Source organism: Chelonoidis abingdonii, chromosome 11, assembly GCF_003597395.2.
Source record: "Chelonoidis abingdonii isolate Lonesome George chromosome 11, CheloAbing_2.0, whole genome shotgun sequence".
NCBI lineage: Eukaryota > Metazoa > Chordata > Testudines > Testudinidae > Chelonoidis > Chelonoidis abingdonii.
This window is the reverse complement of record NC_133779.1, coordinates 51,566,608-51,689,166: the sequence shown is the minus strand read 5'-3', so window position 1 is coordinate 51,689,166 and position 122,559 is coordinate 51,566,608. Positions and strand designations below refer to the sequence as shown.

The 122,559-nt window shown below is 47.4% G+C and overlaps 2 protein-coding genes across 9 annotated transcripts; both read left to right on the top strand.

Annotated features, from left to right (window-relative positions):
- Nucleotides 1–23,252: 23,252 nt before the first annotated feature.
- Nucleotides 23,253–55,541, top strand: TUFT1 (tuftelin 1). 5 transcript variants are annotated; one of them, XM_032767964.2, is made up of 13 exons: nucleotides 23,253–23,995; nucleotides 37,262–37,336; nucleotides 37,806–37,910; nucleotides 38,681–38,767; nucleotides 41,599–41,688; nucleotides 42,079–42,150; nucleotides 42,956–43,069; nucleotides 45,943–46,071; nucleotides 46,659–46,753; nucleotides 47,482–47,587; nucleotides 48,373–48,456; nucleotides 50,238–50,338; nucleotides 50,890–55,541. In XM_032767964.2, exons 1-13 carry the CDS (start codon nucleotides 23,882–23,884, stop codon nucleotides 50,951–50,953), a joined length of 1,236 nt encoding a protein of 411 aa, XP_032623855.1. In that variant the 5' UTR covers nucleotides 23,253–23,881; the 3' UTR covers nucleotides 50,954–55,541. The 5 variants fall into 5 exon arrangements, with proteins under 5 accessions (XP_032623855.1, XP_032623857.1, XP_032623856.1 ...); XM_032767965.2 differs by lacking the exon at nucleotides 23,253–23,995 and adding an exon at nucleotides 28,151–28,237; XM_032767967.2 differs by lacking the exon at nucleotides 23,253–23,995 and adding an exon at nucleotides 31,659–31,786.
- Nucleotides 55,542–57,112: 1,571 nt separating this feature from the next.
- Nucleotides 57,113–113,525, top strand: SNX27 (sorting nexin 27). 4 transcript variants are annotated; one of them, XR_004371986.2, is made up of 14 exons: nucleotides 57,113–57,544; nucleotides 80,537–80,768; nucleotides 86,798–86,990; nucleotides 88,083–88,147; nucleotides 89,760–89,864; nucleotides 91,095–91,173; nucleotides 93,557–93,720; nucleotides 94,323–94,412; nucleotides 97,983–98,132; nucleotides 98,553–98,681; nucleotides 99,036–99,095; nucleotides 99,670–99,721; nucleotides 101,093–101,155; nucleotides 105,181–105,196. XR_004371986.2 is itself a non-coding variant. In XM_032768015.2 (13 exons), exons 1-13 carry the CDS (start codon nucleotides 57,264–57,266, stop codon nucleotides 105,226–105,228), a joined length of 1,659 nt encoding a protein of 552 aa, XP_032623906.1. In that variant the 5' UTR covers nucleotides 57,177–57,263; the 3' UTR covers nucleotides 105,229–113,525. The 4 variants fall into 4 exon arrangements, 3 of the variants coding, with proteins under 3 accessions (XP_032623907.1, XP_032623906.1, XP_074927209.1); XM_032768015.2 differs by lacking the exon at nucleotides 99,670–99,721 and having other exon boundaries at nucleotides 57,177–57,544; nucleotides 105,181–113,525; XM_075071108.1 differs by lacking the exons at nucleotides 57,113–57,544; nucleotides 99,670–99,721 and adding an exon at nucleotides 75,494–75,512 and having other exon boundaries at nucleotides 105,181–113,525.
- Nucleotides 113,526–122,559: the final 9,034 nt, after the last annotated feature.

Here is a 122,559-nt window from a genome sequence, read left to right as displayed (position 1 = left end):
AAAAACAATATAAGCCTACTGTCTTTCTACCTTTGTACTTACAACTTGGAAACAGAAGATTAGAAAGCCTGGAGACAGAGTGATCCCCTCAGAGGCTAGAGAGCAACAGAGACGAGGCAAAGAACACACACCCGAAACTTCCCTCCCTTGAGATTTGAAAAATCTTGTTTCCTGATTGGTCCTCTGGTCAGGTGTTTGGTTCCCTTTCTTAACCCTTTACAGGTAAAAGAAACATTAACCCTTAGCTATCCGTTTATGACAGTTGGTTGCAGCCAATCTTATAAGGGTAAGATACCATCTGAGTTTCAAATTGGAACAGGGTTGTAACTAGTTCCCCTGACACAGCTGCATTGGTAATGCAAGGCACCGTCATTCTTACCACACCTGAGTTGTTATCCATTGATCCTAGGATGCAACGGGAGGAAGTAAATGTAATTAGTGGGTTAATTTCAGCTCCATTAAAATGATGGGGCCAGAGGAACTATCTGCTCAATCAAAAAAAAAAAAAAAAGCCATTAGGCAAAATGGTTTTCCAGGAAGACATTTAGTTACTTTAAAGGTCTAAATGCTGCCATCATCTTTGCGTTTCGAAGTGTAATTATCTACACAATGCAAAAGCTCCTGGTTGAAATACTGTATTAAATCCAATAATCTCACGCTGCTTTCTATTAGTTTTTTACAAGCAGGGGCAGAATTACAATTTCCAGCTGTTTATTTCCTCCAGTTGATTTACAAGGCCATTTGCTATGCTGAAGAGCCTAGCCGCAACAGGGAAGGTGTCTTTTTGCAATCTTGCTCAGATGCTTTGCAGAGACAGTGCGTGTGTGTGGGATTATTTATGACCTGGCCAATCCAGTAAAACTCTTTAATAGTAACCTCAGCAGCAACTGGGTGGTGGGTTTAACTGATCTAAGCTTGTCCACACATGCAGTGGATGTGCTCAGAGTCCTTCCCAAGCCCCACCTGACGTGTTTTTGGAAGGAGGTCGGTTGGGGAAGGGACGGGCTGTTGGCAGGTGGGTGCTATACCCAACTTTGGGCATGGAGTTTAACCAAATAGGATCAAAATCACCCCTCTCATGTGGTCGTTGCAAGGCGGGGTGTCATCCAGCCTTGGGCTGCCAGGGTGTCCCTACCTCCCCTGCCCCACCCCTGCTTTTGCTGGAGCAGCCTGGGGAGGAATTGGTCAGAGAGTGACTCACGCCCTGCTTGCAGGGAACTGGCTGTTTGTTCATCCCCGCATCTTCTGGCAGCAAAATAAGGGAGGCCCTGGGTGATGTCAGTGGGAGCTCGATGCAACGTGGAGCTAAAATGTAGTCATCCCCCTGTGGTCATACCCGTGCCAGGCTACCTGTCTCCCCGGCAAGGATGGAGAGGGCCACGAATCATGAGCTAAAGCAGAAGCACTAGGCCTGATTCTGGCCTTTCACACTGGTGTGACTCCAGAGTGGCTCCACTAAAATGAACAGGTTTACTTGGCTGGGAGTGAGAAGAAGATCGTGGCTTGTGTTTTCACACCATCCCCCAACAGCAAGGAAGAGGCATCCACCCTCTCTGGGTTTACTCTGGCTTTGCCTCCTGAGAACCACTCCTGTGACTTGAACAAAGTTGATGGGATTTACCCCTTGCCATAACCAAGGGCAGAATCAGATCCTCCCTGATTTAACACAGCTGTCCCTGTGCCCAGTGCTAGGAGCTGTACATTCCTGGCAGGGCATGCACAATCCTCTCTCTGCTTCACCCCGTGCCTGTGTGCATATGTCACAGAGTCATTGGGCCCATGCTCTGGAACTACTCTGTCTGAAGCCAGTCAGGACACTGGGGGAGCCTCCTCTCTCTAACACTGTCGCTAGGGCAAGAAGTTTACACAGCTTCGGCCTTCCTGGGTCTGAACTCGGAGCATTCAGCAACCCTGTTCACACCATGCACTTCCCCCAGCAAGTCCGCCTGGGCGGGGCTCCTGGGGAAACCAGAGGGCCCTGCACCCCAACTCCGCAGTCCCCCGTGACTCTCAGCCAGCGTGTAAAATGGAAGGTTTATTCGTCGACAGGAACACAGTGTGGAACAGAAGTTGTTAGCACAGAAATCAGTGACTTTAACCAAGTCCATTTTGAGGGAACCCCGGGCCAGACATCCTGGGCTCCCCCCTCCTCGAGTCCCACACAGCAGACTGAACTGCACCTTGCTGCCTGGCCTCTGACACACCCATTCCTCCTCCTCCTGCTTTAGTCCTGCTTCCTGGGCAAAGTGTCACCTGGTCACACCCCGCTCTAGGTTCTCTGGTTACGATGGGCATCGGCCATCGCTTACATGCAGGCAGCCCCCGAGAGTCTCAGCAAAAGTCACACACCCATATTCCCACCACCTAGACACTGGTGCAATACACAGGGAAACTGAGGCACACACAGTATTCGTGCAAACCAGTAACTTGCACAGGCTCACGTACAACATAATGAGGAGGAAAACCCCACTCTGTCACAGCATATCTCCTTTGTCCATGATACGGTGCTTGGGGGTGGAAAAGGATGCTCGTGGCAGGGCAGAGCTGTGCTGCTGGGGATGGCACAGAGGAATTTATCTTTCCTTCCAACCCAGCACTTCTTCCTGCGCCTGACGGGCTTGTGTGCAAGAGGCCATGAACCACCTGTGATCCGGGAATGGATGGGAGGCAGGGGAATAATGGAGCTTGTTGGGGCCTGATGCAGCAGGAGCTACGGTGCTCAGTCCTCCTCAGGACCAGGCCGTTAGCCCTTGTGGTGTGAGAGATGAGTGGCAGCGGCTGGCTGCTCTGTCTTTTATGGAAAGTTCCCTGCTCTGTTTGGATGCGGTTTCCCTGGCTACCCTATGGCTCTGGTTAATCAGCAAGGGAGGTTAATTACAGGGCACAGGGGCATTTTCACTCTTCAGTCTCCTGCTCCCTGTATATGTAAAGGGTATTTGGGGTGCAGGGAGAAGCTCCAGGGGAGCCCTGGAGGCCTGGCTGAGTGGGAGGGATCAGAGCTCCCCTCCCCCAGGCTGCAGCCTTTCCTCTCCTCCCTTCCTCAGCGGCCTCCCTGCTGGCAGAGAAGGCCTCAAGTCTCAAGCAGGGTTGGAGGGGTGTGAATCGGAGAAGTGTGAACATGCACACAGCCTGACACAGCACCATGTGAGACAGAGCTGCTTCCTGCACCAGTGTCCCAAATACAGAGGAGCAAGGGAGAGATTCCCTCAAACCAGTGAGAGCCATGAAGGAAAAACTTTATTGAATAGAGAAAGTGGCATCATGCTGTCCCCCCACCTCCCCAATCAGAAATAGCTCCTGGGATCACACCCCCAATCCAGGGGATGGATCACACCCACCTCTGACAGACAACCCAGGGCAGTATGTGTCTAGCTTCTCCAGCTGCTAAAACCTCACTGGATTGGTAGAGAGACCCCAGGGAACCCCCACTGGCACAGGCTGGGATGGGAGCTGCAGCTGGGCTTTGGATCTAAACACCCCTACCTGTTATATCATTTTAGAGCTGGGGAAACTGAGGCACAGAGTGAAACTGTGACTCTCCCCAGGGTCCTGCAGCAAGTCCAATGAGAAATCAGCCTGCTGTGAAGTCAGTTAATAAGAACATTGCTCTCCAATTCTTCCTTCTCCATCCCATCGGCCTCCTGTTTACAAAGGGATCGTGGTGCTGGGTCTTTGCAGTCCCACTGGAGCTAAGCCTGGAGGTTGTTACTTGCCTAGGAATGGAGAGCCTGGAAGGGATGCTGGGGAAAGGATTCTACTTATCCACAGAGATGCCTTGATTGCAGCTGGGGTGGGAGCATTAATAACGTCCATCCTGGGAGACAGTTCTGCCCCAACGGAGTTGCCAGAATTACACCTCCCCTTCTGCGGGGCCCATAGGCAGGGCAGGGCTGGCGGCTGACGGGAATGCTGCTCGCCAGGGAGATTGTTCCGTTGGCGCTGGAATACAGGCAGTAGATGCACTGGGCAGCGCTGATTAGCAGGCAAAGGGGGAATTACCGCTGGCAGCACTCTTCATCCATCCATTTCCCAGCGCTTGGGGCGGGGAACCTCCATGCTCCAGCCAGGGCCAGCTCCAGGCACCAGCGCAGGAAGCAGGTGCTTGGGGCAGCCAATGGAAAGGTGCAGCATGTCTGGGTCTTCGGTGGCAGTTCAGCAGCGGTCCCTCGGTCCCTCTCGGAGGGAAGGACCGGACGCTGAATTGCCGCCCAAGAATGAAGCTGCGTGGTGGAGCTGCCACCGATAGCAGCTTTATCTTTTTTTTTTCTTTCCTTCTTTGCCGCTTGGGGTGGCAAAAAAGCTGGAGCCAGCCCTGACTCCAGCCCTACCACTGGCTCCCATCCAGCTTCCCGTGCTGACTTAAGGCCATGGTCCTATGTCAGAGACTGAATGTCAATCTACAAGTCACCGCGACAGAGCAGAGATTGGCAGAGGCCCTGGAGGTTTTTCGCCTTCCTCTGCAGCATGGGGCACGAGTCACTTGCTGGAGGATTCTCTGGACCTTGAGGTCTTTAAACCACAGTTTAAGGACTTCAGTAACTCAGGCATAGGTTAGGGGTTATAGGAGTGAGTGGGTGAGATTCTGTGGCCTGCGTTGTGCAGGTCAGACTAGATGATCATAATGGTCCCTTCTGACCTTAAAGTCAGTGAATCTAGAACTGCACTGCTCTGGGACAACACAGATCATCATGCTCAAGACAGAGCATGTGAGAGCTGGAATAAGACCTGCTTTGTCGAGGGGCTCCACAGCTGGAAACAACTCCCAGAGGAGAGCCGACAGATCTGAACTCTGACCAGTTTTAGGAAATGCTACACAACCGTCCTCTTCGAAAGGGCCTTTCCACCGTAAAACCAACACTCATGATACTGTCACCCCTATGTACCCTTTTCCTGTGGTCAGGGCCAGCGCTTCCATTAGGTGACCTTAGGCGGTCACCTAGAGCACCAGGATTTGGGGGGCGGCATTTTGTGCGCTCTCCACGGGGCGCTCAGGAGCTTCCGGTTCTGCTCCCGTTGCGCTGCCAAAGAAGGACCTTCTGTTGATGTGCCGTGGAAAACAGGGGCAGGCAATTGAGCAGCTCAATGACTGCCGCTGTCGCCTGCGGCATTTCGGCGGAGGGTCCTTCTTCGGCGGTGCGATGGGAGCAGAACCGGAAGCTCCCACGCGCCCCGTGGGGAGTGCACAAAATGCCCCCCTCCAAATTCTGCCTAGGGCCCCAGAAACTCTGGCACCGCTCCTGCCTGTGGTTCTCAGCCCATGGGCCACTTGCAGCCCAATCAGCACACAGCTGTAGCCCATGTGACCTCCTCAGGGCCGCACAGGTACTCTATATATTGTGTGTACGAGGCCCGTATAACACACAGAAAGCTCCATACACGGCCCACAATGGTTGAGAACCACTGTGCTAAACCCCAAAACAGACTTGCCCTCCTACCCCTAAACACAACCAACCTGCCAAAACAACCAGGGAACTCACTAAAATCTGAAAAATCCAAAACAAAATCTCTCCCCGCAGGCATAGCTGGCTGACATTTGTTCCAGCAGAATGTTTTTCCTTTGGAAAATGCTGATTTGACAAAATTGAAACATTTTGCGCAAAATGTTTGACTTCAGCAACACTTTCCATTGATGTAACTGAAATTTTCTATGGGAAATTGCTGAAATGCTTTCTTTCAATGAGGCAGAAAGGTTTCGTTTCAACTTTACAGTGATATTTGGTTTCAACTTTATCATTTCTTCTCTAATATCTTTTATTATATTATAAAGATAGGAACATTTCAACTTTTATATTAATGGAAAAGGTCAGAAAGGGACTGTTCTGTCCTTCTCAAAATTAAATGCTTCAATAAGGCCAAATCAAAATTGGAATATTTTATTTTGCAAAGAAGCCAGAGATTTCTAATTTTCCTTGTGTCCCAGGTTGATAGGCTGTGGATAAGGGCCTGGCCTCACCTGTGATGGATCGGCTACCCCCAGCCAGCTGATCTGGCTCCATCAGCTACCCCAGACAGCTGATCTGGAGTGGCTGGCAACCAGAGGGCTTGATTCAGCTATCAGACCCAGCTGGGGAAGAGTTGAGTGTTGGGAGAGCTCAGCTGATGAAGAAGGCAGGTTGTCTCTTGTGACTGGTCCAGAAGGAGAAGGGCAACGGGGGAGATGCAGGCTTCCATGGGAGGCCTGGGGAAAAATCAGCCCTATGGCCAATGGCCTGGATGTAGATTGGGAATATGGACCTGGGGAAGATCTCCAGGGAACAAGACCTGACAGTCAGTGGCTCAGGGAGGAGGCAGGCCTCCATGGAGAACATCTGGAGGGTCACCGCTTTGTGAGGGAATGGGCTGCAGCCTGCAATTCCCTTTTGTTTGATGCTCGTTGGAGTTGAGATCCATCTACGAGTCAAGTTACTGCCCACCAAGCTGCACCCTGAGCCTGTCAATACTCTGTAGCAGCATCCACATGGGACAAGCTGCTGCACTGTGGATTCCCACCCTGGTTTGCCCCGCAGTAATTTGCTGTGTAGATGTGACCTAAGAGGACAACAGAGATGGAGCCATGCTGGTCTCTGCCACAAGGGGTGCAGGGAACAGGTGCTGCCACATCCCTGATTCACGATGAAGCAAAACATCAAACCCCCCTGGGACAGGAATTCTGTGTTTTGATCAGCTTGACTCCCAAGCAGAGTTTTCTCCTCGAAAAGGAAGAGCCTGAGGCACCAAGAAATCCTCCAAGGACTTTAGTTTTGAGTTTATGTGGAAGGTGCCTAGATGCTACAATAATGGACAGCAGAATGAAACCCTGGGGTTGTATCAAGATTTCCTTGTTACAGCTGGGCACATGAATTTGCCCGAGGTCATAGAGCAGGTAAGATCCAGGGGACTGGGTTTCAATCTTATGCTTAGTGCTCTGGGCAGCGTTGACTCAGGCTGATGGGAGAAATTTAAAATAGTCATAATAAAATAAAACAAGTTTTAGAGGAGGGGCTGGGGGTCAGGACTTTGGGTTCTAGTCACAGTTCTGGGAGTGGAGTGAGGTCTAGTGGTTAGAACTGGGGATTGGGAGTCAGGACTCTTGTGTTCTCCTCCTAGCTGTGGAAGAGGTTAGAACAAGGGACTTGGGCTCAGGGCTCTTGGGTTCTGTTCTTAGTGCCAGGAGAAAAGTGAGATCTAGAGGTAAAACCAGAGAGTTAGGTGTCTGGATTCCTGGGTTCTCTTCCTGACCCTGGGAGGGGAGAGGGAGCTGGTGGTTAGAGCAGAGACTGGGCGCCAGGACTCCTGGGTTCAAACCCCAGCTGTGATATTATGTGCTTGCGGGAGCAAGTCACTTTACCTGTTCCGTGCCTCAGTTTACCAATCTGCAAAATGGGGACACTTCCCAAGGAGGCTTGTGGGGATTTAATGTTGGCTGGGCCGTTAGAGATCCCGTGCTGGAGAAGGGAGTGAGTTCACTTATTGGACTCAGCCCGTGAGGAATCTAATCCTGAATCACCCAAAACACAAATGTTTCCCGCCCTGAGATGAGCCACGTTTTGCCAGAGGAGCCTTATACAAATCCTTGCCCAGGCTTGGCCAGGGCTCTGCATGGGGGAACCAGTTCCAGCCCCTGCAGGGCTTGCCCAGTCAAATCCCCGTGGCCTGCCGCCCTGGGTTTGGCAGCAGAGGCTCTGCTCTGTGAAGCACGAGGCCCCTCCCAGCAGATCCGGATAGAGTAACGAGGGCAGAACCGGTTCCCGGGCTTGCAGGGAGTGGGGAAGCTGGGTTAGGCCCTTGTTTTGCACCTGAGCTAAGTGTTGTAATTGTTCCTCTTCATCGCCAAGTAAAATGAAGGGAGGTGCCATGTCTACAAGGTGCATCTGGGTCACATGGCGCCGGGAGCACCCCAAATGCACCGGCCAAGAATCCTTTCCCACGCAGCCACCCCACGCCTGGTGCTGGCAGCCCGGCTGTGGTCCATGCGGGAGCCGTGGGGCAGTGCCTGCCTGGCTCAGATGGTAGCTGGGGCCTGCCCGCTCCCTGGTGTCTGGCGATGGTCATGTCAGGCTAATGAAATGCAGTTGCAGGGACAAGCAGGTGCTGATGAAGGATGCTGCAGGGTGTAAGCTGACAGCCTCATGCCTCTTGCTACAAATCTGGCCCCAGTGCCCTTAGGCAGTAGGGTACTAAACGTATTTAATCACGATGATGTGTTTTACAATAGCCCTTAGAGACACCAGTGGAGATCAGGGACCCATTGTGCCAGGTGCTGCACAGACACAGTCCCTCCCCCAAGAGTCAGGAACTGAAACCAGGTCTCCTGAGGGCCAGCCCAGTGCATTCTCTGTGCCGATGCTCTGCCTGTAAAGGGCGCTAAGAATGGGGCCATAGCTCTGTTAAGAGCTAGGCTGAGACCTATCAAATTCATTGCACATGGAAAACCACAGCCAGGAAGGATTGCTAGTAGCTGCCAATCTAGCCCAGTTTTGCTCAGTTGGTGGGTGCAGGGATCCTGGATGTTGTTTGTATGGCAGCTTAGTGCCTTGACTCCACAAGCTAAGGGGGGTGGTCTGAGCTCCCAGCAGAGAAGTCCTAGAGCAGCATTAACTGGCTGTAATCATTCCTAGACCCCTAAGCACTCTACAAAGGAGGGCAGTATCATTATGCCCATTTTACAGATAGGGGAAACTGAGGTACAAAGTAAAGACTTGCCTAAGGTCACCAGCAGAGCCAGGACTAGAACCCACATCTCCCAAAGCCTAACCTAGTGCTCACGTCACTCACCCACAGTGCTGATGTACAGCTGCCCTTTGGCGAGCGCACCTGGCTTTGGTCAGGTTTCTTCTGATTTACACTAGCTTAAGTGACGACAGAATAGGGGTCACTTGGTGCTGGGGCGTCCCATCCTTGTCTGGGGGTGTGGACGCTGCTAATGCCCTGGGATTTCTGCTGGGTCTTTTGTTCTTTACACAGCATGTGTAATATGAAGGTCTGACAGGGTGGAGTCCAAACACCCGTGTGTGTAACACACATGGCCCAGCCACACTGGTGCTCTGGCAGGTTCTGGTGGCATTGGAAGCACAGAACCCAGTGAGCGCCATTAAAGGGCTCACAAACAGTTTAAAGGGATACCACCCAGTTCGGAGACACTACACTTTCCCTTTTCCTTCTGCCTGGCCTGCCCTCATCAACCAACCAGCTTAGGAAGCCAACCACTCATGCCAACAGGGCTGGGGCCTCTGGGGTGACAGACAGATGATGCTTCCTTTTTAGGGCATGTCTCAGGTTCCTCTCATCTGGGAGCACTGATGGTGCCCGGAAAGGTTCGGGGAAATGAACCCACCCTCTAACACCGCTGTCTCCTGGAGGCTGTCGTCACCACATTCCAGGCTGCTTGGAGACGGCGCTGCATCCTGCCAGCCTGCACCTGACTTATTAACAGCAGCCGGGGCTGGAAGGCGGGGACTGGCCAGCAGAACTGGTTTGAGGCCGCTTTCACCAGGCTACTGCAATTGCCCAGCTGTATGTGGGGGCTTAGTCCAACGTATTGTCCACTACTGAGCAAAAGCCAGGGCCAGTCAGCTGAGCTTTTCCCTGGGGTTAGCATTCAGTTCCCTTGGAGTCCTGCTAACTATTGGCCTGACGGCTTTATTACTAATAATAAACAGAGCTTTACAGAGGTGAAGATATCATCATCTGTACTGGATGGATAGAGAAACTGAGGCACAGGGAAGGGAGGGGACAGTGGAGTGTAGGGTAGTAGGTTAGAGCAAGGGGCTAAAGACTTAAGACTCCTGGGTTCTAAAAATGGGAACAAAGATGCAGGTAATTATAGATCAGGCAGTTTAACTTCGATAGCTGGAAAGCTATTGGACCAAATGATTAAATTATCCGTTTGTAAGCACCCACAGGGTAACAGGGTTCTAAGCCAGCGTGGATTTGTCAAGAACAAACTGTGCCCAGCCAACAGGGTTACTGGCCTAGTGGATGTGGGGAAGCAGTGGACGCGCTATATCTTGCTTTTAGACAGGCTTTTGACACAGCCCCAAGAGTATTCTCATAAGCAAACGAGGGATGTGCTCTCGATGAAATTACGACAAGATGGGTGCATGACTGGTTGACAGACCGTGCTCAGAGAGTTAGCAACGGCTCACTGTCAAATTGGGAGGGTGGAGCTAGTGAGGTCCCTCAGGGGTCAGTCCTAGATCCAGTACTCTCAATATTGCCATTAATGACATGGATATTGGAGAGAAGACGATGCTCACAAAATTTGTGAATGACACCAGGCTTGGAGGGGCTGCAAGCACTCTAGAGGCCAGGCTTAGAATTCAAAATGACCTTGACAAATTCGAGACCTGGTCTGAAATCCTTAGACGTTAGTCCATCGCGTGATTTCCTGCACACAGGGCTACCCACATTTGCCATCCTTGCTTGTCAACAGCCCTTCTCTCCATATTTTCCCATTTCATGTTGAGGTGCTTGATGTCGTTCAGAACGGTTTGTTTCCATGTTGTTCGCAGTCTATCGCTTCCATTTCTGGCTTCCATTCAAGGCCAGTATTTGAGCAGCATTCTTTTTCCAGTCTCAGCACATGTCCCAGCCATGGATATCTTCTTTTGTAGGTTATTTGTGCAAGGACACCTTGTCCGGTAATTTTTCTGACTTCTTCATTTGTAGTTTGTACATTCCAGAGAGCTACGGATGTACTCTTTTGAGCCATCAGAATTTAGACCATCAAGGGGGTGACTTCCCGATGGATTTGATCATCCACTGTCATATGCACATCTGAACGCTTTCCATTCTACTCAGGCCGTGATTTTTGGTTTAAGTGAGTAGTTTCTGTAGCTAGAATTTTATTTATTTATTTTGAGGGTGACAGGAAGCCGCCCCGTCAATTGCCCCTCCTCCTTTTTCATCCGGGCTTGGGACCGGCACTGGTGGAGCTGGTCTGAAATCAGCTAGATGAAATTCAACGGAGAAAAGCACCACGTACTTCACTTAGGAAGGAAAAAATCAAAGGCGCCACTACAAAACAGGGCCTCATTGGCCAGGCGGTTGTACTACTGAAAAGGCTCCAGGGGTTACAGTGAATCACAAATTGAATCTGAGTCAACAATGTGATGCAGTTTCCCACCCAGGATAAATAGGTAACAGTATTTGCTTACCGTTTCGCTAGGGGACTGTGATGTTAATGATTGTGTGTGACCTGCTTTGGGATGCTCAGGTGAAAGGGGCAGTGTCAGCTGTGTTCTTATCTCTCATAGCCCTGGTCGACTGGGATCTCTGGGTGGGGCATGATTTCTCTCCACTCTCAATTCTCTTTCAGCCTCTCTTGTTTGATTGTCTGTGTTTGGCTAGGTGGAGCATTGGGAGCCCTTTGAAGGGCTGCACTTTGGCACAAACAGCGCAGCTAAACGTAACCTGATCTTTGGACTATTAATGGTGGCAGGAACCGCCCTGTGCTGAGGCCAAGGTTGTCTGCATGTGAATAAATGCCATAGGCTGTCGCCCGGGGTCTGGTGATCAGAGCACATAAGTGTCAGGACTCCTGGGTTCTATTCCTGGCTTGGTCACAGGCTGCCATGATGATGTCATGGTATCCCCTTGCGCCCGGACGATAACCCTTCAGGGGAGGCAACCACAGTGATTAGGAAGAGAGGGGTAATGGGGGATTTGACTTTTCAGCTGGGTTTGAGACATCTAGACATACCTATGTGCAGTGCTGGGGAGGAGTTGGTGCCAGGGAGGTACCAGTGACACTGGGAGAGGTAGAAGGGAGGTCCTGGAAGACATAGGTAGTGAGTATAACAGGCCAGGGGAGGCTAAGCTGCTGCTGACCCGCCGCCAGACGCCTGGGCCTGCCGTGGTAGCCCTGCCTACCTCCCACCTCTTCTCGTCCCTGCTCCGCCTCTTACCCAAGGCTCTTCCCGCCCGGTGCTGCCTGGCTGAGTCCTGCATATCCTCCTTTCCAGTCTCCATCCTCCCTCTCAGGAGGTCCCTGCTGCACCCTACATCCCTCCCCTCCGCCTCCCCCATGAGACCCCCTGCCGCTCACTGGGTCCCTGCGGACGGTGGGGGCCTTGCAGGGGAGTGGGGTGCTGGAGAGGAGGGACACGGGGAGTGGTGGGCGGTGGGGTCCTCATGGGGGAGAAGGGGAGGAGAGAAGGAACAAAGTAAGCTGCAGCAGGGAGGCTGAGCGGGGGTGGGGCCAGGGACAAAGTGGGAGGTGGAGCCTGAGGTGGAGAAGGGGCGGAGTGTGGGCGGGGCCTGGGTGGAAGAGGCAGGGCCCCAGGTAGAAGAGGCAGGGCAAGGAGCTAGCCTGCCCCAGAGGAAGCTTCACCCGCCGCTCACACTGGAAGCCAAATCTAGGCTGCTAGGGAAGAGATTGAAGTCCAAGACCTCCAGGGTGGCATTCTCTGAAGTGCTTCCAGTTCCACATGTAGGGCCAGTTAGGGAGAACTGCAGGGTCTCAAGGCGTGGATGAGAAGATGATGTACAGAGGAGGAATTTAGGTTTATTAGGAACTGGGAGACCTTTTGGGGAAGGAGCCTATCCAGGAAGGCGCCACCTAAACCAAAATGGAACCAAATTGCTGGTGTGTAAAATTGAAAAGGTCATAGAGGAGTTTTTAAACTAAGGGCTAGGGAAAGCCGACAGGTGTAGAGGAGAACATGGTTCAGACAGACATCCCTTGTTCTGTTAAATGACAATATTGATATAATAGGCATCACAGAAACTTTGGGACATGGTAATACCAGGGTATAAAATATATAGGAATGACAGAGTGGGTTGTGCTAGTGGGGAAAAAAATAGAGTCAAATATAGTAAAAATCTTAAATGAATCAAACTGTACCACAGAATCTCTCTGGATAGAAATTCCATGCTTGAATAATAAAAGAATAGCAGTAGGACTATACTACCGACCCCCTGACCAGGATGGTGACAGTGACTGTGAAATGCTCACAGAGATTAGACAGGCTACAAAAACAGACAACCCAATAACAATGGGGGATTTCAACTATCCCTATATTGACTGGGTACATGTCACCTCAGGACAGGATACAAAGATATAATTTCTAGACATCATTAAAGACTGTTTCTTGGAACAGTTAGTTCTGGAACCCACAAGAGGACAGGCAATTCTTGATTTAATCCCAAGTGGCACATAGGCTCTGGTCCAAGAGGTGAGTATTGCTGAACCACTCAGTGATAACAACCACGATGTAATTAAATTTAACTTCCTTGTAGGGGGGGAAAATACTAAGACACCCACCACAGTAGCATTTAACTTCAAAAAAAGGAACTACACAAAAATGAGGAAGCTCGTTAAATGGAAATTAAGAGGAACAGTCACAAGAGTGAAATGCCTGCAAGCTGCATGGAAACTATTTACAAATACCATAAAAGAGGTTCGAACTAAATATATACCTGAAATAAATTAAAAAAACAGTAAGAGGACCAAAAAATGCCACCATGACTAAGCAACTGAGTATAAAAAGTAGATAGAGGCAAAAAGGCATCCTTTAAAAACTGGAAGTCAGAGCCTACTAAGGGAAATAGACAAGAGCGTAATTTCTGGCAAGTCATGTGTAAAAGTATAATTAAGCAGGCCAAAAAAAGAATCTGAAGAGCAACTAGCAAAGACAAAAAAATTTAACAGCATTTTTTTTTAAAGTACATTAGAAGCATGAAGCCTGCCAAACAATCATTGGGGCCACTGGACAGGGCCGGCTCTACTGTTTTTGCCTCCTCAAGCACCGTGCTGAATTGCCACCGCGGACGGCAGGGGCAGTCCGTGCACCGTTAGGGCGGCACAAGCGTTTCTGCGACGGCGGCAATTCGGCGGCAGCTTCTGTCTTCAGCCAGAAGACAGAAGCTGCGCTGCCATAGACAGCTGAACATAGAAGCTGCCGCTGAATTGTCTCCGCGCGGAAATGCACTTGCCACCCTAACGGCACACGGACCGCCCCCACCATCCGCTGCGGCAATTCGGCACGCTGCCTGGGGACAAAAACACATGGACTGCTGCCCCTTGCAGATTGCTGCCCCAAGCACCTGCTTGGAAAGCTGGTGCCTGGAGCTGACCCTGCCACTGGAGCACTCAAGGAAGACAAGGCTGTTGTGAAGAAGGTAAACAAATTCTTTCCATTGGTCATCACCTCAGAAGATATGAGGGAAATTCCCACATCTGAACCATTCTTTTTCGGTGATAAACCTGAGGAACTGTCCCAGATTGAGATGTTAATAGAGGAAGTTTTGGAACAAACTGATAAATTAAACAGTAGTAAGTCACCAGGACCAGAGGGTATTCACCCAAGAGTTCTGAAAACTCAAATATGAAATTGCAGAATTCCTAACTGTGGTATGTAACCTTTTGTTGATTGGAGAGTAGTTAATGTGACACCAATTTTTTAAAAAGGCTTCAGATGTGATTCTGGCAATTACAGGTTGTAAGACTAAGTTCAGTATCAGGCAAATTGGTTGAAACTGTAGTAGAGAACAGAATTATCAGACATATTGATAGGATAAGTTAGAGAAGAGTTAACATGGCTTTTGTAAAGGGAAATCATGCCTCCCCAATCTATTAGAATTCTTTGAGGGTGTCAATAAGCATGAGGACAAGGGGGATCCAGTTGACACAATGTACTTGGACTTTCAGAAAACCTTTGACAAAGTACCTCACCAAAGGCTCTTAAGCAAAATAAACAATCAAACTCTGTCCTCTCATGGATCAGTAGCTGGTTAAAAAGCAGGAATAAATGGTCAGTTTTCACAGTGGAGAGAGAGGTAAATAGTGGGCCTTCTAAGGATCTGTACTGGGACCTGTGCTGTTCAATATACTCATAAATGATCTGGAAAAGAGAATGAAAAACGAGGTGGCAAAATGTGCAGATGACACAAAATTACTCAAGATAGTTAAGCCCAAAGCTGATTGCGAAGAGCTACAAAGGGAATCTCACAAAGCTGGGGATACTGCGCAATAAAATGACAGATGAAATTCAGTGTTGATAAGTGAGAAGTGATGCACATTGGAAAACGTAATCCCAACTCTGCATACAAAATGATGGGGTCTGAATGAGCTGATCTTGGAGTCATTGTGGATAGACCTCTGAAAACATCCAGTCAAAAAAGCAAACAGAATGTTGGGAATCATTGAGAAAGGTATAGATAATAAGACAGAAAATATCATATTGCCTCTATATAAACCCATGGTACGTACACATCTTGAACACTGCATGCAGTTCCGGTTGCCCCATCTCAAAAAAAGATATATTTTAATTGGAACAGGTACAGAGAATGGCAACAAAAATCATTAAGGGTATGGAACAGCTTCTGTATAAGGAGAGATTTTAAAAGCCCGGGGTAGCTCAGGCTGGAAAAGAGATGATTAAGTGGGGATATGATAGAGGTCTATAAAATCATGAGTGGTGAGAGAAAGTGAATAGCGAAGTGTTATTTACCCCTTCACATAACGCAAGAACCAGGGCTCGCCCAATTAAATTAATAGGCATCAGGTTTAAAACTAACATAAGGGAATACTTCTTCACACAAGGCACAGTCAACCTGTGGAACTCATTGCCAGGGGATGTTGTGAAGCCCAAAAGTATAACTGGGTTAAAAAAAAATTAGATAAGTTCCTGGAGGATAGGTCCATCAGCAGTTATTTATCAAGACGGTCAGGAATGCAACCCCATGCTCTGGGTGTCCCTAAACCTCTGACTATACTCTCATTTAGATTAAATCTCTGGAAAAGCTTCCTAACTATAAGCACAGTAAGACAATGGAATAGACTGCCTCGGGACGTGTGGAAGTTCTTTTGCTGGAGGTTCTCAAGAAACTGGATGGCCATGTGTCTTGGACGGTTTATTCCTAACAAATCCTGCATCATGGCAGAGGGTTAGACTAGATGACCCTTGTGATCCCTTCTAACGATATGATTCTATGACTGCCAGAGACTGGGAGTGGACGACAAGAGATGGGTCATTTTGATAATTGGCTTGTTTTGTTCATTCCCTCTGAAGCATCTGGCACTGGCCACTGTTGAAAGCCAACTAGGCTAGATGGCCCATTGGGCTGACCCAACACAGTCATTCTTATGTTATATTCTTACGTTCCTAGATAATTTTGGATGTCACTTCAGATCAGTGCTCTGAGGATTAATCAGTGAATGTTTCTGAAATGTTTTGAGATCCTCACGCAGAAGGTGCGTACAGAAAATTTATTCCATTATAGCATCTCGAAGCCCCAGCTGGGATCGGGTCCCCATTGTGTCAGGTGCTGCACAGACACACAGTGAGAGACAGTCTCTGCCCCGAAGAGCTTACAGTCTGAACAGACCAGAAAGATTATTATCCCCTTTTTACAAGTGGGGAATGTGACAGGTTGGATCAGAGAAAACTCCTTGGAAACAGCCAACTGATGTGCTGAGACTACCTCTGAGCCCGCTTTCCTGAGCAGCTTGGGACTTCAGTGCCCTGCCTCGTTCGAGCCAGACAAGCTAGCTGGCTACAAACACAGTCCCAGGTCTGAACAACGTCCCTCCGAAGCTACAGGCTTAACTGAAAACACCTTAAGAAGTGTTCCTGTCTCCAACACTCAGATGATCAGCTCCCAATGGGGTCCAAACCCCAAATAAATCCATTTTCCCCTGTACAAAGCTTTATATGGGGTAATCTCATAAATTGTTCGCCCTCTATAACATTGATAGAGAGATATGCACAGCTGTTTGACCTCCCAGGTATTAATACATATTCTGGGTTAATTAGTAAGTAAAAAGTGATTTTATTAATTACAAAAAGTAGGATTTAAGTGGTTCCAAGTAATAACAGACAGAACAAAGTGAATTACCAAGCAAATTAAAACAAAACACGCAAGTCTAAACCTAGTACTGGAAGGAAGTGATTACAGACGAAATCTCACCCTCAGAGATGTTCCAGGAAGCTTCTTTTACAGACTAGTCTTCTTCTAGTCTGGGTCCAGCAATCACTCACACCCCCGTGGTTACTGTTCTTTGTTCCAGTTTCTTTCAGGTATCCTTTCGGGTGGAGAGACTATCCCTTGAGCCAGCTGAAGCTAAAATGGAGAGGTCTCCCAGGGGCTTAAAAAGACTTTCTCTTGTGGGTGGAGACCCCTCTGCCCTCCTATGCAGAATCCAGCTACACGATGAAGTTTTGGAGTCACATGGGCAACTCACATGTCCATGCATGACTCAGTTCCTTACAGGTGGCAGCCATTGCTTGCAAGCTACCTTGAACATCCCCAGGTAGACTTCTTATGTGGTTTGGAGTCTTCCAAGGTTCCCTTGTCTGTTAAGTGTTCTTGATTGGTCACTTAACTTGCAAATTCCTTTCTTAAGAAGCTGACCAAATGCCTTACTAAGGCTACTCAAAATCAAACAAGTATACAGCCAATCTTCATAACTTCAAATAAAAAAAGTTACATGCATACAAATAGGAGGAAGAGATTCAGTAGATCATAACCTTTGCAGAGATACGTTACATGGCACATGAAGCATAAAACATATTCCAGTTATGTCATATTTCCATACATAAGCATATTTCATAAAGCATGATGGGTGCAACGTCACAGGGGAATTGGGAGATTAAACAACTTGATTAAGGTCATGCAGGGAGTCTGTGGCGGAGTCCAGAATTGAATCCATCTCTCCTGAGTTTCAGTCCAATGCCTTAAACAGGACCCGTCACCTTTGCTGCCCCGTTTTGGTGTTACCATATGGCTGGCAGCCCAGGTTGCTTAATTCTGGTTTATAGCAATGAGTTATAACAATGAGACAATGTCTTTGTCTTCCGATAAATAACACCATAACAATTCTTTACAGCTGGAACCATGTGAGGCCAGACCCCAGGTGGTGTGAATTGGCCGGAGCTACATTGGAATCCATGGGGCCAGATCCCCAGCTGGTGTAAATGAGCCCTCCTCCACCAGAGCAAATGAACCAGCTCCTCTGCTGGTGTAAATCAGCATCGCTTGACTTCAGTCGAGCTTTGTGGATTTACACCCATTGAGGAACTGGCCGTGAACATGTGCTCTAATAAACACATGCTCTGTTGAGCCCACATGGCTGCTGTGAGGCATCTGCCCTCAATTATGAAAGGCCTAGGACAGATACAATAGCAACCTGATGTACTTACTGTAAACCACAACTGGGGTGATTCATAGCTTTAAAAATACAAATAAATACTTGAGTAGGGGCTATTTTGCCCAGTATAATTGCAGACCTTGCCCTCAGAGATGTGCATTCATCTCGCAGAGAGGTGACCTCACACAGGACTAGCTAGGGCAAATTTCACCATTCAGAGCTAAACATAGAAATGCCTTCTCCATTATACCCCAAGTGCAGGGTGCTGGATGTAATCTACTTTAGTTAGACCCAAGTTATGGGGAAGAATAACTCCTTTGGTGACACCCACTAGAGAAAGATTTGCCTAGCAGGGAACAAAGATGAAAATAGCTCGCAAAGAGAAGAGGAAATGAATGTTATTCAGGCTCAGGGGTTAAAATTGCCAAGCGTGACTATAGAGAGGTGAGTTCAGAAGATGGTGGAAGTCCGGACTCCTGGGTTCCATTCCCTACTCCATAAATGTAGCTGACTCTGGAGGACAGATTCTGCTCTTGCTTATGTTGGAGCAACTCAGCTGAAGTGAAATGGAATGACCAGGGCCAAGTCAGTGGGAGAGGAAAATCTGGACCTGTGATTTCAGTGGAGTTGATCTAGATGTCTAGGGCCAGATTTTCAATGAGATTTAGGCACTTGGAAATACAGACAGGCACCTAGTGGGATGTTGTGAAAGCCAAAAGTATTACTGGGTTCAAAAAAGAATTAGCTGAGTTCCTGGAGGATAGGTCCATCAGTGGCTATTAGATTAGCCAAGGTGGTCAGGGATTCTCCCCCACGCTATGTGTGTCCCTAACCCTCTGATGCCCAGTGAGTGCCATGGGCTGTGCGTTGTGTCAAGTACTTCCTTAGGTTTGTTTTAAACCTGGTGCCTATTAATGTCATCAGGTGACCCCTGGTTCGTGTGTTATGTGAAGGGGTTAATAACACTTCCCTGTTCACTTTCTCCACATCACTCATGATTTTGTAGACCTCTATAAAGTTATAAATAAAGGATTCTTTGGATAAGGCTGTTCCATTCGAGTGCTACAGGGATCCCAGAGTGTCTCAGAAACACACTCATTCTGAACCCTCAAATGCTGGGCAGGCAGTCCCAAGGTCACGTCATCGCATGAGGCTCCTTCTCTGATGATAATACTGCTTCTGCAAACAGCTGCCACTTTCTAGCACTAAGCAACTCCTGATGATGGAAGCCAAAGGATTTAAAAGTGACCTTGCAAACTCCGGGCTTCCAGCCACTCTGACAGTGTTAGTTCATTGCTTGTTCCTGTCATCAAAGGATCTCAACGCACTTTACGATCATTCTTCAAACCAATCCACCTAATCCCCACTTTACAAATGGAAGCACAGAGCTGGGGGAAGTGACTTGCCCAAGTTCAGAGAGTAAGTCTGTTGCAGCACTGGGAGTAGAACCCAAGCTTCCTGAACCATTAGCTAGCTTCAGGAGACCTGGCCTCAAGGCCTGCTCTGCCACAGCTTGCCTCTGTGACCTTGGGCCAGTCACTTAACATGTCTGTGCCTCAGATCCCTGCTGTATAATGCATCTAATATCCCTGCGTTTACACACAGGGGGGTTGTGAGGACAAAATGCCATAATGATTATGAGGCTTTCAGGTACTATGGTGACCATATAAGTACCAAGATAGATATACTGTGTTCACCTGCCCCTAAGCTGGGAGTTATGGCTCCCAGCCCCTGTTCTGACCAGCAGGCCTTAACTATCACCATGGAGATTTCAGATTGGTTCTCTAGGACTTTTGAAAGATTCATCCATCTTTATACAACATAGGTGTTTATTGGCTAACAAGTGCTGTGGACTAGGGTGACCAGACAGCAAACGTGAAAAATCAGGATGGAGGTGGGGGTTAATAGGAGCCTATATAAGAAAAAGATCAAAAAATCAGGACTGTCCCTATAAAATTGGGACATCTGGTCACCCTAACTGAGCTGTCTATGGCTGGGTCATGAACATCAGGGCTGAATCAGCTAAGCCAGAGTGCAATAGATGTAGCAATTACTTTAATGGGGCAGATCCTGCGTGATGCAAACCCGTCATCAGGGCCTGATTCGCTGCAGAGCAGGAAGGGGATCGGTGAGCCTGGTTTTAACCACGGAGTGGGAGGTGGACTGAGAAAGAAGTGGGGCCGAGATTATTATTTTTGCAGGGGGAGGTGGAGTTTGGCTAGTCTCTGGGACACACCCACCTGAAGAGGCCCTGACATTTACGACTGTAGATATCTTTGTTTTGTGTTAATATGAAATCAGAGGAACTTGGAAAGATGCCTGTGAGCTGGGGATTCCCTTTCAGAGTTGCTGGTTGGACCTTGTCTGTGTTAGCAAAGTCTGTGTCCTTGGGGCAAGGGACGGATCAAAGCTTAATGTGGGGGCTGGGCTGAAGACCCAAGAACAATACCAAAAAAAGAGAGACCACAGATGTGAGCCTGGAACAGACCAGTTGCTAGCAAAATGGGCAGCAGAGGGGATCACAGCTGCAGCTGAATGAGTAGCCCAGGCCTCGTACCCTTTTAAGGTCAGGAGTTGTTTGCACTGGCTTGGCATTTGTACTGGTCTCAATCCAGAGGCGGAAAGAAGGAAAAAGTGGTTAGGGCACTGACTTGTAACATGGGGGTGCCCTCTTCTGCCACAGACTCCTTGGGTGACCTCAGCACAGGACACGGAGACAGGGTGGAGGAGGGGAGGGGGGAGTCACCCGAGCCATGGCCTGGCATCTCCTTGGCTGGGCCAAACCTGAATGGCGCTGTGATCCCGTGTGCTAGGTCACAGCACCATTCACTCAAATTAGGAGGTGGTGGGAGCAGGGGGCTCCTGGACCAGGGGGAGGGTCAGGCTGCTGGTGGTGTGGGTGCTAAGAGGGGAAAGGGAGGGAAATATTTCCCCTCCCCCACCACTTTAAATCATGCTCTGCAGCCCCTGGACTTTGGGCAACTCACTTAATCACTGTGGACCTCAGTTCCTCAATGGGTGTGACATGCCCGTCTCAGGTGTTGAAGGTTTTCGAGGGGCTCTGGTAACGGGGCCCCCAGAGACATTGCATCAGTGGAAATTCCTCTGGCTTTTTGCCAATGCAGCTGAGATCAGAATCTGGCCCTGGGACCCTGACAGGAGGCACTGGCAAGTAGGAAAGGCGTTTAATGAGGGGTGCCAGCAGGAGCAGGGGAGCTGTGCCTTAGTTTATGGCCTACCTCCCCCAGTGGTTGCTTTTCCTGCCACAGCCCCCCTCTGGCAGGTAAATGACCTGTCTGGCATACTCACCTACCACCCAGTGGGTGCATGTGACACTGCTCTACCAATCAGATCCTTTGTCCCAGAGGCTGTGCCAGGAGCTGTACGAATTTACACTGGCTTGGAACATCGACCGGCAGTTGCACCAGGATGGGTGGGTGGCTCCCCGGATGCTATCGTGGGCCTGTGACATAGGGCAGGATGGACGTGGTGCGCTGGGCCTCTGTGGCCACACTGTTTACCCAGCTAATGCGGGGCAAAGTTCACGTTTTACAGCCTGGCCCAGCTCTCCGCTCTCACGCCCCTACCCTGCTCGGTCCCTGCAGAACGTCTCCACCTCGCTCCCTAGCAATGCTTGTGTTCACAGGGAGCTATGGATACCCTGAGTGGTGCATGCCAACAGAGGAGCACCGAGCCAGCACCCTGTAGAGCCAGCCCTGAACTTCTGTTGGAAAAGGTGAGTTCGCTTCTGTGTGACCTCATGCAGTTGGGGGGGAAGTCTCAAACATGCTGGGCTCCCACCTGTGAATTATTATCCCCATTTTACGGATGGGGAAACTGAGACATGGGGGAGGGATTTACTCCTGTTCACGTAGAGCTGTTTTTCCCAGAGATGTCAGCTGCCACACCGGGAGCTGGAGTTTCAAAAGATCACTGCACCTTGGGTGCTGCAAAGAGAGCAGCACCCAGCTCTTTTGAAAATCCAGCTCCAATGATGGGTGCTGAGCCTTTGAAAAACAGGCCCTTAATGAGGAAATGGAAGGCCTGGGAGTAGAACCCTGTGAGTCCTGATTCCCACTCTCCTGCTGTAACCCCTACACCCCACCCCACTTCTGGGGATAGGGCCCAGGAGCCCTGATTCTCAGTCCTTTTGCTCTAATCAATATGCCTCACAACCTCTGTTTTAGCAAATGCCCTGCCCACAGTTTTGTCCCCAGTGGTTCTTTCTGCAAACATGACAGGAGAATTCTCAGCTGGTTTTTGCAAACCCCTTCTGGCTTGTTAGTCAGAATTCCTCAGCTGCAGCTCCTAATGGACAGTTCCCCCCAAACACAGACACACTGAAATGTGTAGCTGCCAGTTGGAGCATCTTGGGTCTGTCCAGCTAGGCTAGACACCTTCTGAGAACCAGGTCTCTCTTGGGGGCGGGGTGGGGGGCAGGTGGCTCTGCCTGGATGCAGCAGATACCAAATGAACATGAGAAATAAGTTTCAGAGTAACAGCCGTGTTAGTCTGTATCTGCAAAAAGAACAGGAGTACTTGTGGCACCTTAGAGACTAACACAAGAATTATAACATTCAAAAACCAGTTGGAGAACACTTCAATCTCCCTGGCGACTTGATTACAGACCTAAAATCCTCAATATTACAACAAAAAAACTGCAAAAACAGACTCCAAGGAGACACTGCTGAACTGGAATTAATTTGCAAATTGGACACCATCAAATTAGGCTTGAATAAAGACTGGAAGTGGATGGGTCATTACACAAAGTAAAACTATTTCTCCATGCTTATTTCCCCACCCCCTACAGTTCCTCACATCTCTTGTCAATTGCTGGAAATGGGCCATTTTCATTACCACTACAAAGAATTCTTTTTCTCTCCTGCTGCTAATAGCTCACCTTAACTGATCACTTTCCTTATAGTGTGTATGGTAACACCCATTGTTTCATGTTCTCTGTATGTGTATCTATATATATTTATCTTCCTACTGTATTTTCCACTACATGCATCTGATGAAGTGGGCTGTAGCCCACGAAAGCTTATGCACAAATAAATTTGTTAATGAGAAATAAGGAGTCCCATGTTTTTGTGGAGTCAGTGCAAACTGGTGGGGGGTGAGGGGAGGATGAAGAATCGGGTCAGTTCTTCTATCTATTCTATAGGGGTTCTTACACTGCGTTTATCACCGGAGTACGCGAGGCCCAGATTCTCAAAGGCATCGAACCCAATTTCCACCACAACTGTCCGTGATGCCACATCGGTTTACATGTCGTTTGGTCTCTCATCCTCTCCCCAAGGGGGGATGCGTGGACAGTGGCCCGTCTTGTTTGGGTAGGTTTGTAGGGGGGTTGTTTTAAGACACACACGTTGCTCTGTATTTATGTTAGAGAAGACAGATCAAAGAAGCGCTCCTTGGCCTTGGAGTGGAAGGTGGGGAGATTTGGGATGGGCCTGAGTTTCTGAAGAAGTTCATTCCACAGCCACGTGAGAGATCTGTCTCAGGTTTGCTGCCTCCATGGTTCGAGCAAGGCTCCCCTCTCGGGTCTAACCCCCTCTAAGGGGCAACTTGCTTGGTGTGAACAGAGGGCAAGACAGAAATGTGCTCCGTTTCAGCGCCTCTCTTCACCCAGCTGCAAGATCAGGTCCCCCTGAGCTCATCCTCCTGGAATGCAGCAATCAGTGCAGCGCAGCGGAGGAGGGGGAAAAGAAAGAGAAACGGCACGCCCTTTTGGCAGAGGAGGAGGATGGACTGGCTCCCTGCGAGTGAGGAGGTGGCTCTGCTGCAGATGCTTCTTGTAGAAGGGAAGAAATGGCCTTCTGGAGGCTGCAGACCCAGCTGGCACTGACCCCTGAAGCTAAGGGGGGCCAAGAAGCACCCTGCCCGGACGCCGGGAGTGAAGAGGAAGAGGGGATTTTTTGCCAGGTAGGCTCTATCCTGTGATGGTGTCTCTAAGTGGGGGAGGGAGGGAATAGTATTAAACGTCTCCCACCCACAGGCTGCGTGGAGAGGGGCACCGAGCTCATGTTGAGGCCTAAGGGTTGATGGTTCCTGGCAGGAAGAGATGGTGAGGGACCCATTGCTTGGTTTTGTGGGTAGCTGGCTGGCTCAGAGGACTGGGAGTCAGCCTCTGGATGGGTGGCTGGGAATCCTTCTCCTCTGATCCCCATCGGGAGGCTGGTGTGAACTGGGTTTGGTCACTGGGTCTCGCTCCAGATCCCACAGCTCAATAGCCAGGTTCAGCAGAGAGGCCTTAGGCAATGGATGCCCCCAGAGAAGGGCCCTGCCAGGGGTCAGCGCTAAGCTCCATTGGCACGACAGCAATGGGAAAGCTTGACTTGCCCAGGCTAGTCCCTCTGTGGAGATGGAGGGTACCAGTCTCTGGGGCTGGGAGGCCAACACCACCACAAGGCTCTTACAGTGAAGGGAGCAGCAGGCTAAGAGGATGGATGGTGCAGTGGTTACGGTGCTTGCCAGAGATGGGGGAGACCTATGTTCAAGTCCCTGCTGTGCTATAGGTCCCTTATGGGGCTGTGGACAAGTCACCAAGAGCCAGATTTTGAAAGATGACTAAGATGCAGCTAGGTGCCTAGTGGGAGTCCCAAAGGCACGTCGCTTTTGTAAACTGCACTGAGCACCTACGCACCTTTCAAAATCTGCCCCACAGTGCCTACGTGCCTTTTGTAAAGGGGACTTTTAATGCTTCTAAGGGGACGGCTGCACTGCAGAAAAAACCCCAAAACCTGTAGCAGAGTCTCAGAGCCCAGGGCTTGTGCTACGGGACTAAAGAGCAATGGAGATGTTCCCACTCACGCTGGAGGCTGGACTCCGAAACCTGGCAAGGGAGGAGGCTCTAACATGAGTCCATACATCTATGCTGCTGTTTTTAGCCTTGCAAGCCTGTGTCAGCTGACCCTGGCTCTGAGACTCGCTGCCATGGGGGGTGGGTGGGTGTTGCAGCTTAGATGGACTTTAAGGCACTTCGGAGGTCACAATAACGTCTCCTGAAGTCTTTCTGTGGCCTCAGATCTCCATCCGTACAAGGAGGACAACAGCATGGCCCTGCCCACAAGAGATTTGTGAGGATCATAGAAGACTTTGACCTGCTTGGGTATGAGGGTAACAGAGGCCAGCTATCTAGGCGGACGGAAGAATTTACCTGCCCATGCTCAGAAAGATGCAGCATGGAGGGGCTAGCGTCTCTGCCCACTGCATGTCAGGGCCACAGGCTTTGTTATCAAAAAGCAAACAGTGCTGTGGAGCATTCACCCCGCTCCTCACGTTGCTTCGTGAGGCTCTCTCACGTGGACAATCTGTGGCCCTCTCTTCCCAGGTTCTGTTCTCACACGCAGCAGTGAGCTGGCACAAACATAAAACCCCAATCAGCTTCTTTCTTCTGCTTAACTCTGAGAAAGAGACAGTCTGCTTCTCACAGCGGCTCCTGGAAACTTCCTTGCCGCGCCCCAAACAATCGCTCAGCTCTTTCCAAGTCTTTGCCTGCTGAAGCACAAACAGAGGAGAGAGAGTTGGCTGGTTACTCACCCAGCACCTGCAAAGAAAAGCTCCACAACAAACCAAGGTGAATGGGACAGATTCAGTGCAACAATTAACCCATTCTTCTTTGCAGCAAATCTGGCTTTAGGGAGAACTCCAGGCCCTCGGGAGCAACTATGGAGAAATCAGGAGATGGAATGTGGTTGAATGGTTAGAGCAATAGTGTATGTGTCAGCACTCCTGGGTTCTGTTACTGTTAGTGTATGGCTACACTGGCACTTCACAGCGCTGCAACTTTCGCGCTCAGGGGTGTGAAAAAACACCCCCGAGCGCTGCAAGATACAGCGCTGTAAAGCCTCAGTGTAATCAGTGTGGCAGCGCTGGGAGCGTGCCCCCCAGCGCTGCACGCTACACCCGTAGAGGATGTGGTTTACATGCAGCGCTGGGAGAGCTCTCTCCTAGCACTGGCGCTCTGACCACACTCACACTTCAAAGCGCTGCCGCCGCAGTGCTTTGAAATTTCAAGTGTAGCCATACCCTTACTGCACCTTTGTGTAAGTCTGGCCTAGTGGCTAGAACACAAGAGTGGGTGGGTCTCAAGACTCCTGGGTTCTACTACTCTTGGTTTTGGGTGGGAGCATGGCCTGGGTGTGAGAGCAGGCGCTTAGAAGGCTGGACACTTAGGTTATTTTGCTGATGCTGGATGGGAAACATGACCCTAAAAATTAAAACAGAGGTGTTATCGGTTCTGTTCTTGACTCTGCCATAACCTTGCTGGGTGACATGGGGTATTTAATCAGTCATGACCTGCATGCCTCTGTTTCCCTTCTGTAAAATGGCTATAACACCACTTCAAGGGAGTGCTGTGAGGCTTAATTAACCAATATGCTTGGTTTAAAAGGTGCTAGAGAAGTATGATGTTAATACATGGCAGGAGATCAAAAATGACAATTAGCCTTCTCTGAAAATACTTAAGCAAAACTTCAGAATAATCTCTGTGGATAGGCCAATTAGGCAGCAGCTCCAATGGAATGTACCACCCAGAAGTAAATATAGCTGACTTCTATGTCTTCTTTAACCAGCTGTGCCATTAAACTTCTCTTTGACATACTACTTCTGCAGGACACAATCTTCACCCCCTTCCTTCTTGTTCTGGGCTGCAGCAGCTAAAGTTACTTAAATATCCCTCCAAAGCAAATGACTAGAAAACAATTCAGTAACATTATGTATGTTTTGCCCCATGCAAACAATGCAAGATTCTTCAAGTTCATGGACCACATACATGTAAGGTTCTGGATACAAATGACTACAGAATTAATTTATAAACAATAGATGCAGCCTCGATTATGCAAATAATAGTTATGCATTGCATGTAAGTCCATATATTTAATTAAAAAATAATAAAAATCTGTGAATTAATTTGCATGTAATATACCTTCCAGTACAAATGGCTGGAAACTACAATTAAAAATCCTGCATTGATTTTCATGTAATTTCTTAACACAAATTGAAAATATCTGAAATTTTGCATTTTTTTTTTTTGCATTCCAATTAAAGTCAGTGGAAAGCAATTGTAAACTATAAATGCAGCATCCCCCTTGTATCAAATAACTGTAATGTAAATATTAAAAACCATGTTGTGTGTACATGTGAATTACTTCTCCATAGGATAAATATCTTAGAAAACATAAATAATATGCATTTTTCCACGTAATATCCTCCAATGCAAATAATTACATAAGAATTTAGAAGAGTTCAGTAATTATACATTTAATTAATAATTAAAAGCCCATACTTTAATTTGCCGATGCAAATAGACGAGAGCAAACAATTGATAACCAGAACCATACATTGCCGTGCAAACATAATCCGGCCCCCCCCCCCCCATGCCTTAAGGTGGCTACAAGGTACTTAATGTCCGTGGCTCCATAGTACGTGATTTGAACAAAGGAGCCCGCTCCAGCTCCACAGTAATTTACAGACCCGATCCTCGGTGCATTAATTTATACGCAAGATCCCGTCCCACGGTGCGGTTCTTTGCATGTGCAAGATTCCCACCTCGCTGTACGTTAATCAGGAAGACCCTGACCCGCAGTGCGTTTATTTACATGCAAGACCCCACCTTGCTTTGCATTAATATACATGCAAGACTCCGCATTGCTTTGTCTTAACACGCACTACTCCGCCCGCCCGTATATTCATTTATATGCGAGCCCCCAGACCCGCTATGAATCTATTTACATGCAGGATCCTATCTTGCTTTGTATTAATTCACATGCAATACCCCACCCTACTACTATTAACATCCACGGCCCCGCCCTACTTTGCATTAATTTTCATGCAAGAGCCCCGGTCGCGGCGCACTAATTTACATGCAAGACCCCTCCCTGCCTGCTTCCATCCGCCCTGCTCCCCGGGGCGCCGCGCGCGGCGGTAGCTGCGCGAGCCGCGGCTTCAGCGGGGGCGGCGCGTGACGAGGCTAGGCGAGGCGGGGAGCGCGAGCCAGCGCCCGGCACAGGGGGCGCGGCCTGCAGGCGCCGAGGGGCGTGGCCTGTATATCTGGCGCGGGCGGGCCCGCCCGCCGCTCAGTCTGTTCGGCGCCGGGCCGGGGCGATGAGCGCGGTGCGGAGCGTGTGCACGTTGGCGGAGGTGCGGCCGGACGGCGACAATCCGGTGAGCCCCTCCCCCCCCGGGCCTGGAGCCCCTTGGGGGGCGGGGATCCCCCAACGGGCCAGACCCCCCCCGTGTGGCGGTGACCACGGCTGGCCCCGGGCTCCCCCCACGCTGAGGGTGCGGGGCTGGGTCCCTGCGGTGCGGCAGGACCCCCTCACTTCCTGCTCCTTGTGGGGCCCCCACTCAGTCCCTGGGGGCTCCTCCACCTGGTTCCACCTCCTCATTGGTCCAGGGGGGACCCCATAACCCCTGGGGGCTCCCTGAGCTCCAGGGGGGACCCCTCGGCTCCCTGGTTCAGGGCTGGTCTGTACCCCTCGTGGGAGGCACCCTCTCTCCTGTGCGTGTCAGTGGGGTGGGGCTCAAAGCTGGGTCGAGCTCCTTGCGGCTCGAGGTGGTTGCCCCTTGATTCCTGACTTGGCTGCGGGTTCCCCTGTGTCCCCAGGGTTCTCCTCCTCCTCCTCCTCGCGATGGAAGTGGCTTTGGGCTTGGGTGTAGGGTTTGTGGCTGCTGGCAGGCAGGGGGTGAGGGATCTGTGGCGCACCTGGTTCCAGCTCTGGAGGAAGACACCTGTCGTGCCCTTTGCAGGGAAGAAGCAGGAAGGCTCTGACATGAGGTTATGGAGACTCCAGTAACCAGAAAACCTTTTTGTAACTTTCCTTGGTTGTTGAGAGCTGCCATAGACAGCAGGTGGCTCTTGGCCTGCTTGAAACCAGGGCAGGTTGTCAGACCATAAGGCACAACAGACGAGGCTTTGTTTCAGCCTCTTACAAATGCAGTTCAGTGATAAGGTTTTTTCCCCTTCTACTAATTTGTTTTGGCTTCTAAAAATATTAGAAGCCTTGTTGAATGATTATCAAAATGTTATCCTTAAAGTGTTCATGTCCTATAACCTTGTATTAATGTACTCTAGGCTTATTTTCTTTCAGAGTAGCACTTTTTTTCGCTGTGGCACAAGGGTGTGCTTCAAGTGTTAAATGCTGTCAGCAGTGTTTGTAGATCAGAATATTCTCCAGGCTAATCAGACATCTTTAGCCATCCTCACTAGTGTTTTACTCTGTTTTATATTTTTTTGTCTGAAGAAATTTTAGGCACTCTGTCTATGATGATGGGGCCAGATAAGGACCTAGAGAGAAATGTAAACACTAACACCACACACATCATTGCCTGCTACATCTTTACTTATCTGTTTAAAATAGTTATAAATACACAATTCATATAGCACAGCTTGATGTCCTGCACACAGATATGGCTCATGTAATGTTTACTACATTTGTGGGAAAAGTCATGCAGGCAGCAAATGGTTTTGATATAATACAGATGTCAAATAACTGTATCCAGATTGTGCTAATAGAATTTTGTGAAGCTTTATGTGTCTGTAGTCAAGGTGATAATTACATTGGAGATTTTAATAACAAGATTTGAGTAATCTAGGCATCAGCCATTGCTGGTAGTAAATGTGTTTTGGTTGTTAGAAAGACAAGGTGAGTGAGGTAATATCTTTTATTGGACCAGCTTCAGCTGGTGAGAGAGACATGCTTTCAAGGTTGCACACAGCTGAAGAGGGACTGGTTTTAGTTGTTAGTCACTTTACAATTATGCTTTGGTGTGTGTGTGTGTGTTTTTTGTTTTGTTCAAAGTCCTTCTAAATTGCTTTCAGCAGATCTCATTGATAGGAATGCCAGATCTTGGGTGTGGCTTAGTTCTTGACAATATGTTTGTTCTTTGGGTTAGTGATGAAGCAGAAATGTACTGGATCTGATAAATTAGGTTTTCCAGAACCCATGTTTTCTAGACACAGCTCAGGACACACCAAATTGTCCATCTGGATCCTGCATTCAGTCATGTGTCAGTCAATTGATCCAATTTTCTTTCTACTACATAAATATTAGACAAGAAAAAGAAGCTAGATTCTTAATGTCTTGGGGAGAAATCCAGCCTGGAAAAACATGGCTCCCATAAATGTACACTGGATTTCTCCTGTGCAGTTGTTCAACAGAACTTTAATTGTTTCATGCTTGGTTTCTCATTATCCTTGCCAGTATCAGTCCCCGGGCCTTTGTTCCTATTGAAGGTGACTCATCTTTGAGGCTTCTAATGAGAGAATCCTAACTCCCTGCAGCCCTTCCCTACCATATATGGAACAGTTGTGGTGTTACGCATGTATTGCATACATGTTGTGTGGTACTGTAGTATAAGCAGCAACCTTATCACACCTTGTGTCTTCAACACTTGGCAAACATTACCTAATTACTCTTCATAATCCTGTTCTGGTCAGTCCTGTTCATTTGCCAAACTGACACAGATGAAGTGTCTTGTCAAAGGTCACCAAGTGATTCAGTGCTGGTGTCGGGTTCCTGGCTTTCAGTCTCGGGCATTCTTCCTTGGTCTCAAAAAAGATAATCGTCTTATGTAGCTCTCCATTCACTTCTTTAGTTAGGTCAACATAATCTTCTGTTTTTAATCAAGGTCTTTAGTACTCCACTAACCTTCTCTTTTCCCTAGATTAATTTTCTTGCTTCTGGATGCTCTTGAGGCTAGATAGGTGAAACATACTTTGATGAGCAATGCTCAGTATCTCTTCCTTTAATGATTTAACTAATCTACATCTGTTGTGTTCCTGCTTATTTTTGTTCTTGGTGGGTTTCACAGCAATGAATATGCCATGATCACAAATGAGGTCTAAAATTGGACTTTTCAGAATATGTGAATCCTAATTCAGCTACTGACGCTATTTCATTTCCACTTTGACATCAGTTACCTTATATTGTGGTGGAAGTATCTACATTTAGATTATTTTAAATCTTATGCATTGAAGAATCTGAGAATGTCACACTGTTAAATCAGATATCACTCCATCACTGCTGCCCGCTAAGAATAAACTCTTGACATCAGAGAAGCCATTTTTTATTTTAAAAAAAACCCACATAAATCTCCCCTAACTGTAGATTGTACTTTACAGAAGTACAAGTAGAAAATGATACGAAAATTGTCAAGTTTCCTTTGTCTCTTCCTTAATTCATGACCCCTGTAGTAAATGCTTTAAACATGTGCAATTCAGGGTGTGTTGGAAGCAAAGAAAATTGAGCAAGTTGCATAATCTTTATGCAGCAAATAGCTGAAGGTTAATATGATATTTACTGAGGTGTTGCCATGTGAGGTTTGTTCCAAACAGGAGGGTTTTTTAATAGGTAATACATAGCACTTACTCATTAACTCACAAACACAGCTGTCATGCTACAAAGAACACCTTCTGCCTCTTGTAGAAAATAACTGGGGGCAGTAATATGTATTTCCTTAGTTTCTAAATTGTTAGTGGTTTTTTCCTAAAAGAGCGGGGCAGGGGGAGGAGGGAGAACCATCATAGTCATGGTTTTAAATGTAGCTGGAAGGTAGACATGTGGGATTCGTCCTTGCTTTAACTTGATTGCAGTCAATGGAGTTAAATGGGCCAAATGCATCTCTGGAGGAGCTGAATTTGACTGTAGGGGGGAGAGATTAGTGCAGACTTCTGTGCCTGGTGGTCTCCTTTTCGCTTAGGATTCTTACAAGGTAAATGAGTGCCTGAATTTACATGTACTACAACAGCGAGGTTTGGCCATGCTACCAGAGTTCATTTTTAGCATTCTCTTCCAACTCCTTTTTTTTCGCTCATTTAATTCTCCCAGAAAATTAACTTAATCAGGTAGGGTTTCTTTATGCTCATGGCACCTTGATTTCAAGCACAAGGAAATCTACCAGAAGCTTAATGCAAAATGATTGTTACTGATAAGAGTAAATTTGTGCAGTTTTGTAGATTAATCTTCATTTAGTATAAATAGCAATGAAAATTAAAACATTGTGCTGTGTGGACTTGGAGAGGTCTCTGCTTTTCTATAAGATCAGAGAAGGAATAAGTGACCTGATCACACCTCTATTTCAAAAGTTTTCAAGACATTTGTTTGAATTATGTTTAGGAAGTTCTTAAAAATGTGACACACTTTTATTTAGAGTTATCAAGGATCCATGCTTGCCCAAGGTTTGGGTATGCTTGGAACTGGTCTGTCTAGCTTCTTTGTTAAACTTGCATAATTTCAGTGATGTGTCTGCTCCAAACTTTTCAAACGATTGACTTGGGAAGAATTAGTTTGACAAGATTTTAAAGAATGCATGGAATCTTATAGTTGGGATGATTGACTAAAGTGCCAGCCCCACTCCAGGAATGTTATTTATGAGACAGTACCTGTTCTCCCTGGTGGTTACATAATAGCTTGCGGTCAGTCGCAACATTTTTTCCATAAAGAATTTTTTTCTTTGCTCTGCCACCAGCTATTCCAGAGCAGATGCTTATTTGCTGTAATAGAATGTTGCTGTAGAAATACAAGCAGTACATGGGAAGGATGTGGGGAAAGATTCACCAAATTCTTGTCTATTTTTCCTATGTCTACAGGATTTTCTTTAGCCTTGCCATCCCAAAAAGCATTATACAAGTTTTTGTGTGTTTGTGGTATCTTTGGTCTATGGTAGTGGCTCTCAAACTTCCATCTTGTGTCTCGCTACTTAAGGTGACAATTCTTTTAGTCTCTCCAAGCATCTCCATTTTAATTTTGTATCTTCCCTATGGAAACTAGAGGCACCTGTTTATGCTGGAAAAAGTAATAAGATGTTATTAAAGGAATGATGGAAATAACCAGGCTCCAGTGCAAGGAGTGGGGTCTGGTTGATTAGATCGCTCCCATTCTGTATCCATGCTGTTCATTTCTTGGATGTTCAGTGTCATGTTTATTAGCATGGCTCAGTCCCCTTTGTTGCTTATGGCCTCAGTTGCTCTAGTAGCACCTGTTTGCTCTGCAGTTTGGTTCAATCCATCTCTAGTCCTAGTCCCTCTGATTTTTTTTTTTTTTTTGATCTGCAAATTTAATCACTGTTGAATTTATGTGAGGGGTAGCTGACAAAGGCAGATGTGGAGCAGTTGCATAGGGTGCTGTGAGGTGCTTGTGAGTTTAGCTGATTAGAAAATTTCTGGAAACCCAAAATTCTGGACTGAGCTTCAGGTAGCCATGATGATTACTAAGACTGGTGAATGCAGCTCTGTAGATGACAAATAGCCCATGGGCTGCAAGTCATAGGAATAGTCACTCCTTTGCTCCTTTTTTGCTGCAAATTTATATAGCATTGAAGCAGTTTTTATGGTGCTTAGACAATAGCAGGTGTGCATTGTAGCACATGCATAGTTTGTATCATTAGTAAGTCTGTTTTTTTAAACATTTGCCTGCTGCAGAGAGAGGCTGTTAAAAGATTGTTTAAGGAATCCCAACTTTTAAGCATGCAGGATAGATGACGTTTTACACTATGAGATACCTTAAAACCCATCTGGATGCCTCTCATTCTGTTGTTTCTATGGACAAGAATCTTGCACTTGTAAACAAGGCTTCAAATGAGACTGAGAAATGAGTATGTTGTTCCAAGAAACTTTTTTCTTTCTTACAAGGATCTGAATGGGGTAACCTGCTTCTGCGATGCTGAAGGTATAAACCTATTACATGAGACACATACTGTTGCATATGAATTAAAGATGAACCTACTTTTACTGATAAGTGTAATGGTTTATAAACTTTATATCAAAGAACTCCTTCCTCTGTCGGATATGTCTAGTGATTGCATATGAATTAAAAATACAGATCAGCTGTAATAAGTAGAAGTTGATGTATTAAGGGGGAGACTTTCAAAGTCATCTGAAGATTGAGGAGCACAAGTCCCGATGAAATTCATAACACCTGAATACTTAGGCATATGTCTTATTGCAAGTGAATTTAGATGCACCTTTTGAAGCCTGCCTATTCTGTAGGTAGCTAATTGCCGAGTATTGTATATTCAAATGCTAGTTGATGTGATTTACTAAATCATTAAATTTGTCAGCGTGAAGGTTATAGATTGTCCAGTGTTCTGATATATATCTCTTTATAAGAAAATGATTCCGGATGAGGTTGTCTTATTGTGACCTGGACTGGATCGCTGTTAGTCAAATTGCTTTGCAATGCAACTGCCTAATTTGCTTCACACACACATTATGCATGAGGAAGCTTCTGGAGAAATATTCCATAAAACTGATGATATATTTCTGTAAAATTGCTTTCACCATTGTAAAACTCTGATGGCCATTGACCTTAAATCATATTAAAACTTGAACTGTTTTGAAAGCACATCTCTGTATTATAGTTAACTGCCACCATTTTTGTCTTGTTTTATAATTGGCTTCTCAAATAATTACTTAATCATGTTTATGTAAACATCTGCTGGAGTATAAATTCCAAACAAATACATGTGTTGACATTATTAAATATTTGATGCAGCGGCAGGAAAACCATAGCTTAAGGTTGTATCAGAGAATTGGGTTTAACAGGAGAAAAGAATGGAAATATGTTAAACATTTAACGCCAGGAAAAAACAAAACTTACAAAATAGCATAGTTAAAATTTGTGTGAGGAACACACTCAGATACTTTGGAAATAGAGATGGCTTTTGAAATTGAATGGCTTATTTCAGAACCCTTTGTAAAGAATATACATGGAAATTCTATGTTGTACTTAGGTGTAAACTGCAGTATATCTGTAGTTACAGAGCTTTGTATAACTTCCTGTTTTGGAATTTGAGTAAATATTTCATTTCACAACTGACTTGCACTGTGCCAGTCTGAGAGCATATCATTAACCATATCATAGCTTTTGATATCCAACAACTTACATGTCTACGTGGCAGCGGGTTTGTCAAATTTCAACAGCCCTATTTACACACATCAGTATTGGGTTTCTGAGCTGGAGCCATAAAATTATAGAAATGGCAGGCTGGAAGGGACCTCGAGAGATCATCTAGTCCAGTCCCCTGCGCAGGACCAAGAATACCAAGACATCTCTGACATGTGTTTTCAGGAGACGTGTTAAAAGTTCTATTTTTAAGAAAAGAAAAAGAAAACCATACCCTAAGAGTGAATTCTACTCTTAACTTATTTCCTTGTGTGTATGTCTTTAAGGCTGCATGGTAACCTGTGAAGGCTTGGGTGTTTTGTGGAAGGAGAATAGTAAGTGGTAAGAGTTAAGTTTTATACTGGGATAGGCAGAGAAGCAGAAGTGTTGCTGTTGACTTTATTTGTTTTTCCTATTGCATGAGGAAAATATTGAAGGAGAGCTGAGCAACCTTAACTGTGCAAATTGATCTAAGTGCCCATCTGTTCTGGATTTTTGAAAGGATTGATCTCCCTGTCTAGCCCCAGTTGTCAGATCTAATAGATAACTACCCACTCCCCATCAGCCATCAACAAGGGGCTGTTTGTGTGATCTCCCAGCCACCTCTCCCTAAACTCCAGGGAAAAGAGAGGCTTTGCAGCATACCCAGTTTGTTATGAGTAGACCCAGCTGCTGGATCTCACATGCTTCTAAGCCCCCTGGGTCTGGGTAGTGTCATCTGGTCACTGTTCTGAGGTCTGGGTCTCTTGGGTGCACTCCCATGAGCAAATCATGCATCTACAGCTAGTGATGAGCTGCCAAAATCTTAACAACCGGTTCCCTATCAAAAGTTCTGATTTAAGGGGGGAGGAGACATACCTGTGGGGTAGGGGGCCCCTGCAGGGCCTGGGGCAAATTGACCCACTTGCCCCTCCCGGCAACCCTAGAGCTTGCAGCCCTCTCCCCTCTTACCTTGCGGGCAGCTCAAAGCAGCAGGATGATTCAGGAGCTCAGCTGAGCTGCTCAGCTGGTGCTGGCGGCTGGACCTGCTGCAGCTGGGGGGAAGCAGGGGAAGGGCTGGGGGAGCCTCAGCCTCCCCAGCTGGGAATCCTGGGAGCAACAGGATGGGCCAGCCCGCAGGCTGGAGTTCTTTGCCCACTCCCTGGCCCTTTAACAACCGGTTCTCCACGGAAGTCTAATTTTAGCAACCAGTTCTTGGGAGCCTGTGGGAACCGGCTCCAGCTCACCACTGTCTACACCCCTTTCCTGGGTTTGGAGGATCCTGACAAAGCAAGATGGTGTTCTCAGTTTGGCACAGACATTCTCCCAGCCTTTCACAGAGGCCTTCAGAGAGTGCCTCAGCTGCAGCCAGCGCCTTTTTAAACTGAGTATCAGAGGGGTAGCTGTGTTAGTTTGGATCTGTAAAAAGCAACAGAGTCCTGTGGTACCTTTAAGACTAACAGACATATTGGAGCATAAGCTTTCGTGCGTCTGACGAAGCGGGTATTCACCCATGAAAGCTTATGCACCAATACATCTGTTAGTCTTAAAGATGCCACAGGACTCTCTGTTGCTTTTTAAACTGGGTGCTCTGACTATACTGATCACAGCTATGGGATAGCAGAGAGGTCTCTCCGGTGGCCAGGTCCCAAACCTGCTTCATAGATTAAAACCAATTCCTTTATGTACCACTTGAAAATAATAGCACGTGGAGCCCTGTTGGAATGAAGTATAGCTTCAGTGGACAATGCATTCTGCACCATCTTCAGTTTGTGTGTGTTCTCAACTTCCATGCGGAGTTCAGTGAAGTTAGCTAGCCTCAAAGAATAGAGGGATAAATGTGTCACCACTGTTGTCTGTCCCGTCGGAGGGAAGGTTCTAATGCAGAGCAGTTACTTTCATACTTTCAGTAGCAGCCTTGGAACTATGGCAACCCCTAAATGATCAGCCAGTATCACATATGGTCAGGGGCAGTCTTTCCGGCCTGGGGGCTAATATAATCATTGCCAGGTCCTCTGGCTGCTTTCTAACCCCACCAATGCTTCCTCAGGTCTATTGGGGGGCTTGGATGAGGTGCTTTCTAATCTTCTTTTCACTTCGTCTTCCCCTTTTTAATCCTAACTATTCTACTGCCTCAACTGTAGTCAAAGTCAGAAAGCTAAATAGACAGGGCTTGCCCTTGTGTCTATGCAGACAATCATTTGATTTTTGGAAAAAATGTAAATAACTGGGTCAAATGTTTGATGTGGATACAAAAAACATTTTAAAACCCAACCATGGAGCAACATCAACCATTTTTAATTAAAATCTTGCATCTTTCTTACAGGACAGTGTGAAAGTGCTACGGCTGACGTTGCAGAATGACTTTCCAGGCGAGCGACGTGATCAGGTGAAACAAAAGGTGTGTGTTCCAGGCATGATCATACTGCTGTATGTAGGAATCACTGCTACTTTTGTGTGCCATGTTTTGAATTTTACCAGCTGGCTTGTATGTAAAAGCTATCGTTCACAATAACTTTTTGCAAGGGAAAGAACTTTGTAAGGGATCATAGTCAATCTATGCTATGCTTGATATGCTAGAGAGAACTTTATTTCCTGAGCTGCATGAACATTTGCTCATTGCAAATCTCTTAAAGGAGCATCCTTTAATTACTGTAGCTTCTAAGGGTCCCATTGTGCAGGGGCTGTATAAACCCAAGACTAAAAAAACAGTGCCTGTCCCACAGGGTCCAGACTGCATTTTACACAGCATTCCTCTAATAAAGTGATTGATGCTGATCCGACTAGAAAGCTGGCCGTGCTAGGTCCAGACAAGCTATGCAAACAAATCATCTCAATGTCTAAATGTCTTACTACGTTGTCTCTTGCAGCCTGTTGGAAGGGCCTTTGCTATGGTGGCCAACAGATCAAGTAATGGCCATTCACTGGCTTCAGAATGCATCAAATCCAGTGACGGTCACGAGGAGATCATCAAGGTTAGTGTTAACCATGGTTCCCAGCTGATCTGAATAATTAACTTGCCCAATTAATTTAGAGGTACCCAATATGCATTGAGGCTAAATTAATCTTGTTTAATTTTAGATGTAAACTAAATGTTTAGATTTTGGCTGTGCAAACAAGAAATCTCGGCAAGCATGGTTCGTGGTATCCTTACTTGGGTAGGAGAGCCTGTGGCAATACTTGCAGACTGGGATTTCTTTCTGGAGAAACCATTTTGAAATGTGGAAACCTTGCATTGTTTCAGTAAATTAACTTCAGCAGAGTTGCTGAGTAACTTTCCCAGGCTTAATGGAGTGAACATGATTAAACTGGAACTCTTAAAACTCAAAACAAAAAGGAATGTTTAGTCTCCACACCCTGGGAATCCTAAGGGAGAGGGAGAGCTTAGAGAAATAAACAAATGCTTTAAAATCATCCAAATGTAAAAGCTGGGAAGTGAATAAAAGTTAAAAAGAGGAGGAAAAACTGATGACAGTAGTTATCCTTAACTACTTCTACTGAAAAGATCATGCTAGAGGCTGAAGTTTTCAAAGCCAGTTAAATTTAATGAGAATTGGGTGTCCAAATCCCAGCTACAATGTCCTGATGAAGGAAGGAATAGAGGTAGAAAAAGAGCCTGGAAGATCTTAGAGGGTTTTGAAAGTTCATTTTCCATATTGTATGTGACTCTGTGAGTGTAACTATTCTCGTTTGTATCTTCCGTAATTGAACAGCTATTTCATTGGGGTATTTCTTTCTGACTCAGGTTTACTTAAAAGCAAGGGCTGAGGACAAGGTGAAGCATGAACAGAATGTCAGTCAGCTGAAAAGCGAAGTTCATTACATTCAAGAGGTAGCCTTTTGATTTCAGAATTAATGTACAATATGTTACTGACTTAACCCAACCAAAGTCTGAATGCTCACAGCTTCCTATTGGAGGCTTATCTCAAAGCTTTGGTGCCCTCAACTTCTAGTGGCAATGTTTGAAAAATCTGTGTCATGGCACAGGTGTTCTCTTCGCATCCATGAATCTGGCCATAACCCCCCGCCCTCCAGGCCTGAGTAGAAACCTGTGTAGCTGTTTTTCCTAAGACTAAGGCCATGTCTACGCTAGCACTTACATTGGCAAAACTTTTGTCACCCAGGAGTGTGAAAAAAAAACACACTCCTGAGCGACATGAGTTTTGCCAGCATAAGAGCTTGTGTGCACAGGGCTCTGTTGGTGGGAAACGCTTTCCTGCCAACATAGCTACCACGGCTCGTTGAGCTGGTTTTATTATGTTGACAGAGAGAGCTCTCTCCTGTCAACGTAACGTGGCTACACAGGCGCTCTTACAGCGGCACAGCTGAATCAGTACAGCTGTGCGCTGTAACTTTGTAAGTCTAGACATGGCCTGACACTGCCACAGTGCAGAGGCATTTTGCAGTGCTGCATTGGGTAAAGTGCAAGTCAGCTGTGTGAGAACTGCATGGCTTTTGGCCAGGCTCTCCCCAGCCACACCCGGGCATGGCACCCAGAGCTGCCTCTTAGAAGGCAGTTTTGTAGGCAAGGCTCCACCTACCTAAGAAAATCTGATGTCTGACGCTTCAAGGGTTAACGTTTCCCTGTCCAGCTGGCAGCAGTGATGGGACTGGACCTTGTGGGGCTGGGGGTGGGAGATAGCTGGTTGCGATTTAAACCATTTCCATATTTTGCAATAGTGGGGTCTAGGCTGGTCTGTCTCAGGCTTGGGTTTTAAATAAACTTAAATGTCTCCATTGTGGAGGCTTCTTGCACCTTCCTCTGTGGGAGATGGGATACTGGGTTAGATAGCCTAACATCTGAGTGAATAAGACAGTTCCTATGCCTCCATTCTGTATTAGCCTTCTGAATCTTGGCCTCCAGCTTCTGAGACAAAATGCATTTCCCCTAAAGAAAATAACAGTAGTTCATTCTGTCTCTTCACTGTGGTAATTGCACCACAGACCTGGTCGGACTGCTTGAAAACTAATTGAAAAGTGCAAAGGCTTTAGCCGTCTCTCTGTTAGAGCAGTGGGCCCAAACTGTGGGGTGCGCCACTCTAGGAGGGAATGGAGGCATGTCCATGAGGCATGGCAGAGCCTAGGCCAGCCCCCATGGAGGTGCAGGGAGGAAGCGCTGCCCCTAGCTCGGCTCCTCCCCAGCTCCATACACGACCATGCCCCCACCATCAGCTATGGCTCCCCTCTTGGCTTGTGTGTGGGCACATTCCTTTGCTAGTAAGGTAATTACTGTTAGAGCCATTGAAATTTATCTCTAAGCCACCAAGATGCTTTTAATCTTTGAAATCCCAGAGACTTAGCACATGATTACAATTTTATTAACCACTCTTCACTTATTACAATGAGTTCTCATTGGGTGTATATTGGTCAGGGTGTCCCTCACTTCCAGTTGGATGTATACTTGGTATAAGTCACAGATTTCAAGTAAGTCATGTTCATGGTGTGACTTTGGCCTTATTCAACACGCTTGTTGTAGTGCTTTAACTCTTATCTGTATGGGAAAGGGAATAAGCTATACCAGTAGAATGAGGAAGGGTGTCAAGGTACTTGCCTAGGATGTGAGAGCACCTGCATTTAATTCCCTGCTCTTTCATAGACTTCCTGTGTGACCTTAAAGTCACTTTGCCAATCTGTGCCTCAGTTCTCCCATCTGTTAAATGGGCTGATAATGCTGCCCTACTTCACAGGGGGATTGAAGATAAATACATTAAAAGACTGAAGTGCTTTGAGATCTGCTGATGAAAACTGCTATAGGAGAAATAAACATAGAACTGTGTTTGCACTAGGAGTTGTACTGATATAACTATATCAATAAATAAATGCACCCCTAACAGACATCATTATTGTACCCATACAAAAACTGTGTAGAAGAGACCTCTTACTGAATTACCTCAAAACAGTTGAAGCAGCTTTTGTGCTTTATAAGCACCTTGGATCAGTGACTGGTGTCATTGAGAGAGAACGTGCCACGTAGCATAGTCATACCTGCTGTATGACCTTGGCTCTCCTGTGTCTGATTTCTCCTCTAAGGTGAGTCAATACTTACCTCAGAGGGGGTTGAGAGCTTTAAAGCTAGAGAAGTGCTTGCTGATCCTTGTATGAAAGGTGCTTATCGATGCAGCAAGTACATGCTGAAATATCAGCATTTCAGCCTTGGTGTCACTATTGCTGGAGGAGTGACCTTGTAAAAATTACCGGATTCATTTTCTCTAGTGACTAATTCTGTATCGCAGGTGCAAGTCAAGACTGTACTTGTCAGGAAACTCCCATGTGGCTTCAGCCATATGGGATCAGATGCGTGGGATAACAAGAATCTGTTAGATACTTGTATTTGTTGTAGTTTTTAATGTACTCTTGCAGAGAAAATTAAACAATAATGAAAAATCAGCATATGTATTGGGACATATTCTGTCCTTTATGCTTTAGCAAGGATAGTAAGACACTTGCAGTCAGTGCTACTTGCTGGTGAATATCTAGTAAAATCAGGGACTTCTGTAGCACAAGACAAAGACTTCTGCTTGCTTGTCTGGCCTCAAACGCTATCACGTAATGTCTTTACCCCCTGTTTTTGGGACCTGCTACATGTGCATTTGATGTATATTGAAAAGAATAATTGACGCGGTTGTCCATACAGTCGAAGCTAAATTGACTTGCATTTACCAGGCTAGAAGTTCTTTGAAGAAGCTGCGGGAAGATATAAGTAGTAAACTTGAGAGCAGACAAGGAGCTAAGACTAATCTGCAATGTGCAAAGGTAACAGGAACATTTCTTCAGTCAACTCGCAGTGGCACTTCCTTTCCTGAGGAAACATGCCATGTTTGGATAAAAATAACAGCAAAATGTGGCCTAGAAATAAAATCCCCCTGGGTGATTAAAAGCCTGTTCGGAGACCTTTGGAGGAAGAACTGAGAAATGTGCAGAAGCAAACGAGAAAGATTCAGCAAGCTAAATGCATTGGCTGTTCAAATGCACTAGTGCACTTTCTTTCTTTGTAAACCTATTACAAAAAATACGTCTCCCCTTTTTTTAAAGCTGTTAGAGCAATTAAAAGATATAAAGCTGATGGAAGTGTTCTGTCTGTAACATCTAAGCCTAGTTTTATGAGGGAGGATCACAGTTCTTGATGGTTTTTTTTTAAAATAGGTCATGTTCGAAAAACAGAATGGAATCTGCAAACCATCAGGGTATTGCCATAGGAACTCCTTGGAGGATCAGGTATGTAACCAAAAAAGGGAAACTATATTTTGAGCAGTTAGGTGTGTTTTTTCTTTTTAAATCTTCACTTCAGGGGTAACTTCAAACCTGTAACTGCTCTAAGATCTACCTTGCATTCCAAAGCTCACAGGTACTGTTCTGGCTGTATCTGGGTTTGGTTAGAAGTCAGGTCTGATTTTCAAATGCATTTAAACCAGCTAACCTCCTTTTATATCTCTGCAAGCACAAGGCTCCTTTTCACAGGAGCCTTTTGGATGTGGGGATAATTAAGGAGTCCATCTTACCTGAAGTTTGCTCAATTTTTCTGCAAACTGCACTATCTACAGCTATCTCATCCTGTCTCTACAGTAATGGCATTCCATACTGCAGAGTGGCACAATACAATGCTGCAGCCCTTTTTGTCAATAGTTTAAAAGCCATAACTGAGGGGGGCATGATTCAGTAATCAGTCAGTGTTTAAGTTGTCATGACTTGGTTCAGTTGATGGTTTTCGGAGGCCTAAAGATGACGCATGACAGCATTCTGGAGACCCATGGGAGGGGGTGAAAGGAGACTTAAGAAAGTCACATGAATTTTTTATTTTATGGGCCCTAAGACACCTGACTCGGTGTGGAATTTGAGAACTTGTTCTCTTACTTGCCTAAGTCAAACTTTGCCACAGCTTCTGCAGCCTTTTTTTTTTTTTTTGTAGTGAATATTGTAACCTATTGGTCAAAAGCATTGGCTCTTCCACATTCAGAAAAAAAGAATGTTTCCTGATAGTGTCCAACTTGAGACAAATAAAGCTTTTATGCTGTATTTACAGGAGGATGATTATTCAGGAGAAGACACAGAAAAAATTCGCGAGACAGCAAAGAGATTGTTCATGAAACTGCAGGAGGCTGAGAAGCGGCATCAGTCAGACAAGACAGCTTTTGAGGTGAATACACAGCTATGTTTAACTGTTGAAAGAGCTTGATGTTTGTCTGAATGAGGGGCTAGCTTCAAGTGCATCCTACTAAGTACCTTTCAAAGCTCTCTGAAACTGACCAGCCTCCTCCTTCTGGAGCTGATACAAGCTGTGTTGGAAAGCAGGATGGGAGGGTGTGATATGTATTAAAGGTTATAAATCATGAGTTCTTCAACCGTCAATTCCCATTTTTTCCCCTAGACAATCTGAGCTACACTGCCCCTTTCCTGTTAGCAACATCCAAACTTGTTTGGGGTTTGTACAGCACCTAGGGCAAAGAGGTCGTGATCCATGACTGGGGCTCCTGGCTGAAAGCACAATACAAAGAATACATAATAGCTGAAACCAGTTTGGGGTTGTGCTGGCCTGTGTGGTTGGGACACACTTCTGAAGAGCTGCTGTTCAGGTTGTTTTGAAACCCAGAGAGTAAATAGACTTGAGTGGCTTTTAATGACTGATTAAAACAAAACTCTGGCTAGTTCACACTAGCCAGCGTCTTCCCCACGCGAGGTCGAAAGGTCAAGTTGAGCACAGGGTTGCCATTAAAGTCTTAACTAAATATGTACAATCTGTAAACTGTAAATAAGCACATTGCATTGAAATTTTCACAAACTGGTCTTGATTTATACAATGACTGTTTCCAGGTAATGTTAATTAAACAAAAGGTAAAATCATAATGACTTTAGTGGGTGATGGCAAAGTGCTTGCTAAGACAAGTGGCATTTTGGCCATTTTCCTTAGTCTCCTCCAATTTGTGTATCCTGTTAATTATGTACAGGACAGCCTAATGTTCATGACAAGCATATGAGCATCTTGCATACGGCAGTGAATTACCTGGATCGCTCAGGTGGTGAAGTATCAGATTCTTAATGTGAGGGTCCAGGTTTCAAGTCCTTGTTCAGGTGGTAGGATGCTTGTTATGCAAGAGGTCAGACTGGATGACCACACTAATCCCTTCTGGGCTTGGAACAAACTGAATGAGGGAAGTATTATCTCCATTTTATAGATAGGGAAAGTGAGGTACAGAGATGAAGTGCCTTGAACAGAGTCACACAGGGAGTCTGAAGCAGAGCCAAGCATTGAACCCAGCCAGATCTGCTGAATTGTCCAGTGCCTTCTCCGCAACAGTCTTTCCTCTTACAGAGAGATTTTTAGCTTGTTACATCAAGATCACAAGATGTCTTGGTGGTGAAGGGATGTGGCACAAACTGGGCAGCTGGGACTCAGCCATGTTTTCACATCAAGTAACTTACCAAATGGAAACATGTGGGCGGGTTTCTGAGGTGGCAACTGAGTTCATTCTCGCTCAGCTGTGACTGTATTTACATGCTGCTTTAGGGATATAGGCAGGTTTTGCAGTGAAAGTAACCTAAAATGACAGCTCCTGTGTGCTAGGGGGTGCGGACGCAGCAGGATCTCCTGGTTTGCTCCTTTTCCCAGCACTGGGGATTAATGGTTCCTTTTTGTTTAGGAAAAAACTATGTGGCTTTGTCATGTTGGCATATGCGTCTATGGAGACTTCATTAAATGTAATGAGCTCTTGGGGCTGAGGGGAGTCCCTGTTCGGGGATGCTTTAGGTTTTAGTTCCATTGCGCCATTGGTTCCAGGCTCCATGAAAAGAAATGGAGCTTGAGTGAATTGTTATCTAAGAGAAATCCCTTTAGCCCTAAAATGGCTGGGAAAGGAAATCCTGTTACCCCATATTTGTGCTCCTAGAGGGAGGCCCTGCAGAAATCTGCTTGTTCCCTTCCTCTCCAAACCAGGGGTGTGTGTTTGGGTGATTAAGAGCTAAAGGAACTAACTGGCGGGGAAGCACAGGTAAAATACCTAGGTCGATCTAAATTTAAAGTGCAGACTCAGGCTCTGCTGCTGCCTGGAGAGTGTTTAGGGTGGTGGGAGTTTCAGAAATGTATTGAGTTTGTGGCAGTCCTGACACATACCCCAGGGACTGGAAATCTGCATGATTCCTGAGATCTGCTATGCTAGTTATCTGAAAAGTAATTTTCCTTTTTAAATGGACATTGTGTAGATGCTAATCGGTTGGTTTGGCAGCTGTGTCCACTTCAGTTATACCTTCTGGACAAGCCTGGTAGGTTGGTGGATGTGGAGAAGGGAGAGTCCTTCTCTACAGAACAGCAGAAGCATCTGATGATCAGCCCACAAGTCTGGGAGCCAGGAGCTCCTGACTTCTAGGGCCAGTTCTGTGGCTGACTCCTGGGCTAGGGAATGTCATGCAAGCTGAGGTCTGGTCTACACTGGGATCTTACATTGGCATAACTACATCTTTGACAGTGTGAAAAATTGACACTCCTGAGTGATGTAGTTAAGCCAACCAAAGTAGACAGCGATAGGTTGACAGAAGAACTCTACTGTTGCCCTAGCTGCCACTTCTCCGGGAGATGGATTGTCTGTGCTGACTGAAGAACCGCTCCGGTCGGTGTAGATAGTGTCTGCACAGAAGCCTTACTGCAGCGCAGCTGAGCTGTTGTAATGGTTCAGTTGTAGACATCCCCTGAGTGTTCATCTGAAACGAGATGGAAAACTTCCATGACTCGCATGCCTGAATGATGAGAAGTTTTCTGGTATTTGTGATGGACCTTTTGTCTCCGTTGCCATAGGATTTATGCATCAGTTAGTCTGAAGTGCTTTGAAGACAAAGCTTTGTAGAGGTTCCTTCTCTCCACACTTGGTCATTTGACTTCTTTCAGCAAAATACACCTGCCAAGACTAAAAATTCCATCCATCCTATCTTTAAAATGCAGTCACTGAGAGGGGCCTTCTCATTGTCTTTATTGACTGTGTGAGGATCAGAAACATCTTTCTTTTGTGTCCTGTGTTACAGATGACAACCTCTCAATACCAGAAAGAAATAGAGCGAACTAGTGCAGCTCTGAAGAAGGCGGAGGAGGGCATGACAGAGAAGGAAGTGAAGCTGGAGGAAGTTCAGAGGCTCATGTCAGGGATGGAGAAGGTACCGCTTAGAGATCAACATGGGGCCTGCTTGATGGTCTAGTGGCTGGGCCGCTCTGTCAGGTGCTCGCTGCGAAGGGTGACGGGATTAGTGCTTGCAACATGTAAGGTGCTGGACACTGATCAGCTCCAGAGCAACACTGGTGTAGCACAAGTGCCTCCTCTACAGCAGAAAGCAGGCCCGCTGTCTGCCAGGTAGCCATTTGTTGATGGCTTCTGGGTAACAAGTTCCAGCTGGCACCTGTATTGGCATCCTCAGCAGAGGGGCTAAGGTATGAACAAGCCATGGAGATTGAGCGCCCCTATTGGGGGCTCTGTCTAGGGCAGGGGTGAGGCACGGTGGTAGAGTGCAGTGTGGGGGAGATTTGCACTCCTGCTGCCCCATCCTATAAAGAAATGGAGAATTTTTTCTTCTCCTTTCACAAGTATTAAATTTGAGATACCAGCTACAGGATCAGCATTTCTGCTGACAACCACGGCTGACTGCTAGGACTGTCCAGCACTACAGATCCACATAGCTCGATGCTTTCCCTCTGCCCTGAAAGAGGCCAGAGCCTCTGTTGTAACTTGTCCTCTGATCTGTTGCAGGAACATCGGAGTTTGCTGCTGAAGATGAAAGAAGGTGAAGCAGAGCTGGAGAAACTGAGAAGCCTGCAAAATGACAAACTCGCCGAACAGGATAGGTGAGGCTCAGCCTTGGGCAGGGAAGCCGAGACTCCTCCTAGGCAGTCGCCAATTTGGCAGTGAGCCGAGGAGGCTGTCAGCTCGCTGGGGCATGACTTCGCGTTCTTGTGAAGGGTGGGTGTAGCTGTTTGCCGAATATCAGGGTTTTCTCAAGATGGCTAATCCGCCTGTTCCTACTGCAGCCTGCAGTGCCCCAAAAGCCTTCCCTAGAATTTTAGTACAGTCCTCATGTGGCCTTGTTAGAAAAAGCAAATCTCCCACATCCAAAACCTGACCACGTCACTCCATTCTCAGATATTTCCACTAGCTTCCTGTTTGCTACAGGATCCAAGTGGAAATGGCCTCTCTTTATTAGAACACCTTGCTCCGGGTAAACTGAGATTGTCTTTTTCTGCTCAGTTAGTGGTACTGGCCTCTGTCTCTCCGCTCAATCTTTGCTACCGTTGGCACATCTGCTGTCTGCAGCAAATGTCTAGCTCCATGAGTCGTCATCTGAGAAAATCCCATCTCCCTTACTGTCTCTACCTATTACTGCTCCTTTTCTGCCATGTGGCTGGGATGCATGCATGTGTACAGAAGACACTACCCACAACTGACTGTCCGTGGCAGAACAAACCCAGCTCTGGGGAGGTGGCGAGATGTCTATAGTGAGACTCTGTCTCGTATTCCTCTGCCAATTGGGAGAGGCTAAATGGCTTTCTGACTCGCTCGTATGTCTCCTTCCTAGGTCGGCCAGACTGGAGAAAGAAGTGGCTACCTTGCGGGAGAAGATACACCATCTTGATGACATGCTGAAGAGTCAGCAGCGCAAAGTCCGGCAGATGATTGAGCAGGTGGGTGTGCCTTGCTGGGGCTAGGGAACATATTGGTGCTGGCAGGCAGTGTCTTCTTCCCCCCCCATGTTCGGACAGTGCTGAGCACAGTGGGGATCTGGTCCATGATTGGGGTCCTGAGGCTAAGGAATGCAAATAATACAAAAGATGCTGAGTTTGCAGAATCCAAGCTGAGTGTCATAAATCTATTTTTAGTCCCTCTTTAAGGGAAGGCCATGCTTCCTTTTGGTGTGAGGAGGAAATGGGACCAAGGCAGCACAAGGTGAGCTCAGTCTCTCCTGGCTGAGTTAGCATGAGCTGAACGCCACACAGAGCCTGAGAGAGGGAGTTGTTTGAAAATATCACAATGCACTTTCCACCCTGCTGCCCTCCAAAGCGATGGGTCCCCGAGGAACCCAGGTGTGAAAGGTCTGATCTTCTGAAGGAATGGTCTCAGTGATGGCAATCGGACCTGGTGCCCAGCAAGACTAGTTAACTTGGAAATAAAATAAGTTGCTGTCATTTATACCTTGCAGGGAATTTGGCCTATGTCTGCAGTGGGGCCCATCAATGAATCTCTGGCAGTGAAATAGTTAATTCTAGAGCGTCCACAAGTTCTGAGACTCTCTTGCCCAGAGCTTTGAGTTCCTTTTCCCGGATCCAAAGTTACAGAAAACCTGTAGCTAATGTTAATTTTTGGTCTGAGCCTCAAAGGCTCCTCGTTTTTTATGCTTTCCAAATACCTTGTCTAGCGTAGGCAAGTCTGAGCTTTCTTTAGTCACCTTGATTAACTTTTTCCTTTACAGCTTCAGAATTCCAAAACAGTGATTCATGCGAAGGATGTGATTATTCAGGAGCTCAAAGAGAGAGTTGCCTACTTGGAAGCTGAGGTACGTTTGTTACTTTCCTTGGATTGGCTGAGCTGCCTTTCTAGCTGTTGTTTTCTCAAGGTGGCTGTTGGTGCGGGTGATAGAGCCCTGCTTTAACTGATCAGAGCTTTCCTGTTTAACTGATAGGAGCTATCCCCTCAAACTTTAAAGCCAGTGAAATGTCAAGTGGGATTATTTTGCAAGTCACTTCAAAGTTTGGAACAACTAATTGGAATGTATGGAATGAACTTTGCTTTTTCTTGAAAGCACTGAAGGCCCCCCAGTTGGCTAGCAAAGCCCTAGCATGCAGCGTGCCCACTGCACAAGCAAGGACAGGTCATGCTTGAGTTGAAGTTTGTAGGTTCGGATGGTTTCCGCTGAGCCACTTTCTTACGCTATATTGTCTCTTTTAGTGAAGCTGGGTTACTGCAGCGCATGCAAATCAAATCTAGTCCACCACCTCATAAAGTGTGCTTCCGTAGCAGTGGAGCTTTTATTTTGGTGGCATGTTTGTGCCAGATAGTAACAATGCAAAATGCAAAGCTGCACTTCCCTGATATTTTTTGGCTAAAATTAAGCATGTGCTGGCAGCTTTTAACCAGTCTCTTCCCTTCATGGTGCCTTGGCGTTTCAGTAATCAGCAGAGGCGGATGGGACAGTGAGTGCATGTCTCCCTTTTCCTGAACCTGAAGGCAGAAAACTGAAATGGTGCAACTGCAGCCAGCTGAGTCTATTTGATGTTCACTTCAATATAAAATCCAAGTTAAATTCAGATTTAATCCCATATGTTCTTGTAGAACTGCCATGCTAATGAATCCTGGATTGGGGGGGCACAGGGTTATGAGCTCGGCTTTGATCACGAAAGTATCAAAGTGCACTGTAGGCTGCAGTTTGCATGTAGGAGGGTGAATTAGAAGAAAGCCCCAAGAAATTCATCTGCCCTTGACTCCTCCTTTGGCCCCTAATTAACATGCCGTTTGTTCAAAGATAGGACCTGAGGTCAACCTTAGTGCAGGGAGTAAAACTTGTCTATTGTTTATCTAAGAACATAAGAACGGCGGTACCGGGTCAGACCAAAGGTCCATCTAGCCCAGTATCTGTCTACTGACAGTGGCCAATGCCAGGTGCCCCAGAGGGAGTGAAGCTAACAGGCAATGATCAAGTGATCTCTCTTGGATGTAGCCTATGAATTTATCCGTTTCCCTTTTAACTTGTTATAGTTCCCGCTTCACAACCCTAGGTAGGGAGCTTCGACAGTTGACTATGCGTGTGAAGAAGAACTTCCTTTTATTTGTTTTAAACCTGCTGCCCATTAATTTCATTTGGTGACCCCTAGTTCTTGTGTTATGGGAATAAGTAAATTTTCCTTATCCACTTTCTCCACATCACTCATGATTTTATATACCTCTGTCATATCCCCCCTTAGTCTCCTCTTTCCAAGCTGAAGAGGCCTAGCCTCTTTAATCTTTCCTCATATGGGACCCTCTCCAAACCCCTAATCATTTTAGTTGCCCTTTTCTGAACCTTTTCTAGTGCTAGAATAGTGTTGTGCCACGTGGCAATGGGTTAATGTAGCACAGGTGTTCCCAAATAGTGGTGCACATAACACCAGTGGTACGTGAACTTGATGTTCCACCAGCACTATTCACAACTATTTTTTAGGAAGGTGGTAAACTGATAACGCATGGGAATTGCTGACCTAGTGCTCTGTTCACTGGGTGGTGGCATAATCAACTTCGTGCCACCACTTTGGCCTTTCTTTCCAGACTGAACTGAAACTCTTGGTGTGGTTTGTGTTTCAGAATCTGGAGATGCATGATCGTATTGAGCACCTGATTGAGAAGCAAACCAACCCTGGCAGTCATTGCACCAGAGCTCGCTCAAAATCTGAGTCCGTGAGCAGGTAAGCAGGGAGCTGCAGTGACCTGTGGAGGAAGACTGAGGCCAGGTTTTATGGTGTCCAACCCCAAGCTGCTGCTTCTGCAGGGAGGTGTGAGCTAAGCACTGGCTTGGGAGGCAGGAGGTTTGGGTTCTAATCCTGTCACTGCCTCAGTGTTTGCCTTGAACCAAGTCATTTTTTTCACTGTCTCAATGTTCCCATTTGTAAAATGGAGAGATACCTTTTTGTGGGAGTGCTTGTGAAGTTTGATTCACTGTTAAGCACTAAGACCGCTGATGGAAGGCATTGGCAAGGGGCAAAGCCATTGTATCCCTCTGCCTCGGTTTCCCAGTCTGTAAAGGGGGTACGAGACTTGTCAACCTCAATGCATGGATATTTGGGAGATGCTCAGAGATTGATGCGGAGGGGATATGTAATAACCCAGATAGATCCAGGGTGGGGTGGGAGGGTGAGTTAAAGAGCCCAGATTGATAGACATGCATGATAATTTGAGTCATAGCTCCAATGCATCTGGTTGATCTGCACCTCAGTGCTTTCCTTTCTTTGCTTTGTAGTAAAAGGGTGGCGAAGCCCCTTGGACCCAAGCCCCTCCCTCTCATCAGAGTGCTGGAAACATGAGCTCTCCTGCGCACGGCTTCTGAACTGAAGAAACTCATCATTTGCTACTGTTGACTGAACTTTACTGCCACCCCCTGTGCTTGCTGGACAAATGGTGGGCAATGCCTCCAGAGAACTGTAGTGCTTTAAGGGCCAAGCTGTCCCCAGGGGTGACTGGCAGAGCAGCAAGGCCTGCTGAACTGACATTTCCATATTGCTGCCCCCAGGGGCTTCCAGAGTCCAGCAGAAGCAAATTTGTTGAGCATGGTATCTGATGTGTCTGGGGAACGTCTAACCCATGTGTGTATATAACAGACAGACCCGCGTGCACTCAGCCCCAGAGTTAGGCTAACTTTCCCTGGTACTGTTTTTTACTATTTTTTCCTTTGCTTAAGCCTGATATTGCTCTATGAGCAACTTACAATACTATACGCCTTCTTTATTCCTCAGTGGACTCTGCTTTTTTTTAATTGCAACTAACCAAGATGGACTTAAATTTTTAATCTTTTTAAGAAAAGATCAGCACCCAAAATCATCTTGAAATCATACAAATTCCCATGTTTCTCTCCCAATCCGCACCAAACCAGTGGACTCCAACTGATGTCCTCTTGAGGTCTGGCTCCTCCCTCCCTGTGGTCGCTGCGAGTGCTGCTTGTGGCTGTTCATTGGGATGCATCCAACACGAGGCTTATCAGTAGTCTGTTCCTCACTAGCAGAGAGATGAAACTTACGCAGATCTGTGTAGGTATAAAAGAAGAGGTTGTCCAGTTCCTACTTCTATTTATTTCAGTAAATTATTAGTGTCTTCAGATTCACTTGGAGACGAGCACAAGTGCTAATGCCATAGTTTTATGTAGCATATTTAGTGCGTGCGTGTTTTTCTGTTTTCAGTGGAAGAGACCAACTGGTTTTTCTTCTAGGCTTGAAAGTTATTATATAACTTGTCTGTGATTTGAAAGGAAGCAGCCGTTTTTTCTACATCTCTGACAGAGGAAAGATGTCCGCATATGACACATGTATCTCTATAAACTAGCAAAGAGAGAGGCAGAATCAGTCCTGTAAAAGGTACCTATCGAATAACCTCTTTAGTGCAGAAAACCATAAGCCTGACATAGCTGTCCAAATAATCTGTAGTGGATTGAATAAATTATATAAACAGTGCATATGTGCTGGGATATATGTGGAATTTGTTGTGTTTTTATACATTAATTATGGGAATTTGGAGTCAGGCTGGATGTAAACGATTGACGTGAATCACTGATCAGTATCCAGTGGGAACAGTTTTCAGACACTACTAATACCAGCATCCTGGAAGTGAATGGCTCCGTGCCCCGGAGCTATTCCATCCTGTGCTGCAGCCTGCGGTGATGCATGTTTTTAAAGGTTTTATACCAATAGCCATGGACTGCATGGTTAGCCTACACCCAATTCTTCCTGGAGGAGAGCCTCTCAGCCTCATACAGGAACAGAGGAGGAGGCTGATCATTTCAGCAGATCAGGGACACCTGCACCTTTCATTTTAGTTTTGCTTGGGCAATAGGTGTTGTTAACTGAAACTACCTTGAAGATGCATTCACTGGTGCAGCTATTGATACTGTTCTGCGGTTGCTTTTGGAATAAAACGGCCTAAATACAAAAACATGGAAAGTTTGATCCACCACTTACAGTACCTAGAAAGTCTCTACTCTTCTAGCTGCTGAGGGCAGTGGAGCATTTTGTTTTGAGGGATTGGGGGAAACACAACTTCATGGACTCTTATTGTGATAAACTCCTGTGTGGTTTATCAGGACAATGGTGTTTGAATTCTTAATTTCTGTATTAAGTGAGATCATGATTGTCTGACAGAGAATCCGGTAGCCTGTCACTTTCCTTGGAACTGCGGTGATTTCTACAGCTGTCTGGACATGCCTCAGGCTAGGGTTGTTCACTGACCCATGGATTCAACTTGCAGCTCTTGACAGCTTCCTCATGCGAGGTTGGGCTGAGTCACAGGACCTCTTGACATCTGTTTTCCAGCTGTCAAATGATGATTTTCCTCACCACACTTGTGGGGTAGGAAGTGAGACATCAGTGTTTGTGAGGTGCTCAGAGGCAATGGCAGTGGGGTGAAGGTGATGTGCTACATATACTGTGCTTTGCCAAACTCAGGGGTTCTCAACTTTGTAACCCCCTGCTGCTTTTAGCATGCCAGCTTGAGCAGAGCTACCGCCTGTCTGTCTGTCTGTGCTGGGAGTCACGCACCCAACTGCTGTGTTAGATGTACTCTGAGCGTTGTCTCTAAGTGGAGCTAACCCTACTGCTGTGCTTCTGAAGTGTTTTTTCCAGGGCTACTGTTCCCACCACCCCACCCCTGAGAGGCCGGGCAGCTCAGCAGATTCTCCTAAAGAGAGCTGTGGTCACGAAGGGATCTAATTATCTGTGGTTCTTTCTCTGATTATTTAACCTGAGGTAGCAGGAACCACTAACATGCAACTGGCATTAGTGGCGGTTCACATAGATGCAGTTCTCTCAAACGCTGACATCTTCACGGTCAAGGAGATTTCATTTGCCATCTTCTAAGCCTTCTCACTGTCTCACCTTCCCGCTTGAACGCTACCAGACCACGCTAAAGCTGCTGCCTAAATTCCATCTAGGGATCTGGTCATCTCATCGCACAGATGCTGCTGGTACTGGGGTGGAGCGTGGCATCTTGGCTTAGGGAAGGAGGTGAGGGATGATACCATCTGCATCAGAAGGTGCTTGGAGAATTAAACCACAGACTGGGATGTGGTTGAGACTTTGGGCCTAATTCCCCATCTCCTTTGCACTGTCCAGAGCTCTCTAAGAACCCTCAGTTTTAGGTCTTTAAAACAAACAAAAAAAATCCCTTGACGTTTAACCCCTCATTCACCTCCCTTTTGGTGGCTCTGAGAAGCTGCTACTATGGAGTAACTAACCTTAAATCATAGAGGGGTGAATACTGCACCCACCTGCCTGCTCCTGCTGTGGCATCCCTGAAATCAGGGGCAGGCTGGCTGCACTGGTTCACAGGTCAGGGAGAGCAAGGAAAAGAAGGGAGCAAGTCACATGGGTTTGAGACTAGGTTAACACAACAAAATGACTCAGTGTAGCATCATCCCAGATGGGGAATAGGAAGAATGTGATGAGAACTTGATGGGGAGGGCTGGAGATTGGCAAGGGAGACAGATGCTGCAGAAGGGGTCACTTTCTGTGCTCTTCTCCCTGCCCTGTTTCTCCCCTCTCTCCCCCCCACTGTTACAAAGGGGTTCATAGAATGACTCAGAACTAAGAAAAAATTGTCTGAATTTCTAGCCCCAATGCCCTGGAGCCAGAGATTTGATTCCTGGTTCAGGGCTGATGCAGCCCTTTATTCTCCTGAGGCAGATGGATGGAGTTCTACACTGCTTGCACTTTCAGCGTGATTTAGACAAGATCTTAGAGACCCAAGCCTTGTCTGCTCTGCAGGGTGTGGGGGCTTTCTGTAAAAACGGGGGCTTGCTTTAGTATCCTGGCCAAAATGGCTAGCTCCATTTATACAGCTGGGCAGTGTCAGACCGAAAGAATGAGCAGGAGCACCCAGAGGTGGATTGAGTAAATGGGTTTCTTCATGGCAGTACTTGTTCCCCTTGACCCAATTGTCGAGTAAGCCCCAAACTAGTCACATCACACTTTTTGTCTAAGTTAAAATGTAAATTTACTATAATACCCCCCCAAACCCTTATTTGATGAGTGCCCATATAATGAATATTAATAGCTATATACTGAATATAGTTATACCTGCCCCTGTTCACAGCATTAAGCATGTTATACAGACATTTTTGCCTTGAAGATACATTTTTTTGCGGTAATTGTAGCCACAAGTTTCCTTAATCAGCAGCTCACAGGGGAGAGAGGAAGGGGGCATGACCTAGAGCTTATTTATGTAGCTGGGGAAGGAAGGGAGGGAGGAAAGACCCTTGTGTGAAGAAGTGCTATCCTTCAGACAACCATATTTCTCATGCAGCTGCAACACTTATCTATCCTTAACAAGCAGCAGGGAAGGGAAAAGGGTGGCAACTTTATTAAGCGAAGAGAGGGTACTTGCCTGTGCCTTTACTCCCTATTACCATGATAGCGGATCCCAGGTCTTTACTTAACCCTTACATACTCCAACAGGGAGACTGAGGCACAGCCTGATGAGGAGACTCACTCAAGGTGGACAGTTAGTGGCAGTGCCAAGAATACAACCTAGGAGTCTCAGCTTCCAGTCCCCTTATGCTTAACTGCTAGATCGTTTTCTTTCCCTGGACTGTTAGCAGAACCCAGGAGTCCTGGCTCCCAGTTCCCTGCTGTAACTACTAGACCCCACTCCCTTCCTGGAGTTGGGATGAGAAGATCCCAGAGCAGGGAATTCTGTTTGCTCACATGCAGTGGGGCTGGGCTTTTGGAGCAGGAACATTTTGAGATCTGTCTAATGCTGCATAGTCCACAACCTCTACTAGGTCCACCACATGGTGCAGCCTCGGAAGCTCTCCCCCAGCTGGTGCAGCTGGCATCATTTGCAAACATTAGTGGGATTCAGCCATATTAGTGCATATGTGTTGACAGTAAATACAGCAGTTAACACCCACTTTTCTGTATCCTTGGGTTTCGCTCTGTCTTGTTATTGAACAATGAGAACTTGCTGCGTCTCCTGCTGGAACAGACTTTCTGAGCTAAACGCTTTGGGCTCAGCTGCCACCGGTTTTTGTTGTGGTGGGATCTATGGTGGGGTAAGAGTGGGGTTCCCTGCCCTGCTTGGTAGTGGGAGACTATATCAGAGTGAAAGGAATTGACTAGTGTTGCAATGTCACATACTCTCCCCAACCAATGATGTAACAGCATGGCACCTCCACCTTCTGGATGTTGGGTGTGCCAGAATGGGGTATGCTTCAGTAAATGGAGCCCAAGCAGCAGCAGATATTTTGGAAGTTTTCTCGGACACCTCGTTTCACTGTGGAGAGGGCCTTTCCAAGGGGCTAGCCTAGGAGGATTCTAGTGCCACAGCAGCTAGGAGGATCTCTTGCCCCATACGTAGTTTGTAAGCTTTTTGGGGCAGGGATCATCTTTCTTTCTGTTTGTACAGTGCCTAGCGCCATGGGGTCCTGGTCCATGACTGGGGTTTCTAGGTGCTACTGCAATACCCATAATATTAATGGGCTGTGATGGAACTTGTGGGAGCTGGAACACAGTGTAACAGCCTTCTGACACAACACCGTGTAGCGTGAAGGCTGGATGTGATGATATTTCAAAAAGCAATGGCATCGCAGTATGATGGGGGCAATGTCACACCACAATGTGTTGTCAGCCTCGCCATGTGAGACCATGGCACTTTGTCACAGCAGCCATGACATCATAATGTGTTGCTATGATGTGATGGGATGTTATGACACATGACGGGATTCCAACGCAATGGGTTGTCATGAGTAAACGTGATGACATCATGCTGCAATGACATCTCAGTGTGGCTTGGTGAGATGTCTCATAGTTGCTATGGCAATGAGTGACAGCTGCCAGCTGTGGTGAGAGGTTGGGGTCAGAGATCACTCCCCTCCTGCCCCGCCCTGCCCTGAGAGGGCTCAGGTCAGGGCTCACAGGTCCCAGACAGTCACCAAAACAACAATCCCCAGCACTCACTCCCTCTCTCTGGGGCTGGGGCACTCCTAATTAACTACATCTCCCATGAGGCAGTGCCAGGGGTTGTGGAACTACAATTCCCATGACCCTCTGCAGCTGGGCGATGGCTGAACTACCTTTCCCATGAGGCTTGGGGGGGTTGAAGCGACCCCAGACTCCATTTCCCAGCGTGCCATGCCCCCCAGGCATTCCCCAGACTCCATTTCCCATAGTGCCATGTTCCCCCAGGGTCGCCCGACTACATTTTCTTTGAGGCCATGTGCCCCTCAGTTCCCCAGAATAAATATCCCATAGGGCACCCTTCAGGATCCCCGGCCTACATTTCCCACAAGGCCTATCAGGCGCCATTGACTACATTTCTCCTGGTCCTGTGAATCCCCTCAGTATTCCTGGACTACATTTCCCATAGTGCCATGCATCACCAGACTCCCCCCCGGAATATCTTTCCCACAGCAGTCGTGTGCTCCATAGAATACATTTCCCATGGTGCCATGCTCCCTTGAACTATATTTCCGATAGTGCTGTGCGCCCCTCAGAGACCCTGAACTACATTTCCCATGGTGCTGTGCGCCCCTCAGAGACACTGAACTACATCTCCTCTAGTAATTCGGCGGCCTGGCTACGGTGGTCGGTGAGGGGATCGCGTGACGGCGACGGCCGCGAACTACTCGCCAAGATGGCGGATGAGGAGGGCGAAGGGCTGCCTCGCTCAGCGCCGGCTCCGCACCGCAACGGGGGGGGCGGGACCGGGACCGGGCCTGGGGGGCCCCGCGTCGTCCGCATCGTCAAGTCGGAGTCCGGCTACGGCTTCAACGTGCGGGGCCAAGTGAGCGAGGGCGGCCAGCTGCGGAGCATCAACGGGGAGCTGTACGCGCCGCTGCAGCATGTCAGCGCCGTGCTGGGCGGCGGGGCGGCCGACCGCGCCGGGGTGCGCAAGGGGGACCGCATCCTGGAGGTGTGAGTACGGGGGGGCGCGGGCGGAGCGAGCGAGGGGGGTCCCTCCAGAGAGACCCCGGGGGGCGGGGCAGCGAGAGATGGGGGAGGGGCAGCCCTCCGCCCGGGGGGGGGATGGATGGATGGAGGGGACCCCCCCACCGCGTACGAGGGATGTGAGTACTTGGGGGCCGGGCGGGACTGGGCCAGTTTGTATTGTGGCGGTGCCGAGAACCGTTGAACTTGTGTCTGATGGAAACCACCTCAAGCCTGGGGGTGCAGCAGCGCCCGTGGGCTGGGTCCCTGAGGGGGAGGGGACCTCACCTGAAGGAGAACCAGGCCTAGTGGAGCTGAGCTCAGAGAGATGTGTCGGGGAGACGACATCCTGGAGCTGGGACTGTGGGTGACCTGGGGGAGGACGACCTCCCCCATCAAGATCTCTTACTCCTTGGGGGAGTGGGGCCCTGGTAAGGGAGGGGTGTCATCTTGGGGGGCATTTAAATAGGGATCCTTTTGCAGGGCGAGTTGTGCGCTCCAGTCTATATGCCTAGAGATCTCAGGGAGCATGGTGGGGCTGCCTGATGGCAGATGGGGAGAGGTGACCTTTCTGAGAAACTTTTCTGTGGGAGACCAGCAGGGGAGGTGACCACCCTGGGGTGTACGTGGAGTACCCAGGAGATGTGTGCGGGCCTGGGGAGACTAGAGGATGAGGATATGGAGTAGGGCTCTGGGGAGGGGTGGCTGGGGGACAGCAGAAGGGCTCAGAGAGATTTCTGTGGGGAGAGGGAGCTGTGGTGTGCAAAGGGATCTGCATCCTGGGGGGCTTGGGCATATGCTATAGGGGAGAGGGTTAATGCCTTCCCTTGGGAATGGGAATATGCCTCAACCAGGACAGAGACCCCTCTCTGGGAGAATCTCCCCTCTCCCGACAATGAGACTGGTGACCCCTGCCCACACAGGGGGATTCTGCCCCCCGGGACTGGAGAGAACATAGGTCAAGGTGCATAAGGGAAATTGCACCTTTGGTAGAGAGAATTTCCCCCCCCCCCCCCCCCTCCCCAGCACATACTCTGTGTAGAGAAGGGAAAGCCCTCTCTGGAGAGAACCTAGGATATTCTCCCCACCTGTATGTTTGCAGAATAGGGTTTCAATCTCCTTCCCCGCCCCCAGCCCCTACATGGAGGAGCTAGTGCAGAGTGAGCCACTTTCTGAAAGTGGAACTGATTTTACTTCTCATTTCACATCACTTGGACAATGGTACTGGACTGTCATTGGTTTCTGGTCACTTGCACCTGTCCTATGCAGTGAGAGATTTAAATCCTGCAGAGGAAATTTTAAATACAATCTCCAACAAAATCTCTGAATAGAAACATGTTTATCTTTATTATATCGAGTCTGATTTGGAGGGGGCACAACTTAAAATTTGGCCCTAAGCTAGTAGGCCTTGTCTCCAGTGTTAATTGAGCCTCCTTTATAGCTTGGCCTTGACTTGTTGAGATTTTTTAACTTAATTTTCCCCAGCCCATTGTAATTCTTCAGGTGGGTTCTGCAGTGCCTCTGGCTGCTTGTGATTTTTTTCCCCCTAATTGTGTTCAACTGTAAGATAAATTAAAAATACGTAAAGATCAATATGTGTGCAGAGTCAGATATCTTGAAATACTTATTCAATATGAGTATTTTGTAGCAGTAAAAATGCCTTGGTTTCCAGTCTTTGTGGATTTAAGTGTGTGAAGGAGGAGTTGTTTATGTTTAGTCCCACTGGATGGGAAATGTTCTTACAGGCACTTGGTTAGGTGGGTGTTCGTAACCTGGGCTGGGGGAGCCTTGTATCCACAATGGGCTTTCTGCTGTGTGACCCGGATATTTGTGCTTTGACTTTCCTTCGCAGAGAATATGTACACTCGGTGAATTTTGCAGCTAGGGGATGTATTTATCGACTGAAGGAATATTTGTATGCATTACAGGATGCTGAGTCTAAAATCCTCCACCTCCTCTGTTCCCTGTGGAAAACACTAAAGAGAATTTTATGTTTAAAATTATTGAAATAGGTTTCAAGGCTATGGGCTGACTTTGGGGTTTGAGCCCTGGGAGCTAAGGATTTGCTGTTTGACCAGGTTACTTGTGGGTAGATCCTTACTTGGTATAAATTGTCCAGTGTAGTCAGGACAGTTTACACCAGTTCAGGATCTGACCCCTAGTTTCTTTCACATGGCAACTTGTGGTTTAGTGGTTAGAGCAGAGGCTTGTGAAGCAGGACTTCTAGTGAACTCTGCTCCAGCTCTTGAAAGGTCATGTAGTCTAATGGCTATAGCAGAGGACTGAGTCAGGACTCCTGGGTTCTATTCCCATCTTTTGGAGGGACTATGGAATAATAGGCAGAACAGAGAACTGGGACTTGGGACTCCCATGCCTGGCTCTGCCACTGACTGTAGGTGTGATCTTAGGACAAATCACTTTAATCTCTCCCAGTGTCTCTGTTGTAGCATTGGTGAAATAGGGAAATAGGAGAGTCCCCAGTGCGAGAAAGCAAATATCAGATCTTACTTTTGTTAACTTAGGTGCATCGGCACCTTAAAAGGTTAATTGTTCCTGATTGTATTTTGTCAGCATGGAGCAGAGGATCCTGCATCTCTTCACACTCAGCTATGTTATCCCTGGAGCCAACCCCTGGAAGTGATAATATTGCAGCAAGTTGGAGGAGAAAACAATAAAAATGACTCCAGAAATAGCATTGATTTTCCTTCCTCTCCACGGAAGCGCAATGGTGGGGGTGGGGTTCCCTCGGACTCGGGAGGTACACATTTGTACTAGGTGTGCTGTTGTTTGCTGATTTGGGGGCACACCGAATCCAATGCTTTCTCGTATGTTGACTCTGAATAAGTCATTCGTTCCATTATAGTGTAACCTGCTCTTAAAGTTAATTTCTGCAGAGGCTCATCTGACGCTGCAGAGATAGCAATGGTAGAGATGGACTGTTTTCAAACTTGGGTGTCGAAGCTAACTCACACTTAAGCACAGGGGCTCTGGAATGCCACTTAAAGTGTATGTGTGAGGAGCAATAGATTTGCACCCCCCTCAGCCTGACTTCCTTGCCCATGGAGCCCTATATCCACCTCTTCCAAATTTGAAGAAGTGGTGTTGTGAGCTGGTGTGCCACACAGTTTGGCCCAGCCAAAAAGTGGTTGAGCCATGGTCCGGGTGGCCCACCTACCCTCCGTCCCAGCCTCCATGTCCTATGATTAGGCAAATAAATAAGGATCCTGAGACTGAATAGGAATGATTGAGTGCTGACAGTCCCTAAAAATCAGGCCATTTGTTTAGGTGCCTAAATGCATCTGTGCTTGCAAATAACTTATATAGTGTTTCGCATCTTCAAAAGCACTGAAACTGTGTGCTTCCGAGATGGGCTTTGTTGGAATTCACATAAGCTGAGGCAAATTCCCTGCGATTGACCTATAACAAAGCGAAGTAACATTCTTTTAGAGCATGAAGCTGGGAGGAGGTCTCTTGCGTCATGTTCTCAGCTCTTCCACTTTCTTGCTGTGTGGTCTCGATCAAGAGAGACAAGGTGGGCAAGGTAATATCTTTTATTGGACCAACTTCTGTCCAGTAAAGCAGAAATTGGTCCAATAAAAAAATATTGCTTCACCCACCCTGGGTGTCTCTAATATCCTGGGACTGACATGGCTACAACAACACAGCATAGGTGGTCCTGATCACATCATTTCACCTTTTTGTGCCTTAGCTTATCTATCTGTAAAAGGGATATAAAACGTAAATACAGTGGGTACCATTTAAAACAGGATATCTAGCAAATGGGATTGTTAATTTTCTGCAATATTCCTCATTCAAAGAATAGGGAGTTCCGTAGTAAAGAGAAATACTGGGGTGCGGTATTCATCCATTCTTAGACATAAGCTTTTTGGAGTAGGGACCATCGTTTTGTTCTGTCTTTGTACAATTGGCTCCATCACAATTAAAATATTTTGTATGACATCTCTGTGGAGTTGTGAGGCTTAACATCTGCAAACTACTTTGCAATCTGTGGCTAAGCATTATGCATATCTGCCATTTCTCAACAGCGTCTAATTGTGTTTTCTGCGCTTGTTATAAAACTCTTAACTGCATGGTACTCTGATATGAATCTCCCCCTTGTAACTTCTAGCTCAAAATGCTTGGTTTTGAAAGCTGACATTGCAGCATAATGACTATGAAGTGCCTCTCTAATCTTCTTAGCATGTTGTTTATTTGTGGGAGTTGAGGGCACTGAAGGCAGACAAAGAAAGCAAATTTAGTTCCTTGATTATCACCTTGAATGACAGTCATAACTAATCTTTTTTTAAAAAGAGTCTCTCACAAGGTGTGCAAGTCACTGGTTACAGCAAAGCTTGCTTGAGATGATCTAATAGATACAGGAGGAGTCAAGTTTTAAGTATCAGTGAGCCACGTATAGAATAATTGCGTGGTGGTTAAGCCATTGGCCAAAACTAAATTCATCTCATAGGTCTGCCACACACAGGAACACTAGCAATTGGCTTACCAGATCCAACAGGTAGTCCATCTGTGCTGGTGCCTGTCTCCCAACAGTATATGCTACTTCAAAGGAATATGCAAAATAGTTTGAAGTGGGCATTTATTGAATAATTCCCTTATAGGAAAAATTTCCCTTGGAGTTTGGTTTATGCCCTGACACACACAAGTGAAGAATAATTTAATCTTCTTCTCAGTTCCCTGTCTATAATATGGGGATAATACTTTCCTGCCTCATAGGTGTTGTATGAATGATCTGTTAAGGTTGGAGGTGTTCAGATGGTAATTTGGGACTAGATGAGCACTTAGAGAAAATATTTTCGGTGTTCTGCTAATTGACTTTTCCAGTTATGCCTTTGGGATGTTAACAGCCAAATAAATTACTCACAATAGGTGAGAAATTATACATGTCTGCAGGTTATTTCAGGACCTGAGTAAGACAATAGGGTTTGTTCCAACACGCTCTGGGCTTGGCTGGACCTATATATGTGGGTGCACACATGCTTCTGTTTTCTCAGTGCTGTCACATAAAAAGACTAGCTCCCTCTTCTCTGAATGATATTAAACTCATCTCTTTGCTCTGAAGTCTAACTTCATGCATGGACTTGAGGCACAGAAAGCTGATTCTGCTTTGGAAAAGTACAGACGCTGTCTCTAGAAAAACAAGGAGGCAGCTGTGTGTGCTGCTTTTTCAGAGTTTTACTGCTTGCCGAGAGGGCAGATTGCCAGAAAATCACCTTACGAAATGGTCAGCAGGCTGAGCTAGGCAGAACTCCCTTTAACTGAGTGACTTTTCTGAGCCCTGCAGGTCTCCGCTTCAGTGCTCAATACTGTGGTCGCGTTATTATAGCTCACCAAGTACTTGAATTAACATTCCCTGATTTTACCTCACTTTCTCCTTGAAATTTTGCAGTTCAGAGTTTTGGAAACTTTTAAAAAGTCTTTCTGTAATTTTAGCTGATGAGAAGCTGAAGAACATACTAGTGTTTTACACTGTTACAGTTATAGTGCTCAATTCCAGGCCTGTGAATGTATAAAATGAATAAGAGGGATGCTTGGTTTTCTGTTTTACCAGGAGATTGATTCACCATTTTCCTCTGAGTGGTTGCTGTTAGTCCTGTATTGCTTGAAAGACTCCTCCACTTGTAAGTCTGTATGCATAACTACTTGCACAGTGCATTAGGTCTGATTGTTTTACCTTCTTTGTTTCCTGTAAGGATACAAAACCAAAATCCTTCTCAACACCAGCTGATTGACTTTCTTCCTCAACATAATTCATTGTTTGTATATTGCTGTGACAGTTTGTTTTTGTCTTTCTAGTAGTGTTTATAAATCCACTCTAATGAAGGATTCTTGTGTTATGGGCTTTTCATCAAGAGTGCAGTTGAAAACCTATTGCATGTATCCAGCTAAGCTGACAGAACATTTCCATAGTATATTTAAACAAAATCCATATGTATGACCAATAGCACCTGAGACTACTGAAGCTGAAATAATGTATAGCTGCTTTTCACCCCTTGTTCAGAATTTTGCATTTCCTGGAGGTTGAAAAAATGAAAGTATGGGTTGGTCAGTTTCCCTTTTGTTTAGTCAGTTTCACTCTCTGGTTCTGGTATAGTAGGACAGTGGAGGAAATGGTTTTTTTAAAAAACAAAAGCTCTTAGAAAAACATATTTCATATTAGGATTGAAATGTTTATTTACAAAGCCTGAACCATAGGCTGAAAGCTAATTGTCCCTTTTAAACTAGCAATATTCCAGTACTTTGCTACTTTACTGTAATGCCTTTCAGTAGTAACAAATTAAGAAGCTGGCGGATGTCTCTCTAGTTATTTGTATGGTGTGATAGGTCAGAGCTATGCCCCAGCTTGTAAGTAGTCTCCTTGGAGTGACCCCTTTACTGTGCCGGGCCCCAAGGACCCACACAGAACTACAGGGGCAGGCCTGTGGCCTTCAAGACGGGTTCTTTAGCCCTAGCATTCCCTGTCTCTCTCTCTCTCTCTGTGGCTCCCTCGAGTGAATCCAGTCGAGCCAAACGCCTACGGGAGGCTTGTACTGGGCCTGCACCGTGCTCTCAGGGAGTATTTACGACGACACAGGCAGCCTTTTTCAGAACAAAGGAATCATTGAAGAGTCACCTGGCTACAGAATCTGAATGTCCTTGGGGTACCACAGAGAGGCAGAAGTTATGCCATGATCCACTCTGGTTAAACCAGTGCCGTGATGAGCCAGCCAAGCTGTGATGGACTCCACCTCTGGCTCTCGTCCCGGATTCTCTCTTTATCTACCTGGCTCCAGGCTCCTGAGTCCCTCCAAAAGGGTCGCCCTTCCGCCTGACACCTTGTTCTCCAGCTTGGTCCCCCATCCAGCCTGCAGCGGTTTCCTGCTGTTAGATGTTGAGTCCTTGGGGCAGTGGCATGGAGGAATGTTCAGGAGGTGTGGCAGGGCCCCGGCCGGGCCTCATAGGGAAACGAGGAGAGAGCTGTACCCAGACCTGCTCTGTCCTGAGCCCCGCCCCGGCTCCCATGGCCACAGCCCTGGTACCCAGCTGTGGCTCTGGCCTCAGCTTCAGCCCCCTACCATGGCCCTGGCTCCCAACTACAGGTCAGGGAGGGGCGTGGACGGGGTAAAGAGAGGACGCACGGTAAAATGTTAGGGACCACTGTGTTAGGGCATCTCTTTGTCTTGCTGGACCCTCTGTTGATTTGGATTGGTTTGAGCCAGTTCTTCACTGACTCTATTTGTTCCCCCCAGACAGTGAGGTGATGCACACCCCTCCTATCCTCTTCCAGAAGCAGAATTAACCCTTTTGTACCCACTGGGTAGCAATGCAATGTATGGAGGGAAACTGAGGCATGCCTGGGATTCATACAAATATTACAAAAAATACCCACTTTGTCACATGTGGCAAGAGTTATGTAAGTGTTACAAGATTTGTTAGGAGAGTTGTGATGGAAATGAAAGTAGCGATGAGATACAGCTTGCTATCAGAAAGATCAGCAGCAATCAGCAAGATGACTGAAGTCCTGTTCTCCAGTTTGTACTCTCTCTTTGGAGTTCTTCTCAGAACTCAGTTTGCACCTTCTGACCAAGTGAGGAGAATACTATCTGAAAGGCATTGAGCCTTAGGCTATGTCTGCATGGCACCTTATGTCAGCATAACTTCTGTCTTGCTCACAACTCACCTGTTAATGCATCCCAGAATCATGTTTGCTTTTTTTGCAACAGCATCACACTATTGACTCTCCTTTAGCTTGTGGTCCATTATAACTCCTAGATCCCTTTCTGCTGTACTCCTTCCTAGACAGTCTCTTCCCATTCTGTATGTGTGAAACTGATTGTTCCGTCCTAAGTGGAGCACTTTGCATTTGTCTGTAGTAAACTTCATCCTGTTTATCTCAGACCATTTTCTCCAATTTGTCCAGATCATTTTGAATTATGACCTTATCCTCCAAAGCAGTTGCAATCCCTCCCAGTTTGGTATCATCTGCAAACTTAATAAGCGCACTTTCTATGCCAATCTAAGTCGTTGATGAGATCATTGAACAAGCCGGTCCAAACACAGACCCCTTGCAGAACCCCACTTGTTATACCTTTCCATAGGATTGGGAAGCACTTAATACTACCGCTGAGTACGTGTTAGCCAGCCAGCTTATCGCACCACCTTATAACGTAAGCCCAATCTAAGTTGTATTTGCCTTAGTCTTCATTGCATAAGAAATCATGCTAGATCTGTATCAAAGGCCTTACTAACGTCTAGGTATGGCACAGCCACCGCTTCTCCCTCTATCCACAAGACTCGTTATCCCGCAGAAAGCTATCAGATTGGATTTGATGTGATTTGTTTTCCAAATCCATGCTGGCTATTCCCTATCACCTTACCACCTTCCAAGTGTTTGCAGATGATTTTTTAATGTACTTGCTCATTATTTCTCATGGCCATGAAGTTAAACTAACTGGTCTGTAATTCTCGGGTTGTTTTATTTCCCTTTTATAGATTGGGCACTCTGTTTGCCCATTTCCCAGGCTTCTGAATTCTACCATCCCTATGATTTTCCAAGAATAATAGCAGAGGCTCAGATACCTTTCTATGTTAGCTTCTTTTGAGTATTGGCTAAGATGCATTTCATCAGGCCCTGGTGACTTGCAGGCATCAACTTTTCTAAGTGATTTTTACACGTCTTCGTATTTTTATTTTATCTTCTAACACCTACCCCCTTCGCATCTAGCAATTTACTCGTGTTAGGCATTCCTTCAGACTTATCGGTGAATGACTGAAACCAGTGACGGGAAGTCATTCGTCTGCTCTACTCGCACTTGTTAGGCTCTCAGCGGAATATGTTCAGATCTGGGCACTGCATTTCAAGAAAGATGTGGAGGAATTGGAGAGGGCCGAAAGAGCAACAAGAATGCTTAAAGGTCTAGAGAACATGACCTATGAAGGAAGGCTGAAAGAATTGGGTTTATTTAGTTTGGAAAAGAGAAGACTGAGAGGGGACATGATAGCAGTTTTCAGGTATCTAAAAGGGTGTCATAAAGAGGACGGAGAAAACTTGTTCATCTTAGGCTCTGAGGATAGAACAAGAAGCAGTGGGCTTAAACTGCAGCAAGGGAGGTTTAGGTTGGACATTAGGAAAAAGTTCCTAACTGTCAGAGTGGTTAAACATTGGACTAAATTGTCTAGGGAGGTTGTGGAATCTCCATCTCTGGAAATATTTGAGTAGGTTAGATAAATGTCTATCAGGGATAGTCTAGACAGTATTGATCCTGCCATGAGGGCAGGGGACTGGACTTGATGACCTCTCAAGGTCCCTTCCAGTTCTAGAATCTGTCACTCAGGGGTATGAATAAATCACCACCCTGAGTGACATAAGTTACACCCACATAGACCTTCTCCTGCCGACATAGCAACTGCTGCTTGTGTGGAATGGAGTAGTTAAAACGGCAGCAGAACTCTTTTCATTGGCTTAGAGTGGATACATGAGAGCTTACAGTGACGCAGCTGCATCGGTGGAGTTGTGCCGTTGTAAATACTCTAGAGTAGCTGGGCACTAAGACTTTATCTACACTACAAATGCTTTGCTGGTAGAGGTGTACTGCCATAGCCCCCTAGTGTAGACACAGTTTATGCTGATGGAAAGAGTTCTTCTGTCAGCATCATAATACCACTGCCCCAAACGATATTGTTTATGCTGACAGAGGCAGATTTCTGTTGGCACAACTGTGTCTACACTGAGGATTTTGCCAGCATAGCTGTGCTGGATGGGGGTGTGGTTATTTCACACCCTGACTGATTAGAGCTATGCTGACAAATTCTGTAGTGTAGACCTGGACTAAATGATACTCTTTCCTTATTGGTGCAATTTTTGTTTGCTTGTTTAAGCTGAAATAAAGTAATTGCTGTTCAGTTTCCAGAATTGATATCAAGCTTTATTTCTGAAGTGTCCAAAAATACTTGCCCCCTTTAGTAAGACCAAGTCTTCTTCATTTGCCTAGTTAAATCTTACTCATTTATAGCAATATTTGTTTTTAAAGTCTTTTGAAATGTTAGCACGAGTTTTTGTGTGTACTTCAAAACCTTTCTCACTAGCATTCATTTAGTCTTTTTATTGCTTCCAAAACCGCAACAGAAGAATGGGATCTGTACCATAGGTTATGCTGAGCCTGTTAATACACGCGGAGCTGTTAGAACTTCCTTAAAGTGGCATGAGAAGCTTGTGTGAAAACAATTACGAAATGATCCAGGCTCTTTTTTCAGTGTGAGGAAGATAGCAGCAGTGGTAAAGTCAGTGGACTTTTAATTTGCTTATGCTGTCTCTACTTAATGAGTATTTATCTTACTCAAGGAATGTTAAAACTAGGACTTGATTTTCAGCTGGAAAGGAGAAGGCCAGCGTACAAGTGCTTCCCTTTGTTATGAGCATACTAGAGATGGGAAATAGTGATTAGGTTCTAACGGAGCTATCAGGGCAGGGTTATGTTCTGTTGTTTGTTCTCCAGTGCTCTATCCAGCCTAGTTCTAATGGTTTTAAGTCATGGGGCTTCCATTTAGGCCAGGTCTACGCTAAAAAAAAATAGGTCAGCTGAGCTGCATTGCTCAGGGATGTAAAAAAAAATCTACACCCCTGGGTGTTGTAGTTAAACCAACCTAACCCTAGGTGTAGGCAATGGTGGGTGATGGAAGAATTCTTCTGTTGACCTAGCTACTGCCTCTTGGGGAGGTGGATTATCCAATCACTGTAGTTAATCCTTCCCATTGCTGTCCTGAGTGTCTATACTAGGGGTCGGCAACCTTTGGCATGCGGCTTACCAGGGTAAGCACCCTGGCAGGCCGGGCCGGTTTGTTTACCTGCTGCATCCCCAGGTTCGGCCAATCGCGGCTCCCGCTAGCTGCGGTTCGCAGTCACAGGCCAATGGGGGCTGCGGGAAGTGGTGCGGGCCGAGGGATGTGCTGGCCGTCGCTTCCCGCCACCCTCATTGGCGTGGGATGGCGAACCGCAGTCAGTGGAAGCGGTGATTGGCCAAACCTGTGGACGTGGCAGGTAAACAAACTGCCTGGCCCTCCAGGGTGCTTACTCTGGCAAGCCACGTGCCAAAGGTTGCCGACCAGTGGTTCTCAACCTATTTACCATTGTGGGCTGCATACGCAGCTCTGTCTGGGTTATGTGGACCACATCCACACAATATATATACTACCTGTATGGCCCTGAGGCTGTCACATGGGCTGCAGCTGTGTGCTGATTGGGCCGCAAGCGGCCCGCAGGTTGAGAACCACTGCTTTACACTGACACGCTACAGCGGAGCAGCTGCAGCTGTGGTACTGTGGTGTTCCTAGTGAAGACATAGCCAAGGCCATGTCTACACGTGCAGCGCTGCTATGGCTCTGCCATCAGCATAAAAAAACCACCTCCGCAAATGGCAGAAGCTACGTTGGTGTGAGACGCTCTCCTGCAGACGTAGTGCCGTGCCCACCAATGTTTATGTCAGTTTAACTCCAAGGGTGGTTTATTCACACCTGAGCTACATAAATTATGCCAACGTAGGCTGTAGTGTAGACATAGCCCTAGAGACTATATCCACTGTCTGAAACATTAGTGTTTAGCGTGTAAGCTCTTTGGGGTAGAGCCATGTATATGTTACTGGTGCGGGGCTTTACACAGGGAAAAATAGTCCAGCCAATAAGAGAGATCATCTCTCCATTTCCCCAGGAATTTCAGCGTTTAATTCCTGTGGTGAGGAAGGACCTGGTAATGTAACAATATCCAGGGATAAAAGTTAGGGCTGTCAATTAATCACAGTTAACTCACACAATTAACTCAAAAAAAAAATTAATCGCAGCTTTAATCGCACTGTTAAACAATAGAATACCAACTGAAATGTATTAAATGTTTTGGATGTTTTTTTCTACATTTTCATGTTTATTGTATTCTGTGTTGTAATTGAAATCAAAGTGTATTTTTATTACAAATATTTGAACTGTAAAAATAAACAAAAGAAACAGTATTTTCAATTCACCCCATACAAGTACTGTAGTGCAATCTCCTTGTCATGAAAGTGTAACTTACAAATGTAGATTTTTTTTGGTTACATAATTGCACTCAAAGACAAAACAATGTAAAACTTCACAACCTGCAAGTCCAATCAGTCCTCCTTTTTGTTCAGCTAGTCGCTAAGACAAACAAGTTTGTTTATATTTACAGGAGATAATGCTGCCCTCTTCTTAATTACAGTGTCACCAGAAAGTGAGAAGAGGTATTTGCTTTGCATGGCACTTTTGAGGCTGGCATTGCAATGTATTTACGTGCCAGATATGCTAAACATTCGTATGCCCCTTCATGTTTTGGCCATCAGTCCAGAGGACATGTCCATGCTGATGACGCTCATTAAAAAAGTAATGTGTTAATTAAATTTGTGACAGAACTTCTTGGAGGAGAATTGTATGTCCTCAGCTCTGTTTTATGGATTTTGCCATATATTTCATATTATAGCAGTCTCGGATGATGACCCAGCACATGTTGTTCATTTTAAGAACACTTTTTCACTGCAGATTTCATAAAACGCAAAGAAGGTACCATGTGAGATTTTGACCCAAGGTTTTAGACTCTGAAGTGCCTTCCAAAATTTGAGAGGGATGAGGTGTGGAGCATGCTTTCAGAATTCTTAAAAGAGCAACACTCCAATGCGGAAACTACAGAACCTGAACTATCAAAAAAGAAAATCAACCTTGTGCTAGTAGCATCTGACTCTGATGATGAAAATGAACGTGTCGGCCCGCATTGCTTTGGATTGTTATTGAGTAGAACCTGTCATCAGCATGGACGCATGTCCCCTGGAATGGTGGTTGAAGCATGAAGGGACATTTGAATCTTTAGTGCATCTGGCATGTAAATGTCTTGTGATGCCAGCTACAACAGTGCCATGTGAACGCCTGTTCTCACTTTCAGGTGACATTGTAAACAAGAAACGGGCAGCATTATCTCCTGAAAATGTGAACTAACTTGTTTGTTTGAGTGATTGGTTTACCAAGAAGTAGGACTGAGTGGACTTGCAAGCCCCATCCCCTCGCTGAGCCCCCTTGCTTCTCGTCCCCTGATGGCCCCCCGGAGACTCCTGCCTCATCCAACCTGCCTCGTTCCCTGTCCCCTGATCACCCCTGTCCCATCCACCCCTCCTTGTCCCCTGACTGCCACCCACCGCCCCATCCAAACCCTCCTCTAATTCCTGACTGCCCCCTGCTGCCTCATCCAACCGCTGCCTCTTTTCTGACTGCCCCAACCCCTATCCGCCCCCTGACCACTCCGAACTCCTGTGCCCTCTATCCAACCCCCCCACTCCCTACCCCTTACCCAGAGCACCAGGACAGGCAGCTGCACCGCCCGGCTGGAGCCAGCCATGCCACTGCGCACAACACAGCACCGGGTCAGGCCATGGCTCTGCAGCTGTGCTGCCCAGCAAGAGCTCACAGCCCCGTTGCCCAGAGCATTGCACCAGTGGCACAGTGAGCTGAGGCTGTGGGGGAGAGGGAACAGCAGGGGAGGGGCCGGGAGCTGGCCTCTTGGGCCAGGAAGGAGGGTCCTGCGGGCCAGATGTGGCCTACGGGCCGTAATTTGCCCACCTCTGTCTTAGAGGCAGGGCTGTCTGTGCTTATGCAGTGCCCCCCACGCTTGGGGCCCCAGTACTGGTGCCTCTAGGCACTACTGCTAAAACCTGTTGCTGTAGCCTGTATTGTGCTGTCTAGTAGGGGAATTGTGCCATACAATTGAAGTCCTTACCTCAGAGTGCTAGATCAGGGGTGGCCAAGCTGAGCCTGAGAAGGAGCCAGAATTACCAATGTACATTGCCAAAGAGCCACAGTAACACATCAGCAGCCCTCTGTCAGCTCCCTCCGCACCTCCCACCCACCGGCAGCCCTGCTGATCAGCGACTCCCCATCAGCTGTTTCGTGGGGTGCAGGAGGCTCTGGGGGGGAGAGGGAGGAGCAAGGGCACAACAGGCTCAGGGGAGGGGGTGGAAGGGGTAGAGTGGGAGCAGGGCCTGTAGCAGAGCCAGGGGCTGAGCACTGAGCACACCTCCGCCCCCAGTACATTGGAAAGTTGGCTCCTGTAGCTCCAGCTGTGGCCAGTCTGTGCCTATACAAGGAGCCGCATATTAACTTCTGAAGAGCCGCACGTGGCTCCGGAGCCACAGGTTGACCACCCCTGTGCTAGATGTTTGAGGATAGGAAGTGGTACAGTCCACAGCAGACTGGTGAGATCTTTATGGGTAGAAGGGGTCAGTTAGCGAGGAAGGGTGATCAGTGAATGTTGTTTAGTCAGGTGTTTCTGGACTTCACAGTGGCCTTTGGAAGTGGGAAGTCAGGACTCCAGCTTGGGTAAAAGTATGAGAGGCGTAGGGGGAGAGAGGTGCAAACGATTGAGTTTCTGTCTCAGAAGCTGATGCAGCAGTTGTGGTGAAAGGCCTGTTATATTGCTACAGGGTGATTCGGCTTCATGTCCAGCAGAGACCTCTCCTGAGGAGGCTGCTGATCTGTATGGTTACTGTCCTTGTCATGGGATCTTTGTTACTATAGATGTCAAGATTATCGCTCTTTCCACCCCACAGTTAGCAACCTGCTCCCGTTATTGTAATAAAAGAACGTTGTGTGAGTGGACTTCTGACTCTGCACTTCAAAACAAATCTATTAACGGGGAGAGATTTTAGTGAGGCGGATTGGTGTTAAGGGGCAGGCAGTGAGTGTGAATGGCTTGCTAGTGATTCACTGAATTTTATGGGACTCTTAATATTTCTTGACTGACAGACCTACTTGGAGGAATTCTGAATCTTGGATAGAGCCAGAATCACACACGCTCCAAAGTCAGGTGTCAAGAGCAGAAAGAGGTGAGGGACTGGGGTGGGGAAGAGTCCTCTGTTAAGAGATGGATGATGCATGAAATCATGGTGAGCGTAACAATACTGCTGGCTCGGCTCCTTAGAAAGAGGTGACTTTTAAAACCTATAAATATTTTGGTCCCCAGAACTTTCTCCTCCAGTAGTGGGATGGTTGGGACTTGTTGGCTGAATGGTGCGTACTGGTGAGAGGGCAGCTTTTAGTATTAATCTTTTGTTGACGTTTTGCTCTCTACTAGGGGAGGACAAAGTTGATTTCAAACTTTTTCCCTCAGGCTGGATTGACTTGAAATCACCATGTGGAAAGCTTCCATTTAAAATCGTCAATTTTAATCAACTTTCCTATTTGTACCTCAGTTATTTTCTAAAGAACGGGACACTCACACTTGAAATATGTTGATTTACTGCTAAACAGAGCCTTTACACTAGATTTGGTACATCTTTTTGCTAGGTGGGTCCACTATAATGATATACATTTATTTAAGCAGTTATGTAGCTTAATATTTTCAGCTTCTTAATTCTACATATTTTGTATGTTAGAGAATGAATGAGATATTGCTTACATACTACTATTGTGCTCTTTTTATAAAGCTTAACCATAAAAATTAGATTCCCCTCAGCCTTTAACTGAGTTTTTCATAGAGGCTCAAGCATATTTATTTTTTTATTTGAATGTTTGAGGAGATTATAACAAGCTTAGTCCTCAACATATTTTGTATTAAATTCAGATTTTGTTTTAAACAGTTTTTAATAAAAAAAAAAAAAAAAAATCAAAAAATGGGATTTAAATAAAAACTGATTCCCCCTAAATCATTGATTTTTATCCACCCTGTTTTCCCTTAAGTGTCCTTGTTCTGGGATATGTTGGCATTTCTCTTGAGATGATTTAGGAGAATTAAAAATCCTCAAGTGTTTTCTAAAGAGATTTATAAATACTGTAAACGTTGGAAAAACTCCTTTTTAAGCATAGTGATGTGGGGAGATCCTGCCTTATCAAAAAAACATCAGTGTCCAGAGGCACCAACTTCCCCGGGGAGGGTTGCTCAACTCTCACCCTAGGTCCTGCTCCCACTCCACCTCTTCCCCTAAGCCCCCGTCCTGCCTCTTTCTTCCCCCTTCCCCACCTCTTCCTGCCCCCAGCCCCTCCTGCATGCTGCTGAACAGCTGATTTCGGGAGGTGCTGGGAGGGAGGGGAGGAGCTTCTTGGTGCCCTGGTGGGCAAGAGGGCTGGGGGGACATGGAGGAGGAGTTGATCTGTGGGTGCTCCAGACATGGAGTTGGTGCCTATGTCAATGTCCCCCAGGGCCCATTTACACTGGGAAAACCATGTACCGCAAATGGCTCCCTCTAGCAGGATGGCTTGCCCATAGGCTGGAGAGCCTGGGGCTAAACCAGCCCTGATTACAAGATGAGGCCCACCTGAGAGAGATCAGGTGATTCCAATACAACAGGCAGCAGGAAGCTGCAACGAAGGCGGTGGTTGAGAGGAGGGCATGACAGTAAGATGCGGGATGCTCAAGAAAACAGGAGCCTGAGAAAATCTGACTTGAAGCAGCAGCTACAGAGGGCGAACTTGACTCCTGCAGAGACATCAGATTGTGACTTAGCTCTTGGAAGTAGGGCTGAGAAACCTCTCTGTCCCCCACTTCTCCCAGCTAAGAAATGAAAGAGACTGAACTGGTTTGGGACCTGGAGGGCCAATGGAGACCTGAGGACTGAATAAATTGGATCCCAGGTGGGGAATGTTTTTAATTTTCCAGGGGACTGTAAGGTTTGTTTAAGGAGCCCTGTGAAGGAGAAAATGGGCAGAGCACTGCAGAGGCACCCCTGGTCACACGGAGGCCCCCAGTAAGTGGTCATAGCCTTAAGGTCAGAAGGGCCCGTTATGATCGGTCATCGCACTACACTCTGCTTCTTCCTCTCACTGCCAACATGGTTGCTGATTTTTTCCTGCATATGTGCCCAGATTCAGGCATAGTTCAGTGCTTTTTGGAGTGCAGTATTCTTTGAGTGACCCTCCACATGGTCTCGTTGCTGAAAGATGCACCCGGGGTGCAGCAAACTGCTGGGGACTCCTGGAAGCAGTGCCCGTTGGATTGCTTCCCCCCCCTTGCAACTCCTGGCATTCCAGAAGTGAAGCTGTAAACGGGGTAGGGGACTTCAGACATCTGTTCTTTCCAGCCATGGTAGCCTGTGGACCGGGAACCTCTGGTCAGTCTCTTTTGGCTTAGTGCTTCGGAAGTTTTGTTCCTAGAGCCCCTAGGTCATTGTCTTATGTTAATGTAATTCCACCAGTCTGTGTCACCAGCACGTGCCAACATGTACAAGCTGAGGCTTATGTTGAAAGAGGGGTAAGCATTCTTCATTCCTACGTACCTCGCTGTGCTGTTGTCTAGCACTCTTGGCCACCCTGGATCACGTTGAGCTTGACTGACCCTGTCCCTTGGAGCCAGAGGGGAAAACGTTTTCAGCATGGCTGGTGGGGAGCAGTTTTTGTTCCTCGCTGTCACTGACCATTTTCCGGATGAGCCCTAAGAAAAGAGAGAAGGGTGGGAGGGGGAAGATCCTGGGGAATTTGTCATGGCACTGAGAGTCCCCATGGGTGTGGGGGATTTAAAAAGGCTCTTCCTAGTTGGATTAAATTATCCTCTGCTTTAGCTGTTGGAACTCTTGAAGATGGCACAGAGTTTGTAGTCATTAAACTATTCTTGGTCCTCCTGTAATTTCTTCTGTCTAAAGATTTCAACAAACAACTTGGTGAACATTCATTGAGCCTCTCACCCCCTCTGTGAAGTAGGTCTTTATGATCCAGGCCTTACAGATGAGGGAATTGGGCACAGAGGGGAAGTGCCTTTCCCGTAATCACACAGACACAGTTGCAGAGCTGAGAATAGACTCCCGACTTCAGGACTCCTAGTTTCTTGCTCTTACCACTGTACGCTCAGTGATGTACCAGCTGAAAAAGCGTGACTCGTTTTTGTCAGTTGCACTCTGGGTCTGACTGAAATCTGGCGAAGGGCTGTGGACGGCAGGTGTCTGTCTGATGCCATCCAGCAGGTTGTGGTTTTCTCACTGAGGTAAGTTCTTTGTCATGGCAGATCGTTTGGTTCTCCAGCCCATTGGTAGTGAATGCTATTAGTCTTCCTGTTTAACAGTTCCCACCTTGGGGCTCAGTACAACTTTGTGTCTTGCAGCGAGACATCTTGGATTGGATAAGAGCTGAGTTGGAGGATGAATAGTTCTCCTCTGGGACAGGGTGAGTCTGCTGGAAGGGTGGAAGTAAAAACAAAACTCATGTCCAAAAAATCCTCTAGTATCCAATTGTCTTAGGAACCAGTGTGTTTAAACTCTGTAAAACCAAACAATTCTATCACTGAATATATACTACGTAGTTTGGCTAAGCTGATCTCCCCCTTCTGGAGGTGTCTGATTTGTCCATGCCATATGATCAGGGATCCTAGAAATCAGTTTGCCATGGAAAAATGAGGAATTTGCATCTTTACAGCAAATTTTTATATTTTGTAAAAAAAATGGAAACACATAGAGTAGAACCCTGTTTATCCGTACTCCATTATCCGCTTCTGCGTATTAACAGAACTGCCAGCCCTGGGTGGCTGGCGTGTTGGCTGTCAGCCCTAGCCGCACCGCTGTCAGCCCTGGTCAGCTGGTGGTTCGGTTAATACAGACTGCTGGATAAGGGAGGCTTGGATAAATGGGGTTCTACTGTGCATCAGTAAAACATTGTGTTCAACTAATACCTGTATATATTGTGGCTAGGGAAACTAAAGTTCAGCGTTTCATTGTTCGTTCGTTCACTGATTTTATTTTATTTTTCATCAGAGAATTTTGGTCTTTATATCACAGAAAACTAGGATCCCTGCTTATGTACTGTTCACGTTCTTTGGCTTGGAGGTGATTACTCCTGGCTGAGTTGCTATGGTGACTTTATTACGCAGGTGCTAGTCGTCTGGCCCCTGTGGTATTGCACTGCTCCCTTCGGCGCCTTCGGAGTGCAGAGCTGGGGGCCAGTGCAGTGGAGCAGCAGCAGGACTGCCATTGAAATCGTGTCTGGGCGTATAAAGAAGCCTGTTGGGTTGATATATTAAGTGACTGGGTGGCGGGGGGCTTCACAGACAATTACTTTTGTGCAAATGAAATGATACATTGCAGTAGTTAGCCAGGACTTGGAGGTGAAACCCCTGGGTTCTGTTCCCAGCTCTGGGAGGAAGTGTGGTTCTGGAAGGGGACTGGGGCTGTATATATCTGATCGCACAAGGAAACAGCCATTTTCAGATCAGCCTGGAAGCAGGCATGGTTAAGTAAGCGCTAGAAATTGAGAGTGAGGAGAGGAGGGCAGTTGATTCTTTTTCACTGGCATGACCTCTGTCAGGAGAGAGATGGGGATGGCTCTGGTGACAGGGAATGAGTACTGAGCTTTTTCTTTTGGGGTCCTAGGTCATATCCAGCTCAGGGTGGGAGTGACTGAAAACTGTTTCCATCTTGTAGCCCTTGTGAAATGAATCTGATGGCTCTCAGGCAGTTCCTTTTGCACAGTCGTCCATGTTACCAAAACCACCATCACAACTGGCAGTCTGTGGCAGTCTCTCTGGGAAGCCCAGGATTGAATGGGCCAGAGTAACTGAATTCTCTCCTCTGCTCAACTCCCCACTCCCCGTTTCAGGTCTGGATTGACGCACGCAGGCGGCAGACAGTGTGAGGAAAACATGACCTGCGGCCCCTTGTGCTGGACGTGGTTTTTGGACAAACAGATGGCGTCAGTCTCTAGGGCTGTCCATTGCAGCACTGTTTAACAGCACTAACTTCGCACTGAAGGAAACAATTCTTGGATGGCATGTCTGTCTCACGAATAGGGCCCTACCAAATTCATGGTAGATTTTGGTCAATTTCACGGTCATAGGATTTTAAAAATTGTAAATTTCATGGTTTCAGAGATTTAAACCTGACATTTCAAGGTGTTGTAACAGTGGGAGTCCCAGCCCAAAAGGGGATCATGGGGGCGGAATCGTGATGTTGCCACCTTTACTTCTATGCTGTTGATGGCAGCGATGCTGCCTTCAGAGTTGGGCGGCTGGCAGTATCTGCTGCTCTCCAGCCCCCCAGCTCTAAGGGTTAGTCTACGCTAGAAACACTACAGCGGTGTAGCTGCACCACTGTTATGTGAGTGGTGAAGACGGTCCATGCCGATGGGAGAGAGTTCTCCTGTCGGCATAATAAAACCACCTCCGCGGGAGACAGTAGCTATGTTGGCGGGGGAGAGAGGGCGCTGTCCACACCCGCACTTAGGTCAGTGAAACTTACTGCTTATTCACGCTCCTGAGTGACATCAGTGGTAGTGTGTACAAACCCTAAGTACCAGCACCATTGTTCGCAAAGTACATCCACCTTCCTCAGGTGCTCAAAGCATTTGAGCTTTCACTTTTCTGCAAAGTCCTCTAAGCCCAGAAGAACCTGAAGGTAATGTGTGGGGAAGGTTCACTTTTGTCTTTTAAAATGATATAGCTTCATAGAGGTTTGAACAGTATTTTAACAACTGTGCTTAATACCCTGCTTTAGCGGGTGACTTGAACTGGGCTGTGACAGTTTGATCCTATCTGTTTCTGCATTTCCTCTGAAGTAGTTTTAGAGGCTTGGTTCAGAACCTTGGATCAGATTTGTAAGTTTAGACAACCTTTTCAGGGATCTTTCTGTAAATAAAAGTTCAATAAAAAGTACTGGATATTAAGCGGCAAGAGCTGCCTTTTTTTGATTTCAGTGTTAGGGAGACTTTGGAAGGACAGAAAGCTAAAAACAGTGGCTGCATTTCAAGCAGGCTTGGATAATTCTGTGAGTGGTGTTTGTGGCTTTCTGCACTTAGATGATGAAAATCCATTCTCACACTCAAGGAGGAGGGAGATACAGAATTGCCTGAGGGGGAGTGTTTAAGAAAAAATTCTCTTCCTCCACTTGCATGGGCAGCGTTTCATAACCAAGTGTGCACAGCTTTTCTTTTGCATTACTCTGAAGCATCAGGTGTTCCTGGCCAGAGGCACAGTATATGGGACATGATGGACAATTAGCCTGATAGGACAGAGCAGTTCCTGTGTGTCAAGAAAACAAGTCGAAGGGCCTAGTTTTGGTCACTCTGACTTTAGTTGGATTGGAATCAGCGACCCCAAGATTAAAAGAATTTCTCATCACCCTATCCCTGAGGTAATTCTGTGTTCATGCCCTTCCAAGTGTGTGTTTTTGAGTAGCCTGCATAGTTAATGAAGAGAAGAGGGACAGTCCTTTCAGATGAGACATGCGCTCTCTGTCTGGTGCCTGCAGCCCAGTTCCAGTGCATCTGGGCTGATTAGCAAGGATGCGGCTTGGACTGTTCCTGTTTATACAACTGAATGTTTTAGATACCAAACCCTGGCAGAGACTGTTCCGTTGACACCATCTGTAGAGGCTTGCTACTAAATTGAATTCTTATCTGGGAGAAAAACAGGCTTTTTTTCCCCCTCCCCAGAACTGTAAGAGAGAACAAAACAGCTATGTTTGGGTGGATTTTATTTGACTACAAAACAAAAGCCTTTAAAAACTGGTAACCAGGTGTGGTCTGTTGTCTCTCGGGCTATCGTTGGACCAGAACTTAGCAGGGGTTGACTGACCAGTGGCTGTTTATTGAGAGAACAATAACATTTGCAGTTCTCAGAGACCACTTAGTGTCAAGAGTTTCAAGCCTTCTGTTTTTTTACATTGAGTTTATTTCCTAACTTAAATATTTGCTCTAACTCAACTGTTAGTCATGGGATTAGATGCAGAAATCATTGAATGAAATTCTCTGAGCGGTGTTGTGCAGGTCAATAAGGTGATCATAATGGTCCCCTCAAGCCTTAAAATCTGTTAAACCTGCGTTCTGTTTTGAGGTCAACCTTCCCTTGCCTGATTGGAACAATGCACATTATTCATTATAAAGCTTTGCTTCCCTAATCTTGGACCGCCTTAGATATGTGCTTTAAGTTGCAAGCAACAAGTCCATCTTCCTGGGACCTATCTAGCAGTGAGCATTTTGGGAAGGTGAAGAATTGTAGTTCTCATGTAAAGCCTATTTTGAAAATTACGGGGAGCATATTTGAATTAAACAAAGCCTCAACTGCATTATTTAAGATACTGTAATATCAAAAACTGATCAGGCTTAAAATCAAATGGGCTTTTTACCATCAATGAATCTTTTACTTTTTGGACTTCACAGGTTGGAGAGTGAAACTAAACTGGTCAGTAGTGCTGAGCGACTAATTTGACTTTTCTATCCAGGGGCCAAACTGAAAAGTGTGTGCACGTTTTGGGGGGTGGGGGAGGATTGGTTTGGTTCAGCCCATAACTGATTTTTTGTTTTGTTTTGCGCAAAAAAATTAAAACATTTAAACCCAGAACAAAATGTTTTTGGTATTTTTGCTTTTTGGGTCATTTGGGAGGGTTGAGGTTCCCCCTTTTCTTTTGTTTTTAGAAAAAAAATTAGAAAAATTTCTAAGTGAAATACAACTTTTGATTTTGGAAAAATACTTCTTAAAAAAAAAAAAAAGAGAAAATTTCCAGCTGAATCTGTTAGCTGAATTTGCCTTGAATTTGCAAATAGTTTTCAGTGCCCTGAAAAATGGGCTTTTTGGCAAATTTACTATTTGCTGGGGAAAATGTCATCCATCTCTACTGATCCGATCTATTCAGTTCTCTTGGATTGGCATGTACCACAGGTAGTGTTTGGCTTCCCAGCACTGCAAGTGAAGTGTTAAATTGCAAATCCTATTTCCACTGCCATAAAACTGAAATCAGTTCCATTCATCAAGAGGGTTCTTGACCCCACCCCCTTCTATTTATTTTATTTTTTGCAAAACCTAAATAGACATTGGCTCAAATTCACGACTGGTGGAAGTCACTGAAGGGACATTGGATGTCAAACTGCATGATATTAGGCAGCTTCAGCTAATAATGTTGTAAAGGGAGTAAATAAGAAGCGCTATGTTGTTTTCACACTTTTTTGGGCTGATCCTGGCTTGGTTTTGAGACTACTTAGGCACATCTGCCTTGTTTATGACCTGATTGTTTTTTCCCTTCTCAGGAATGGCGTGAATGTAGAAGGGGCAACGCACAAGCAGGTGGTGGACCTGATTCGAGCAGGAGAGAAGGAGTTAATACTGACAGTGTTATCCGTTCCGCCCCATGAGGCTGATAACCTCGACCCCAGCGATGACTCTTTGGGGCAGTCGTTCTATGACTACACTGAAAAGCAGGCTGTGCCCATCTCCATCCCAACATACAAACACGTGGAGCAGAATGGCGAGAAGTTTGTGGTTAGTATTGGCTCGAGCATGCCTTGTGGAGTCCAGAATTGAGGAGTTTTCCTGCTGATCAGGTTCTAAGCTGTCAGAGTTTTCCGAGAGGCCTGGTTTTTAATCTGATCCCTCAATTCTGGTTGTCAGACCCTCTCCTTCAACCTCAAAGAGGCTGTAATACTGACCATGTCTTGGAACTCCAGATCCCATTATTTCCTTTAATTTTAGTGCATGTAAAGGGTGTAACAGTCCCATGTATGAAGGCCTCTGATTCATAGAGCAGCAGTAGTGCAAACTTTCCTCTCTACCTGGGTCCATCCCAAAATCATCATAACAGAGGAATCTCCTCTAGGGCTGAGATGACCTTGGCCTCCATGGTTCATTCAGTCCCTTGGCTTCTTTGCGGAATCTGCCAGCAAGGAAGCCAATTAGTGCCTGTTATGATACTGTTTTTTTTGATGCCAACACGTTCCTGTTGGGATACTTACTCTTTTTCTGAACTGGGTTATCTGTCAGTTTTCAGCCAGTTTATCCAAGCAGGGTAGCTCTGAGCAGTGGGTCCCAGAGGGTGACCTTGACAAATGGCCTTTGGTTGACACTTTCTATTCAGTACCATCAGTTAGCTCATATATGCTTCTATATCCTGTTTTATATTAAGTGCCTAGAATACCTGTGATAGATACCTAAGGAGTATGATCATTGAAGAAAAACTCCCCTCTCATGTTTGTATTCCTGCAGCTTCCCACGCAGCAGAATGAAATTGAAGTGATTGATTGTGTCGGTTTCACTCTGCTGCCTTTCCTGAGAATGTGCTGTGTGTATGAGTGATCCTTCACTAATCTTCAGGGAAGTGGCCAAAGATTTCACATACAGGTGTTACGGTGGCCTGATTTTCACAGTTGCTGAGCATCTGCCACTCCCACTTAATTCAGTGGTAGCTGTTTGCATGTTCAGCGCTCCTGCTAAGCAGAATAAGTGTGTAACCTCTGTACTATAACAAATGTTAAGATTGTGTGTGTGTGTGTGTGTGTGTATTTCTTTCCCTTTCTGTTCTCATTAGTTAGGGATCAACTGTAGAAAGTACCACCTTCCTCCTGGGTGGAAGACCCTGCCTGACTGCCTTCACTATGGGAGCTGGCACTCATTCTTTCAAATAACATGGTCTGTCTTGAAACTGCTCCTTATCGGATGCATCCTCTGAGGCTTGCTGTTGACTCTGGCTTATCATGGATGCTTGGCTGCAGCTTGGAATGGAATGCACTAGCTATTTTGCATGTTTCCAATCTGGTTCCCTTCTTCCAGAGATGTAGAGAGGGGAAAATCTAATTTGAGTTGTGGATGATTAAAGTACGCACTTCCCTTCCATTGTTAAGTTTTGAAAGAAAATCTAATTGCTGCAGATCACAGAATAAACTTTTATTTTTCTCTTGGTGGCAGTTAAAGTTTACTTCCTGATTACTGTTCTTGGTTTGAATCAATTGGGAAAAATCTGTTAGTCACGTTTCTGCCCAAAGACTGGTGCTGGCTGTTGCTGGCAGCTAGGCTGCATGTATTTTCATCTAGCTTGTGTTGCTGGCATTTGCTGTGCTTTGAACTGAGAACACACTACTGACTCTGAAAGGAGATTTGAGGCTTATTCACAACAAATCCACAGAGCAGCAAGAGCTTCAGGAGGGGTGGAATCGCTTAAAGATTGCTTGTAGTCAGAACAGTGGCGGTGTAAAAATGGCACCATCTTACTAGACTCAGCTCCTTGTGTGTCTGAGTCGCGTCTATAGATGTGACTAACACATTTTCACTCCTGTTAGCACTTCTGAGCCCATCGAGCTTTGCCAAAGCACATCTGTCCTCGTCTGCAGCATCTTCTGCTGTTCCCCCTCTGGGCCCATGCATCTTTGCCAATGCACCTCAATCCTTGCCTCAGCACCCCTGCAATTCTAGTAGCACACCCAGCAGCTTTGCTGGTTCACCTCTACAACTGTCACCTCAATCTTGGTCTGCGGCATTCCTGTTTTTGCACTTCTGGGATCCCTACAAGCTCTGCTGATGGATTTCAATCCTGGTCCTCAGTCCCACATGCCATTCCAATCCCAGGCTGCTTTTGAGTACTCTTCCAATTGCTCCTGGATTGTGTGAGTGACTCTGATGCTTTCATGATGTGAGATCAAACTTCTTCTCACTTTTGAGCCACCCTGTCAGATCACGTGTGAGAGCTTGGACACACCATGTTGCAGAGACCCGTGGTCATAGTAATTTTACCATGAGCAAATGGAGATGTGAATGTTCCTGGGCACCGCTCCTGTAGTGTTCACCTGGGGCATGGCTGAGAGGGCTCCAACCTGCCAGAATTAAGTGAGGCATCTATTACAAGTGGAATAATGGCTGGGAAGCAACACAAAGAGATGTAAAGCTGTTCACTGGATTAGGGCAAACTTACACTGAGAATCTCATTTTAATGGCTTACAGGTCCCAAAGTGGAATTTTGGGCATGTTCCAGTGATATTAATTGGCCAGGCCTCATCTGGGCCATTTTACTTGGCTCCTTTGGTTGTGTTTTATGTTCCCTGAATGCCTCTGTAGTATACTTGTTGAGCTGTGTCCTGTACTCCATCCATTGGGGCTAGAGGCCTCCAGCACCATTAGCCTTCGTGGTGATTTGTGTAGCGAAATGGTGCTTTGACAGCATACGTGTTAGGTTTGAACCACGAGAAAAATCAGCAAAGAATCTTAAAGCAAAAAAGAAGAAATTCCATCCGGTCTTTTGTTTTCAGTAAGTGACTGTCAGAGACAGAGCCAGCCACAAGTGTGATATTCTTCCCCTCTCAAATAGGCGCTTGTCAAGAGGACAGTTACTGGTCACCAGCTCCTGGGACTGGTCCATAGATCAGTGTCAAAGTGAAAATTCTCCCAGCATTGGTTCCCAGTACTTAAACACTCAGGCATCTAGGGTCCTTTAAAAGTGGTTATGATAGTACATTGCCTGGGGTGGGGGAGAAATGGTGTAAAAACTGCCTTGGCCAATTCACTGCCCAGACTGGTTTTCTTTCTCCGTTTTGCCTCTTATCACCTTACCCAGAACCTTCCCTTCACCTCCTAGTGGCTAGAGAGCTGCTGTTTCAATCACAGAGAACTGGATATACAGTTGCCGAGGGTCTTGAGATGCGATGTCAGGGTCAGATGAGGTACTGCTTTTTGGGTGGGGTGGAGGGGCATGCAAGGCAATCGTGCGCTGGTGAAGAAATTTTTAAAGTGAACTCAGCTGGGTTTTGAATTGCTCTGCCCAGACTGAAAGCTTGACTGAACCTGAGCAGTCCCCGCTGTGTGCATTGCAGTTACAGTTCGGCGTGTAAGGAGCTGACAAATGACAAATTGGTTGCTGGTTTGCTACTTTTTCCCTTACAGCATAGAAAATGGAGGTATTTTCCCATGGAGAACATGACAGTGTGTTACTGTTCCAGGAACCCGGCAGACGCACAGAAGCGTGTATGTTTTTGGGGAGGCGAGGACTAGAACTTGGTTCATCACCAAGAAGCAGAATCTAGTGTGAGGCTTGTAACCTAGGACATGTACCGTGTGCTTTTAAATGGAGCACATTTGATCCTCATGGAAACAAAGGATTCAGGGCAGTGGCCAGACATAGTGCGAACAGGGAGTGTGCAAGTTTCCCATATCACAGTTCTATCCTGTAGCATCCCGTGTTGTTCCAATTCTGGGCTCTGCACCCACGCCAGGCAGATGGCTAAATTCAGTACCCAGTTATAGGACAAGAGGGAAAGGGTGATAGAAACACGAGTCTTAGTCTAAAGAGAAGAAATCTTGCAAGGAAGCTGTAGCAGCTGTATCTGTGCTGCAGGAAGCCTGCAATGTGGCTGGAATGAAATGCAAACTTAAAATGACTAGACAAATGCAATGTATGTTCTCAGCTGGACAGAGGTCAGCTAATACTGGCCTCGCCTCCTTGTTTCTTCCCTCCTCTGGGGTTCTCCAGCATCACGTCATGAATATATGCTTTTGAGCAACGCAAGAGTTGTGCTTTGAAAAAATATCTTTTTTTTTTTTTTGGGAAGGTCAGAGGTTAGGTATTCCTATGGCTAATGCTGAAAACAAATTGATTCAGATTCCGAGACAACGCCCTGTACAGATCTTGGAAGCGAAATGGGACTCAGAATTCTTTGATTTTCCAAGAGCTGTGGAAGGTTCTCTCTTGTGTCTAGGGTGGTGCTTTCTGAAATACTGTACTTCTCTGACCTGCCAGGGCTTTCAGTGTTGCAAATGCAAAGGGGAGTTGATGTACGACTTTGGCAAGATGGTTGCTGATGTGCAAATTTATCTTGTACCCGCAAAAGGGGTGTAAGCGTGTTTATATCTTTAGCACATTCCTTTCCTCCTGTGAAGCTGGTTAAGGCAGTGTCGCATCGGTTGGTGCTTCTTTATCATTGTGGGCATATTAGCGATGCAAGGACTTCTGCAAAATTGATAAGAACCTGGTGTGTGGTGTCAGTTCTTTATGCCAGGGGTTCTCAACCTTTTTCTTTCTGAGGCCCCCACATGTCCCCCGCCCGCTATAAAAAGTTGACAGCCCACCTTTGTCACAACAACTGTTTTTCTGCATCTAAAAGCCAGGGCCAGTGTTAGGGGATAGGAAGCAGGGCAGTTGCCTGGGGCGCCACACCACAGGGATCCCTGCAAAGCTAAGTTGCACAGGCTTTGGCTTCAGCCCCACGTGGCAGGGCTCAGGGCCCTGGGTTTCAGCCCCGCACAGCAGGGCTTCAGCTTTCTTCCCTGGGCCCCAGCAAGACTAACACTGGCTCTGCTTGGTGGCCCCCCTGAAACCTGCACGCGGCCCCGCAGCAGGGCCTGGACTTCATGCTGTCTGGGTGGTAACACTGATTCTGAATCCCTTGCTTATCTCTGGACCCCTTAACAGTATTCTTTGTAAAGACCTTGTCACATGTAGTGTGTAGAACTAATTGACCTTAAAATTGGAGGCTGGCTAAATGGTGAAGGCATGATCTGTAGATGTGTTTAGATCTTTGAAAGGTGCCCTGATGTGTTGGCTAAACCCCCCTTCGCTCTAGATCGTTTTCCTTTCCTTTCTGATGTCAAATTCCCATCAGGCTACAGAGGCCAAATCCCATTTCCTGAATGACCTTGGGATGAAATAAGAGCTATGTGCGCAGCACAGAAGCTAGTTGGATGACAAGGTGTTTCCAAAAGTTTTGAACCCCTCTCCCCTGCCCCATTGTCTCTTGCCCAGCTGGGAGTGCCTGACAGCACCAAGAGTCTCTATTCAGTCTTGGAGTCTAAGCCTGATCCTTGATCAGAGGCTGTCTTTGGGCTCTGGAGGAATGTCTGTGTTTTAAGTAAGGCCTTGTGTATTCTGAACCTAAACATTGCAGCAAAGGCCCTGGATTTCTGTGGCCCTCTGATGCTGAATTCTGCAGCAGACTGGAAATTCAGCTGTAGCTTTAAGTGTGTGTGTATACATATATATATATATATAGTGTGTGTGTGTGGCGTTATTGGCTATGGAAACAATTGATCTAATCAGTGCAGTATTTCTTGTTTGATGTTCAGTTTGTGATTCCTTCAAATTTTCTTCATTGTAGAAGTTGTCAAGGTGGAAGCTGGCCACTGGCATCTGGGTAGTACACAGCTGGGGCATTTGGAAAGAGGGTTAGGGTGCAGTTTTTTGTAGGTGAAAGGCAGCTTGAACTCCTTTTTCTTATGCCAGTTGTTTCACTGCCCCCACACCAGTCTATTGCTGTGTCAAATAGTGATGCCTGGAATCGTTAGTTGGTGTGTTTCTCTGACCAAATGATCAGCTGTGACATAGAGAATGATTTAAATTGCTAGCAATCTTCTAACCTACCATTAAGCTTTGATGTCAACACCCCATTGAGATGACTGAGGCAGTTCTCAACTCTCAGCTAATTTCAGGCTGTCTGCAGACTCAGGAAGGCAGCAGTGCATCTGTTTACATTTGGGAAGCTTTTTATTGCACTAGACAACTTTCCTGTCCTTCTTTTCCCTCTGCATCCTGCTAGGTTTACAATGTTTACATGGCAGGGAGGCAGCTGTGTTCGAAGCGGTACCGGGAGTTTGCCATCCTCCACCAGAACCTGAAGCGGGAGTTTGCCAATTTCACCTTCCCACGCTTGCCGGGGAAATGGCCTTTCTCTTTGTCGGAGCAGCAGTTGGATGCCAGGCGCCGAGGGCTCGAGGAGTATCTAGAGAAAGGTAAAGGACCAGCTGAGCCAGAAGCACAAGCCCAGTGCTACATTGAAGCTGTTGGCTTCCAGGCAGATGAAAGGTCTTACAGAGATGGCGGTAAAGCTGACCAGCAAGGGAAAGAGACTCATTTAAAACCAGGCTCGATTTTCCAAGGGAAACACTGCAAGAAAAACCAAACTTCACTTGCCACAGCGACGTGTGTGTTATTGACTTACTGAGCACTTCCAACAACAAAACAGTGTTTGTAAATAACGGCCCCCCCATGCATTACAAACTGTGTTGCATGGCTTACCAGTAAACACACAGATGCTGGATAGAGTGGGGGTAAGAGGGAGCTAAGGACAACTTGGTATTGTGGAGAGAATCGTTCTTAAGATCTTTTTCTTAGGGAATCCCAGTCAGACCGCCATAACATGGCCTTGCCACTGCTGTATGTTTTAAAGGGTGGTATGCCTCTCTGTTTAAGCTTCTGTGGCTTAGAGCCTGGAATCTATAACTTCAGTTGCTTATGCTGTCTGGGTAGCAATGCTGCATCCATATCCCCTACTTTATCTGTGGACCTCGGAAGTATTCTTAGTAAGAGACCATGCCCCACACGTGTCAATCAAGGCATTGTAAGTGGGGATCAGAAAGGAGTTTCCACCCCATGGTATAGCCCTGTACTTGGCTTGCCTTGAAGCAGCAGGGATTGGCTATTGCTGGGTGAGATGGACTGTGTGTGCCCATGCAAGTGCTTGGGCCAGTTGCCAGTTTGCCAGCCTGAGGATTCTCTGCACAGAATGGGTACAGCCTGGGTGTTAGCACAGCAAGCTTGTCCCCCACATCGCTTATATATCTCAGCCCTGCCTTCCATGGCCATTGAATCCACAGCCTCCCTGTTAAGTCTTTCAAGAAAGGAATAAATCAGTCTCTGTTAGCGTTGTGGACCCTGTCCTCAGTGGCTTAGGTACCACTTCATTTCACACAGGCCACCTACCAGTGACTGACAGTTATCTTCCCTTCCCCCAGCCTCTGTTCAAATCAGCCCCCTGGGGCGGAAGGCTCTTGTGCCCTCTTCCAGGTATGATCCACTAACACAGCATTCTCTTTGTCCTGCAGTATGTTCCATACGAGTCATTGGGGAGAGCGACATCATGCAGGAGTTCTTATCGGAATCAGACGAGGTAAGTGGGCATGCTAGAGACTAGGCCGGAGTGCCAATCCGATGCTCTGTTTTCTCTTTCATAACTGTTACCTTCAGACTGTTGATTGTAACAAACTAAACCCCTAGGTAAAGTATGGCCAAAGAGAGCAGGTCAGGTAGTTGCTTAGCTATCTGTTGTTGCCCAGTTACACACAGAAAATCATGGCAAAAAAGTAGTAGCCTGATGTATCTGTAACCCCAGAAAGCTGCGTGGTTGGCCACTGGGTACCATCGTAATGGGGGCAAAAGGCTTGTCAGAGGTTGCCATGTGCCTCTGTTATATCCGTCTGCTATTGATACAGCCATTCCAGGGGATTGCTGCAGTGAAGAACAGCTCTAATGCTGTTCTTGTCAGTTCCTGGAGTTCAGATTTCTACAAACAAGCAACCAAACTCTCTCAATAGGGGGCCCTTGCCTTTTGTACCATGTCCCCTTGGCAGGCCCAATGTAAGATCCATTGATTGGGTTTGTTGCTGGCTGTTTGTGTTAATGTTGCATCTTGCAGCACTGCTGGCTTCTGTGTAGCCTCTGGTAGCTTGAGTAGCTTTGCATTTGCATGTTACTCATATTTTATGCTGCAGCCTTTGGAAGCCAAGGCAATAAATGTTATAAACATTAATATTTTATCTTGGAATAATTTAGTTATGATTGCAAAGCGGCAGCTGTGAGTTATTTTCCCACTAGCTGTTGCTTTTTCTCCCCAAACTTCTTCTGGTATGTAGAGCTGCTGTATCCAAGAGTGTCTCTTCCTTCATTGGCAAACTTAGAATGCACTGATTCAAGCAAGTGGAAAATCCTATCCAATCGTGACCTGAAATGGTTCATTCAAGTTCCTGTCTTGTGATGCTGCTGGATTCACCTCTTCCTTTTTTTCAAAAGTTGCCTTTGTTGCAATCAGAAATTTAGTTTCTGAGGCTTGAAGATTCATTTTGAAGTGCAGTTATATTCTGAAAAGTGACTATGTAAAAATGACCTCTTCCTGTTTAGCAAATCTGTATTTATAGAGACGCTGGTCCGTTACATCTATAAACACAGGCCAGAATTTGTCTACAGAACCCTTAGAGAGGGGGGATGATGATCCCATGATTAGAGCGCTGGGCTGGGGTTTAAGAGACCCTGGTTCAATTTCCTGCTCCACAACAGACTTCCTGTGTAAGATCTTGGGTAAATCACTTAATGTCTTGATGCCTCAGTTTCCCTCTATAAGGAAGATAATAGTCCTGCCCTGCCTCACACGGATGTTGTGAGGATAACACATTACTGTTTGTGTAGGGCTCAGATACTATCATAATGAGGGTCAGATAAACTAAATACCGATAGCGACAGGTGAACCAGAAAGAGCCTGTTTTAATTCTCAGATCCCAGCGTGAGTTTGCTGGGCTGGCCGTTAGAAAAATAAATCTTCTTGTAAACTTAGCCAACTTAATTTGTGCATATGTGCCATGCCACTTCTGGATCACTTCTCTGGAGTAAAATAGCTCCTTTTTAGGACTATTGTATCTCCTCCAGTACCTAGATTCTTGGTTGGATGCTCTGTGGCATGATGGGAAGAAAGGACTCTGATGGATTACATGTTCTTTTCTCTTTTCCAGAATTACAATGGTGTGTCAGATGTGGAACTAAGAGTAGCACTACCGGACACAACAGCAGTGACAGTCAGGGTCAAAAAGAACAGCACTACAGACCAGGTGTATCAGGTAAGGTCCATGTTTGTGTGAAACTTTCTAATGATCTGAAATAGATTAATGTGGCTCAAACTTGAAGCAAGACCCTGCATGCAAAGAGAAACCTTTCCCTTTGCTGTTCTCCGTGGTGGTGGGTTCCAGTGGAACTATCCCTGCAATAACACGACAAGGGGGATCGTGCTGGAGAAATCCAACCTTGCATCTTGGTGATGGTGTTTCCTTTGGCAGTTTCTCCTGCAAGGGCAGAGTCGTCGCTCTGTTAATTTTGACTGATAATATCTTAAAAGCTGCAGCAGGATTTCTCTAATCACTAGACAAATTCTATCTTGTGGCAGCAGAGAGTTAGCTGTCGGCAGGCAGTGAGAGCTTGCAAACCTAACGTATGATTCTTGTGCAGCTGTCTAGTAGGGCAGTGACTTGAGTCTTAATAGGAGCAGTCTGCGTTGGGGAAATCGTGAGCGTGGGGTTAGTCTTTAGCTGCCTTGTATAGTTGGACTAGTAGGTTTAAGTCCTGACCCTTCAACTCCCGTCGAAATCATTGCAACGATCTTAACTCGTTTACTGCTTCGTGAGTATGCCTAGAGTGTGGTGCTGCTGCCAAGGGATCCATTTAAAGTAGGTTAACAGAATGCAGCTAGTACTGCTGTAACTGAGAATGGTAGCTCATAGAGAATTAATGGGGGAAACCTGAACAAATTAAAGTGTTGCTATAAGTAACAGAGCCAAAGGACAGGCATGCCAGCAAAATCTCATGGGTTCTAGATTTATGCAGTGAAAAATTGTGCTTGTCTAATCAGACTCTGTGTATATTAATGCATTTAGGACACAGTCTATTGAATTGCACGCTTGTATCGAGGTCCTGCTTAAGCATGGCTCTATTATCAGCATGCAGGACTGAAGTACTGCTGGAAAAACTCCTAGGGGAAGTGGGGGAGGGCGTCTGTGCCTGGTGTACTAGGAACCGAAACTTGAGGCACCAGAAGAAAAGATGACCTAATTGTCAGCTGTGGCAGTGCTTGAAATCTGCAGCAGTTTACAGAAGAAAAGAGTGAGAGAGAGACTCTGAGCCCTAGTTGTGTGACTGAACAGGAACAGTGTTAAAGCTTTTCTTGGTGACTAATACCCGGGATCGGTGACTTGTAAATAACGTGTGAAGCTAGGCTGGCCCTGTCCCTGAAGGAGGTCAGGTGAGTGTTGAGCACTATTTTGCTGACACAATTTTTCCTTTCGGTTGCACTTTAGGCTGTGGCTGCAAAAGTAGGAATGGACAGCACTACAGCAAACTACTTTGCCTTGTTTGAAGTGATCAATCACTCCTTTGGTAAGTCTCGTAATGCTCCCAACACAACCACGCAAAAGTTCTGCAGCAGCAGAGCCTGCTGGCATTCTCATTTTGCTCTTGTCTGCTCTCAAAATCCAGAGCCCCCAGGGGAAATCTACCAGGCCTTGGAGACTCTGGTATTGAGGAGCCCTCAAAATTTGATGGTTTTTGCTTCTGCTAATGGTTGACTTTCCCTTTTTTAAACAGTTCAAGGAGACTAAAACTGTAAGAAACGAAACTGTGAGAAACGAAAACATGTTTTAGTTCTAAGGATTCCAGTTTGCTTAAGATGCTCTTTATAGTGCCTGGGAGGATGAAGTGCTGAGAACTCTGATGGCATTTGAGCCTCGGTTGTGGGAGTCTCTCGGGGTTTAGATGATGACACCTCCCGGCCTTTGCTAGAGATAAGTAAAGCATACTGATTTTTATCTGTTTTTTTTTTTTCAAATCAGCAGCAGTAGCGCTTCTGTTTTTCTCCCAGTTTCAAACTGGATTTGCTGAAGCAGAAGGAATTCCAGTAACTTAAATGTGACTGTTAGATTGTATGTGCTAGGCTTTGAGCCAAGGAGTCCTGATTCCTAGCCCTGTTCCCACAATCTGTATGTTAACAGGTTTCTTACATAGCTGAAGGCGTGCCTTGTGCTATGCTGCTAATTGTGAAATATAGGCTGAGATAATACAAACTGTTCCCGCTGGCTTTTGCTTTGGAAGACACGTCTGGCTTGGATTGCAGAGGCATTTTTAGATTTTTAAAGAAAGCACTTCTGAAATATCTCTGACACAGCAGACTAGATTGGCATGCAGATCTTGATCCTGGATCATCAAAGAGTAGTGGTTCATCCCTGTCTCCTGTGAAGCAGCCTCAACCACAAAATTACTATTTGATTCCACCGAGTTACAGTTGCTTTATCAGAGATACCTGGTGCTGAGATGACAGGGCAGGATCCCAGGGCATTGGCAGATCTATGTCTGGGGAGCCCGGGACTGGAATGGAAGAGCATGCTGCAGGACAGGATTGAAATGTATTGGCAGAGCTGTGTAGGGGACCCACATAGGAATGTCAGGCGTTGTCAGGACTGTCAGAATTGGGATGTATTGGCAGAGCTTCACACAGAAAGTTTTCACACTGTGTGATTCCAAACAGTGCTATATAAGAGCTAGGTATTAATAATAGTTATTTCTTATTTTTACGAGTGCCATGCTTCTCAAGTGATTGAAAAGTATATGCTCTAGTTAACCTTCGTGGCGGGCGTGTTGGTAAAACTCATTCTGAATATTCACAGTTCTGTGTATACTGTACACGCTCCATTTAGTTTCTCTGCAAACAACTGAGCTCCATCTGCGATAGTGCAAGGACAGAGTTCCTACCTGAACGTGGGGCTGAAAAGTCACTCAGGTGGGTCATGCTGGCTCACACTGTGTTTTTCTCCTTCCTTTAGCAAAGTGTTTTTTCAATACAGGAGACTCACAACAAAGGCATGTTGCCTGTGGTACCAACCATCCCGAGCAGATACCAAATAGCCTGAAGGCAGCTCCTTCATTCCTGAGCTCTGTACGAGTCTTTGTTCTGGTTCTGATGGCATACTGCCCAAATAGTGTGTGAGATCCTTCTGTCGCTTGGGAGAATCTTAAAGCAGCTTCAGTGTGTGTGAGAAAATGTATTGTACTGTTCTGAAGCGCTCGACAATGGATCATAAGAATTGTAGCCCCGCTAGGTTCCATGTTATCCACTCCCGTAGGCCAAAGCAAGACTGTTCCCTGCATTGTTTTCTCCGGTGGCTTGAATGCCCCAGTGCCCAGGCTAGAGACCCAAAATCTAAGGCTTGTGCAGGATACATTCCTGTACTCATCACAAAGAGTGAAAACAAACTGTGACGGTCTGACAAATATAGTCTGTCTTCACCAAGCGTGGCTGCTTTCAGCTGAAGTTCTGCGTTACACAGCTGCTTTCCACACAGGCTTGAGGTACAGCCCCTGGGGAGCAGAATTCCCCAGATAGCAGGTGAAGCGTGTGGATTCTGGTTTCATACAAATTCCTGCTGGCCGGGGTGCCTGTGTGTTCAGCCTGCAAATAACTAGCCTCTTAAAGCTCCGACATTGTTAAGGCAAAATTCAGCTGGGGTAAGGATGTTGGAAAAAGCAGAGCTGGGGTCTTGATCCCATCTGCTCCATGGGGACCTGCTCACTCACTTGGCTTTGCATTGTGTTAGCTGAGGCAGTGAGACTTCCCTGGTGTACAGTTATTCGTCTGTGTTGTGGTAGCACCTGGGAGCTCCAGTCGTAGGCCAGCAACCCATCGTGCTAGGTGCCATACAGGTATGGATCAAAAGGATGGTTCTTGCCCCCCAAAGAGCTCATCCTACTCTTCCCATGCGTCTTGCAGTGCGTAAACTGGCGCCCAATGAATTCCCACACAAGCTCTATGTACAGAACTACACGTCGGCGGTGCCGGGGACTTGTCTGACTATCAGGAAATGGCTCTTCACTACAGAAGAGGAAGCCCTCCTGAATGACAATGACCTCGCAGTTACCTACTTCTTCCACCAGGTAGGTGCATGTGAATTCCTTGCCTTGGACTGCTGAACTAACTTAATCACAAGCCATTTAAAGCAGCTCCCACTCGTGTTGCTGTAGCTAGTTCGAATTCCAAGACATCGAATGCTTCAGCACCATGAAGAGCTTGGGTGAGGAAGGCCCCATCCTTTGTACGTCCCTGTTGTGTAAGAAATGGAAATTGGTGGTTGAATGATTTGCCCACTGTCGCTCAATGACTTCAGGCAGGATCAGAAACAGAATACAGGATCCTGCTGCTACTCATCACAGGCTCAGGCCCTCAAAGAGCAAACAGAAAACTCAGGAGTCCAGACTCCCTATCTCCTGCTCTAACCACTAGATATGCTAGGACTCCTGGGTTCTTGTCTGTACTTTCACTGACCCATTGTCTCTTTTGGTAAGTCACTTCACCTCTTTTCCTTCATTTACTCCTCTGTAAAACCAGTATGTCACATACTGTCCAAAGATGCTGTGCACTGAATTCATATTGGTAAAGCACACAACAATGCCATAGAAGTGCCAGGTGAAAGTACTGCCTTTAATCGTCTGTTGAAGACTCACCTTTGCTCAATTTCCTTGCCCTTTTTTTCATGTAGGCTGTAGATGATGTGAAGAAAGGTTGCATCAAAGCTGAGGAAAAGTCCTACCAGTTACAGAAGCTGTCTGAGCAGAAAAAGATGGTCATGGTATGTTTGTTGTTCTCTCCTTACTTGGAAATCGCTGTTTCCTCTGGCAAATGAGGTCAGGTGCATTGGCCCTGGATTGCCTTTCCAGTCTGCAGTGAAGCTGTAAAAGTGCCGCTTTCCAAGGGAAGCTGTGTTTGGAAGAGCACTGTGGGTCTGTTTTGACTTGTGTTGGTTGACTACACAGGGGAATGCCAGGTTGCTGTGCCAGTCCCTGCATGCAAGGTTATCACAGTGCTAACTGGTAAGAGACACTCCCAAAACACTCAGTGAGTTAGTTTGTATGGAGCTAATGTCCATATGCCAGATCATGCGTTGAGTTGAGTCAAACTCCCTTACTTGTGTGGTGTGTACTGCTGGGGCAGGACTCAATTCTTATTTAAAAAACATTGAGCAGGTAAATCTATATAAATCTTTATAAATCACTCGGTTGGGATCCTTTATGGGAGCTCTTCTGCCTGTTTAGTGTCTGATGAGCAAAGGGCTGTTTCCATCCTAATCTGTTCTAAGAACAGGAATTGTCTGACCAGTAGTGCATCTCCTCCCATATCCTCTCTCTGGCCAGTACCAGATGTTTCAGGGGAAGGTTATAAAACCCATCGCCAAGCAGTCTGCATAGCCAGTGCTTGTGGTGCTAGTGTAACTTTATTTACACACCTCCGGCTTCTGCGTCTGTGCCAACACGGCTGCGCATGAGCAAGCTGGTGTTTTCTCCTGCCTTGCACGTCACCACACCGTGAGCTGAGCTCCACTCCAAGCCTCCCTGTTGCTGCTGGGGCTGTCAGAGGCAGAAAACGTAGCTTCAAGGTCAGAAGAATTGTTGGGCTTGTACATGGAATAACCTAGTGAATTGCTCTGGGATTGCGGAGACGGAATAAACATGGGGCCTCCCACTGTTCTGTCTGAGTCTGAGCTGTAGCCTGTCAGGTTTTGTTTCCCTGACCACCTTTGGTGGATGTTCACAGCCTCTAGCAGTGTTCCCGCTTATAGATAGCTGGTCTCTGGTGCCAGCGACCTCCCAGTTTGAAATCCTCTCCTCAGTTAATCTTTGCCAGCTCTTACTGTACCTCAGACTCATGGGCGGCGGGTGTAATAGGCCAGGGAGGCGTTGCCTCCCCCGGCGCTGCTGCAGCTGCTGAACCTCCAGTTGCAAGATTTGGTGGTGAAGTTTTTACTTTATGCCCCATGCAGGTTCCGGGACACCTGAAGAGGCATATACCTCCTCCTCAGCAGCCCCGGAACCTGCATGGAGCATATCAAAAGCATCTTCTACAGATGATGGGTGGCTTGGCTCCGAGCCGGAAGAGGCTCAGCTTGGGGCTTCGGCCACCCCAGCCAGGGGTCCTACTCTCCGGGGGGAGGGGGGGGGCCTTCTAGGCTACAACTGGCCTGGGGCTCCTCCGGGCAGGTGAAGGGTGAGCCTCAGGCCTTCAGCCAGCCCAGCAGGGGCTCCTCTGGGTGGGTGTGGGGGAGCGCTCTGGGCTGCGGCTGGCCTGGGGCTCCTCCAGGCAGTTGGAGGCGGGTGGGGAAGCTCAGGGCTTCGGCCAGTCTGGGGCTCCTCTGGGCAGGGGCGAAGTGTGGGGCTTCTGCAGCTGGGAGGGCACAGGGGGTCTCAGGGCTCAGGCCGTGGGGAGGGCATGGGAGGAAGGGGCAGACTGGGGGTAGCCTCCCCAGAGGGGGACTCCACCCGCCGCCCATGCTCTTATTAATGGGAGCCCTGTTGACCCTTTTTGACGGTAACAGCTGTCACAGATCAGTGCTGGAGGAGCTTGAAACGTCTCTGTGTGGAGCTCCAGGTCACCTGAGAGGCTGTGGTGCCTTTAGCCAAGAGTTTCCTTCTAATCACTCCCTAATCCGTGTATTTGCTTATCACAGTGAATACTAAACATCCCCCTCCCCCTGCCTGCTTCACCGCTGAGCTGATGGGACACTCCAGTGAGCCTGGAGCCCCTTCATTCCTTTACGGGCTGGTTCATCACTGGCCTTTCAACTGCTGCAGACATCATAAATAGGGTTAAAAGGCCAAGGTCAAGGTAATATCATTGGAACTCTTCACCTGTTCTAATAACGGTTCCTATTGCAGTAGAGTCTACAGGTCCCAGTTGTGGGTGGAGCCCTCTTGTGCAAGGAGCGGTTCAAACTCACTAGAAGACATGGCTCTTGTCCCCAAAACCTTACATAAAACACTTCAAATCATAAAGCTAGGGGAAGAAATTAAGATTCATATTTGGAATACAGGACTCCTGGATTCTTTTCCCAGCTTCGTCCCTGACTCCCTCTGTGCCATTGGTGAAGTCACTTGAAACTTTGTCTTCGTTTTCCCCCATCTGTAAAATGGGGATGTGACTAACCTAGTCTACACTAGAAAAAGTGTGCTTGCATAGCTAGACTGGCAGCCTCCCAGCGGATGCAGCTTACGCAGGTTTATATCAGTTTACTGAGACCAGTAAAATCACTTTTCCCTCCTGCTATAGCTACATATATGCTAGGGCTTTGTCCAGGATAAAAAAAATAATTGCTCCTTTAACCAATATTTTTATACTGCAAAAGTTTTAAGTGTAAAGCTGGCCTCAGTGAGGTGCTGTGTTTAGAAAGTGCTTTGAAGTTCAGAAGTGCTATTTAACATGTGATTGATGCTCTGAAATCTAATTGATTACTGCTTGCATCTCACTGAGCTTTCAGTGAAATTCGCTAGGTCGGTTTCGCATTCTGTCTCTAGTCAGTTTCGCCTTTCTGATTCTCCTGCCTTATCACAAGGGTGCTTTGTTTGGGTTCCCAGCACTTTTTAAACAGCGTTAATTTAAATAAGAGAAGAAGTCCCTTGTAAATATTTCCCTAATAGTTTTAATGCAAACCTTCGATGGTGAGCCTGAAACTACTTGAAGTGTCTTTAACTATGTGATTTGAACCCATAATTAGGAGATTCAGCATTAGGTCTGAAAATCCAGGCTGATGCTCTGGCCTCAAGTCATCTTGCTGGAACTTTTCCCTCCCTCCCATTCTGGGCCCCAAGTCCTGGTTTCTGTTTTGAGTTTGTTCCAGGCCTTCAGCAATATTTGCACACAGTATGTTGGTTTTAAGCTCTGTATGACTCTAGTCATCCCTGACTGATGACCGAGTCAGGTAAAACTCAGCAAGGGATTTTGGGGAACATGACAGTGTAAGCAGCAATTTGCACTAAATGAAGACGATTTTAATGAGATCCACACTCAGGGTGATCTCAGAGTGAGAGCTAGACCATTTGTGGCTATGTTTAAAGAAGAAAAAAAAAAAAAGTCCGAGGATTTCCACGACGCTCAGAGCCATGGTATCTAGTGATTCCAGCTGGGCCAGCTTTTTAGAAAGCATTTATGGAATTAGTTGATGCTCGAGGCTGCAGGAATTCAGCCCACGCAAACCTCAGCCAAATTTCTGGCAGTGGACTGAATCTGGTGGTATCCATATGGTTAAGAGCAGGGATGTGTCTCCCAGCTGGGATTGTAGTAAGGGGCTGCTGGACACTGAGGGACTGCAGAGGGTTGGGGTGATGGGGGATTGTTGCTGCCAATACATCACTTTCTTGCTTTTCTCTAGTATTTAAACATGCTGCGGACATGTGAGGGTTACAATGAGATCATCTTCCCCCACTGCTCCTGCGACTCCCGGCGAAAGGGTCATGTGATCACAGCCATCAGCATCAAGCACTTTAAACTCCACGCCTGCACAGAGGAGGGTCAGCTAGAGGTAAGTTACTCAAGGACGTGGCAGGGCTTCCTGGGTCTGAGCAAGATCAGCTTTGCTGCAGGAAAAGGCAGAATACTGGTTCCCCATTCCTGGGGTGCTGCAGCTGCTGGAAGAGTAAAGTTGAGAGCAGGAGGAGGTGGCTGTTAAAATGGTGGTAAATGCCCTACTGTGTGATTACAGAGACTGCTGCTATGGTGAATTTCCATAGCAAGCTCTGCAGCATTAGCAGAACCTCTCTGTATCCCCACTTCCCCTGCACACCATTCGGCAGCATTCCTGGGACTCCCTTGTCTTTTCCGTCTCTTCCCCTGCACTCTGCCCTGCCCTGGTTCAGATCTGCCCTGTAGCATTTCAGGCGCTAACTTGCCTCCTGATTCGGAGTATGGCCCGCTCTGGACCCCGATCTCTTCTTCTGTTTAGAACCAGGTAATAGCATTTGAGTGGGACGAGATGCAGCGGTGGGACACAGACGAAGAGGGAATGGCATTCTGTTTTGAATACGCACGAGGAGAGAAGAAGCCTCGATGGGTTAAAATCTTCACCCCCTATGTAAGTGACCTTGTTAAACTGAAAATGCACTAAGGAGAGGGACTGCCCAGTTTTTAGAAACTGGTGTAAAATTCTCTTTGCCCTGATCTCTTGGTGTGAGAGAAGATTTGACGCTCAACTTTTCCTTGCACTGCGTAACCAGACAGCCACTTGGAGGAGCCAGAGATACAGTAAGTTCTTGCTGGGTAGAGCTGGTACCTCTGCCTTCCCCTGCTGTGTACACGAGCTGAGTGTACAGCTTCTGACTCCCGCCCTGCTTTCTGATTTGATGGACGGCTGTCATTTCGGAGCTGCCTAGCGCTATTGCTGCTGCGCTTTATGTCAACCTGAGAGAAGGCTGCTTTATCTTTGCAGTTCAACTACATGCACGAGTGCTTCGAGCGGGTGTTCTGTGAGCTCAAGTGGAGGAAGGAGGTAAGATCCTGAAACTGCACCGAAATTGCTTAATACGTTTTGTGAGTTGACAGTAACCCTTTCCTGGCAAGCTGGTTCACAATGTCAGCTTACTGCCCAAACCAGGAGAGGCGGGTTGTGTAGTGCGGAGGGCTGATAGTGGGGACTCCTGGGTTCTGTTCCCAGCTCTGGGAGCAGGAACCTGGGAGTCACTCCTGGGTTTTATCTGCAACTGTTGGATGGGAGTATTGGCAAGTGACTAGAACAGGGAGCTGGGTGTCAGGACTCCGGGGGCCTGATCGTCTCATTCTTTGCATCGCGTGACTCATTTTGAAGAAGTGGTGCTGTGCATGTGTGGCATGCGATAATCAAGCCTCCACCTCTGCAAGTCACTGGCTGTGACACCTTGGGCAAGTCACTCCCTTGCCTGAGTCTCTTGATCTGTTAAAAGGAGAGAGCAAAGCCTCCCTCTCCCAGGAGGGTTATGAGGACTGCTTAATTGTTCATCAAATGCTTTGAGATCCTGCAGAAGAAAGCTCTGTAGAAGTGCAAAGTATCTTTTTTTTTTTTTTTTTTTTTTTTTAATTATGCCCAGATTCCCAGTCCCGGTTGCCTGCTCAGAATCTGTCAGTCATGATGTCCTCTTGGTAAATTATTCAATTTTTAGGTGTGACTCTGGCTGGTGCTGGGGCTTCTTTCCAAGCCAAGGAGACCTTCGCAAATAAGCCCACCTCACCTGTTGCTTGTTCACTTGTTTGTATTCATTGTTTTCTGCTTCTACTGCATGCACCTCTCCATCCTCTCCTGGTCCTTAGAGGAAATGTTTGGCCACCCCTCATCCACCTGCCAGAGTCTCCCTATCCCCATGTGACTGCTGCCTGGCTCTGTGTCCCCATGCTACGGCTTCCTGCTACAGCTAACTGCAGTGTAGTAGGGAGATGGTAGAACAAGGTAGCTGGCAACCTGCCCCCCAGGGAGTTGGCTTAGAGGAGATGATGCAGAGTTGCTCTGCTTAGGATGCTGAGGTCTGATACTAGCAATGTGCTGGGCCATCATCACGTGTAGTGTCTTGAATCGCCACAAGGTGTCCGTTGGAAAACTTGTGCTGCTCTGTTGTCTCAGTGATTCTCAGTCATCCCAGTACATAAGCAACTGGATATAAGCAACTGCGGGAGGCAGGATACTGCACTGAATGGGCCATTAGTTTGTTCTGTGCTTCTAAGTTCTTCTGCTCAACCCATTACCGCTGAGGATCAACTCTGTCACTTCTGTCGTCTCTTGATCCTGAAGCAGGCAGCCTCCAGAAGTGACTAGCTTTGCTTATTAGAACACTGGGGGGTGCCATTTCTGAGCACAAGCTGCCTGTAGCATCAGATGGTCCTGGAGCAGACATGTATTTCTGTGAGGACTGATGCGCTGATATTTGTATGGGCTCCTATATCCCAGAGATCTGAGGCTGGTATGTGAATATGCTGTGGCAGTCTGGATAGCTCTCATCTGTACATAACCATGCCACTGCCATGTGCACTGCTGGATTTCCTAGGGGGTAGCATTTGCTATGGTGGCTAGCAGGATTTTTGGCCTTTTTATCACATGCAACAGCTGGGCACTATGGTTACGCAGCGAGGGGGAGAAGAGGCACTTTGGTCAGTGTATACAGACTTCTAGCTCCATCCATGTTCTTCAGGTTGGCACTGGGCCCCTCATGTTATTGTCCCCTGCTTGGGAGATATTGATCTGCTCCACGGGCTAAGTCCAAATGTTGGCATCTCTTTCTGCACTCATATCAGAGCAGGGCTGAGCGTGTCTCATGAACAGAGGTCTGATCCTGGCTTAGTCAGTTCCTAACAGAAAGAATAGTAGACGGTTGAAATTCATTGCCTGGTGCTCTGGGGTGCTTATTGGAGCCTCCAGAATCCCATCCTTAAATTCACCCGTGCCATAGAAATAGGGTTTTAGTCCCCCTTCCCCTCCATCAATTTTTATTTATATCCTTTATATTTTTTTTTCTCGTAAAGGTGGAGGAGGAAGCGACAGACAAGGATAACAAGAACTTCAGTAAAGACAATATGTGCAGCAAGGTAACTGGGGTGAAAGCAAACAGCATCTGGACTTTCTGAGCCAGTCTGATTGCTGTACTGCGGACCTACTGTTTACTTCCTGCTTCTCCATGCCAATCCCTGCTAGTGTAGAATAGTGTTCAGAATAGTGGCAGCGCGTCCTTAAAGGAAACTTACAAAGCAAAATATTTCCTGTGGCTGCATGCGGGGGCGAGACTGCCATGCCGCTTTAAGAAATGTTCTTTGTTTCCTTACATTGGAAATATTTAGTCCTGATGGGTCCTGGACACGGGCAATCTTTGAGGACTTGGAATGAGACTTTACCTGTGAAGCTCTCTCCACTCCCAGATGAGACGGAAAGGGGGTCAGAAAGGAGCAGTAAAGGGAACACACATTTTTTTACTTTTCAGTTTCTTTAAAGGACCAAAGGCTAATCCTGGAAGCTGCATGCCAACTTTTCCCATGGTAGTGCTGGAGGGGCATCCTGGTACCATTTGATTGGCAGGTCCTGACCTCTTTTCCATCTCAGTAATCAAGGGGTTAATTGAATAGTAGGGAGGGAAACTATCTTGTGTAGTTGAATCTTTTAAGCAAAGCTGTCCTGCTGTTGTCTGCTAAGCAGTTACATAAAGCATTTCTCACTGGTTCTACAGAGAGATTTAAACCTTTAGCTTCAAATTTTGCCCTCGGATGCACCCAGGAAGTTTCCATTGCCTGACTGGGGTTTTCTATCTTAAGCCTAATCTACGCTTAAAATGTAGGCTGGCATAGCTGGGTCAGTTGGGGGGGTGAAAAACCGCCCCCCCCGCCCCACATGACATAGCTATGCTAACCAAACCCGCAGTGTAGACACAACTACGCCAACGGAGAAGCGCTCCCATCAACATAGCTAATGTCATTTGTGTTCCTGTACCTTTGTCGGCATATGCTGTGTCTCTGCTAGGGGCTGTGGTGCTGTAGGCTCTGTAGGGTAGATGTAGTTTGAGGGTTTTATTCTGCTGCTCACATCTTAATACGCAGTCTGAGGGTACGTTACTCACACTGCCCATGAGCCAAACCCAACACTCGTCCCATTGTGTTGCAAGAGCCTAGGCCTTTGGTTTCCTGAGGGCCTCCCGTCCGTTTTCTGCTCCGCTTTAACCTCTGGCTGTGCTGCAGTCTCCAGCCTTTCAGCTGTGCCAAAGGCTCCTGCAGGGCAATCTTTGACTCCTCATCTCCCTGTTGCTGCCCTAAATGCACATGAAGATTCATTAGTCTGTGTTATAAAGGAGGGTAGATGAGCTGAGTTGAGGGCTCACCCCAGTGAGTTCCAGTTACTATCTAGTTACCTCGTGCTCTTCCTCCCTCCGAGTGAGAGCCCAGCCATTTATACTGCTGATGTAAAGGCCACTTGCAGTATCTCTGTACGCACTCGACTCTGTCCCTCCCCTCCAGCTGTGTTTGGATGCAGTGTCTGGTTCTGCATAGGCCCGTGCTGTTGACTTGCCAGAAATCTTTTCAAGTGAAGTCTCTGCAGACTGCTGTGGCCTATTCCATATGTGCAGGGGTAGGGGGGACACAATGAGCAGCATGGAATTTCTGGAATTGATCTATTGGTCTGTAAAAATTGTTTACAGTGTTTCTCTCTGCCTGCAATGCCCCTTCTGGCTCTGGAGAACTTGACTCTAGATAATTCCCCTTGCTGAGATTCCAGATGTTCTTGCATTTGTGTCAGATGCCTTCCACTTAATTGCTCGTAGGTCCTAAACTAAGGCACCAAGTCAATTGGCTTAGGCTATGGGGCTAAAATAGCAGTGTAGAGGTTCCTGCTCTGGCTTGAGCCTGGGATCTGAAACCTGGAAAGTGGGGAGGGTCTCTGAGGCTGGGCTCCAGCCCCAGCATCTGTACTGCTATTTTTAGCTCCACAGCCCAAGCCCCGTGAGCCAGAGTCAACCGACCTGGGCTCTGAAATTCGGCACCAGGGTTTGTCTTTGCAGTGGAGACGTACCCTGAGTGTCATGTGGTGTTGAGGCTGTTACATGCCCGCTTGTGACAGTATGGAAGAGTAGATCGGTGGTTTAATTCAGTCACATGGGTGACCAGTGTTTAAACGTTGTGGTGGTAAGCACTAAATTAGAGAAACTCTGGAGAGGGGAGAGCAGCCTTGACTGAGGGAAGCCATGTGTTTCTGTTCCCTCTGCAGGCTCCCAAAGCAATCTGCAGAGATAGCAATTTAGCCACCTCTGAGTGGGGACTGTGAGTGGACAGCCTGGGCACCAGGGCACAGTGCCCATGGAATTGGGAGGGAGAGGGGAGACAAAGGACACCTGGGCAAAACCCTCTTGTGAGATCTTTAATGACCATTCGGCACAACTAGGAACTTTGCTTTTTAAAAGCCTTGTTCAAAAGTCGGATGAATTTACTTCAAAGGGGTGCAAGGTGTGTGCAACCTGTCTGGATTCCCCTCCCTCCCTCTCTTGGGAGTTCACCTATTTCAGGCCAGATGCTGGTTCCCCTCCAGAGCACGGCTTCCCATGCCCACTTGCCGACCCAGTGCTATGGCAGCTATACCTCTAGAGAGAGGGGAGTATAAACCTCTCCCCTTTATAACACACTTCCATGAGACCAACTGCAGCTTCAGCAAAGGCTCCCGCTCCCTGCTGGGGGTAAAGGGGGTTAATTTACAGCTGCACGCCCAGGGGGAGTAGATCTTTGCTATTGCTGCCTGCGGCAAGGCTGGTCGTCCAACCTTTGCTTCCAGTGATGGTAATTACTACTGGTTATTGGCGTCATCCATCAACCCTGCTCGTGCTGCTGTTGCAGGGAGTGCAGTGGCAGCAGAGCACTGCAGCCTGCGCATCCCAAGGTGCTGGGGATTGGAGCTCTGGGTACCAGAATCACTTCAGCACCCAGCGCTGGCAAGGAATCCATGCATGTGTGTTCGGAGATCTGCCTGCTCTCAACCACCGCGCTGTTGTGTTTTTAGACAGACAACCCTAGGATGATGATGGGTGTTGGAATCTGAGGGGGAGGCTATTTCATGCGGTAGGTTAGAGTCGTTCCCCTCAGCAGTGCTGTCTGGGTCACAAGTGAACGGTCGATTGCAGAGCCTCCATTCGGTCTAGCTTCACTGTCGGGCTCTGCCCAGGATTGGGGCTTGAGGCGTTGGCAGAGCTGGAATAGTCCAGAGGGCAGTGGATGAAGAATGAGGTGAACGAATGGGGGGAGGGAGGGAGGGGCAGGACTAGTGTAGCAGGTGGCGGAGTTGCAGGTCAGCACTGAAAATCATTAGCGGAGTCTCATGTGACTAGGCCCAGGAGGTTTCATAGTCATAGACTGCAAGGCCAGAAGGGACCTCTGTGATCATCTAATCTGACCCCCTGTAGAACACAGGCCAGAGAACGCCTCATAGAAATTCCTAGAGCAGAGCTGTTAGAAAAATATCCAGTCTTGATTTAAACATGGTCACCGGTGGGGAATCGACCACAACTCTTGGTAAATTGTTCCAAAGGTTCATTCCTCTCCCTGTTAAAAACGTTCACCTTATTTCCAGTCTGCACGTGTCTCGGTTCAACTTCCAGCCATTGGATGGTGTTCAACCTTTCTCTGCTAGACTGAAGAGCCCGTTAGGAAATATTTGTTCCCTGTGTAGGTACTTATACATGGTGATCGAGTCACCCCTAAGCGTTCTTTTTTATTAAGCTAAATAGATTGTGCTCCTTGAGTCTCTCTCTATAAGGCAGGTTTTCTAATCCTGATAGCCCTTCAGTCATGGGAGGGAGTTTAGTTTAGTGGTGAGACCCAGCAATGGGGAGGGGTCTAGTGCTTAGAGCGAGGGACTGAGAATTGGAATTAAGACTCAGTGGTCTGTTCTTTGCTTTCCTGTGGACAATTCAAGTGATGTCGGGGCAAGTCACCCCCTCTGTGCCTCAATTTCCCCCTCTGCAAATGGGGCTGCCCTCTGTCTAACTTGCCCCAAGAGGGTTGTTGATTAGCGAGGCAGTAAGAGCAAACCCAGAGCCTTACTGTAAGTAACATCTTTTTAATTTCCCTTTCTTCTCTTTCAGAATATCTTTCAGATGGCCAGATCACAGCAGAGAGATGCCGCCACTTAGCCCCTCCTGTCGTGGAAGAATGTAACCCCCTCCCCCAAATTAACACTTAAAAAAAGATTTAAAAAATTCTGTTATTGTATTAAAATCCCTTAAACTAAATATTATTAATAACAAACCATTTGTGAATTTCATGGTTATGGAATTAAGCAACTAGGAAAAAACCAGCAGGCTTATTAGAGTAACAAGAGGGGAAAACTTTTCACCAACAGACAAAATCCACCCAAGGGTATTCTGTTTTTCTTTTTTTGTTTCACTTGGGTCCTCCATTGGAAGATGGACTGTGCTTATATTATATTTTTTACAACTGGAAATAGAAATGCCATCCGTTTGCACTGTTCAGACATATATATGTATGTATGTATAAAAAAAAAAAAAGAAAAAAGAAAAAAAAGAAAGTTATATATACAAAATACCACACGTATATACATATATATAATTCTTTTAAAATTTCATAGCAGCAGCAGTACCTTTTCTAAGCTTGCGTTTTTACACGCATCTCTTTCCTCCGAATCATCGTGTTTTTTTAAAAACTAACTTTAATGGAAAAAAAAGAAAAAAGAAAAAAAGTAACATTACAGGGAAATACCTCTCCTCTCAAAGGACCTTGACGCGTTTACAAGCTTTTTAGTTTGGTTCTTTTTTTTCTTTTCATTTTTTGCATTGAACCTTTTTAAGAAGTGTGTAAAGCAGCTGGCTCCAGAACTAGTGGGACAAAGAGAGAGAGGATTTTGTTCACTGATGGTCTGATCCTGCAACCTTACCTCGGGTAGCATTTAAAATCAGTAGGGCTGCTTGTGAGTGTAAATGTTCACGAAGAGTGTGATGCTGTAATTGATGGGACCTGGAAAGCTATGGGTAAGATGGGTTTTGAGTTGGAGTCTTCCCATTGGCATCAGTGGACTTTGGGTCAAAGCCCTAAGGACTGAAATTCACCTCTGTGCCAAAGTGCCAGATTAAGGCCTATTCTCAGTGTAAGGCCCACTGCAATCATAGTTTGAAGGGTTAAGTGGACCTGGGATGGTGCATAGTCCTTGTGCTGGTGCTCTGGTCCTCAGGCAGAGGTGCAAAAAGGAGCACTGCAAAGCAGAATTGGCTCCATCCAGCTTGGAGGGTAAGTGAGGCTCCATCTGTGGCTTTCCCCACAACTTGATCAGATCTCTTTGGGGTGGGATGAGACAGCCCAGAGCTGTCAAAGCCAAAGAGCTGGTATCTTCCTGATGGGCTTTGGCTGCTCCTTACAGCTTTCCAGGACAGAAGCAGCATTGTTTGGGTGCGGTGCTGATGTCTGTATTTCGCTAGTAGTCGGTCAGTCCAGGCAGGGTTGGGGAGACGAGGTCTGGCAGTGCAGGGTGGCTTCCCCGAGCAGGGACAGTATTTAAACAGCCCCCTCTCTGTGAGAATTTGAACTGTTCTAGCCAGCCAAAAAACAACAGCCTGGGTAATTTCTCTCCTTTCCTGCATGTGCCCTCTGCCTGCCCTTGAGCAGAGCTTAGCTTCTCCAAGCGCTTTTCAGTGCAAAGGCTTTTCTGTAGGGGAGGGGGTTCTGGCCCTGTATGGACCAGGGTGTTATGAATTCCTGCTGCTTCACCTCCCCCCGGCCCTGGGTGTGTGGTTCTAGGACTGGACGCAGGGAGCCTGCTGGAGGTTGAAGGATCTGAGGAGGCAGCCGTAGGCTAGAGGACGCTTGAGGTTAGTTTGCTCGTGAGCAGTCAGGTCATCCTTATAGCCGCTCAGGTTGATTTATTGCCTCGATTGGTATTTTGACAACTTCTTCCCGAGCTGATCTAGGCTGGGGTCCCTGTGGATCATAGTGGTAACTCTTCACTCGCTCATTCCAGCCAATGGTTACGGCGCCCTTGCCAGCGACCTGGTCTGCTGAGCGTGAGGCCCAGCTGGCATGGGAGCAGTACAGTACTGCCCTGCTGTGGGACTCAGTGCCAGTGAAGTCCCCTCTCCTTGTCTTGCCTTCTGGGCAGGCAGGGCTGGAACTCGGCACTTTCAGCTCCATGGTGGGTCAAGGGGAGGGGTCTGACAGCCCCACCTTTGATTCAGGAAGAACATCAAAGGGAGCCTGAGGATCTTGAAGGCGAGAGGCTAAGGAGAGTGGGAATGAATGAACAGTCAATATGGACAGGAGGGGAAGAGGAGAGGGGAAACGGGAGCAGTGGAATTGGCTTACCATCTTCAGAAAGGACAGTTGGCAGCTTTCCCCTGAGCTGGGTTGTCTGTTCCCCATGCATCTGAGAAGCTGCAAAGAAAGACCCGACGCTGAGGCCTGGGCAGGGCTTCCTGCTTGCTCTAACTTGATACACCCTTACCTTGAAGAATCCGTCTCTTTAATAAAGCAGGACGGCCCTTGAGGCTCGTGGTACCCAGCTCGCCACACATGGGATCTAACATTGCCTGTTACGGCATGAAGCCAGTGTGATCTGCCAGGAAATGCTCTCTAAAGACAGACAGACAGCATCCTTCGAGTCACAATTTCAAAGCAGGAGCAGCATTAGCTTAGGAGAAACCTTGGCCTTGCACTTAGAGGCCAGCAGAACACTGAATTCTAAATTATTGCCTCCAAATGTCTTATTTCTGAGTGTGAATTAGGTAGCTTAGGTACACCAATCTGAGTGAGTGCAAAGAAAGGCTGCAGTAGGAACTCTGTACTTTAGATCTTGAACTAATTATGTATCCCTTCTGCAAAGAAAACAAATTGAACTGAGGAAGCTGGGTGGCTCTGTATAAGGGGCTTTAATATGTTAACCCATTGGATGCCTTGGTGCACAGAAACCTGCCTTCTTTAATTTGGTATTGCTGGATGCAACCTACGTATCTGGGCCAACAGGTTATGCAAACCAGCTTTTGTGCCCTGTAGACGGCATGAGGAAAGCAGCTTCTAAGTTTTCTCGATCAGAACTGGATTTGAAATTGACATGGCTCACTCAAAGCTAGATTCTTATTGAAATAAGAAACTTGTTGGGAGTGGGGGTTAGTGCTTTTAGAAGCAGCTGAAGTCTAGATTCAGGGCAGCTGTGAAAATGTTATCAAAGTTTTTGCAAATATCCCTTTTACTTCCCACCTCCTTTCCTGGTCTGTGGCTTTTAAATGCCTCTGGCTTAATTTCCTCACTCCCCTGAATCATTTAATTTAACATAACCCAAGAACCAGAGGTCACCCAATGAAATAGGCGGTGGGTTTGAAACAGAAACAAAAGTATTTCTTCACATGATGGGCAGTCAGCCTGTAGAACTCGTTGCCAGGGGATGTTGTGAAGGCCAATAGTATAACTGGGTTCAAAAAAGAATTAGATTTGTTCATGGAGGATGGGTCCATTGATGGCTATTAGCCAAGACAGTCCGGGATGCAACCCCATGCTCTGGGTGTCCCTAAACCATCAACTGCCAGAAATTGCGAATGAATGATGGGATGGATCACTCGAAATTGTCCCATTCATTCACTCTGAAGCATCTGGCACTGGCTGCTGTCGGAAGACAGGGTACTGGCTAGATGGACCATTAGTCTGACCCAGTGTGGCTGTTCTTATTTTCCAGCCCTATGTACAGGAACATGGTGCATGTGATGTAGGACCTAAGTAGTGATGGAAGGACAAAATATTGGTTGGAACATGAAGTGAATTATTTTTTACACCAACTTTAGATCTAAGCTGGTCAGAAGCCGGGTGGGTTTGGGGAGCAATATTACTTTTTCCTCTGCAATCCCAGGCTACTAGTGGGTCTCTTGGGCTGCAAGGTTCTTCTCTTTGTTAATTTAAAAGAAGCTTTTTGTGTCCTGTAGCAACTGTTGCTCCATGGAGCAGAGTCATTTACAGTGTAGAGCAGCCCAGCCCACTGGCCATGGGCAGATAATCCAAAATTTGGGTGCATGTTTGAAACCTGTTCAGAGGGTGTGGCTGGGGCCCGGGACAGGTGCCTTTGGGTTAAGAATGCTTGTGCCTTTCCAAAGTCGCTCTCCCCTTAAGCATCTTCCTGTAGTGCAGTATTTGTGGTTTAGGCTGAGAGAGGTGTTGAGTTTGGGGGTCTATCTACCCAACTTCCTGCCCCTCTTTGGCGTTAGGAGCGGAATTGGAAGGCCGTAAGAGAACCTACCCACAAAAGGACTATCCCCACTGTTCATCAAATTCCCTGGACCAGCCATTCTTTGATAAGCTAGCTTGCTTGTTTCCCTTGATTAATCCTCTTGCTGCTATATTCCTCCTCCCCGCCCCTCCCCCCCAAGACCAATCAGAACACGGTACAGCTGTTGTTACCTTTCCAAGTGGCTCTATCAACCTCTGATGGCAGGAAGGCGTTTTTGTCTTGTGCAGGCGGGCAGGTCTTCAAGGCGCTGGGGGATCATGTGCCCCTGTGCCAGTTCAGTAGTGGGAGGATGGGCTGTCTCGCTGGTGTGTGTATCCTCCAGCACAGGAGCCCTTTAGAGCTTGGAGAGTCCCTTCCTGGTGTGTGAGGCAGTCAACTTGTTCTGGTGGTTAGAGCAGGAGATCCAGGTTCTATTTTTGATTCTGCCACGATGTTCTGGGTGACCTTGGGCTAGTCACTTCCCCCTCTGTGCCTCAGTTTCCCCACCAGTGAAATGAGGTGTTCATACCCACCTGTGTAAAGCACTTCGAAACCCTTGACTGGGAGGCCTTGTCCAAGTTTGCAGTATTAGCCTCTCCCAACAAATTACCCAAAGGGCTGAATAAGCTACTGGCAATGTCTCTTGTATGGAGAGACAAGATTGTCTCATTGCTGATGAGACAGGGGGTCTACGTTTCCTTCTGTTTTAATCAGAACAGATGGAAAGATCTCAGCAGCAGTGTTAAGAGCCCCTCCCCGGTCTCTGTTCGTTGAGCTCGGCTACTCACATGACTCAAGTCAGAGGAGTTCAGCGGGTGTGTATGTCACAGGAATAAGCACTGCTTTGGGGAGCCTCTGGAGGAGTTCATGATCCAGCATTGATCTGTGTTAGAGGGGGAGGCTTGGACCCGGATTGCTCTGCATGCATGGCCAGCTTGGCTTTGCTGACAGTTCTCTGCACACAGCCAAGCACCTGTTTGAGGGATGCTAAGCCCGGTTCTTCCTCAGGGCTAGCAGGAGCAGACGGTGGACGTTAGACTTGCTCTGCAGTGTTATGGGAGGAATGCAGCTTCTGTGCAACTTGTATTCTCCCAGTCTTAGCTCCCTTGGCATCCAGTGCAGCTGTAAGTGTGTCTAACTAGTCTCCTGCTGAGAAGGAAATAAGGGAGCCCCAGAGATCTAGAGCCACCTTTGGGCCTGGAGAACCAATTATTGGGTTTATCGGGTGAAATGTGCTAGCTGTGTTGTTGGACAGGAGCTGGTTTCCATGAGCAGGAGGGGGCAGTTTTCGCTACATGAGTTCCCCAAAAGGGGATCTACCCGCCCAAATACTTAATTCTCATTCCCCGAACACCTCCCCCAGGCTCCAAGTCTCCCCTCCCCCAGTTTTGAGGTGCACCTTGAGAAGGTTTAACTTGCCTCTACTTATTCCCTAAAATCCAGGGGTGGGGTGCGGTGGAGGGAAGATTCTCCCATATTCCTTATGATCCTTTTCACACAGGCAGTAGCTCTGTAATCAGCCATTGTTTTTGCCAGGGTTCTCTCAGTCCACTGGATTTAGGGAAGGACTTGTGCCAATACTCAAATTTTCCATAGCTAAAGAAGCTGGAAGTCTCTTTGCAGCAGTAAGTTCTGCAGCGGGACCCATGTTAAAAAAACAAAAATGGAGTGAGAGCCATAAACATGAAATTTCACTGCTGAATGAAGTAGGTCGACTTGAGAACTAGTAACCTCCTCCAGTTGACTTCTGTGCTGTGACATTTAACCATTGTTAGGTATGTTGCTCATTCTCTGTCTGTTTAGAGAGCTAGAAAACAAGCACCTTTGCTCATGTCAGAGTGTCAGATTTTGGGGCCTGAGGGGGAAGAACTGAAATTTCCACTTCCACAGGACTGGTCCTGAAATGCTGATTTTGTATGTGTTTGTGTATGTTTAAATTTGGAAAGAAACGGGTAATCTGACAATTTTTCTTCCTTTTTTAAAAACAAATCCTTGGCTCATTTAATTTGTCCTATTTCTGGTCCCGTCAGAAATAAGCAGTGAGGCTCTGTCTCTATCTGAACGCAAGGTCCTTTTTAAAAATGCAACCCTGGTCTTTCCATTTCCAGGCTCTTTACTTATCCGATTTTTTTAAAAATCAATTGATAGGCTTTGGCTGCTCTGAGGTCAGACCTATAAGCCTCAGCGCAAGTTAAATAGGTCAGGTTACACTTGGTATAATAACTGCTCTCCTCAAATGCTCTCTGAATTAAATAGGTAGAAGATGCAGCTGATGAAGTCTTAATTAGATGAGAAATAAACTTCTCAGCCCCCCTTCCTCCTCTGATCCTGACGGTTTGCAGTAATGGCCAAAGCAAAGTAATTGCTTCTTTGCTGTCTTGCAGATTTTTCTTTTTTGCTGTATTTTCCTCCACACTTATAGGGACCAGGTGGGGGAGGGAAATATATTTTATTGGACCAGCTTCTGTTGGTGAGAGCTTGCATAGAGCTCTACTTCAGGGCTGGGAAACTAACTCAAAGCCAGATTTATGGACTCTTAACCTGATTTGAGTGGCTTAGATGGCCAAGTGCTCTCTGGGAAAATTACATTTTTATCTGTGCAAAAGCTTTTCACCACCTGCAAACCAAAGTTGGTGAGTGATGCATTTGTTAAAACCAAGTGGTTTACAGATCCCCCTCCCCACCACACACACACACCCTTACACCTCTGCTTTGGAAGTGAAGCATGTATTATTAAAGCTGACGGCAGCCTAGCTCATGGAGACTGTTCTATTTTTCTAAACAAATTTGTATAAAGTCTCCATAGCCCTCACGCTTACCAAGCGATCCTGTATTCTGACTGCAAAGCTCCCCAGCTGAGAGTGTGGAACTTGGTCACTAGTGCTGGAAAGGACTCCAACCAAGAGGCTGTTACGGGTTTACAGAGCACTGCCCTGTTACAGCTGAGTCTGCTGCCCTCTGGCACAGCCCTGGGCAGGGGGGCTGAGAACAGAATTTGTCCCTGTTTGAAATAACTGGGGGGGCTAGGGCTGGATATTTGGGGGAGTGGCTGGGGGTATGTTTCTCACCCAAGCAGGGTATCCAAGATGTAGTTGACCTTAAGCACGAAGCTCTTCTGCTTCCAGTTAACCCATCAGATTGCACCAAACCAGTTCAGCAACCAGGTAGTTTGGACACAATACAGTAGCTTCCCATTAGCAGGAAGGCCCCTTGCTTGCTCCTGCACATGCTTCTCCCTGCTGGGCTGCAGCACCAGGCCTCTCTTGTTCATTCCTTGCACGCACACACCCCGACAGGTAGAGAGGTGGAAAGTCTCTGGAACCTTACTTCTCCCAGCCTTTGGAGAGTCCCCACACCCCAGCCCAGTCTGCATGTGAGACACACTATCCTAGCACCTTTCTAGAGGGAACTGTATTTAAATGCAAGTGTATAAAAAATGTTAACACAGCTTCAGAATTCAGTTTAGCAAGCACCCAGCTGCCATGTCTGCTTTATCCCTTGACCCTCTCCAGCCACCGTCCTCTTCTTCCTGGCTTAGATTCCAGCTGCTCCAGTTTAGAAATTCCCTGACCTGTTACCTTGCAGCTCTTAGCCGGTGGCAACAAAGCAACTGCCCTCTAGCCAAGGCCACAGACCATTGGGTATGTATAAGTAGTCGGTTACATCGAGCCCTCGGGCGGAGGGACTCCGTAACTCAGTGCCCCCAGTTCATCCCTTACCCTGGCCGTCCCTCTTCCACCCCAGCCCTGGGTTGAAGCATGTTGTGCAAAGGTTCATCCGTGGGAGGAGAGCAACAGATACAACAGCAATAATACATCAATCAGAGCTTTTGATGTAAGGTGCGGGGGAGTTCCCCCTTCTGGGGGAATGGGAGGGGGATTGGACTGATGCCTGCTACTAAATTTACAGAAATTTTGTATCATGTGCCCCCCACTCTTTTTTTTTTTTTTTTTTTTACCCTTTTAAAATAACCCAGGTTTCAATCCTAGGCACACTCGTTTTAATTTATTTGAGAGAACTCTAATTGTATTTTCACGGCAGTATCTTGTATTTTTTATTTTTGTGATTCAGCAATGTGAAGAAGGAGAAAAAACAAAAACCCAATTGCGAACAGTGTTTCATTCCTTGTTCTGTAGAGCTAACCACTCTAAAATTGTTTGGTAAAGTCACTTAGTGTAATTAATTGTAACATATTCTTTTAAATAAATTGATTTATTGATGAAACTACTAGTTCAACCTCTCCAGCCCCCTTTGTCTGTCTTATGGGGGAGGGGTTTGGGAGGGTACGTGTAGGGGGAGGGGGGCTGTGAGGGGCTAGGGAAGGATAGGGGAGTGACTGGACTGGGGGATCCTTGCCCATCTGTGGTGCTCGCTCTGATCTGGTCTAAGTGAGCAGAGAAACAGCCTCAGGGACCTGTTAAACTGCCCCATCTGCCCTGGGCCTAGATCCTGCTGGCTGGGGGAATGGAGGCCCCACTGCCCCCCCATTTGTCTCCCCCCTCCCAGTCCCACCCCATCTCTCTATGGTCTGTGCTGTTCTCACACCTGCCCCTGGTGAGGACGGGCCCCCCATTTTGCCCCCTGGCCCTGCCCCATTTCCCCAGTGATGTCAGGCCCCTCCCTCCCTGAGCTCCGCCCCTGCAGGCGGTTCTTGTGGTGCTGTTGTGGCGCGTCTGGCTCCTGTGCATGAAGAACCCGGCTCCTCCTCCCACCCTGCCTTACCTGGGCTTCCCTGGCCCGGAGGAGCCACCAGAGCACGAGGTGCAACACCTGGAGAGGACAGCGCCTTCCCCAGCAGCACAGCAAGCTAGAGTGCTGTGGGTGCCACTTGACTGCTGCCACCTCTGCACCCTGGCCCTCACTGCATGGCCAGGCCTCCTTCGGGGTGGGAGGCCAGGCCTGTCTGGCCTTCCTGGAGTGCGGGTGTTGCCAGCAGCCAAGCCTTGTGGGCAGGGCCGTGGCAGAGGAGCTGGGACAGGAGTGGCCCTCTGTGATAAGCGTATTTCCCATAACCGCTGCCTCCATGTGATAAGCGTCTGTCTCAAATCTGGACCTTAGCGTCCAAAATCTGGGTGCTTACTATGATTCTCCCCCCAAGCTTATACCCAGCTTGGCTCTTATCTCGCTGCCACCAGATAGGATTTTGGCTCCTATCAGCCCTCAAGTAGCCCCAACTTATCCCTGGGGGACCCCACAAGACCCAGAGCCCCCTGGGTCTGGGTCTCCCTATCCTCATCCCCCAGCTTCTCCCCCTTTCCTTGGGTTCGCCGAAAAATGCTTAACTATGCTCCTTGATAACCCAGCGAGGATAATCTACTGCCCCGAGGCTATGGCATTCAACCTAGTTAAGACTCACACAAAAGAGATTCACTACCTCCCTTTGATACATCGTAGCAGTACTAGAGAAAAACCTTCAACACAAGAGAAAGAGTTGGATTCTCACTCTTTCCCATATAACTTTTTCCCATAGTTGTCCGCCCTGGGATAATAGGAAAGTAAACCACAGAGCATTAGGGCTCCCCTCCCTACTGTCACACAGAGGTAGAAGAGCTTCCGGGCACATGAATTCCTCTCCCCTTTGCCTCACTAGGAAAAGAAACTTCCCACAAGTTTTAAAAAAGAAACTTTATATAAAAAAGAAAGAACTTACATATAACTAAAATCTGCAATTAAAAATTCAATACCAGGTGGTGGCTTATAAGAAAATAGAATAAACAGTCTGATTTAAAAGAGAGCCAATTAAAACCAGTCCAGTCAATCAACACACAATATAATATCACAACCCAAACACATAACAGCCTATTTTTGGTTTCCTTTGTACTCACACTTGATAGTAAGAATATTAGAAAGGAGATTGGAGTTAGCCAAAAAAGCTGTTTCAATCCATAGCCGGGAGAAACAAAAGACCCTGAGTTCCTTTCCCTCCCAGACTTTAAAAAAAAAAACCAGTTCTGTGATTGGTCCTCTGGTCAGGTGCTTGATTCCCCCCTGTCCACCCCTTACAGGTAAAAGAAAATTAACCCTTACCTATCTACTTATGACACCCTCAGCTTTGGACACTGATTTGTTAGATCAATGCCTGACGCCTGCAAGAGACAGGGGGGCTGCTGCTGAACCGTGAGGACTGTGAATTTCCCCTCCCCCCACAAGGAGCACCTGCTACCCTGGGAGGCACAACCCGCTCCTGGCTATCCCAGCTCTGGTTCCCTCACCCACAGCTCTGCTGATGCTCCTCAGTGCTGGCCTGCAGCTCCCATATGCCTGTTGCGTGAGTGCTCAAGAAACAGCCTCTTCTCCTTTGCCCTCAGCAGGCCGTGGGGCACAGCCAGGGCTCAGTAGAGGGAAGTCCAAGCTCTCACATCTCCACAGGGTGGTTATGCAGGGTTAGGGCTACCCAGGCGTGTGTATGTGCGTGAGTGGGCGAGACAGGCCAGCCTCATGCAGAGAAAGTGACCAGAAGACTGATGGAGCAGAGCAGGCCCAGAGGAAGAGGCCGGTTCTGCTGAGATCCAAGCCCTCTGCCCTGCGTGTCCATTACAGGCTACTCCCTTTTCCGTACCGCCCATTAACATCAGAACGGGCATGGGTTCCCGCCTCCTCCAAGGCCGTCACAGCAATCAAACCAGGCCCAGTGTCTGGAGCAGGTGGCGTTCCTGCCAAGGTCTATAAGCAGGGAGGCTACCACACTGCAGGGCACCTCCCCGTTGTCTGGGAGCAAGAGGGAGGTTTTGCACACAAACATTGTCAACCTATAAACGTGAGGGTGATTGGGCAAACTGCGGCCTTTCCCTCCTCTCCGTCGCTGGAAAAATCCTTGCACAGTCATGTGGACTAGCCTTAACACCGATCCATCCTGAGTCTGTGAGGACTCTGGGTTGGATGAGGCATGACGGATGTGACCCCCACGGGCCCGCCAGCTGCAGGAAAAGTGGCGGAAGCAAAACCATGCTCTTTGTAGCCATGTTCGATGTAGCTGATGCTCTAGACTGAATGAGTTGGGAGAGGCTCTGGAAGTGTTTGTTCATTGGATCCCCTGTGAAGTTTATTTCTATCATTTGGTCCTTCCATGGTGGGATGATGAGGAACCCCTTCCCGGTCACCAGTGGCACCAAACATGGTTGCCCCGCTGGCTCCCACCTGCTTTTGCATCCTTTTTTGGGCTATGCTTAAGGATACATTTCATGAGATGATTGACAGAGACGGCTAGAGCCAGTTCTGCACTATGGGGGAGTTTTTCAACCTGCAAAGCTGCCATGCTCGCCTGAAAGTGGCAGATTCACCCATCAAGGAGCTTTTCTTTGCTGACGGCTGAGCACTGTTTGCGTGCTCAGTTCATGTTCAGTTTATAGCTGAATGCTTTGCCCGTGCAGTCAGTTGCTTTGGTTTTACAATCAGCCTGAAGTGCCCAACCTGTGCTGGAGGCCACACACGTATGCCTGATTATTAAAATCAACAACGTCCTCCTAGACCTGCCTTGGCTGCATCTGGGGCACTGTCGCACCAAAATAGACACTAAGCACCCTGTCTGCCGGGCCGTCTTGCTGACACAACGCTTCTCATTGGCTGTGAGAGATGGACAGCGTAGGGTCACCACTTTAGGACACTGGATCAGTCCCACGTATGCCACCTCTGGTCTGTCTGCATGGTTGAATGGTGCGACAAGACTCCTACTAGCACAATTCTCGGGCACTGGCGGAGGGATGGCCTTCAAAACACACTCGTAAAAGCTCAGCTGCCTCGTCCTGAGCATCTCATTCATCTGGTGGATTCAAGGCTACTTGAGGCCATATTTTATGAGCAGCGAAAGCCTGGTGCCTCAGCAACAGCCCACAAAGTGGCAGCAGCTGTCTCATGTCTCCGTTAACGTCACAGCAAGGCACAGTAACGCCAAAGGTGCCCCGCACAAAGCAACGATCCACCAGCCTGCAATGGTTGTGAGTGGCCGAGGATCTGCCGCAGGAAACCACATCTGCGCCAGGCATGTACATGTTCACCTGTAGCGTTTGCTGGCTCCTCATCCACAAGGGGCCTGAGAACCCACCAGAAGCAGCATCGACTCTTGTATGCAAGACTTGGGAGAGTGGCACAAACTTTGCCCTGCGCTGCCATCTAGTGGAGCCACTTAGTACCGTGCTTGGCTATCCTTGGAAGGCGCATCCTTGTGCATTGCAGGTGCAGAGTCAGGCTGCGCAACATCTGGGGCCTTCACACAGCACATAACTCCTGTGCATCATACGGGCACTCAGCGTTGGGCACAGCCGGGGCCCCCCCGCAGCCTGCTTGGCAGGTGCCCAGGTTGTAGGAAATGTCAGTGTGCTGCTAGGGGGCGCTGTGCTGTAGGAGATGCTGTGCCGCCAGGGGGGCACCGTACAACTAGGGGGTGCTGTGGTGCTCTGGGGCGCTGTGCTGTAGGAGATGNCAATTCTCGGGCACTGGCGGAGGGATGGCCTTCAAAACACACTCGTAAAAGCTCAGCTGCCTCGTCCTGAGCATCTCATTCATCTGGTGGATTCAAGGCTACTTGAGGCCATATTTTATGAGCAGCGAAAGCCTGGTGCCTCAGCAACAGCCCACAAAGTGGCAGCAGCTGTCTCATGTCTCCGTTAACGTCACAGCAAGGCACAGTAACGCCAAAGGTGCCCCGCACAAAGCAACGATCCACCAGCCTGCAATGGTTGTGAGTGGCCGAGGATCTGCCGCAGGAAACCACATCTGCGCCAGGCATGTACATGTTCACCTGTAGCGTTTGCTGGCTCCTCATCCACAAGGGGCCTGAGAACCCACCAGAAGCAGCATCGACTCTTGTATGCAAGACTTGGGAGAGTGGCACAAACTTTGCCCTGCGCTGCCATCTAGTGGAGCCACTTAGTACCGTGCTTGGCTATCCTTGGAAGGCGCATCCTTGTGCATTGCAGGTGCAGAGTCAGGCTGCGCAACATCTGGGGCCTTCACACAGCACATAACTCCTGTGCATCATACGGGCACTCAGCGTTGGGCACAGCCGGGGCCCCCCCGCAGCCTGCTTGGCAGGTGCCCAGGTTGTAGGAAATGTCAGTGTGCTGCTAGGGGGCGCTGTGCTGTAGGAGATGCTGTGCCGCCAGGGGGGCACCGTACAACTAGGGGGTGCTGTGGTGCTCTGGGGCGCTGTGCTGTAGGAGATGCTGTGCCGCCAGGGGGTGCTGTACCCCTGGGGGGGTGCTGTGGTGCTCTGGGGCGCTGTGCTGCAGATGATGCCCTGCCGCTGGGGGGCACCATACCAGTGGGGGGTGCTGTGGTGCTCTGGGGCACTGTGCTGCAGGAGATGCCCTGCCGCCGGGGGGTGCTGTACCACTGGGGGGGTGCTGTGGTGCTCTGGGGCGCTGTGCTGCCGGGGGGCACCATACCACTGGCAGGTGCTGTGGTGCTCTGGGGCATTGTGCTGCAGGAGATGCCCTGCCGCCAGAGGGTGCTGTACCCCTGGGGGGTGCTGTGGTGCTCTGGGGCTCTATGCTGCAGGAGATGCCCTGCCGCCGGGGGGCGTTGTCTTTCTGATGAGACATAACCCTGATCTAGATCTCAGGGTGCTTTGCATGGATGTCAGGTGTGAGCCCGGGTGTCCTGGGGCAAATCTCAGCTCTGCCAGTTAATTTTGGGCTCATCAGATGCTCCCTCTGAAGATGGCCGCCTTCACTTCCTGGCCTCAACGGTTGCTTGCTGGCCGTCATCACACGCTCCTCCCCCCACCGCCATGGCCCGAGCAAGGGAAACATTTGGAAGTGCCTGTGGTTCCTTTGTGAGCAAACAGCTGCCAGGGGAGTGGGCTCCTCACGTGTTTTCAGAGCCGTCACCCACCCCAGCTGCTGCTCTCTTTGCGGTTGCTGGTGCGGGACGGGAAGGGCCCTTCATCAGTCCTGACTCAAAGGCAGCAATAGCCTGCACTGCCTGCATTGTGAGCCTTCAACCCCCGCCCACCCCTGGGCAATCCCATCTGACCCTCTCTGGGTGGGAGCCTTCTCCAGCCAGCTATTGCCACGCCAACAGCTGGTAGTGACGTCATGCGCTCAACAGAGCTGGAGCCGAAGTGTTACAGCAAGGGGCCTCCAGGTGGTGTCGTTACATGCAATCTTGCTACAAGCGTTTAGTCTCAGGAGAAATGCTGCATCACTGTTAGTGTGGTGATGCTATGGCTTTTTGGGGAGCTGTTGCAAGCAGCAGGGGGTGGTGTCACTTTCTCCCTGAGACTCTGTGCCTAGAGCCAGTTCTTGGGGCAGCATTGCTCCTTGGGGATGGGGTATTGGTGTTCTGGTGACTTTCTAGATGTGGGGAGTTGGGATATGCAGCTGGGCGCCTTGAGCTGATCAATGCTTTGGGCAGGTGGTCTTATATGATTGGAAAGTGGGTTTGGTTTAACGGAGTGGGTGTTGCAATGAAGTGAGCATGGTCTAGTGGGCAGCACAAATACAGCAAATTAGATGCGGCTGTGGCCTGGGGCTCAGGACTCCTGGTTCCTGGCTCTGCCACTGAGCTGACCTTGGACAAGTCACCTCCCCTCACTGCACCTCAGTTTCCTGTGCAGCCTTTGTCTATTTAGATTGTGAGCTCTTTGAGGCATGGATTGTCTCTCACTCTGTGTCTGTGCAGCATGCGGCACAACAGGGCCCGGATCTCAGTCACTATGTGTCTGGGCAGCGCCTGGCGTGACTGGGCTCCAATCTCGGTTATTCTGTGTCTGGACAGCGCCTTGCACAGCAGGGCCCAGATCTCAGTCAGTGTGTGTCTGTGCAGTACCTGGCGTGACTGGGCTCCAATCTCGGTTATTCTGTGTCTGGACAGCACCTGGCACAGCAGTGCCCAGATCTCAGTCACCGTGTGTCTGTGCAGCGCCTGGCGTGACTGGACTCCAATCTCGGTTATTCTGTGTCTGGGCAGCGCCTGGCACAGCAGGGCCCAGATCTCAGTCACTGTGTGTCTGGGCAGTGCCTGGCAAGACTGGGCCCCAATCTCTGTTACTCTGTGTCTGGGCAGTGGGGGCATGATGGAGGCCCTGATCTCGGTTACTCTGTGTCCATGCAGTGCCTGGCACGATGCTGAGCTCAATCTGCCCCGCATCTGTTACTCTGGCTGTGTCTTTTTTTTTTTTTTTTTAAAGCCGCTAATAATATTAAAAACCCAGCCAGAGGGACTTTTCTTTGATTTTACTTCTTTTTATTTAGACAGAAAAAAAATTAAATTATTTAAAGTAAATGGCAATAAATAAGTTAAGCATCGATTTCGTCTGAAACATAGACTTCAACATTTCTCTTCTTTTTCCCCACTAAAAGTTGTATTTTTTCCCCTCTAAATAAAAGTACCAGGTAATAAACCCCCTCCCTCTCCCCCACCCTCAAATAAAAGGAAAAAAAAAAAAGAAAAACCATTAAAATTCTCTAAAATTGGAGAGGAGAAAATGGCAGCAACTTGAATCCTTTTGGATCACAGCTAATCTCAACGAAATTATTTACAATTACTGGATTAGCAGGAGACTGTAAACATAGTTTTTCTTCTCTTTCCTGTGGTATAGGTTGATTTCAGAGCGTGGTCGAGATGAGAGGCTGTTTAGCATGTGGAGTTTCATGCTATTTTACAAGTGCCGGCTGGCGAGGGCCTCAAAACAGAACGGCTGGAGAGGAGAACAAAAGCAGGAGAAGCGTAATTTCTGACTGGGAGCTGTGAGCGGAGGGGACCAGTGACCCTGCAATCTCTCGCTGGAGTAACTTTACAGCTGGGCCCACTTGGAGAAGCAGCTTGACTCAGGGGCTTGGAGGCTGGACTGGGAGCCAGAACACCTGGGTTCCGGTCTTCTCTGCACTCCTGACCATGAGCAAGTCATGTGCCCGTTTGTGCCTCAGTTTCCCCTCCCACTCTTTAATAGATGATAAAGTCTTCCAGGAAAGGGCTGTTGCTTACTGTGTCTGGGCAGCGCCTGGCACGATGAGGCCCTGATCTTGGTCACTCTGGGCAGCGCGTGGCACGACGAGGCCCTGATCTTGGTCACTCTGTCTGGGCAGCGCCTGGCACGATGGGCACTGATCTCAGTTACTGTGTCTCTGGGCAGCGCCTGGCACAAGGGGGCCATGATCTCAGTTACTGTGTCTCCGGGCAGCGCCTGGCACTACGGGGCCATGATCTGAGTTACTGTATCTCTGGGCAGCACCTGGCACAATGGGGCCCTGATCTCGGTTGGGGGGGCCAGAGGCTATGACAGCAGAAGTACAGTGTCACTTTGGAGCGTGCAGTTGCTCCCAAGCATAAACCATCGCAGGCTCAGGGCTGCTTCTCTGGGCAGTGAGCTGGGTTTCAAGCACAGGGCTGGTATTTTCAGAGGGCTGCTGTGCAGGACAAGGGAAATGAGGTAAGGCTGGATGGGGAGGAGATGCCGCGACAGGTCAGGGGGTAGCCGGCAACCGCTTGGACGCAGCCCCAAGAGCCCCCTTAGTCAGAACTGTCACTCCTGATGGTGCATGGAGAGGTTCTTTGCCTTCTGCCATCCAAAGGACGCTGTGGCTCTCGGTGGGGTGCAGCAGGAGGTGAAATCGGCTTCTCTGGCTCTTCCTGGCCGGGCCAGGATTTGAAAACAGCAAATTTTTAACCATCAAGGAGGAGAAAATCCACATGGTGGGAAAACTGGGTGGAACTGAAGCAGCAGCTGTGACCCGGAAATCCATGAAAGGGGTTCTGCTTGGGCTGTGGAAGCAGGGAGCTGATTGTGCATGAGGTGGGGGCTTGGAGTTGTCTGAAACTGCCTGCCCTGATTGGCAGGGGGAGGGGAATGCAGGTGGGGCATCAGCCCAATGGAGGCTAGGTAGGGGGGGTCCCAGTCTTGCCATGTGCTAGCCCCCACTTGGCTGCTGGGTGTAGGAGCTGTTGCCACCCCCCCAGCTGTGCCAGTCGTAGCCGCTGTGGTTTGCCCCTGGATGCTGTGTTGAGGGATAGAGGTGGGGAGGGCATGGGCCTCTCCTCCCCCCACCTCTGGGCCCCAGCCAGGTGGTAACGGGCTGCAGAGGCAATCAGAGAGCCCAGGTGGGCTTGGGGCGAGGCTCCGGGATGCAGGGGAAGGCCAGCTTTAATTTCCCCTCCCCGCCCCAGCATTCCTACCCTTGGCCAGGCATGATCCCCCCCAGGCTCCCGGGTTGACCAGAATGATGGTGGAGGATCCCAGATGGAGGAACTAGCTCCCCTGGCTGTAGTGGAGGAAAATGACATACCAGTGCCCCCTCCCCCATAGCCAGACCCCCACCCCTGCAAT

Excerpts from the sequence above, each read along its gene's own strand:
- TUFT1 (XM_032767964.2), top strand. The coding sequence starts at position 23,882 with ATGGCCTTCTGGAGGCTGCAGACCCAGCTGGCACTGACCCCTGAAGCT. Across the intron at positions 23,996-37,261 it reads AAGAGGGGATTTTTTGCCAG|GACAGTGTGAAAGTGCTACG; the intron begins GTAGGCTCTATC and ends TCTTTCTTACAG. Across the intron at positions 43,070-45,942 it reads CAGACAAGACAGCTTTTGAG|ATGACAACCTCTCAATACCA; the intron begins GTGAATACACAG and ends CCTGTGTTACAG.
- SNX27 (XM_032768015.2), top strand. The coding sequence starts at position 57,264 with ATGGCGGATGAGGAGGGCGAAGGGCTGCCTCGCTCAGCGCCGGCTCCG. Across the intron at positions 94,413-97,982 it reads AGCAGAAAAAGATGGTCATG|TATTTAAACATGCTGCGGAC; the intron begins GTATGTTTGTTG and ends GCTTTTCTCTAG. Across the intron at positions 101,156-105,180 it reads AAGACAATATGTGCAGCAAG|AATATCTTTCAGATGGCCAG; the intron begins GTAACTGGGGTG and ends CTTCTCTTTCAG.